The sequence below is a fragment of the Mobula hypostoma genome, chromosome 13 (assembly GCF_963921235.1).
Source record: "Mobula hypostoma chromosome 13, sMobHyp1.1, whole genome shotgun sequence".
NCBI lineage: Eukaryota > Metazoa > Chordata > Chondrichthyes > Myliobatiformes > Myliobatidae > Mobula > Mobula hypostoma.
In genome coordinates this window covers 25,793,885-25,938,063 of record NC_086109.1, presented here as the reverse complement: position 1 = coordinate 25,938,063, position 144,179 = coordinate 25,793,885, and the positions used below count along the sequence as shown (strand labels likewise).

General features: G+C 40.2%; 2 protein-coding genes across 3 annotated transcripts; both read left to right on the top strand.

The window, feature by feature from the left end:
- The first annotated feature begins 35,060 nt into the window (after positions 1-35,060).
- LOC134355922 (colipase-like) lies at positions 35,061-37,552 on the top strand. Its single transcript, XM_063066462.1, has 3 exons — positions 35,061-35,183; positions 35,708-35,830; positions 36,942-37,552. Exons 1-3 carry the CDS (start codon positions 35,103-35,105, stop codon positions 37,068-37,070), a joined length of 333 nt encoding a protein of 110 aa, XP_062922532.1. The 5' UTR covers positions 35,061-35,102; the 3' UTR covers positions 37,071-37,552.
- A 31,555-nt stretch (positions 37,553-69,107) lies between these two features.
- LOC134355503 (striatin-interacting protein 1 homolog) lies at positions 69,108-143,331 on the top strand. Of its 2 annotated transcripts, none has more exons than XM_063065476.1 (23): positions 69,108-69,611; positions 75,942-76,011; positions 79,043-79,117; positions 79,900-80,034; positions 82,330-82,450; positions 88,428-88,496; positions 89,348-89,454; positions 92,550-92,677; positions 93,142-93,324; positions 93,884-94,104; positions 95,919-95,984; positions 98,375-98,438; positions 101,106-101,177; positions 102,214-102,288; positions 103,998-104,095; positions 104,592-104,718; positions 105,323-105,423; positions 106,888-106,954; positions 111,069-111,173; positions 118,006-118,210; positions 131,629-131,872; positions 135,178-135,243; positions 140,653-143,331. In XM_063065476.1, exons 1-22 carry the CDS (start codon positions 69,453-69,455, stop codon positions 135,218-135,220), a joined length of 2,535 nt encoding a protein of 844 aa, XP_062921546.1. In that variant the 5' UTR covers positions 69,108-69,452; the 3' UTR covers positions 135,221-135,243; positions 140,653-143,331. The 2 variants fall into 2 exon arrangements, with proteins under 2 accessions (XP_062921546.1, XP_062921547.1); XM_063065477.1 differs by lacking the exon at positions 140,653-143,331 and adding an exon at positions 137,743-137,819.
- Positions 143,332-144,179: the final 848 nt, after the last annotated feature.

Sequence of the window (144,179 nt, the reverse complement as noted above, 5' to 3'; positions counted from 1 at the left end):
ACTTTGATGTATGTTGCTTGAATTTCCAGCATCTGCAGAATTCCTGTTGTTTACATAATTATAACATATAGTTACAACAGTGCAACAAAACCATAACTTGATGAAGAACAGGCCACGGCACAGTAAAAAAGTTCAAAGTCTCTCGAATGTCCCACATCTCACGCAGACGGGAGAAAGAAGAAAACTCTCCTTGCCATGCCCGACCACAGTCCGACTCTGAGTCGTTCGAAAACTTCTAGCCTCCGATCAGCCCTCCGACACCGAGTACCGAGCACCATCTCTATCTGAATGATTCGACCTCAACCTCGGTTGCCAGCAGCAGGCAAAGCCGGGGATTTTGAGGCCTTCCCTCCAGAAGATTCTCGATCACCCAGTAACAGCGGCAGCGAACCTGCGTTTCAGAAATTTCTCCAGATGTTCCTCTGTGCTTTCACGTCTGTCTCCATCAAATCAGAATTGTCCACGGCCTCTATTTAACAGAGATGATATCACTTCACCGGAGAGCTGCGTGCGCTGCGTCTTATTGTTAAGAATATTGTTCAAACTGCAGAATAATTCTGCAAGTAGAACAAAAGCCTAAATGCATTGCTTCTGATGGGAGCAGTACCCAATCTAGCCCAATCTCATTTGTAGTAATTGCTGAAGAAAGTATTTATTGAGGAGAGCAAGAACAAAAATTCTTCAAGTTAGAAGTTCATCCATTCAGTGACATAACCTTCAGCAATAAAAAAAAGTTGATAATTGCTTAAGTTGGAGGAGAGTAATGCTCAAGTTTCTGAGTGTCTTGAGACACTTTGAGAAATGTGATTCCATTATTGATAAGATTTACAGCTTGTACAGATCCCTTACCCCTCTTCGTAACCTCTTCTCATCAAAGATTATCCATTCAGTCTGTAGCTATACTCCACAATAACTGATAAGGAGTTAATTAGAAACATAGAAACATAGAAACATAGAAAACCTACAGCACAATACAGGCCCTTTGGCCCACAAAGCTGTGCCGAACATGTTCCTATCTTAGAACTAGCTAGTCTTTACCCATAGCCCTCTATTTTTCTAAGCTCTATGCAGCCATCCATTTTTATGCACACATTCTTTCTCTCACTCTCCTTTTTCTCCCTCTGTCCCTCTGAATATACCTCTTGCCTATCCTCTGGGTCCCCCCCCACCCCTTGTCTTTCTTCCCGGACCTCCTGTCCCATGATCCTCTCGTATCCCCTTTTGCCTATCACCTGTCCAGCTCTTGGCTCTATCCCTCCCCTCCTGTCTTCTCCTATCATTTTGGATCTCCCCCTCCCCCTCCAACTTTCAAATCCCTTACTCACTCTTCCTTCAGTTAGTCCTGACGAAGGGTCTCGGCCTGAAACGTCGACTGCACCTCTTCCTAGAGATGCTGCCTGGCCTGCTGCATTCACCAGCAACTTTGATGCGTGTAACATCCTTGTAAATCTCCTCTGCACCCTTTCTATGGTTTCCACGTCCTTCCTGTAGTGAGGCAACCAGAATTGAGCACAGTACTCCAAGTGGGGTCTATACAGCTGCAACATTACCTGTCAGCTCTTAAACTCAATCCCACTATTGATGAAGGTCAGTACACCGTATGCCTTCTTAATCACAGAGTCAACCTGCGTAGTAGCTTTGAGTGTCCTGTGGACTCGCACCCCAAGATCCCTCTGATCCTACACATTGCCAAGAGTCTTTCCACTAATGCTATATTCTGCCATCATATTTGACCTACTAAAATGAACCACTTCACTCTTATCTGGGTTGAACTCCATCTGCCACTTCTCAGACCAGTCTGGCATCCTATCAAAGTCCTGCTGTAACCTCTGACAGCCCTCCACACTATCCACAACATCCCCAACCTCTGTGTCATCAGCAAATTTACTAACCCATCCCTCCACTTCATCATCCAGGTCAGTTATAAAAATCATAAAGAGTAGGGGTCCCAGACAGAGGCCTGAGGCACACAACTGGTCACCAGCCCTATGCAGAACATGACCCGTTTGCAACCACTCTTTGCCTTCTGTGGGCAAGCCAATTCTGGATCTATAAAGCAATGTCCCCTTGGATCCCATGCCTCCTTACTTTCTCAATAAGCCTTGCATGGGGTACCTTATCAAATGCCTTGCTGAAATCCATATGCACTACATCTACGGCTCTACCTTCATAAATGTTTTTAGTCACATCCTCAAAAAATTCAATCAGGCTCGTAAGGCACGACCTGCCTTTGACAAAGCCATGCTGACTATTCCTAATCATATTATGCCTCTCCAAGTGTTCATAAATCCTGCCTCTCAGGACCTTCTCCATCAACTGAAGTAAGACTCACTGGGCCTATAATTTCCTGGGCAATCCCTACTCCCTTTCTTGAATAAGGGAACAACATCTGCAACCCTCCAATCCTCCGGAATTGTGTTATGGTATGTCCCTTTAAGCACTGCGTGAAAGAATTGCGGATGATGTGTTACATGTTGAGAACAGCAAGAACCTGCATAAAGAACACCACACTGAGAATGACATCGTCAGCTTCAGTGTGACTTTACCCGACCACATTTCTACTTGCCCCAGAAATGAAAATTTTGTTCATTGTGGCTTTAAACTTTATGAGAGTGAATCATTATGCTGTTTTAAACCCAAAATAAAAATTGTGAAATAAGTTTCAGACTCTCACTCTAGTTAAACAAATTACCCATTCTTTTCTATCTACTTGTCTGCCACATTGTAAAAGAAACTCCAATTTCAGATTTAGTGGTTTGATTTCTAGTTTGTATATTTTTGAAAAGAATATGATATCAGTTACTTATGGACTTCTTGTTTCGTTGTTCCTCAAGTAGGTATTCAGGTCTTTTAAAGCTATGCTAGTTACAATACTAATCAAGTATATGCAGCCAATGTTACATTCTGATATGAGTTGCCAGTCAATAATGCAGTCACAGCAAGAGGAAATGCTGGAAGCATTCAGCTGGTCAGGTAACAGCAAAGAATCTACATTTCATCTGATGAAGAGTTCATGACCTGAGACATTGATTTACCCCACCCATGGAGACTGTCCTATAGAGAGTTTCCAGTACTTTCTACTTTTGGTTCTGATATCCCACATCTGTAGTTATTGTGTATTAATTTCAAATCAAGGTGAGCCCAAATGATCTATACTACATAGCAAAAGTTACCATTTTCTTATATTATATGATAAGTTAGTTCATCTGAGGAAAGAGAAAATTGATCTAACATTTATACTACTTTTATCATTAAATTGCATGTAATATAATATAATTTATATATTACTTATTCTTAACAAGTAAATTTCAAACATCTCTTCTTTTGCTACAATTAAATAGAGGATTGAAATATATTTTTGATTCTGCTTTCTTTCGAAAGATTTTGTTCATAAAATCTTTTGGAGTTTAATCCAAGCAAGTGTGAGGTGTCGTACTTCAGGAGGTCAAATGGAGTTAATTGCAGGACTCTTAATATCAGTAATGAACAGAGGGATCTTTGGGTTCAAGTCCGTAGCCCCATGAAAGCTGTCATCCTTGTAGATAGAGTGGTAGAGAAGGCATTTGGTATGCTTGCCTTCACTGGTTGGGGCATTAAGGATTAGAGTAGAGAAGTCATGTTGTGGCTGCTTAAAACTTTAGTTTGGCTGCACTTGGAGTGTTGTGTGTAACTCTGGTTGTTCCACCACACGAAGAATGTGCATGTTTAGGAAAGGGTGCAATAGATTCTTACCAGGATACTGCTAGATTAGAGGCAAAAAAAGAAGTTGGGCAAACTTGGGTTGTTTTCTCTGGAGCATCTAAGGCTGAAAGGAGACCTGAAAGAACTTGATAAAAATGTGAACAGCATCCATAGGGACAGACAGATCCATTTCTCAGATCAAGTACAGAAAGAAGACTTTTAGTTTAACTTTGCATTGCGTTTGGCGCAGACATTATGGGCAAGAGGGCCAGGTCCTGTGTTATATTATTCTGTGTTCTAAAATTAGAAAAGTAGAACAGCCTCTTTTATTTAAAGAATTGTAATTCTACAGGTGGTATGTGATACATTTTTTATAGATGTGTGTCATGTAGAGTTTTTGTAACTGCTGTATTCAAGGAGATTCTGTACAAAGCCTACCAATACTTCGTCATCATTCAATCAGTTCTCCACCTTCATCTTTCAAAGTTCTGATGGTTTCTATCCTTTTTTTTTAATTTTTAGAGGATTTGCCACATTGAAGGGTAGAATACTGGAATGCATTTCTATTTCGGTTGATTACAGGTAATGTTATCTTTGTGCATTTTCATGTATAATTAAGAGTGCGTATGCTCAGGGTAGAGCATTTATCTCTTCACTGACACCTTTCAGTATTAACTACCTGTAGATAGAAGCTAGATTACATCTTTATTTTGGTGCACAAAAACCACACAATTTGAAACATTGCTTCAACACCATCAAGGCAACTGGCTCATCTATAGTTGTGTTGAATCACAAATTACGTGGAGACAGACAGAAGTGGTGTCATTGTCCTGCAAATTCTGTCAATTTTCTGAGGAAATCTCAGAAAAGGCTGTCAGCCTTAAAGGCACAATCTCCATGGCAGCCAGATATCAATAGCGTGCAGGCTTCCTGAAGGAAAGGAAGCTATACAGTCTTTGCAGTTGTGCATTTATGAACCACCAGCCTCAGAGATTAATTAACCTTCCAGAGGCATCTGCCTCACTAAACCCCAAGTTCTAATGTCGTATCCTTACTAACATTATTCTGCAATTATTTTCAGACCAGATATGTTACAAGCTGGCATGTACTGTATGCCATATAACATAATTGAAGTACCTGATGCTACAAAACATTGGAGAGAGCAATGTAGATTGTGACAGAAAGTGCTTTGTCTACCTTATACAGGGAATAAATCGCTGGTGTGATTTATTCTGGACCTAATCAACTTATGTTTAGAAGGTGCTGAAGCAAAGTTTATACAATGTAATACAGTTTCTAGCCACAAATATAAAACAGAAATTGACAGCAATATCCAGCGGGTCACACAGCATCTGAGGAAAGGAAAACATTTCAAATCAATTGCGTATTAGATATTTGGTGATGTGAGCAGACTATTACCAAACCACTATTTCTATTTATAGAATACAGATCACAGAGGTAGTTTCTCTCTGCAGTAGCCCCATTCTTGTTCATTTCAAAATCAAGTTTAATTTCCAAAAAAATTGGTAAGAAATAATATCCCTAAAGAAGAGCGTTAGTGTTATGATGATGTCATGTAGTAAGATAACTGCTGAATTCAGACAGGGAGCGTTTCTTCACAAACAAGAGAAAATCTGCAGATGCTAGAAATCCAAGCAACACACACAAAATGCTGGAGAAACTCAGCAGATCAGGCAGCATCTATGGAAAAGAGTAAACAGTCGATGTTTCAGGACTTGAAATGTCGACTGTAATCTTTTCCATAGATGCTGCCTGGCCTGCTAAGTTCCTCCAGCATTTTATGTGTGTTGCAGGCAGTGTTTCTTAAACCACATCATATGCTTCAGGGATACACTGTATGTGTTGGTGTGAATGTTCAATGAATGATGTTAAGATTTATTAATGATCTACCCGGTTGACATAGTAAAATGCCCAGTTAAGGACCTGCTGTTTTCCACCTGCTGTTTAAAAACAAATTCCCACAAAAACATATGGCAGGAATCTCATAGTGAAATTGTAAATGTTTTCAGATCTTATCAAGCACTAATTTGACTTACTTTTGATAATGCAAGCAAGTGAACTTTGGGACCCATGATTAAATTATGAAAAACTTCAGTGTTGGGACTAGTGCCATGTCACTTTTCTAGCCTGATAGATTTGGCAAACTGCCGTTCTGTTTTGTCAGGTGTTCAGCAACTTTTGACACTGAAAGAAGGAAAATGGAGTCATGGAGCACTATAGTACAGAACCAGGCCCTTTGATCCATCTAATCCATGCCAGCCTGGTCGTCTACCTAGTTCCAACAACCACGTCCTGCCTCAGCAAGGACCTGGACCCACTGCAATTTGCCTTTTGCCACAATAGGTCAACAGCAGATGCAATCTCTATGGCTCTCCACATGGCTTTAGACCACCTGGACAATACAAACACCTATGACAGGATGCTAATCATTGACTATAGCTCAGCATTTAATACCATCATTCCCACAGTTCTGTTTGAGAAGTTGCAGAACCTGGGCCTCTGTGCCTCCCTCTGTAATTGGGTCTTCGACTTCCTAACCGGAAGACCACAATCTGTGCAGATTGGTGATAACATATCCTCCTTGTTGATAATCAGCACTGGTGCACCTCAGGGGTGTGTGCTTAGCCCATGATCTACTCTCTATATACACATGACTGTGGGGCTAGGCATAGCTCAAATACCATCTATTAATTTGCTGACAATCCAACCATTGTTGGTAGAATCTCAGGTGGTGACGAGAGGACGTACAGGAGTGAGGTATACCAACTAGTGGAGTGGTGCTGCAGATATAACCTGGCACTCAAAGTCAGTAAGACGAAAAAGCTGATTGTGGACTTCAGGAAGGGTAAGGTGAAGGAATACATACCAATCCTTATAGAGGGATCAGAAGTGAGCAGTTTCAAGTTCCTGGGTGTCAAGAACTCTGAGAATCTAACCTGGTCCCAACATATTGATGCAGTTATAAAGAAGGCAAGACAGTGGCTATCCTTCATTAGGAGTTTGAAGTGATTTGGTATCTCAACCAATACACTCAAAAACTTCTATAGATGTACCGTGGAGAGCATTCTGTCAGGCTGCATCACTGTCTGCTATGGGGGCGGGGGGGGGGGGGTTGGAGGGAGCTACTGCACAGGACTGAAAGAAGCCGTAGAGGGTTGTAAATCTAGACAGCTCTGTCTTGGGTACTAGCCTACAAAGTATCCAGGACATCTTCAGGGAGCGGTGTCTCAGAGAGGCAGCGTCCATTATTAAGAACCTCCAGAACCCAGGGCATGTGTCACTGTTACCATCAGGTAGGAAGTACAGAAGCCTGAAGGCACACACTCGGTGAATCAGGAACAGCTTCTTCCCCTCTGCCATCCGATTCCTAAATGGACATTGAACACTTGGACACTACCTCACTTTTTTTAATATACAGTATTTCTGATTTTTCACTTTTTTAAAATCTATTCAATATATGATATAAATAGCAGAGGACAGGAAATTGGGTCACTGTCAGGTGAGGGAAGAGGAAAGGGCAGGCAGAGCAGGGTTCCCCGTGGCCATTCCCCTCAACAACAAGTATACTGCATTGGATACTGTTGGGGCCGATGACTTACCTGAGACAAGCTGCAGCAGCCAGATCTCTGGCACTGAGATTGGTTCTGCAGTGCAGAAGGGAGGGTGGAAAAAGAGGAGAGCGGTAGTGATAGGGGACTCGATAGTTAGAAGTACAGATAGGAGGTTCTGTGGTCGTGACAGAGAATCCAGGATGGTTTGTTGCCTCACACATCAGAGTTACTGGTGAATGCAGCAGGCCAGGCAGCATCTCTAGGAAGAGGTACAGTCGATGTTTCAGGCCGAGACCCTTCGTCAGGACTAACTGAAGGAAGAATTAGTAAGAGATTTGAAAGTGGGAGGGGGAGGGGAGATCCAAAATGATAGAAGAAGACAGGAGGGGGACTGATGAAGCCAAGAGCTGGACAGGTGATTGGCAAAGGGGATATGAGAGGATCATGGGACAGGAGGTCCGGGGAGAAAGACCGGGGGGGTGGAACCAGAGGATGGGCAAGGGACGGAGGGAGAAAAAGGAGAGTGAGAGAAAGAATGTGTGTATAAAAATAAATAACGGATGGGGTACGAGGCGGAGGTGGGGCATTAGCGGAAGTTTGAGAAGTTAATGTTCATGCCATCAGGTTGGAGGCTACCCAGACGGAATATAAGGTGTTGTTCCTCCAACCTGAGTGTGGCTTCATCTTTACAATAGAGGAGGCCGTGGATAGACATGTCAGAATGGGAATGGGATGTGGAATTAAAATGTGTGGCCACTGGGAGATCCTGCTTTCTCTGGTGGACAGAGCATAGGTGTTCAGCAAAGCGATCTCCCAGTCTGCGTCGGGTCTCGCCAATATATAGAAGGCCACATCGGGAGCACCGGATGTAGTATATCACCCCAGCCGACTCACAGGTGAAGTGATGCCTCACCTGGAAGGACTGTCTGGGGCCCTGAATGGTGGTAAGGGAGGAAGTGTAAGGGCATGTGTAGAACTTGTTCCGCTTACAAGGATAAGTGCCAAGAGGGAGATCAGTGGGGAGGGATGGGGGGGCGGGAAACGAATGGACAAGTGGTTTGTTGCCTCCCGGGTGCCAGAGTCAAGGATGTCTCTGATCGCTTGCATGACATTCTGAAGTGGAAGGGTGATCAGCCAGATGTCATGGTGCACATTGGTACCAATGACATAGCAAGGAGGAGTGAGGAGGTCCTGGAGAGTGACTATAGAGAGCTTGGTAAGAAGTTGAAAAGCAGGACCTCGAGGGTGGTAATCTCAGGATTGCTACCTGTGCTATGTGCCAGTGAGGGTAAGAATAGGATGCTCTGGAGGATGAACAAATGGCTAAGGAACTGGTGTAGGGGGCAGGGTTTCAGATTTCAGGATCATTGGGACCTCTTCTGGGCAGGCGGGACCTGTACAAGAGAGACGGGTTACACTTGAACTACAAGGGGACCAATATCCTTTCAGGGAGGTTTGTTAGTGCTATTGGGGAGGCTTTAAACTAGATTTGCAGGGGGATGGGAACCAGAGTGCCAGAGCTGACAGTGGGGCTGGGGTGAAAATAAATGATGTTAAAAGTTCAAGCAAAGCCGCAAATAGAAAGGCTGTGAGTGGTGGTAAAAATCTTCTGAGGTGTATATATTTCAATGCTCGGAGTATTGTGGGGAAAGCAGACGAGTTGAGGGTGTGGATTGACACGTGGAATTATGATGTTATAGCAATTAGTGAAACTTGGCTACAGGAGGGGCAGGACTGGCAGCTTAATATTCCAGGGTTCCGATGTTTCAGATGTGATAGAGGCAGAGGAATGAAAGGTGGGGAGTAGCATTGCTTGTTAGGGAAAATGTTACAGCAGTGCTCAGACAGGACAGATTAGAGGGCTTGTCTACTGAGTCCTTATGGGTGGAGCTGAGAAACAGGAAAGGTATGGCCACATTAGTGGGGTTGTATTATAGACCACCCAATAGTCAGCGAGAATTGGAGGAGCAAATCTGCAGAGAGGTAGCAGGCAACTGCAGGAAACATAAAGTTGTGGTGGTAGGGATTTTAATTTCCCACATATTGATTGGGACTCCCATACTGTTAGGGGTCTAGGTGGTTTAGAGTTTGTAAAATGTGTTCAGGAAAATTTTCTGAATCAATATATAGAGGTACAACTAGAGGAGATGCAATATTGGATCTCCTATTAGGAAACGAGTTAGGACAAGTGACAGCAGTGTGTGTAGGGGAACACTTTGGTTCCAGTGATCATAACACCATTAGTTTCAACTTAATCATGGACAAGGATAGATCTGGTCCTAGGGTTGAGGTTAGGGTTGAGGTTCTGAACTGGAAGAAGGGCAAATTTGAAGAAATGAGAAAGGATCTAAAAAGCGTGGATTGAGACAGGTTGTTTTCTGGCAAGGATGTGATCGGTAAATTTCAAAGGAGATATTTTGAGAGTGCAGAGCTTGTATGTTCCTGTCAGGATTAAAGGCAAAGTGAACAGGAATAAGGAACCTTGGGTCTCAAGGGATATTGCAACTCTGATAAAGAAGAGGAGAGAGTTATATGACATGTATAGGAAACAGGGAGTAAATAAGGTGCTTGAGGAGTATAAAAAGTGCAAGAAAATACTTAAGAAGGAAGTCAGGAGGGCTAAAAGAAAACATGAGGTTGCCTTGGCAGTCAAAGTGAAGGATAATCCAAAGAGCTTTACAGGTATATTAAGAGCAAAAGAATTGTAAGGGATAAAATTGGTCCTCTTGAAGATCAGAGTGGTCGGCTATGTGCGGAACCAAATGAAATGGGGGAGATCTTAAATGGGTTTTTTGCATCTGTATTTACAAAGGAAACTGGCATGAAGTCTATGGAATTAAGGGAAACAAGTAGTGAGATCATGGAAACTGTACAGATTGAAAAGGAGGAGGTGCTTGCTATCTTGAGGCAAATTAAAGTGGATAAATCCCCAGGACCTGACAAGGTATCCCCTCAGACCTTGAAGGAGACTAGTGTTGAAATTGCAGGGGCCCTGGCAGATATATTTAAAATGTTGGAGTCTACGGGTGAGGTGCCAGAGGATTAGAGGATGGCTCATGTTGTTCCGTTGTTTAAAAAAGGATCGAAAAGTAATCCGGGAAATTATAGGCCAGTAAATTTGACGTCGGTAGTGGGTAAGTTATTGGAGGGAGTACTAAGAGACAGAATCTACAAGCATTTGGATAGACAGGGACTTATTAGGGAGAGTCAACATGGCTTTTTGCGTGGTAGGTCGTGTTTGACCAATCTATTGGAGTTTTTCGAGGAGGTTCCCAGGAAAGTGGATGAAGGGAAGGCAGTGGATGTGGTCTCCATGGACTTCAGTAAGGCCTTTGACAAGGTCCCATATGGGAGGTTAGTTAGGAAAATTCAGTCACTAGGTATACATGGAGAGGTAGTAAATTGGATTAGACGTTGGCTCAATGCAAGAAGCCAAAGAGTGGTAGTAGAGAATTGCTTCTCAGAGTGGAGGCCTGTGACTAGTGATGTGCCACAGGTATCAGTGCTGGGTCCATTGTTATTTGTCATCTATATCAATGATCTGGATGATAATGTGGTAAATTGGATCAGCAAATTTGCTGATGATACAAAGTTTGGAGGTGTAGTGGACAGTGAGGAAGGTTTTCAAAGCTTGCAGAGGGACTTGGACCAGCTGGGAAAATGGGCTGAAAAATGGCAAATGGAGTTTAATACAGACAAGTGTGAGGTATTGCACTTTGGAAGGACAAAGCAAGGTAGAACATACAGGATTAATGGTAAGGCACTGAGGAGTGCAGTAGAACAGAGGGATCTGGGAATACGGATACAAGATTCCCTAAAAGTGGCATCACAGGTAGATAGGGTTGTAAAGAGAGCTTTTGGTATATTGGTGAACGCAGCAGGCCAAGCAGCATCTATAGGAAGAGGTGCAGTCGACGTTTCAGGCCGAGACCCTTCGTCAGGACTAACTGAAGGAAGAGTGAGTAAGGGATTTGAAAGCTGGAGGGGGAGGGGTATCCCCCTCCAGCTTTCAAATCCCTTACTCACTCTTCCTTCAGTTAGTCCTGACGAAGGGTCTCGGCCTGAAACGTCGACTGCACCTCTTCCTATAGATGCTGCTTGGCCTGCTGCGTTCACCAGCAACTTTGATGTATGTTGCTTGAATTTCCAGCATCTGCAGAATTCCTGTTGTTTTGGTATATTGGCCTTTATTAATCAAAGTATTGAGTATAAGAGTTGGAATGTTATGATGAGGTTGTATAAGGCATTGGTGAGACCGAATCTTGAGAATTGCGTTCAGTTTTGGTCACCAAATTACAGGAAGGATATTAATAAGGTTGAAAGAGTGCAGAGAAGGTTTACAAGGATGTTGCCGGGACTTGAGAAACTCAGTTACAGAGAAAGGTTGAATAGGTTAGGACTTTTTTCCCTGGAGCGTGGAAGAATGAGGGGAGATTTGATAGAGGTATATAAAATTATGATGGGTATAGATAGAGTGAATGCAAGCAGGCTTTTTCCACTGAGGCAAGGGGAGAAAAAAACCAGAGGACATGGGTTAAGGGTGAGGGGGGAAAAGTTTAAATGGAACATTGGGGGGGGCACTTCTTCACACAGAGAGTGGTGGGAGTATGGAATGAGCTGCCAGACAAGGTGGTAAATGCGGGTTCTTTTTTAACATTTAAGAATAAATTGGACAGATACATGGATGGGAGGTGTATGGAAGGATATGGTCTGCGTGCAGGTCAGTGGGACTAGGCAGAAAATGGTTCGGCACAGCCAAGAAGGGCCAAAAGGCCTGATTCTGTGCTGTAGGTTTTCTATGGTTTCTGTATGTATACTGTAATTGATTTACTTATTTATTATTATTATTTTTTAAATTTTATTTATTTTTTCTCTTCTATATTATGTACTGTATTGAACTGCTGCTGCTAAATTAACAAATTTCATGTCACATGTTGGTGATAATAAACCTGATTCTGATTCCGATTCTGAACCACAGCCCTCCATATCTCTCTCATTCATGTACCTGTCCGAACTTCCTTAAATGTTACAACTGAACTTGTATCTACCACTCCTGCTGGCAGTTCATTCCACACTCACAAAACCCTCTGAGTGAAGAAGTTTCCTCTCGGGTTGCCCTTAAACATTTCACCTTTCAAGATCAAGCTCGTTTATTTTCATTTAACTATATACAAGAAAACGAAACAACGTTCCCCCAGACCACGGTGCACCCACAAAACACATATCACACACAGCACATGAAACAAAAGGTTACTATAAATAAATTAATAAAATGCGATTCAAAATGCATGTAGTGCGCTGCACAAGTTAACTGTGACCAGTAATCATCTCGCTGTCCTAGTAATGAGATATTGGTATTGATCAGCCTCATGGCCTGAGGGAAGAAGCTGTTACCTAGTCTGGCCGTCCTAGTTCTGATGGTTCTGTTCCTCCTTTCTTATTTTTTGATTGAGATACAGAGTAAAATAGCTGTTCTGGCCCCTCTATCTACATCGCCCAGCAGTCCCAATTTGAACCCTAGCCTAATTACAGGACAATTTACAATGACCAGTTAACCTACGACCTAAGTCTTTGGACTGTGGGGAGGAAACTGGAGCACCTGGAGGACCTATGGGGTCACGGGGAAGAACGTACAAACTCCTTACAGGCAGTGGCAGGAATTGAACATGCGTTGCTGGTACTGTAAAGCGTTATATCAAACACTACGCTACTATGTCACTCCTTCCTGATGGCAGTGTGTCAAAAAGATTGTGGGATGGGTGGAATGGATCCACAACAATACCTTGTGCTCTTCATCTACAACGTTACCAGTAAATGTCTAAACATCACAATTTGCGGGGAAGGAGACCTCAGCAGTCCTCTCAGCTGTTTTTAGTTTCCCTTGCAGCTTCCATGTCACATAATGATGCAGCTAGCAGGTCACTCTTGATGGTGCTCCGGTAGAAAGTTGTTAGAAATGGGTCGGGGAGCCTTTCACGGTTCATTCTCCTCACTCTAAACCTGTGACCTCCAATTCCAGTTTCACCCAACCTCAGGAGAAAATGCCTGCAAACATTCACCACTACAAGATCTTCCTTCCTTCTCCTATACTTCAGGGAAGAAAGTCTTAATCTACCACCACTGAGAACATCTACAATGAATTTTACCACGAGAAGGCAGCATCCATCATTAAGGACCCTTATCATCCTGGCCATGCTCTCTTCTTGCTGCTGCCATTGGGAAGGAAGTATAGGAGACTTAGGTCCCACAGCACCAGGTTCAGAAACACTCATAACCCTTCAAACCATCAGACTCCTGAACCCATGTGGATAACTACACTCACCTCAAATCTGAACTGATTCCACAACCTATGGACTCACTTTCAAGGATTCTACAACTCCTGTTTTCAGTGTTATTTATTTACTTGTTTATTTATTACCTTTTGTCATTTGCATAGATTGTCTTATTTTGCATATTGGTTGTTTATCAGTCTATGTATGTAGTTTTTCATTGATATTATTGTATTTCTTTGTTCTACCATGAATGACTGCAAGAAAATAAATCTCAGGGTGGTATATGGTGACATATATGTATTTTGTTAATAAATCAACTTTAAACTTTGAACTCATTCAACCTTTCCCTATAACTCAGGTCCTGACAACATCCTGTTAAATCTTCTCCACACTCTTTCAAGCTTTTTGATATCTTTTCCGTAGGTAGGTAACTAGAACTGCACACACCACTCCAATTTCAGCCTCAGCAATGTCTTATACAAATTCACATAATATCCCAACTCCTGTACTCGGTGCCCCAACGTACCAAAAACTCTCTTTACAACCTTATCTACCTATGGTGGCACTTTCAAGGAATTACAGGTCTGTATTCCAAGGTCCCCTTTTTCTATCATACTCCTCAGTGCCCTAGCGTTCACTGTGTAAGTCTTACCCTTATTTGTTATCATAAAGTGCAACACCTCATAATTGTCTGCATTAAATAATGCACAACTTCCCTGCGGTTGTTTCTCTGCTTCTAGACTGAAAAAAAATTAGGTGACTAAATGCTTGCTTGAATTTAATTGAAATAATGTATTTGTCATCTGAGTCAGGCATTACAGTTCAAGTGAGAATGGACTTTAACCGCATTAAACCTTATTAAATGCCAGTTGAAATCAGACTGTCACAACCAGGTTTAGCAAATGGATGCTGACTTTTCATATCCAAATGAAAAAAAAAGCTTCTCTCAGAAATAGTGACCTATTTCAAAGTTCAAAGCTCAAAGTAAGTTTTATTATCAAAGTGCAGAAATATCACCATATACAACCCAGAGATTCAATTTCTTGTGGGCATACTTAACAAATTTATAGAATAATAACTATAACAGAATCAATGAAAGACTGCCCAACTAGAGTGTTCAACCGGAGTGCAGAACAGTACAAATGCAAAAGAAGAACAAATAATAATAAATAAATAAACAATAAATTTCATGCAAATGTGAGATGAAACGATTAATTATATTTCACAGAAAACTCAAGGAATGAAAGCCCAAAGGGAAAGTTATTCTTGAAAAATATGTTAATAGGTAGAAGGTGTAGCAAGCAACAATAATTTTTGATTTCTTTTCCTGACATGATTTTCGTTTTCAGACTTAACTTGGGATTAGTATCATGGGTTGCATGAAAATTTAAGGACATATGTGGTCCAAATATCTACAGAGCTGGGTACTTTTCACAGTTTGTGAAGCAGTATGAATATATTGTGCGATGTGTTCTCATTTCACACTGAAATTAGTGTAGAAGCACCTTTGCCGTGGATCTGTGGAAATATTTTGTGCATCCAACTACCACCACACATTATCAAACCTTATGTTGTAACGTCCCAGAAATCTGTGCCGCTACAATAGTACAGAAAAAAAAACTGATAATTTACTAGTCAATTGTTCTGAGATCCCAATCTAGTTTGACATGTACTGAATCCTGTGCTCCTTTTAATGCAATGGGGCCCCATCTTCCATATTCCCTTTAAATTTACTGTGGTCTTGTTTCCAGACACCTGTGAAACTTCCCTCATTTCATTCTTTATGTTCCCTTGAAGTTTAGCTGGGCCTGTTTCCCACATTCCTTTAAATTTGGCAGTCTCACTGGGATTTTTTTTTGATGCTAACACCTAATAATCCAGAAAATCTGGCAGTCCAGCATGAAAATCTGGGATTAAGAGAATTACTGTAGTCTGTCTCAGAAATTCATTCCAATGACTTCCAGCCATGTTGACATTCTCCGAATGAATACATTTTTAAAAAAGTAACACCAATCTTAACTTAACTTACATAATTAGAGTTGAATAATTGTTCATGCAGGTGAGATCAGTGAAATGCATCATTTGCGTCAAATCAAATCAGTGCTGCCAAACTTCCAGCACCATTTTAGCATGGCCGCTAATCACTAATCCTAACCGTATATCTCTAGAAAGTGGGAGGAGGCCCACACAGTCATGGGGAGGGCATACAAGCTCCTTACAGGCAGCTGCGGGAACTGAACCCTATATCCTATAGCTAGTGAGTGCTGTGCTAACCACTATGCTACCGTGTTGCCCTCACTTGCAATCTTTCTCTATTCAGATCATCTGCTTTTTGATTTACCAAACAATACGACTTCACACTTAGTCACATTAATCCGCATTGTCCAATCTTTTGCTCAACCAATCTTTCTATATCCTATTACAGAATACCAATAATCTTATTGCCACAGGTCTTTCCATCTGTTTTCCAACTGTCCCCTGACAATTCCTGCCATCTGTACACACAGTCTCACTGGTGAATCATTATGATATGAATGATTTTCATATCATTTGCAAGTTTGGAAACCTTGTATATAATACTTTCCTCCAGGTCATTGATATAATCACTGAACAATTGCGGGCCAAGAATTGATCCCTGCCATATTGCACTAGTTACCTCCCTCCACTCTGACAAGAATCCATTTATTCCAACTCTGATTTCTATGAGATGGCTAGCTTTTAATCCATTCTGACACACACTTCATCCAGTGCCATAGGCTTTGTGGCACTCTTTCAAATACCTTTTGGAAATCTAAATACACTTTATCTAAATGTTCCCAAATGTCAACTCTCCCTGTTATATTTACAAAGAATTATAATAAATTTGTCTACTATGATTTGCCTTATATAAAACCATATTGAAGAAGTTTAATTATATTGCTCTTTTCTGAATTATTACCTATTGCTTCTTTGCCAATAATAGTTGTAAAACTATGTATATCGCTCTGCCTTCTGGTATTCTCTTATTTTTGAACAAGAAGTAAATTTATTGTTTTCCAAACTTCTAGTACCCTTCATTAATTTAGCAAGTTATGAACACTTTAAGCACAATCTCTGCAGCTATTTCCTTTAAAACCCTAATGAGTAGTCAATCAGGCCCTGATGACTTGTCTGTCTTTAATCATAACCTTCCCCCCAACCCCTCAAAATTTCTCCAATACTTTATTTCTTGTAATTAGGATTCTTGTAAGCTGTACCTTCTATTTAAAATTAACCCACCTGATATCTTAGGGCTATTAGCAATATATTTCATGATGAAGGCTGTTCCAAAAAAATTATTCAACATACACCCAGTGGCTACTTTATTAGGTACAACTGTACACCTGCTCGTTAATGCAAATATCTAATCAGCCAATCATGTAGTAGTAACTCAATGTACAAAAGCATGTAGACATGGTCAAGAGGTTCAATTGTTGCTCAAACCAAACATCAGAATGGGGGAAGAAATAGGATCTAAGCAACCTTGACTGTAGACGGGCTGGTTTTAGTATCTCAGAAATTGCTGAATTCCTGGGATTTTCATGCACAACAGTCTCTAGAGTTTACAGAGAATTGTGTGAAAAACAAAAAAAAATCCAGTGAGCAGCAGTCCTGTGGGTGAAAATGCCATGTTAGTGAGAGAGGTCAGAGTGGTTTGGAAGGCAACAGTAACTCAAATAACCATGCATCACAACATTAGTGTGCAAAAGAGTGTCACGTACCCTGTGATGGGAATAAAGAACCAGCAGAGATGGAAAACACTTTGGAGTCCAGTATTGCTATTAACTAATAATATGCATTAGTAACTACGCAATACAGTAATATAAATGTAAATAAATCAAACAGGTTAGCAATGATTATATATAAAAGTAAGTGTGGAATATAGACGTATGAAAAATCCAAGCTTCTTTAAATCTAGGGGTAAAAAGATATAGTCTTACGATGTTGAGTAAAGTTCAGTTCAGTTCAGTTCGTGGTATTGAGTTGAGTAGTGATGGAGAGAGAGAGAGAGAGAGAGAGAGAGAGAGAGAGAGAGAGAGAGAGAGAGAGAGAGAGAGAGAGAGAGAGAGAGAGAGAGAGAGAGAGAGAGAGAGAGAGAGAGAGAGAGAGAGAGAGAGAGAGAGAGAGAGTGAGAGAGAGAGAGAGAGAGAGAGAGAGAGAGAGTGAGACGAGTCTTCAGGTGAGCTGATGCCGTCGATCTTCTCGTCGTCCTCTGAAATCCTTTACAAGTCACCGACTGTGACTTTAACCAGGGGGATCGGACTTCTGTGGTGGAACTATCACCCAGGCGAGGGTGGACACATAGACAACTCCCCACCAGTCAACCCCTTCCTCACCGATGGAATAGCAATTTGGAATCGATCCGCCTGATCGATCCTCCAAAACCCACTTTCTCTGCGGGCACAACAATGCTCATTCAGTGTCCGGATCATGTGTCCTGAGGTCTGTATCATCTGACCTCCTATTTATTTCACCAGGCTGAGCATTACCTGTCACTCAAAGATTCCCTCCCTCCTTTGTCTGTAAAGGAGTGCACAAGCAGGCAACAAGTCCTCGAAGAAATATCAACATTCTGCCTTTGGTCACCATAGCAACTTTCGAGCTGCTCGGTGTTGTCTCCAACTCCAAACTCAGTAAAAATCCAAAGTAACTTCCAATGCATTAAAGTGACAGTCCAACCGTTGATCTTCGTCGCTCTCCCTCTCTTTTCAAAAGCAACATATCGGTGGTAAATAACTCTGTCTCTCTCTCCTTTCCAAACAAACCATCAATGATGAATGTCTCTCTCTGTCTCTCTTCAATCAGTTAATAGCGGTACTCCTGGATCCCCTCACAAGAGAATCTCCGAATGTACAGCACATTGAAACTTGAAGTGGATGGGCTGCAAAGGCAAAAGGCAATGGATATGCACTCAGTGGCCACTTTATTGAGTACGAAGGTACCTAATGAGGTGGCGACTGAGTGTGTCTGCCACTGCTTTGTGGCTGTTATTAATTTACCAGCCTCAGTCTCTACAGGCCCTACATTTAAATTGGCTGTCCTCTTCCATTTTCTTTATCCATAAAAACCTTAGCTTCTTTACAGTAAGATATAGGAGGCAATATGAAAGTCCTTTAGAATTCTTGCATGCGTTCAGTCTTGGAGGACTAGATCCAAGTCATTATTGACTTGTTTATTAAGACATATGAGAAAATACTGCGCTGTGCAAATGCCTTAGGCACATATATATAGCTAGGGTGTCTAAGACTTTTGTACATTACTATAGTAATTTTATGTATTGCATTATACTGCTGCTACTGCAAAAAAAAGCAAATTTCATAACAAATGTGAGTGATGATAAACCTGATTCTGATATGGGTCCCTACTGAGGTCTGAGTGTGGGAAGGGGATAGGGAGAGAGGAATCATGCTAGGGAAAAGGGGGAGAAGAGAGGAGGAAATGGGAAATACTAGAGAGACACTCTGTAAATCAATAAACCAATTGGTTGGAGTCGAATCACTTAGCATGGTGTCTCAGGGCTGGGTGTGTCTGCATCCGCGCCACTCCCACCCTTTGCGCTCCCTCTCTGCCACCCATCCCACACCCCTCCATGGTGCTCCACCCTTGCTGTTCCCAACATCCTTTGCTTCTGTCAGATTTACAAACTCACTCTTCACACCACATGACAATTATAATCATAGTCATAGTCATACTTTATTGATCCCAGAGGAAACTGGTTTTTGTTACCGTTGCACCATAAATAATGAATAGTAGTAACACTATAAATAGTTAAATAGTAATATGTAAATTATGCCAGGAAATAAGTCCAGGACCAGCCCATTGGCTCAGGGTGTCTGACCCTCCAAGGGAGGAGTTGTAAAGTTTGATGGCCACAGGCAGGAATGACTTCCTATGACGCTCTGTGTTGCATCTCGGTGGAATGAGTCTCTGGCTGAATGTATTCCTGTGCCCAACCAGTACATTATGTAGTGGATGGGAGACATTGTCCAAGATGGCATGCAACTTGGACAGCATCCTCTTTTCAGACACCACCGTCAGAGAGTCCAGTTCCATCCCCACAACATCACTGGCCTTACGAATGAGTTTGTTGATTCTGCTGGTGTCTGCTACCCTCAGCCTGCTGCCCCAGCACACAACAGCAAACATGATAGCACTGGCCACCACAGACTTGTAGAACATCCTCAGCATCGTCAGGCAGATGTTAAAGGACCTCAGTCTCCTCAGGAAATAGAGACGGCTCTAACTCTTCTTGTAGACAGCCTCAGTGTTCTTTGACCAGTCCAGTTTATTGTCAATTCGTATCCCCAGGTATTTGTAATCCTCCACCATGTCCACCCTGACCCCCTGGATGGAAACAGGGGTCACCGGTACCTTAGCCCTCCTCAGGTCTACCACCAGCTCCTTAGTCTTTTTCACATTAAGCCGCAGATAATTCTGCTCACACCATGTGACAAAGTTTCCTACCGTAGCCCTGTACTCAGCCTCATCTCCCTTGCTGATGCATTCAACTATGGCAGAGTCATCAGAAAATTTCTGAAGATGACAAGACTCTGTGTAGTAGTTAAAGTTCGAGGTGTAAATGGTGAAGAGAAAGGGAGACAAGACAATCCACTGTGAAGCCCCAGTGCTGCTGATCACTCTGTCGGACACACAGTGTTGCAAGCACACGTACTGTGGTCTGCCAGTCAGGTAATCAAGAATCCATGACACCAGGGAAGCATCCACCTGCATCGCTGTCAGCTTCTCCCCCAGCAGAGCAGGGCAGATGGTGTTGAACGCACTGGAGAAGTCAAAAAACATGACCCTCACAGTGCTCGCTGGCTTGTCCAGGTGGGTGTAGACATCCTCAACTCCTAGTCGGGGCTGGTAGGCAAACTGGAGGGGATCTAAGTGTGGCCTGACAATAGTAAAGTGCAAAAGTCCTAAAAAGTCCTATGCACTCTCTCTCTTTGTGTGTGTATATATATATATATAGACACACATTCATACACGCACATATACATACATATATACGTGTGTGTATATATATGAGAGTAAGATTGAGAGTGAGAGAGAGACGAAGACTTTTGCACAGTACTGTAGGTTTTAATATAAATATCTATGAGGCTATTCTTCTCTTCCAACCTGTCCAGTTGCACAATATTGCCTCTTGACAACCATGAGGAGCATCTTGCACATAGATCGCTTCATACAGTTTGGAAGCCATTTCTCAGGGAAGGCAGACATTGATAATGAGATTCACTAAAACTTGTAGGGCAGCACGGTAGCATAGCGGTTAGGACAATATTTTACAGTAAAGATGACCTGAGTTCAATTCCCGCCACTGGCTGAAAGGAGTTTGTCTGTTCTCTCCATGACTGTGTAGGTTTCCTCTGGATGCTCTGGTTTCCTCCCACAGTCCAAAAGATGTACCGGTTGGTAGGTTCAATTGGTCTTTGTACATTGGCCCGTGATTAAGCTAGGATTAAATGGGGGAATTGTTGGACAGCGTGGATCAGCTTGAAGAGCCAAAAAGGCCTATTCTGCACTGTATCTCAATACAATAAATAAAAGAAATAAAAAGTGTGCAGCACAGCCATTACAGATCTGATATAAAGAATGTTTGAAAGCCCTGATTCTTTCTGAATACCAAGAACAACTGTAATCCCCATCTTTCCAAATAATTCAGAGATATGCATCACCTCCAGTAGGTACTCATGACAGAAGAAATACTACCAATGCTCTTTCTACCAAATCCTCCAAATCCATTGCTCAGGCAAATGAACCAAGTATCCTCACCCAGGCCAACATTCCCAACTTAAGGCTTTTATGACAATCAAACAGCTCTAATGGGTGCTCACCTCACTTGTACATCTGGCATCCTACTCCTGAAATGGAGAAATGGATGCTCTGAGCTCCGTTGTAGTGAGAGGTTTCCAGGGGGGCCAAGAAAACAGTTCTCAAAGCTCCTTGAAAAAAAGTAGCATCTTCATTAACTGATGGGAATTCTTGACATCTGGCATACCAAGTTAGGAAAAAGTTTGTGTGAAAAGCTACTAAGTACTTCAAGTCTCTTGAAAAGAACATACAGAACCTTTTAAATAACCCACATACTCATCATAGCAAGCTTTTTCTATCTGTGGCATACTGATAGAATACAGTGCTCTGCCGGAACCCGTGGAACCAAAGTGAAAGCAAATAATTCTCAACCTCAAGGGCTGCCTGAGACAAAAGTTACAATTGCTAGTCAACAAACTTTCTTTATCTGGAGAATAGAACTGTTTTATGGTTGTGTAATAAATTACAACATCACTTCCAGGGATTAAGTACAGAAGTTTTGCCATGGTGTGACAACATGGCTCTATTTAACTGACAATATTATGAAAAGTCACTTCAAACATGTTATTTCTCCAGAAAACAAACACTAAAATTCATAATTGTATTCTATGGAGGGAGTACATTCTCACGACACACTACACCCACTGAGAAAATTACTCACCAGCAATGTAAGAGGTGAGACAAATTGGAAAACGTTCAAGAAGGGAGAATTAAGTGAGCAATTATTTTTCGGAAGAAGTGGCTCTGTCATGAGACTGGAAAAGAAATGAAGTATTCGACACTCAGTAATCTAAAATTCTGTAGAATTACTTCATCTTCATGCTCTTTCTAGAGCTAAACTATGCATGAATAAAATCAGGAAACACTTTATTCACATGAAGTGTAGTGGAATGTGGAAACTTTTCTCTTTTTTCCCCTCAAGGCTGTGAATGGCAAAATAAATCTGTAACAGTGAGTTTCTATTATAAAAGAATAAGAAGATGTAATATATAAGGGTAAGAGTAGGAAGATGTGTGGTAAATAAGTTTAAGGTAATGATGGGTCGTAGTGTAAATGAACAGCAGAACAATTTAAAGGGTCTGAAGACGAGATAATCTGCAGATGCTGGAAATCCAAGAAACACGCACAAAATGCATCAGTAAGGGTCCTGATGGAGGGTCTTGGCCCAGAAAGTCGATTGTTGATTCTTTTCCATTGATGCTGCCTGGCCTGCTGCGTTCGTCCTGCATTATGTGTGTGTTAAAGGGTCTAATGATTGGAATGGGGAAACAATCTCGGGAAAAACTCCCTTGTTGAAAGCAAAAACTTCCCTGAATTTCATATATATAGGCATCCGTTAGTCTCGTGAGCCTGTGGATTTGCCCTTGGAAGGTTTCCAGGGCGTAGGCCTGGGCAAGATTGTATGGAAGACCAGCAGTTGCCCATACTGCAAGTCTCCCCTCTCCACGCTACCGATGTTGTCCAAGGGAAGGGCATTAAGGCCAATACACCGGTGTCGTCGCTAAGCAATGTGTGGATAAGTGCCTTGCTCAAGGACACAACACACTGCCTCAGCTGAGGCTCGAACTAGTGACCTTCAGATCACTGGACTGATGCCTTAACCACTTGGCCATGTGCCAACAGATGAATTTCATAACCATCAAGAAACCTCTCGGTTTAACTCAATTGGATTGCAATTTATGTACACCAAAGCCGTGGGAAGTAATTGATGTGGTCAGTCAGTGCTGCATTTCTTTGGCATTATTGTTTTGTCATGTACATACCATTTATTTTCAAGATTCATACAAAAAGTGTGGAAATTTTATTGGGACCACAATTAGAACACAGTTACTAAATGTTCATTCCAGGAATAGAGTAACACAAGCAGATATGCTGACTGAATTTACAAAGTCATTGTATTCAAAGTTTGTTACTTGTATTAACAGTTGCTACATAGTGAATGTTGGGGGATAGTTTGCAGCTTTGAGGAAACATAGAATAGTGATGATGTACTGTTAGGTATTTGGCCAACCTTCTTTTTCGCTTTTCTTCTCTCCAGAAGCCAGTTAGTGGTGTATCATGCCACCTCTCAAAAGCTTCAGATCAGTATTGCCAGTCCTTACTAAACTTTGTGCCGCCCTCCCCTTTTCTGAAAGACTTTAAGCTACTAAAAATGTAAAGCAGAGTCTTTCCAAAGGGACAGTTTCAGTTGGATGCACTCTTGTAAGTCAACACAGATATCATTACCCTTTGCGCCATAAACAGTGAATTAGTAGGATTCACAGCTGATGGTTAACCAAGTATATGAGCAACAAAAATACCAATTTAATAGTGGTTCTGCAATGCCTGTTGTGGAGGGAAGGGCCCAAAGTAGTTTTTAGTACTAATTCTACATATTAAACAAAATATCTGAAAGAAAAGGGTGAATGATTCTACTATCAATTTAATGTTCTAATAAGGTATTAATAAGGGCAAAACTATCACCGTACTTCTGATATATGTAAATATGCAATCAATCACAAAAAAACTCGGAATGTAGAAAACAGGTTGTTTTGGAAATTCATGTAATTTTGAAAAGAAATTTATCTCCTATAAATTCAATTATTCAAGAATTATTCTCACAGTAGAAATCCCTGATATTGTTGTTTATTAAGTATGTGATGAAAGACTAGTGACTGATTAATAAGTTCTTAAAACCCAATGTATGTATAAGTACAGGTTATTCTTCCCTCAAATAATTATTTTAGAACTTTATACTTTATAATTGTACTTTTATAGCTGATGTACCTTCCTATCTTTATTCACAATCTATAAAATAATTAAATCATTTGCTAAAACAATGTGCTTATTACTCCTGGTTTGCTGCTTGGGAGAATTATTCAATGTGATTGATGGCTCTGGGCCTGTACTTATTGGAATTCAGAAGGATGAGGGGGAATGTCAATGAAACCAATCAAATGGTGAAAGGCCTCAACGGAGTGGATGTGCAGAGGATGTTTCCTATGGTGGGGGAGTCTAAGGCCCCAGAATACAGGGGCATCTACTTAGAATGGAGATGAGGAATTTCTTTAGACAGGGAGAGGAATTATGGAATTGATTGCTACAGAAGGCTGTGGTTGCCAGCTCAGTGGGTATATTTAAGGCAGAGGTTGATAGATTCTTGATTAATCAGGGCATGAAAGGATATAGGGAGAAGGCAGGAGATTGGGACTGAGTGGGAAAATGGATCAGCCTTGATAAAATGGCAGAGCAGACTCGATGGGCCATATGGCCTAAATCTGCTCCTTTGTCTTACAGTCTTATGTCTTAAATCCCTTGATTACCTCACAGAGGATGGATATTAGAGATGGCTTCACGATGATGCCTTACAGAAACCGTGTAAAGCAAAATGCAGTCCTGGCCACAGCTTTCTTTAGGGACAGAAGTGAATGCTGTCACATCATAGCCAACTGAAAAATCATGTGCATTATCATTGTCTTATATAATGTGAAACTTGTTCCAAGCCATACAACCATCCTTAGAGACAGATACGACATATTCATTCCAGTTGATAGTAGGTGTGCCTTCTATCCAGTTGTTATAAGACTACGGAATGATCACCTTAGATTCCTAACCTCACAATCTACCTTGTTATGCCTTTATACCTTATTGTCTGACTGCACTGCACTTTCTCCGTAACTGTAACACTTTATTCTACAGGTTTTTTATTGATTTCCCCTGTAATACCTCAATACACTGGTTGTAATGGAATGATCTGTAAGAATGGCATCCTATATAAAGTTTTCCACTGTGCCTCAGTACGGGACAATAATAAACCAATTTACTAATTAAGTTTTACTACTTTACTTTAGTTAAAGTTTTATTACATTATCATTTCCTTATGTACAGACACTCCTGTGCCTAATGATATGCAATCTATGTAGTAATATAAACTATAAACTAAATCAATATAAACTATCTTATCACAGTGTACGCTGACAGACAACTGAACCCAGGTGAGGAGGAATGCAGACTCCCATGTAGAGGCAGAAATAAGAGTTTACCCATAGGAATTCGAACAGAACATCAGTGGCTCAACCAAGCGACACAGTGAGATGAATCATTCTTGAAACACGCGAACCCTGTGATATGTGGTAACTGGAGTCCCACATATTCACTGTATGAAGAAAACCTGTGCCAGTCAAAATAAACCTGACAATATTAAACAACAAACACTAGGGCTTAACAGCTCTAGATAAGACAACAATTAACAAATACAGCTGCAAGGCGCGCAAGGAATTGCTTTTTTATTATTGTGTTCTTTATTTTATTGTGCTTTTTTGTGCTGATTTGGATCCAAGGTAGCAATTATTTCATTCTCCTTTATACTTGTGTACTGGAAATGTCATCAAGCAATCTTGAATCTTCAATCTTTCACCTTGAAAAAAAATTAAAGGGTAGTAAGATGGGATTTTAAAAATTGCTGGAAAAGCTCGTTAGTATCAGGTGACCAAATAATAGAATTGACATTTTAATTAATACTGATTTCATGCACGTGCATTTAGTGAAAGATAAATAGGTTTTGACATGATGGGTCAGAGAACAGCAGTTTTTCATCTGTTTCTGATGTCACCTCTTAAGAAAGGCTTTTTACTCCTGGCTTTATAGAAGCTGAAGACCCAAGAGACTGCGGATGCTGGAATCTGGAGCAAAAAAAAACAAACTGAGGGACTCAGCAGTTGAGCTGCGTTCCCGTACTTCCCCTTCAAATTACCAGCAGTATTTCATGTTTTGTTTGATCATATGACAAGTGATACCTCAATTGTCACTCGTGAAATCTTTGGAAATCCATATCAAAGTGGGTGAACAGGCTTTGATAGATTAGTATTGTTTCACCTACAATTTTTAATTTCACCCCTGTTCTACTTTTGGCTATAAAAAGAATGGTATGATGTAATTTTCCACTTTGTTTCCAAGTAGTCCTGCACTATTCGACATTACAGTAAACAGGTGTCTTGTTTTCCACGACAACACAAAGGCTTTCCATCTTGACAGCCACTGCAGAGATGATTGAGCGATTCACCAATCAAACAAGAATCTGTCCACACTGTTGCAAGTAATTGAGATGATGTTATATGTATTATAGTCATTTATAAAACTTGGAAACTTAAGCAATTGGAAATAGCTTGAAGCCGTTATCTTTTAATCAATCACTCATTTGCAAAATCCATCAACCCTTTTCACACGTACTTGCTTTTAGTTTAGTTCTCAATCAAACTGATCCATGGAATGTTTACAATAAAACAGTTAGCAGTTAACTCATTGCAGTGTCTTATTTTGTGTCCATTTCCATTCATATCAATCTCCCTGTGCTTATTTATTTGTCTTCATACTTTTCTGACTTCTTACAATTTAATCTTCTGAGCAAAAACTGTAGCGAGTGTGCATTATTATAGTGGGCATTCCAAGTTATATTGCCATTGAGGGAGAGTGGGTTGATTAAATAAAAAGCACAATATTAATTTGCTTTAGGCAATATTGTCATAGTTTTCCATTTAATAGTCTACCACAGGAGGACATTCTCATCATTGGTTGCAAGGAGCAAGTTATCTTAATGTGTTGTAATAAGCCTTCGTATCATATGCAAATAAAGCATTATAAAGTGCATGTCAAATATCTGAGGAGACATAGAGCTTTAAATTAAACAACAAAATGTGCTCAATTCCCAGCATTCTCTCTCCTTACAAAACTGGTTTACACATGCAATAAAAGACATAGAGTCATTGTGAAACAGGTCATTTGGCGCATCTAGTCCATGTCAAAACCATTTAAACTGCCTACTCCCATCAACCTACGCTGAGACCATTGTCCTCCATACCCCTACTAACCATGTACCTATCCATACTTTTCTTAAGCGTTGAAATGGAGCTTGCATACTAATTTGCACTGGCAGCTCGTTCCACACTCTCACTACCCTCTGAGGGAAGAAGTTTCCCCTCATGCTCCCCTTAAACTTCTCACCTTTCACCCTTAATCCATGATTATTAAACATGATTGCTACATGTGATAGGAGCAACTGGGTGTATCTAAATTGTATGAAGATTTATTTTATAGTCATATTTATATTTTAACTAATGCAGCTAAATTTTCATAATAATGTGGTCAAGTGTTAGCACAACATTAAAATATTTCTACTAGGTTAAACAATTCATGGATTTTATACAAAATGCTGGAGGAAGTCAGCAGGTCAGGCAGCAAATAGTCAACGTTTTGAGCTGAGACCCTTCTTCAGGACCTGAAGGTCTCAGCCAGAAATGCTGAATGATTATTCATTTCCATAGATGCTGCCTGGCCTGTTGAGTTCCTCCAGCATTTTGTGTGTGTTGCTCTGGATTTCCAGTATCTGCAGAATTTCTTGTGTTATATGGCATTTTAATGTAAGATTTTACCAGTATTAAGTATAAAGATTATTAGCCAACAAAATTATTTTTAAAACTGTCAATATCCAGATCAACACTAAACTAAAATGCACAATAAGCAATCCTTTGTAAGCTGTAGGTATAATTAATTATGTAGCATTATGATGTGGCAATAGCAGAGACTTGGCTGTAAAAGGCATAAAAGTGGTTTCAAATCTTCCTGGTTAGAAGATATTCAAGAATACTGGTAAAGGAGGAATGGAGAATATTGCAGTATAGAAGAAAGAGAATGTATTGGAATGATCAAAGACAGGATCTATATGCTAATAATCAAGGAATAATAAGAAGCAACTATTGGATATTGAGAAACAAATTTGCTGGTAAAATTACAGAAATGTACAGAAGTAATAGAGTAGGCATTTATAAATGTCCTAAAAGTGGTACTTTCGACAGGTACATAAAAAGGATGAAGGTAGCTAAAGTGAACTTTGGACCCTTAGCAAATGAGACTGTATACTTATCTATGGGAAAGGACAAATAGCAGAAATTTTAAAAAGTTATTTTTTATCAGCCTTCATAGTACAAGATAGTAAAACATTCTATTACTTACAGATAAAGAAGATAAGTTGAAAGGAATATAAATTATCTCTGTCATTGGGGATAAGAAGTGTAGGGCAAATTAATGGGGCTAAAGACTGATAAATCATATTGACATGATGATTTGCTTCCTAGAGTTTTCCCTTAAAGAAATAGTGAATCTATCAAAATCCTTGGTGTTGTGTCTGTGCAATTAAATAAACCACGTACATGGGAGATGGCATTAAATGATGTATTCACATTGCGGTGAGAGAGAGAGAGAAAACAATTTGCATGTAGGGACAACAGTGCATGTGCAGACAGCAGATCAATACGTAGTGCTAAGGGGGGGTGGTCATTGCTCTAAAAGAAATATATCCATACATTACACTTTCACCCCCTTTAGATTAATGGTGTATATCAGGGGTCCCCAAACTTTTTTGCACTGCGGGCCGGTTTAATATTGACAATATTCTTGTGGACCGGCCAACCCGGTGGGGGGGGGGTAGGGTTGCCAACGAACAAGAGTAGCAGTCAAATACGTTGTGCTTACCCCGAGAAAGACTACAATGACCATGAAGCCTTGTGCGGGCACCAGTACACATGCGCGTACGTGCTGATTTTTTCCCCTCCACAAATCGTTTTTGGCGATTCTGTTCGTGCGGCGGGGGTGGGGTGTTAATCACGACTGGAATATAGGTGATAAGTGGCTAATACACTCAATTTCGTTTCTAAAAGGGTTTATCTAACGAATTTAATATTAAACACGCAGCGCATATTTTCCTCGCATGAATATAGTGATAAGTCAATTATCGGGGAGGACAGGGGAGCTTAAAGTAAGTGTTGAACGAACTTCCAGTAGAAGTGGTTGAGGCAGGTTCAGTGTTATCATTTAAATAAAAATTGGATCGGTATATGGACAGGAAAGGAATGGAGGGTTATGGGCTGAGTGCAGGTCGGTGGGACTAGGTGAGAGTAGCTTCCGGCACGGACTAGAAGGGCAGAAATTGCCTGTTTCCGTGCTGTAATTGTTATATAAGTCACTTGTAAGTCAATAGCATCATAACATTAAGTAAAGTTTGGATATTAAACACAGAGCACATATTTTCCCCGTATGAACATATAAAATCATTGCCACACACCAATATCACTGAATCAATGGGAGCCCCGGCCTTGTTTCCCTGCAACAAGCTGGTCCTATCGAGGGGTGATGGGAGGCAGAGATACTCGAAGGGGGTTCCTTATGTCCAGTCTATTCCGCAAATTAGTTTTCATTGCATTCATTGCAGAGACATGTTGGAAATGGAAGCAACGTTTTCAGCACTTTCGTGGCTATCTCAGGATATTTAGCCTTTGATCCGGAATGCCGGCAGAGATGTTATGTCAAACATACTTTTCAGCCCGCCGTCATTTGCAAGCTCGAGGAGTTGATCTTCCCGCGCTGACATGGATGACACGTGTGTAATGACCTCGCATGCGTTCAAGCTCAACAGTGCACGTGACATGGAATGAGGAAAGGCTTCCTCGTGGCCCGGTAGCACATGCTTTGCGGCCCGGTACTGGTCCGTGGCCCAGTGGTTGGGGACCACTGCTGTATATGTATAAAACATTCAATTACCCTTTCACAAGCCATATTCAAATGAACATGCTTTCACAATAACAGTCCATAACTAACTTCACAGTTCTAAAGGTTCAGTCCTTTGTGTGCTGTTCTGTTTCTTTCAGGATAGCGCCTCTGGACCTGTGAAATGGCATCAGGTTGGGTAGGCATCTTGTCTAAGACAACTTTCTCGGTTTCAGGTGTCATGTTGCTGTCAGTGACATCATCACTGAGAGGTAAGTCCGGTGATTGTAATGTGTCCGCCTTGTTGGATGCAGTCGACTCAGATGTGTTCTTCAGTTGAGCATCCGGTATTTGGTCCACATGACTTCTCCGTTTCAGATCTCCAATGTCCACTGTGTACATCAGTGGTCCAGTTTTTGTACCTGTCCAACCGGGTGTCCACTTGTCTCCTCAGTAATCATGTACTAGGTCTTCCAAACCAATCTCGAAGCTCCTTGCTGCTTCACTGGGCAACTGGCTGAACTGTTTGTTCTGCAATTCCCTTCATAGATCTAGTTTCAGGAGGTCTATGTGAGATCTCAGTTTCCTGCTCATGAACAGCACTGCAGGTGTTTGATTTGTCATCGCACCAACAGAGTTCCGACACACAAAAGGAAGTTGCCCGCTTTATGCTTGCCCAACTCTTTAATGGACTTCTTGAATGTTTGGAAAAAACCTTTCAGCTAACCCATTCATTGCTGACTTGAAATGCCTGATGCAATTTTTCTTTATGAATAGTCGGAAATCTTCTGATGTGTACTGTGGTCCGTTGTCACTCACAGTTTGTTCTGGTAACCCATTTCTGGTGAAGATAGTCCTCAGAGCAGAGACAGTCTTTGCTGATAAGGTTGACTTCATCAGAATAACCTCCGGCCACTTTGAATGAGCATCCACAGCAATTTGAAGCATGGAGTTCATGAATAGCCCAGCAAAGTCAATTTGTACTCTTTGCCATAGTGAAGACGGCCACTCCAATGGGTACAACAGTCCCTGTGGGGGTGCATTTTGAAATTATTGGCATCCCAAACAGTTTTTGGCCAAGTCCTTGATCTGTTTCTCTATTCCCTTCACAAACACCTTCTCATTAGCATTAAACAGCTATGCCAGTCTCTGGCTAGTGCTACCATTTCAGCTGTAGTTGCCTGTTGATGTCACACTGAGAGCCTTGACTGAATGCCAGTCCAGTTGGATTTTTCTCAACCGTTCATGTCCGAAAAGTGCGGCCCCTCCACTTTTCAATATATAAAGCTCTAACTGTTGTGTTTGGCCCCCATACATCACATTTACTTTGGGAGACTCTTTTTCACCTGTGTAGGTCTTTAGCATCACTGAGGTCTTCTCTAATGGTCTCTTAGAAAACAGTCTGTTGTAGTCAGCCTCTGGAATTATAGACAAAGCTGACACTGTATCCAGCTCCGTTTTCAGTTTTACGCCGGACATTTCTATTGTGATCTGAATGATTTTCTGCTGTGCCTCAGTTATACTATGCAGTTCTCGGCAGGACAGTTCACCTTTGTCAGTCTCTATTGTCTAATTCTGTATTATATTTGGTAACTTTATGAATTTGTTAAGTTTTGTGTTTGAGACTCTTCACTTGGTTATGCTTTTTGTCTGCCTTGCTCACTCTCTCTATGTGACCTTGTCTGTGACACTTTTTGCAGACTTTTTCCTTGAACCAATAGTCATTTGCATCATGGGAGGATTTGCCACTTTGATAACATCTTTGGCTTTTTGCACCATTCAGGGACATTTAGTGCATTTCACATTCTAAACTCCTTTTCTGTAGTTCTGCTGTATCCTTTGCTGCAGTCTCTAATGATATTGCAATGGTCAATGCCAGACATAAGGTTAAGTCTCTATCGGGCAGTAGCCTATTTTGAGTGCTTTGACTATGCATGCTACATACAAGCCTTTCTTTTAATGCATCAGAAAGTCCATTTCTAAAGTCACAGTACTGGGAAAGTTCTGCAATGTATTTAGAAAGGCTTTCACCTTTTGACTGGTTCCTTTTGTAAAATCTAAGTCTCTCAGCTATTCCCAGCGGTTTAGGGATTTTGTAAAATTGGAACAATTTTGTCGAACATCTTGCTTGCTGGCTTTTCAAGGGTTACTAGGTTGCATAAGAGACTGTATGTTCTTGGGCCCATTAAGCTAAGAAGTTTAGGGACTTTCTTTTGCTCCTCAATGTTGTTCAAGTTACAATATACCCTCTCAATCTATGACTCCCAGCCTTCGTTAGCGCTGTCAAATTCACAATCTTTCCTGACTGGAGCCATTGCCATGTTATTTTCACTTTAAATTCAGTTTGTCTTTCAGTTACTATGTACTGTACTCACATGCTTGTTAGCATCTGTGATGGCCTTCTCTGTACTGGTTAACTCTTGCTGTCTCATTCTGTAATCATGCCATAACTGTTGGTGCAGTTCATATTATTTTCTGACATTCAGGTTTGTACTTGTCGCCAATTTTCACAGACTGGTATCAATTAACTAAAAGCACACACACACGGGATGGCTTTACCTGGTATTTACACTGCAATGAGAGAGAGAAAGAGAAAACAACGTACATGCACAGACAACGTAATGCTGGGGGGTGTGGTGGGGAGTCATTGCCCCAAAAGAAATAGATCCATACATTACACTTAGATTCTGGGAGGTTGCAGAGGAATGGGATACCACACTTGTACCAATATTCAAAAAAGAAGGGAAGCAGGAAACTCAATAATGTTGGTTAGCCTAATAAGGTTGCCCTCCAAATATCCGGACCTGCCTCTCGGTTTTTCTTGCACTATCTTACTTTCCATTTTTCTATTTTTTATTTATGATTTATAATTTAAATTTTTAGTATTTACTATCGATCTGTAATCCAGGGAGCGGGAAGCGCAGAATCAAATATCGCTGTGATGATTGTATGTTCTAGTATCAATTGTTTGGCAACAATAAAGTATAAAGTAATATGCCATTGAGAAAATGACGCAATACATTATTAGGGACGAATAGCGAGAGGACAAGAAATTGGTAAATGGAGTATAATGTATAAAAATATTGCAATAAAGTTGCGAGAAAGAATGGAAGAACAGAGCAAAGGGATGCAGTGAGACTGTGAGGAAGGACAGGTAGATGATAGGGCAAAATTGCAGTTAGTGGGATGAGTTGAAGTGTAATGTATGGGGCAAAATCAAAAAGGGTGATAAATACAGGACTGAAGTTGTTATATTTGAATGCACACAGTATACGGAGTAAAGCAGATGATCTTGTAGCGCAGTTAGAGATTGGCAGGTATGATGAAGTGGCCATTACAGAGTTGTAGCTGAATAAGGATCGTAGCTTAATATCTAGGGATACATATTGTATCAAAAAGACAAGCAGGTAGGTAGAGTGAGTGGGATGGCTCTGTTGATAAAAAGTGAAATCAAATCCCGTGAAAGAGGTGACATAGGATCAAAAGATGTACAATTCTTGCAGTTAGAGTTAAGAAACTGCAAGGTAAAGAGACCTCAGTGGGAATTATATTTAAGCGCATGAATAGTAGCCAGGATTTTGGATATAAATTTTAACAGGAAATAGAAAAGGCATGTAATAAGGCAATGTTATGATAGTCGTGGGGGATTTCAATATGCAGGTAGATTGGGAAATATAGGTTGGTGCTGGATCCCAAGAGAAAGAATTTGTAGAATGCCTGTGAGTTCTTGTGCAGGATTCCTTAAAGGTTAACTGACAAGTTGAGTCAGTGGTAAAGAAGACAAATGCAATGTTAGCCTTCACTTTGAGGACTAGAAGATAAGAGCAAGGAAGTGACGCTGAGGCTTTATAATTCTTTAAACTCACTGGAGTTTAGAATGATTATATGAGGATAGATCTCGTGAAAACCAATCAAATATTGAAAGGCCTACATAGAGTGGATGTGGAGAGGATGATTTCTATAGTGTGGGAATCTAGGACCAGAGGGCACAGCCTCAGTATATGGATGCCCATTTAGAACAGAGATAAGAAGGAATTTCTTTAGCCAAAGGGTGGTGAATCTGAGGAATTTGTTGCCACAGACAGCTGTGGAGGTCAAATCATTGAGTCCACTTAAACTGGGGCTTGTTAGGTTCTTGGTTAGTCAGAAGATCAAAGGTTACAGGGAGAACACAAGAGAATGGGATTGAGAGTGATAATAAATCAGCCATGTTGGAATGGTGGAGCAGATTCTATGGGCCCAGTGGCCTAAATCTGCTCCTATTGTATGCCCTATGATTTTAAGAGATAGGTGGGTGGCGGTGGTCATTGATTACTCAACACACAATGATATCTGGCAGGTAAAGCTAGTAATCAGGATTACTGGCCTTTGGTGTAGTAGGTATGCAACATAACTTTAGAGAAGGTTTAAGGCAACCGTACATGGCACAGATGATTCTGCACCTGCAGTACTAGGTATAGTTTTGTTCTCCATGTTTCAGGAAGGATATGCTTGCAATAGAGGCAGTGCAGAGAAGATTCACTGAAATTCATTCTGTCAGGGAAAGTGAGCAAACGTCTTTATCAGCCAGCTATTTGAAAATTCATCTTCTGGATACCTATCTGATTGGATTTGTTTCGCTTTTGTGGCCAAACATGCTGAAGTGAATTATAGTCACATCGGACTGGAGGTACAAAAATAAAAGCATTGAATGTGGCCAATTGCACCATCAGTCATATGGCTATTTCATTCATACCGTTCTGATGTTCATTATCCTCCGCTCCCTATAACTTGCTGAGCCATGACATGAGCTAACTTTCTGTATGTAATGCAGAGGCAGATTTTCTTTTTTTCTGTTTTTAATGTAAGTAATTTATAAAATACTTTCAGTAGGTAGATTGATTTGTGTGTAATAGTGTGTTAGGATTGAAAATAAGTATGATCTGATTCAGTGCTTTGAAATACCAACAAATAAACTGAAGAGAGCAATGGATATCAGTATGTAAGCAGTGAAGAAGAATTAGCTACACAGAGTAATGGCATATATATATATATATATATGTATATGCATATCACATCTGCAAAAGTCTCAGGCTAGTGATAAGAATGTATCTTATTTGCAATGATTGCAAAGTGATTAAAGTGGTTAAGTTCAATCATTAACTTGAATGTAAGAACTGAGGTACTATAAAAGGAAGAAATGAAAATACTTTGGTGAGTTTGCAGTTGCCCAGCACTGTGCAAAATGAAGTTAATGTTGCTTTACCTAGCATGCTGCATTGCAGTGGGAACATCAGCTCGCGAGAGAGGCTTGTTTCTGAACTTGGTAAGATCTGTGGAGACTTCAAAGAGAACTATTTATATTAGGCAATCCAATGTATATTAAAAATAAAAGAGATTCCCAATGTAACAAGTTTTTGCAGTGAATTTTCCTCTGATTTTCTGTGTTTTTCCTTCATAAATTTAATGTCAACTTTCTCAGTGGTTCCTCTATCTATAGAATTTAAGATAAATGATTTAGAAGTGTTTTTCCTCATATGACTGTCCTTTTTATTTAATAAATGCACTAGCGTGATCAAAATGAATTTGCTATGTGGATTTGGTTTTAAAAAATTGATTGAAATCTCATTCAGTAAAAGATCTCAAACAAATCTGGATGATTGCAAGCACACATATTAAAGATACAATTGTTATAAAGGGCACTTAATTTGCATTTTTCCTATATGATCCAGTAGCTAATTAGATTCAAAATTAATTTCAAAATACAAAGGAAGTTACCTGCTGAATTTTATTTTTAGAAATTACATTTCATAACTTGTGACACACAAAATGTATCTTGTTTTTATTAAGAAAAATGGAGAGCTTTGCGTTGGAAGCTTTCAGTGTAAGAGTAACTGCTGTCAACGAGACACTGCATTGAGTCTTGCAAGGTGTGCCAGTCGAGGTGCTGAAGGACACGCATGCTCAAATCATGTAGGTGCTCAATATTATTTCCACTAAAAAATAATTGCAAATAAATATCCAACAATGTTCAAAGGTAAATAAGCACAAATGGTAAGGGAAGAACTATTTTTTTTCTCATTGCTAGTTGATTATTGAAACCTGTAGATCTTTGTTATGCCCTGCAAATTAAAATATGCTTGGATTGTAAGAAGTATTTCAATAATTTAATGGGTTTTAGAAAATAAAAGATATTCATATTTGTTATAGTAACTTTCCTACATCAATTTTTGCTAACTTTAACAAAAAGGAAAAAAAATGCATTAATTTTATGTTAGTGAAATGTCTGAAAGTGCTTCACACACATTAAACTGTTCTTGAAGTGCTATGATGTTGGCAATAACGATTTGCACGAAACAAGGTTACACACACGACAATGTGATAATGACCAAATAATCTGTTTTTGCTTGCGATTATAAATGTCACCCAAAGACTTGTAAGAGCTCCCTTGCCTTTTACCAAATAGTGCTGCACACTTTTCATGTTCAGGGTCTTAGTTTAACAACTTACCTGTAAAACATGAGCTCCAACAGTATACCAGTTTTTTCATGCTGCATTGGAATATTAGCATTAATTTTAAAACAGAACATAAACCCAGATATTACTGACAAGCAAAACTTTGTGCCTGCACTTTAGCTGACATTCCAGAGATATCCTATATTATGTTGTCCCAAATTGTGATGGAAATCAGCAACTTATGTATATTACCCATTATTGTTCAATATTATGGCATTTATTCTGTACCGTACTGGCAGGAAGTCCAGATATATTGTAGCAAATACATGTCTGTTATTAAGAATAATATTACTCTATAATTTGGCAATTTGGATAGAAGGTGGGGGGAGGTGGATAGGATTAAGTTGGTGGTTAATTTACTACAAATATATAATGCCTCATTTAAATAAAAGTATGTTTTACTTTTGTAATACATTCGCTGTTACCATAAATAGAATTTGGTCACAGCTAATCCATTTTGACATGCAGTCATCTCTGCTTGAATGAATTAAAATAATTGGCTGCTGTCTAAAGGATATTGATGAACTATGAAATTGAGGTAATATTGAAACTGTGTCTGTCTTTTCAGCTCCTGTATAACGTTTATTACAAATGTCCCTGTGAAAATGGTCTGAAATGTGACGGTGATAAATCCATCATTGGTTCGATAACAAACACTAACTTTGGTGCTTGCAAGGACCCAAACAGCATTGCTTAAGATTCACAAGCCAAACAAAATGCACCGAAGTTGATCTTTGCTCCATGAACAAACTTTTGTTGACTAAAGTAAACTTGCAAAGTCTGTATTTGAATATTGCAGATATGGTTACAATTGAAACATTAATTCGAAGGTAATAGGATTGCAACTATATAGGCTAACAATCATATTTTAGCTAATAACCAGTCATAATTTTACTGATTAAGTTCAGGAAGGATGCTGCTTCTAATAAAATTCTATTGCAGCTTGCCTCAAAAATCTCGTATCTTTTACATGGCTATATACTCCCTAATAAGTTGAATATTTACATATGAAATGTAGCACTCTATAGTACAAGACAAAATGAGATAAAAAGTAGAAATGTGCACCTTTATTCTGTACTCTTTACTTATATTGAAATGATGATATTGTTAAAGAAAATCATGTTTAATTTGTTATGATAAAGTTTACATTTTGAAAATTATAATAAAGATTTATCTAATTATGGTGATATTTAAACTTATGGTTACAACTTAGAAATGTTTTTTTGCTTTCCTAATAGCTGTTCTAAAACTAGACAGTGTTATCTTGAACAAACACTCAGTGACCACTTGTTAGGTACACCTATACACCTCCTCGTTAATGCAAGTACCTAATCAGCCAATCATGTGGCAGCAACTCAATGCATAAAAGCATGCAGACATGGTCAAGAGGTTTAGTTTTATTCAGACCAAACATCAGAGTGGAGGGAAGAAATGTGGTCTAAGTGACTTGGACCTGTGGAATGATTATTGGTGCCAGATGGGGTGGTTTGAGTATCTTAAAAACTGCAGATCTCCTGGGGTTTTCATGGACAACAGTTTCTAAAGTTTACAGAGAATGGTGCAAAAAATAAAAAAATATTCAATGAGTGGCTGTTCTGTGGATGAAAATGCCTTATAAATGAGAAACCTAAGAGGAGAATAATCGGATGGGTTCAAGCTGACAGAAGGTGACAGTATCTCAAATAACCAAAGTGTTACAATAGTAGAAGAGCACCTCTAAATGCACAACACGTAAAACCTTAAAATGGATTGTCCACAGCAGCAGAAGACCGCATCGGATTCTTAAAGTGGCCACTGAGTATAATTCACATCAAATACAAACAAATTCAATTTAGTGAAGAACTGTTTCCTGGTTGTAAGCTAGTAATGCTTAACGTAATTGTAGAGCTCAATGGACAACCAGAAATTTGGTTTACATTAGTAAACTGTGTGCAGATAAATACAAATGACTTGTGTGTTAAGATCCTTTTTGACCCATCATTCTACTGCTGGCTGTTTGAAAGCAACCCCAAATCCAATAACTTCTATCAGCTCTTTGACAAACTGACCATTTTTGCCAGTTTCCTGACATCCTTACATATCAAAACTCCTCTTGTAATTTGCATGTATGATTGGTTATTTATTCATTATTATTTTATTGTTTAAAATATAATTACTTATATTTAAATATCTCATTTGGATTGGATTGGATTTAGCCCCAACACCCCTACTGGGGCATAGGCCGCTGAAAACAACTCCCAGAGTCCTCTGTTCTGCACTAGTCTTTGAAGTTGTCTCCAGGAGTAGCCCACGTTTGAATATTCTTCTTCTTCCAAGAGTGAGGTCTTTGGAACTTCTGTTTGCATTTCTGTAGCTCTGGATTTTACAGGGTGGGGTTCCTAGCTCCATGCCCAACTCATCTCCTTTCACAACTGGGCTTGGGACCATCTGTGGTAGAGTTAAAATATCTCATTTGCCATGATATATTCAAGCATATTTCTCTAGATCAATGGTTCAGACTTTTGGCAAGCAGTCCATTTACTTGACCTGTAAACTACACATGTTTAAATAATTATGAATATAATAATTAATCAACATTAAATATATTTGTTGTTATAAAAAGAAGAGACAAATTTATAAATAAAATCATATGCAGCCTTCACGCATATAAACTGGCAATTAGCTGTTAGGAGCAGCAGTTAGCCACTTAGCCCCACAAGATTGTTCTGCTCTTTAAAAAGATCATGACTAATCTAATTGTAACATCAAATCCATGATCCCTGATATCCATAGTAGCCTTTCACCTCCTCAATTATCAAGCATGTTTCCATGTACCTCTGCCTTAAAAGATATTCAATGATTTCATTTTGACTGTCCTTTGTGGAAGAGAATGTCAATGCTCCAGAATCTTCAAACAGAATAATATTCTCTGTCTTAGATAAGTGACACTTTATTTTTAAAGAGTAGAAAATAAAACTGATTAGCTTTATTTGTCACGCGTACATCAAAACATACAGTGAAATGTGCCATTTGCATCAAATCCGATCAGAGAGGATTGTGCTGGGAGCATCCCACAAGATTTGCCATGCTTCCAGTGCCAACATAGCATGCCCACAACTTGCTAACCCTAACCTAATCAACACCTTTGGAATGTGGGAAGAAACCGGATCACCTGGAGGAAACGGACAGGTTTATGGGGAGAACACACAAACTCATCACAGACAGCAGTGGGAATCAAAACCCGATCGGTAATCACTGGCGCTACAAAGCAATTGCGCTAACTGCAATGCTACTGTGCTACCCACAGTGATTCCTGGTTCTAGGATCCCACTAAGCAACATCCTTTTCACAGCCACCTTGTCGGGTCCAACAGGATCTTCCCACTCATAAACTCCAGCAGATAAAAAACCAACCTGTACAATCTTCCTCTGTAAGTCAACCCACATATCCCAGGTTTCAATGTACTAAACCATCTGAACCATTTACATTCTTTCTTAGATAAGGTGACCAATACTGCACACTGTAGAAACATAGAAAACCTACAGCACTATACAGACCCTTCAGCCCACAAAGCTGTGCCCAACATGTTCTTACCTAGGGTTACCCATAGCCCTCTATTTTCCTAAGCTCCATGTACCTATCCAGGAGTCTCTTAGAAGACCCTATCATATCTGCCTCCACCACCATCACCGGCAGCCCATTCCACGCACTCACCAGTCTCTGCGTAAAAAACTTACCCTTGACAGCTCCTCTGTACCTGCTTCCAAGCTTCTTAAAACTGTGCCCTCTTGTGCTAGCCATTCCAACCCTGGGAAAAAGCCTCTGATTATCCACACGATCAATGCCTCTCATCATCTTCTACACCTCTATCAGGTTAATTCTCATTCTCCGTCGCACCAAGCGAAAAAGGCCAAGTTCACTTGACCTATTCTCATAAGGCATGCTCCCTAATCCAGGCAACATCCCTGTAAATCTTCTCTGCACCCTTTCTATGGTTTCCACATCCTTCCTGTAGTGAGGTGACCAGAACTGAGCACAGTACTCCAAGTGGGGTCATACCAGGGTCCTATATAGCTGCAACATTACCTCTTGGCTCTTAAACTCAATCCCATGATTGATGAACGCCTATACACCGTATGCGTTCTTAACCACAAAGTCAACCTGCGCAGCAGCTTTGAGTGTCCTATGGACTCGGACCCCAAGATCCCTCTGATCCTCAACATTGCCAAGAATCTTACCATTAATACTATATTCTGCCATTACATTTGACCTACCAAAATGAACCACCTCACACTTATCTGGGTTGAACTCCATCTGTAATTTCTCAGCCCAGTTTTGCATCCTATCGATGTCCTGCTGTAACCTCTGACAGCCCTCCACACTATCCACAACATCCCCAACCTTTGTGTCATCAGCAAATTTACTAACCTATCCCTCCACTTCCTCATCCAGGTAATTTATAAAAATCACAAAGAGTAGGGGTCCCAGAACAGATCCCTGAAGCACTCCACTGGTCACCGACCTCCATGCAGAATATGACCCGTCTACAACCACTCTTTGCCTTCTGTGGGCAAGCCAGTTCTGGATACACAAAGCAATGTCCCCTTGGATCCCATGCTTCCTTACTTTCTCAATAAGCCTTGCATGGGGTACCTTATCAAATGCCTTGCTGAAATCCATATGCACTACATCTACAGCTCTACCTTCATCAATATGTTTAGTCACATCCTCAAAAAATTCATTCAGGCTCGTAAAGCACGACCTGCCCTTGACAAAGCCATGCTGACTATTCCTAATCATATTATGCCTCTCCAAGTGTTCATAAATCCTGCCTCTCAGGATCTTCTCCATCAACTTACTAACCACTGAAGTAAGACTCACTCGCCTATAATTTCCTGGGCTATCCCTACTCCCTTTCTTGAATAAGGGAACAACATCCGCAACCCTCCAATCCTATGGAACCTCTCCCATCCCCATTGATGATGCAAAGATCATCAGCAGAGGCTCAGCAATCTCCTCCCTTGCCTCCCACAGTAGCCTCGGGTATATCTCATCCGGTCCCTGTGACCTATCCAACTTGATGCTTTTCAAAAGCTCCAGCACATCCCCTTTCTTAATACTGTATCTACATGCTCAAGCTTTTCAGTCCGCTGTAAGTCATTCCTACAATTGCCAAGATCCTTTTCTGTCATGAATACTGAAGCAAAATACTCATTAAGTACCTCTGCTATCTCCTCCAATTCCATACACACTTTTCCACTGTCAGACTTGATTGGTCCTATTCTCTCACGTCTTATCCTCTTGCTCTTCATATACTTGTAGAATACCTTGGGGTTTTCCTTAATCCTGTCCACCAAGGCCTTCTCATGGCCCCTCCTGGACCTACTAATTTCTTTTTCAAGCTCCTTCCTGCTAGCCTTATAATTTTCTAGATCTATATCGTTACCTACTTTTTTGAACCTTTCATAAGCTCTTCTGTTCTTCTTGACTAGAGTTACAAAACAGCCTTTGTTCACCACGGTTCCTGTACCCGACCATCCTTTCCCTGTCTCATGGGAACGTACCTATGCAGAACTCCATGCAAATATCCTCTGAACATTTGCCGTATTTCCTCTGTACATTTCTCTGAGAACGTCTGTTCCCAATTTATGCTTCCAAGTTCCTGCCTGATAGCCTCATATTTCCCCTTACTCCAATTAAACACTTTCCCAACTTGTCTGTTCCTATCCCTCTCCAGTGCTGTGGTAAAAGAGATAGCATTGTGATCACTATCTCTAAAATGCTCTCCCACTGAGAGATCTGACATCTGACCAGGTTCATTTCCCAATACCAGATCAAGTACAGCATCTCCTCTTGCAGGTTCGTCTACATAGTGTGTCAAGAAACCTTCAGATGTGATCTCATCAACGCACCACAACTGAATATCCTCTCAGGTTTCCAAATTATTTGTAGTGCTTGCAAATAATCTCTTACAAGTCCTGAACTAGGACACTCAGTTCATACTACATTTCAAAGCTTTACAATTTCTTTTATTATGCTTTTTCTTTATTATTTACATGTTACTTCATTCTGGTCAAAATAGAAAGTTTCATATATTTCCACCATGTGCTCCACAAGCTATTTAGTTAACCTATCCATGCCCTTTGTACCCTATGTATGTATCCTGTTTACATTCATATCATAACTTATTTTCCCACACATCTTTGCATTGTCAGTGAATTTAGCAACTTTACCTCAGTGTATTCATCCAAATCATTCATTTAAATTGTAAAGAAGCAAGGCCCAGCACCATTTCCTGTGCCTATCTTATACTGTGCTCTTTGGTTGTTATGGTGGACTTAATGTTCTTCCAACCTAATGTTTGGAGAAGAGATATTGAGGTTGGGTAAAAATAACAATACCAAAATTCAAAGTTCTGAGTACATTTATTTGAAAGTGTGTACACGCTGTATAATCTTGAGGTTCGTCTCCTCACGGGCAACAATGAAGCAAAGAAACCCAAAAGAACCCATAAGACAAAGAAGACCGTCAAACACCCAATGTACAGAGAGTAAAAAACACAAATTATGCAAACGATAACTGCAAGCAATTAGCATTCTGAACTGAAGTCCACAAAGAGAGTCCGAGACCCATAGTTCAGCGTAGAGCTGAATAAACGTCGTGGAGCAGCGAGATGATTCGGCTCTTCCCACACCTCGGCCCTGAAACCCTGATCTTTTCAATCTGGTCCAGCACCTAAATTGACATCCAAATGCCAGGTTCAGTCACCTCAATATGCTCTTGGGCTGGTCCCTACCACCTTGATTCGGCCTGTACCTGACCTTTCCGATTCAGCCCAGCACTTAAAGCTTAATTCAAACATTGGGATCAGTCACCTTGATACGCCCTGAAGCCTGGACTTCACCGCTTCAATTCATCATGTACCCGACCTTTTCAATACAGCACAGAGCTTAAATTGATTCAACCTCTGGTCTCTCTCACTTTCGTTGACAGGCCCACCATCTTGCCTCACTTCGATTCCTTCACATCGAGTTGCCTTCAATTCCAATGTTGCATGAATTAATTTTAAAAATATTTACAGTCAGCCATGTTTCTAAAGCAGTCACATCCACAATGCTTCAGCACTCACTACTCTGCATAGAGTTCTTTCTCTATACATGACACTAACAACTCATCTGGAGATCTGCTCCATGGTGTGGATCAGTTTCATAAACCATAAATTATTTACTTGGAAATGATCTCAGTATAATGAGGATAATTTTACCTGCAGTGGCCTGGAGATCAGCTCAAATTTGTTGGTGCTGTCATAATCTACAAGAGGCCAGGAAACATACAAAGGGTTACTAGCTACCCTATTCCCATATGTCAGCCTCCAGACCAATGGCCCTCTTCCTGCTCTCCAAAGCTGGTACATTTTCTTTTATAGCTAAGATGATTGGTGGGCTAGGTTGGATTACAACTAGTGGAAGCCTCCTATCTGAAGATATGCACAACTTCTTCCTGCAAGAAAGAATACTGTGCCTTATAATATGTTCAGAGAGTGAGTGATTGCTTCAAAAGTAATCGGGATGTGAATCTAAAACATAGAAGGTGAGGCAGAAAAATGCAACAGAACAAAACGAAGTATCACTGTATTGCAAGGTGTAGGGTTAGTGTTGGGATGTTAGAGTTAATGAGTAAATTCCTGCTCTGTAATATCTAGGAAAGTCATTCAACATTTAATCTGTTGAATTAATTGCCACAGAAAACTGTGGAGGACAATTCATTTGATATATTTAAAGTGGACGTTGAAAGATTAGTAAGGGTGTCAAAGGTTACGGGGAGAAGGCTGGAGAATGGGGTTGAGAGGGATGATAAATGGTTCAGAGGTTCATATATTATCAAAGCATACACCTCTGAAATTTTTATTCTCCAGATAGCCATGAAACCAAGAAAGAAAAGAAAGGCAGCGTGATCATCAACCTCCAAATCACTCCACCCTGCACAACAAAATGGACAAAAATGCAACAGGCTCATCAACTCCCAAATCCCCTTCCCCTTCACACATAAAAACAAGAAATATTGGGTGAAAAACACAGAAGACAAAAGAACCATGAAGTTGAAAGAAGACCCACAGTCCAAGTCCATATCCAAAATGCAGAAAACCTGGGCAACATTCTCCCTCTTTGTATTAGACCACTCTCACCATAAGACATGATGGAATGGCAGGGCAGACTCAATGGGCCAAATGACCTAATTCTGATCTTATGTCTTATGGTCCAACAATCAAGCCACCTTGATGCAGAGTTTCAAGCCAAAATATCAACAGCTCCTTTCATCCTACAGATGCCGCTCAACCCACTGAGCTCCTCTAGTGCATTGTTTCTCAATCCAAATTCCAGCATCTACCGTGTCTTGTTTCTCCTTAAACATGAGCTCCTTGGTGAGTCCTTCCCGTTGGTTATAAAGGTTTTGCCTTTTGGATTTTCCATCGATTGGTATCACTCTATCTGTTCTTAAGCCAGGCCTTCCAACATGGCACTAGAAAGCTTGAATATATTTGGATTTCTTCTACCTGTCCTCTAAACACAGAAAAGTTTCTCTCTTGTCATGTGCCAGGGTACACCAACCTTTTTATAGATACTTCTGCCTTTAAATGACATCCAGGTTATTGTACCCAAAAAGGTTTGAATCTCCTGCCACAATTATGGCAATAAATTTCTCTCAAAAATATTTCTTCAGAAAATAATTTTCCAGAAGTACATTTTTAATAGACAATTTCTTACTAATCAGATCTGTCTGCCTTTATTTGATGGTTTGATCGTTCGACATGCAGCAATCTCCAAGATCTGACGTCTCATTAAACCCCAGGACAGGAAAATGTTGGTTATAATGTGTTGGAACAATGCCATATCATCTGGAAATTGGACTGGAATGTAGCCAGGTAAATGAAGGATAAATTTCTTATTTCTGATGTTATTAAGGATTCTAATTGAAATTAATTCTAAATTTACTTTGCATTCAACACAGAGTCCACAGCACTTATCTAAAACATACTTTGGAAAGATAGATTGCATGGAACAGAACATTTCATTTGATGAGCAGTGTATATCTTTGAATAGATAAATGAATGCTGTTCCACAATACCACTACTGAGGCAATGAAGATTGATTATTGATTGGAAAACTGTGCTGAATGTATTGGAAATACATTTAATATTGCTGTTGTACAAATCAATATAAAATGTACTGCATCAGTCACCATATGCAACACGAGGAAGAAATAGATGTCCATTTTTGAAACATTTTTCATGATCTCAGATTAATGAAAAAAATATCCTTCAAATTTTCCTGAAACTAAGGTTTAGCAAAAAAAATGAGCTGGCGACTATATAGAATGAGATTTCCCAAGCAATGAAACTATAATTGGCACAAGAGTATAAACAAGAAATAGGAGCAGGAGGAGGCCATACAGAGATTCAAGCTCATCTCATTACACAAGATCATAGCTGACCTTCTAGCTAACTCCTCATTGCCCCACACTCTCCATTTTGCTCTGGATTAAGAAAAAGCTATTCCTCTATTTCTCAAATACCATATATATATTTTTCTATTTTTCACTGTTAGGAAGTACATAATTCAATAACATGCTTCCCAGTTACAACAGACACTAAGTACCAATAGTGCTGCTCTAAAGAAAAGATAAGTTATAGATCAAAGTTGCTACAAAAAATCCTTTAATATTGTTGAATGTCAGATAAAAGAAACATTGGTTAAAAAAAAAGTAATCCCAGAAGAAATAATAGACGTCATACATCACACTGAAAAATCATTTGACCTTTCAAGCATATCAATAATGAACATTAGACATTGAATTAATTTGTTTTGTATATCTTTGAAGGACTGGTTAAACCAACTACACTTACTTCAAAGACTGCAACTTCAAAAGATTCTTGAACTTATTAGAAAGGATACCATTTGAAAATCCCAAAATAGCTGGGAGATTTTGGCAGAGGTTCTTCACAGCAGACAACATTTTCAGCTGGGGAATGCATAGGAATTATATATCAGAACTCCATGCCTTTTTCAGGTACTAAGTGATCTACTAAGTTCCCAATATGTCAGGCACAGTGTGCCAGTCTCCATACTGATATCCAAGACTGTGCTACAGGACAAAATACACGTTTCATGTCTTCATTCTGAGCATTATTGATAAGTTTGGACCTTACACTGACATTTTGAAAAAATAACAACATTCTCAATCGTCTATATCGACACTGTTAATTGTTTGTCCTTCTTTCCTGTTATTTTTCATTTGTTTCACTAAGTTACCACTGACCTTCCTCAGTTTAGAAGATAGCTTTTAAGAGTCTAGCTCTTGAGCTTATTATAACCATATAACCATACAACAATTACAGCACGGAAACAGGCCATCTCGGCCCTTCTAGTCCGTGCCGAACTCTTACTCTCACCTAGTCCCATCGACCTGCACTCAGCCTATAACCCTCCATTCCTTTCCTGTCCATATAGCCATCCAATTTAACTTTAAAGGACAACATCGAACCTGCCTTAACCACTTCTGCTGGAAGCTCGTTCCACACAGCTACCACTCTCTGAGTAAAGAAGTTTCCCCTCATGTTACTCCTAAACTTTTGCCCTTTAACTCTCAACTCGTGTCCTCTTGTTTGAATCTCCCCCACTCTCAATGGAAAAAGCCTATCCACATCAACTCTATCTATCCCCCTCATAATTTTAAATACCTCTATCAAGTCCCCCCTCAACCTTCTACGTTCCAAAGAATAAAGATCCAATTTGTTCAACCTTTCTCTGTAACTTTGATGATGAAACCCAGGTAACACTCTAGTAAATCTTCTCTGTACGCTCTCTATTTTGTTGACACCTTTCCTATAATTTGGTGACCAAAACTGTACACAATACTCCAAATCTGGCCTCACCAATGCCTTGTACAATTTCAACATTACATCCCAACTCCTTTACTCAATGCTCTGACTTATAAAGGCCAGCATACCAAAAGCTTTCTTCACCACCCTATCCACATGAGATTCCACCTTCAGGGAACTATGCACCATTATTCCTAAGTCCCTCTGTTCTACTGCATTCTTCAATGCCCTACCATTTACCATGTATGTCCTATTTTGATTAGTCTTACCAAAATGAAGCACCTCATATTTATCAGCCTTAAACTCCATCTGCCATCTTTCAGTCCACTCTTCTAATTGGCCTAAATCTCTCTGTAAGTTTTGAAAACCTGCTTCATTATCCACAACTCCACCTATCTTAGTATCATCTGCATACTTACTAATCCAATTCACCATCCCATCATCCAGATCATTAATGTATATGACAAACAACATTGGACCCAGTACAGATCCCTGAGGCACACCACTAGTCACCAGCCTCCAATCTGACAAACAGTTATCCACCACTACTCTCTGACGTCTCCCATTCAGCCACTGCTGAATCCATTTTACTATTTCAATATTAATACCTAATGATTGAACCTTCCTAACTAACCTTCCGTGTGGAACCTTGTCAAGGGCCTTACTGAAGTCCATATAGACAACATCCACCGCTTTACCCTTGTCAACTTTCCTAGTAACTTTTTCAAAAAATTCAATAAGATTTGTCAAACATGACCTTGCACACACAAATCCATGTTGACTGTTCCTAATCAGACCCTGTCTATCCAGATAACTATATATACCATCTCTAAGAATACTTTCCATCAATTTACCCACCACTGATGTCAAACTCACAGGCCGATAATTGCTAAGTTTACTCTTAGAACCCTTTTTAAACAATGGAACAACAAGAGCAATATGCAAATCCTCCGGCACCATCCCCGTTTCTAATGACATTTGAAATATTTCTGTCAGAGCCCTTGCTATTTCCACACTAACTTCCCTCAAGGTCCTAGGGAATATCCTGTCAGGACCTGGAGAATTATTCACTTTTATATTCCTTAAAAGTGCCAGTACTTTCTCTTCTTTAATCATCATAGTTTCCATAACTTCCCTACCTGTTTCCCTTACCTTACACAATTCAGTATCTTTCTCCTTAGTGAACATCGAAGAAAAGAAATTGTTCAGAATCTCCCCCATCTCTTTTGGCTCCACACATAGCTGTCCACTCTGATTCTCTAAGGGACCAATTTTATCCCTCACTATCCTTTTGCTATTAATATAACTGTAGAAAACCTTTGAATTTATTTTCACCTTACTTGCCAAAGCAACCTCATATCTTCTTTTAGCTTTTCTAATTTCTTTCTTAAGATTATTTTTACATTCTTTATATTCCTTGAGCACCTCATCTACTCCATGCTGCCTATATTTATTGTAGATATCTCTCTTTTTCCGAACCAAGTTTCCAATATCCCTTGAAAACCATGGCTTTCTCAAACTTTTAACCTTTCCTTTCAACCTAACAGGAACATAAAGATTCTGTACCCTCAAAATTTCACCTTTAAATTACTTCCATTTCTCTATTACATCCTTCCCATAAAACAAATTGTCCCAATCCACTCCTTCTAAATCCTTTCGCATCCCCTTAAAGTTAGCCCTTCTCCAATCAAAAATCTCAACCCTCAGTCCAGACCTATCCTTCTCCATAATTATATTGAAACTAATGGCATTGTGATCACTGGACCCGAAGTGCTCCCCACACAAACCTCTGTCACCTGACCTATCTCATTCCCTAACAGGAGATCCAACACTGACCCTTCTCTAGTTGGTACCTCTATGTACTGTTGGAAAAAACTACCCTGCACACATTTTAGAAACTCCAAACCATCCAGCCCTTTTACAGTATGGGCTTCCCAGTCTATGTGTGGAAAATTAAAATCTCCCACAAGCACAACCTTGTGCTTACTACAAATATCTGCTATCTCCTTACAAATTTGCTCCTCCAATTCTCGCTCCCCATTTGGTGGTCTATAATACACCCCTATAAGTGCTACTACACCTTTCCCATTCCTCAATTCCACCCAAATAGCCTCCCTAGACGAGCCCTCTAATCTATCCTGCTAGAGCACTGCTGTAATATTTTCTCTGACATGCAATGCAACACCTCCTCATCTTGTCCCTCCGATTCTATCACACCTGAAGCAATGAAATCCAGGAATATTTAGTTGCCAATCACACCCTTCCTGTAACCATGTTTCACTAATAGCTACCACATCATACTTCCAGGTATCAATCCATGCTTTAAGCTCTTCCACCTTTCTTATAATGCTCCTAGCATTAAAATAAATGCATTTACGAAATTTTCCACCTCCTACTCTCTGTTTATTAGTAACGGTGCAAACAACTTTACTATTTTCTTTTTCTTCCTTCTCCCCTACATCTGTTCCTACTCTCTGTTTCCCCTCCACCCCCCCCCCGTATCTAGTTTAAATCCACCGGAGCCTCTCTAGTAAACCTACCAGCAAGACTATTTGTCCCCCTCCAGTTCAGATGTAAACCGTTCCACCGGAACAGGTCCCACCTTCCCTGGAATACTGCCCAATTATCGATAAATCTGAAGCCCTTCCTCCTGCACCATGAAGAAATTGCATGAGAGTGCTGAAATCCTGATTCTTAAGAGCACAAACAAGGATACAAAAAAATCACAAATAAGGATTCAGAGGCAAATTAGAGATCCAAAAGGTATAGGAACAGAGAAAGGTCAATCGCCCGATCGAGCATGAGCTTCCATTCCAACCTCTCACAGTAATTCCAGTAAATTGTAAAAGGGCATCATACAAAATATGCTCACCCACATCATCCCAAGGGATCACTCATACTAATGCAGAAATTCCTTTTAGATGCTTTCCTGATAGAGTGTGAGAATAAATTCAGAACTGAAGTCCCGCAACTATTAAAGTGTTTTCAGTTATCACAGAACTTGGAACAGTATAGCACAGGAATGGGCCTTTCAGCCTATGATGTCTGTACCAGACATGATACCAAATTAAACTAAATATTTTTAGCCTGCACATCACACCTATCCTTCCATTTCCTGCGTATTCAGGTGTTTATCTAAAAGCCTCTTAAATGCCACAATCATATCTGCTTCCACCACTTATACCCAGCAGCCCATCCCAGGCACCCATCAATATAAAAATATGCCCTGTGTAAAAAAAAAAAAATCCCTCTCACCTTAAATGCATGTCCTCTAGTATCTGACATGGGCATTGCTCTGAAAACAAAAAGATTCTGAACCTCTACCCTGTCCATGCTTCTCATAATTTTATAACATCATTTGGTCTCCCTTCAGCATCCAATACTCCAGAGAAAACAAAAGATGCTTATCCAACATCTAGCTCATACCCTCAAATCCAGCGAGAATCCTGGTAAACCAACTCTGTACATTTTCCACATCCATCCTACAATAGGTCAATCGGAATTACTCACAGTACTCCACATATGACCAAACCAAAGTTTTATATGTCTACCACATAACTGAGTGTCAGAACTGGGGAAGAGAAAAAAAAAACATAATGTTTCTGATAGAGTGAGAACAAGTGATTTAATATGGAAATTATGTGTTGCTAATAGCAAGGTTCTGGGCTGTGTCCAGCAGGCCATTTCATAGTACCAGAAAGAGAAACGTCAAGTCAAAATGATGACAGACAAACATGACCACTTCCGATTAGGACAAATGAAAAGAGTGAGTTAAGTCATGTGGCCTTTATTGGCCTGCCTAATGGTGTATCCCTGTATCATCAGAATCTGAATCGGGTTTATATGAAAAGTAGTGCAAAAAGAGAGCAAAAGTACTGAGATAGCATTTGTGGGTTCATTGTCCAATCAGGAATCTGAAGGTGCTGAGGAAGTGGGGGGGGGGGGGGAAGGTAGGTTGAGGGAACATGAGAAAGGGCTCAATGTTGCCTAAGTCAGAGTGCTAGTTTTGATTTGTCACATTTTTACCAATCTCGGGAATTTTCAGACATGCATGTTAACTTACTACTATTTCATTGTTCTAACCCAGTAGATATGAACCTAAAATGTTCAGGTGAGCTTAATACTAAAGTCCTATTATAACTTAATCAGATATTCCACATGGAGTAAAATGCACCCGTTCAATAGACGCATTCATTTTAACAGATTAAGCTAGCAATTTGATGTTGGATGAAAAATTATTTTAAAAGGTGTCTACTACTTGGTGATACACTTTCCACTCAAATAAAGAAAATTACTTCTTTATTTCCCCAGTGTTGGTGTAAATGTACTTAACTAAATTCATCTGCAGATTTCATTGCAGCTTAGTCCTTCAGGCTTTTGTTTGCTGAAATAAAAAACTTACAAACAGAAGCTAGAACACAAATGAAAATTGCTGAAAGGACAACATGATGCCAGAAAGAATGATAGTATCCCTACTGAATACATAAAGGAAATAAAAGATTTCAAAAACAAGTTGAATCAATGTTAAAAGCTAATTTTAGAAGTCTAGTCAAATGTAGATATTAAAAAGTTTTATGTCATAACTTTCAAAATCAATTTTGCTATAGCATAATATTGGACAGATCTTTATTACAGTTTATCCGTGAAGCTAAGAGTTATGTGCATTTTTAGAGATTGCGACCTTGCATTTTAAGGAAAAGCAGCTGGAGAGGGAGAGCTGATCACAGACAGAGGAAGTGCAACCTCAGACTGCAGCTCATTTCAGAACCACCTTTTTCATGATAGAGAAGAATGAGTGGGAATGTTCCTCTGGAAGTGCAGCCAGAGCCAAAATCAACAGGTGGCCCAGGTACACAAGAGTGAAGGAATAAAAGTCTAAAGGCAACGCTGATTAGGAATCTTCATCATGAGGTGAATAGATAAGTGTTTCTGAGGCTGAAGATGTGAATGTAGGATGGTGTGTTGCCTTCCTGGTGCTAAAATCCATTCGGTCACAATATGTTGCAGGCCATCCTAAAGAGAGAATGTAAAAAGTTAGAGGCTATGACTTACGTTGGCACTAATGACATAGTAAAGTTCTGCCACAGGGTTATTGGGAACTAGGTGGCAGATTAAAAAGAAGGATCCTTGTGACTATAATCTCGGTGCTGAATGCTGTCATGTATAGGAAACAGAAAATAAATTAGATGGCCCAGGATATCATCAAGGGAGCAAAGTCATCTGCTGCCCCAGGACCAAGTGGTATACCCCACAATGTATATAAGAAATGTCCAAAACTCCTCTGGAGGTTGTGGAAGTTAATGAGGAAGATTTGGATCAAGCTGGAAAATAGCTGAAGGATGCTTTGTTTCCAAGGAACAAGATTCCTCCACAATAAAACAGATTAGGACAACCTCCTTCCTTAACATGGAGTTCAAGATATTCTTCTCGGTGCTTGCGAGAAGCTGACCTCTTACTGGAGAATCACTATATCAACACACCACTCTGAAAGGTGCCTTGAGCGTTTTCTGGGTGCCCTGAGCACACCTCAATAATCAGCCAATTGATCTACAAGGCAAGGCAGAAAAAAAGTGACCTAACAGTCATCTAGTTAGATCCTCATCCAGGTAGGCCTGTTCCACTACCATATCCCGCCAGTAATGCGAGACATGATCATAGCTAGCTGGGAGGATTCGAGCTATGCTTCACTTCAGCCCACTTTAGAACCAGTGGCAAGACCTCCAAAAAAGGATTCCAACCAGCTGTACCACCTCCCCCATCTTGTTAATCATGGGAAAGAAACTCCTCATATCAGCAGCAGTAGATGTATCCCGAAGCCCAGTGTTGGAGCCTGGGATTCAACAACCTAAAATACTGGGGTTCATGAATAACCACTATAATCCTTGTCCATGCAAGGTAGGTATTGGTAACCCTGGACAACGTAGCTACCTGGGCTAGGATGACCTTCAAGGCCAGGAAATCTAGATGCACCGTGATCAAAAAGGGCAGGATTATTAGCAAGTTCAGTCTTCAAGTACAGGGAGAAGTCATTCCATCCATAGAGGACAACCCAGTAAAGTGTCTTGGAAAGAGGTTTAATGCAGCAATGACGGACAGTGCCAACAGCACTGTCACTGTAAAGCAGACCGAAGAGCAGCTGAAGAAGATCGACAAAACCGGACTCCCTGGTAAGCTTTAGACATGGTTGTACCAACATGGTCTTCTACCAAGGCGGCTCTGGCTTTTCACGATTTATGGGTTCCTCATGACCACTGTAGAAGGCATCGAGAGGAAAGTCAACAAGCACCCATGGTGGTGGTTGGGGATTCCCCCCCCCCACCCCAAGTTTTTCTTCAGTGGGGTTCTACATAAGGTCAGCCCAACTACAGCTCCTGTTGTCATCAGTAGTGGAGGAGTTCAAGGTGGCAAAGTGTAGAGTTGTGTTAACACTGAGGGGCTCCGTGACAAGTTAATAAATCAAGCAGGAGTCACAACAAAAGCAGGCCGAAAGTGGGCCACCAGCTTGCCTATAGAGCAGGTAGTGAGCTCCCTGCAATTGAGAGACATCATCGGCAACCCATGCCTGGGATGGCAAGGCCTCGGCTCTGCACACTTCCAGTGATGGGGGAGCGCAAGTGCAAGGGATAGGTGTGACGTGGTCCAGCCAGAGGTACGGAACCGCGAGGATGAAAAGCGGTTATCAAAGGCAGTAGAGTTGGGGTCATAGGGCGCCTGGACAAAATGGAATCTGCCCAAGTGCAAGATCACTTGGGCAGATCTTTGGCGACTGGAGCCCTTCTGCACTTCTTTTCTTCTGTGGTCCATGTGTGACTCTCTCCCTTCACCATCATAGCTGCATACGTGGGGGCTGAGAGAGGACCCTAAATGCAAGCTTTGTGGTCAGCAGGATGCTCTGGCACACATACTATCAGGCTGCAAAACAGCTTTAACACAAGAATGGTATAGGTGGTGCCATGACAAGGTCCTGCTGTCCCTGGCTGACAAACTGGAGCAGGAGAGGTGTAAAAAGGACCAGCTGGCAGAGAGGCAAACAGGGCAGTCATTTTCATCAAGGAGAAGGCCACGCCAGTCATACCAAAGAGGCCTAAATCTAATCTGCTGCAAACTGCCAGATCATGGGAGATGAGGGTCGATGTGGGGAGGAAGGTGCTGTTCTGGTCAAAGTGTGGTGCAAACACACTTTGACCAGACATGGTACTGTGGCCCACCGAAGATAAGAAAATCATCCCGGTGCAGCTCACAGTACCGTGGGAGGAAGGATGTGAGCAGGTTCACAAGAGGAAGGTCCTGAAGCACCAATCCTTAATTCAGGAGTACAGGGATAAGGGATGGCAGATGTGGCTATTCCCCCTTGGAGATCGGCTGCAGCAGGATCCCGGCGAGGTCGGCATGGAGGTTGCTGTCTTTGCTGGGCCTTGATGAAAAGAGCGAAAACCAAGCAGCTGGCAGGATGGTGGAGGAAGCAGAAAGAGCCTCTTGCTGGATATGGAGCAGGTGAGAGGAGTTGAACTGGAAGTCAGGAGCAGATGGGCAGTGACTTGGCCACCTCTGCTGACCCGCCAACAGTGGTCAGTAGTGGTTAGGGTCGAAAGACTCTATGAAGGTTGGGCACCATCTGACAACATCTGCTCCTGGTCAAAGGCTACAGTTACCTCATCAGGTAACTGAAGAGAGCACCCCAGTACATGATGCAAGTAAGTTCAGCATTTGTTCAACATTTTCAATTAAATATTTCTTTATTTGATTTTTTTTTTCTTTTTTTGATAAAAAATAAGATTTTAGATCATTTAAGTCTGTATCTACTGATCTCAAAACCATGGCAAGTTTTTAACACCATAGAAATCAAACTTCAAGTCAAAGTCTGATAGGGCAGAATATTTAGAGATCAATCCAAATTGCAGTATTGTATCTTTGACCAGATTCTCCTGGGACTGTACTAAGAAATCAAAAGGTTAATAAGAATAGGCTAACTGCTGAAGCATTCTCTCTTGCTTTTGACCCCACAAAGCTAAGTTCTTTCTCTCAGTACATTAGTTATCCATTAATCTGTTCAGGTAAGGTTTCTTCTTTAATAAATTTTTCCCTTCAAGGTATCAAGTATTAAATTTTGAAAGTGCAACAATTGTGCAGGTAAGCTTCCAGTCCTATTCTCTCCGTCCCTTAAGGAATTGCTGTTATCTTAATGTTTCACTTCTCTGTTCTCTTGAACTTCCTTTCTTCCTGACATTTTTTTTTCACTCCCTGCAGCCAGTACTAAAAGTTATATTCTCCACAGGTGATATGACTTTTCCTTTCCAAATCTTTAAATATCTGTCTTGAAATTAGATTTGAAACATTCATCAATGAGTTTTTTTTGTTGGACTTTTACTCCTTTGAGAGATTGAAGCAAAATCCAATTGCCGGGCACTTTCAAAACCTATACCTCGGTATTGTTGTAAATGTTATCTATTTTTAGGTGTTTTGCTGTGTGCTGACTGGCATACAAAGGACTGCTCAGAGCACTTGTCTGGTATTCATTGTGGAGAGTATTCAGCCTCTGCCATCAAAAGTCTCACAAAATAACTAGCTCCCAGCTGGGGATAAAGGTCTGGTGAATTAAAAGTAACTGAAAAAGTGTTCAGATAATAAGAGGTCAAAGGAGGTTGGCTATGAAAAAGATCCCAGTATCCCATCAGATTTTGACGATACAGAGAGCTGATCTTTCTTTTGGGGAGTTTTGTTTATGCAACAAATTTTACGTGGATCCCAAATCTTTAACTGTATTTTCAATTTAGTTAAATGTGAATTATCTCATGAACTAAATACTTTGTACTAGTTTGCATGGATTTTGTTTTTAATTGTTAGCACTTCCAAACCATCTCCACCATTCTTTAACACGAGGAATTCTGCAGATGCTGGAAATTCAAGCAACACACATCAAAGTTGCTGGTGAACACAGCAGACCAGGCAGCATCTCTAGGAAGAGGTACAGTCGACGTTTCAGGCCCAGACCCTTCGTCAGGGCTTTTTGGATCTCCCCCTCCCCCTCCCACTTTCAAATCTCTTACTAGCTCTTCCTTCAGTTAGTCCTGACGAAGGGTCTCGGCCCGAAACGTCGACTGTACCTCTTCCTAGAGAAGCTGCCTGGCCGGCTGCGTTCACCAGCAACTTTGATCCACCATTCTTTAAGTTCCTTAGTCATCTCTCTACTGTCATTTCCCCAGATGCATTCTTGCCTGCTGAGTATTTCCAGCATTTTTGTTTTCATTCCCGTTTTATGTCATTCTACACCATCACTGCAATTGATAAAACAGAGAGAAAAATTAAATAGGATGCCCAACAATGTACTGCTTTTTCTGAGCCCTGCAAAATACTTATCATATACATCAGTTGTTGTTTCTTTCCATGCCTTGTGGCGCATCGGGCAGCATTCCTTGACATTTCTTTAGCATTTTTGTCTGTTTTTACAAGGCCACATTGCTAGCTCAATGCTCAACCGAGCATGGACGGAAAGCGTGCAAGGAGCCAGCCAGATTCAAACCTGGGACTACTCGCCTTGAAGTCCTGTGTGGATGCCTCTATATATGTAATAAACCAACATTTTCTTCAACATGAAAAATTTGCTAGCATTTTCTTACAAATCTAATTCACGCTTGCATGGATATTATTGACAAAGTAATTATTTCAACGTTCAAAGTAAATTTATTATTGAAATACGTATATGTCACTATATACGACCTTCAATTCATCTTCTTGCAGACGTTCACAGTAGAACAAAGAATAAATGAAAAAATAAATGAAGACTGAGGTAAAAAACAATGTGCAAAACAAATTATAATAATAATAAATATATTATGACTGATCTGTTATTACAGATAGGACAACCCATAATAACTGTCTGGATATACAGGATAAACAAGCAAGAACAACTTATTAAATAGTTATAGCCATTCCATACACACATAACTTACAGAAATCAGTAAGTGAAAAACACCAGAAATACGCTGAATTAAATGAGGAAATTGAAAGACTTTGGAAGATGAACTGGGTATACATTGTCCTGATAGTAATATCTACAACAGGTATCATCCCGAAGGCACTATGTAATAGCATTAAACAACTTGGGCTACACAGCAATATCTATGTAAATCTTCAGAAAACCACAATACTAAGCACTACTAAAATAGTCCGAAAGTTCCTAGCAATTGAGAAATGAGCGTCTTTGGTTATGCCCGTACCTCAGGTTTTACCAGTTTGAGCTGAGAAAAAATGTTTTTGAAATATAATAATAATAAACCCTAATCAAAATAACCATGGCATTTTGCACTGCAACTCTCCAAACCCACTATGGTTTCACCTAGCTTTAAATCCACTCTCTTAATTTACTGAATCAGATGAAAATCAGGTATCAAATCAGACAACCAAACAAAATATACCTTGACACACCTTCTATACATGAACAATTTGAAATGATGTGCTCCTTCATCAGTAAAGCTAAGGTAATTAGTTTAAATAGTAAAACAATTTTTTTGTGAGATATAAACATGAACTTTGTACTGGATAAGTGCAGAACATTAAACATAAAGAAAGGTGCAATAGGGCTAGTAAATTATAAAATGGAGCAGAATCAGAATCAGGTTCATTATCACCAGCATGTGTCGTGAAATTTGTTAACTTAGCAGCAGCAGTTCAGTGCAATATATTATGTAGAAGAAAAAAAGTAAAAATAAATAACTAAATAAATCAATCAATCACAGTATATATGTATTGAATAGATTAAAAATCCTGCAAAAATAGAAATAATATATATCAAAAAAGTGAAGTAGTGTTCATGGGTTCAATGTCCATTTAGGAATTGGATGACAGAGGGGAAGAGGCTGTTCCAGAATCGATGACTGTGTGCCTTCAGGCTTATGTACCTCCTACCTGATGGTAACAGTGAGAAAAGGGCATGCCCTGAGTGCTTGGGGGTCCTTAATAATGGATGCTGCCTTTCTAAGGCATTGCTCCTTGAAGATGTCCTGGGTACTTTGAAGGCTAGTACCCAAGATGGAGCCAACTAAATCTATGACCCTCTGCAGCTTCTTTCGGTCCTGTGCAGTAGCCTCCCATACCAGACAGTGATGTAGCTTGTCAGAATGCTCTCCATGGTACATCTATAGAAGTTTTTGAGTGTTTTTGTTGAGATACCAAATCTCTTCAAACTCCTAATGAAGTATAGTCGCTGTCTTGCCTTCTTTATAGCTACATTGATATGTTGGGACCAGGTAAGTTTCTCAGAGATCTTGACAGCCAGGAACTTGAAACTGCTCCCTCTCTCCACTTCTGATCCCTCTATGAGGATTGGTATGTGCTCCTTCGTTTTACCTTCCCTGAAGTCCACAATCAGCTGTTTTGTCTTACTGATGTTGAGTGCCAGGTTGTTGCTGCGACACCACTCCACTAGTTGGCATATCTCACTCCTGTACGCCCTCACATCTCCATCTGAGATTCTACCAACAATGGTTCTATCATCAGCAAATTTATAAATGGTATTTGAGCTATGCCTAGCCACACAGTCATGTGTATATAGAGAGTAGAGCAGTGGGCTAAGCACACACCCCTGAGGTGCGCTAGTGTTGATTGTCAGCGAGGAGGAGAAATTATGACCAATCCGCTCAGACTGTGGTCTTCTGGTTAGGAAGTCGAGGATCCAATTGTAGAGGGAAGTACAGAAGCCCAGGTTCTGTAACTTCTGAATCAGGATTGTGGGAATGATGGTGTTAAATGCTGAGCTATAGTCAATGAACAGCATCCTGACATAAGTGATGGTATTGTCCGGGTGGTCTAAGGCTGTGTGATGAAACATTGAGATTGCATCTGCCATTGACCTATTGTGGTGATAGGCAAATTGCAGTGGGTCTTGGTCCTTGCTGAGGCAGGAGTTCAGTCTAGTCATGACCAACCTCTCAAAGCATTTCATCGCTGTAGATGTGAATGCTACCGGGCGATAGTCATTAAGGCAGCTCACATTATTCTTCTTAGGCACTGGTATAGTTGTTGCCTTTTTGAAGCCAAGTGGGAATTTCCGCCTGTAGCAGTCAGAGGTTGAAAATGCCCTTGAATTCTCCCACCAGTTGGTTGGTACAAGTTTTAAGAGCCTTACCAGGTACTCTGTTTGGACCTTTCACCTTGCAAGGGTTCACCCTCTTTCAAGACAACCTAACGTCGGCCTCTGAGACAGAGATCACAAGATCATCAGGTGCAGCAGGGATTTTCGCAGCTGTAGCTGTATTCTCCCTTTCAAAGTGGGCATAGAAGGTGTTGAGTTCATCTGGTAGTGAAGCATTGCTGCCATTCATGCTATTGGGTTTCGTTTTGTGGAAGTAATGTCTTGCAAATGCTGCCAGAGTTGCTGTACATCCAATATCACCTCTGACCTTGTTCGAAATTGTCTCTTTGCCCTTGAAATAGTCCTCCGCAACACATACCTGGTATTCTGGTACAGACCTGGGTCACCGGCCTTGAATGCCACAGATCTAATCTTCAGCAGACGACGTACCTCCTGGTTCACTACGGCTTTTGGTTTGGGAATGTACCACAAGCCTTTGTAGGCACACACTCATCCACACAGATTTTAATGGAGTAGGTAACAACTGCAGCATACCCATCCAGATTCAAAGATGAATCCCTGAATACGGTCCAGACCATTGATTCAAAGCAGTCCTGTAAGCACTCCTGTGCTTCCTTTGTGCACTCCTTCTTGGTCCTCACTACTGATGCTGCAGTCTTCAGTCTCTGCTTATACTCAGGGAGTAGAAGTACAGACAGGTGATCAGACTTCCCGAAGAGAGGGCGTGGAATTGCACGGTAGGCATTCTTGATGGTGGTGTATCAATGATCCAGTGTGTTGTTTCCTCTGGCATTGCAAGTGATCTGTTGACAGTGATTGCTTAGTAATTTTTTCAGACTGGCCCGGTAAAAATCCCCCAATGGTGAAGGTGTTAGGGTGCGTTGTTTCGTGCATGCAGGGTACAATATTACAGATTGATGAATATGAAACATATAACTATCTGGGATGTCAACCAGCAAAGAAGCTTTGAAGAAGGTGCTGAAGAGTTTACCAGAATGCTACTTGGTCTGGAGGGCATGGCGAGAAGTTGGACAAGCTGGGTGTGTTTTCTCTGGACTAGCAAAGGCTGAGGAGAGATTTGATGGAGGTTTATAAATTATCTAAGGCATAAATAAACAGCCAGTATCTCTTATCCAGGATTGAAATGTCCACAAGTAGACAGCATGTGCTTAATTTGAGGGGGAAATTACAAAGGACATGTGCGAAGCAAGTTGTTTATTCTTACACAGAGAGTGGAGGGGGCCTGGAATGCTCTGCCAGGGGTGGCGGTGGAGATACAGTAGGTAGCAAAGGAGCATTATGGAAACTCTTAGTGTACTGAGGCACATAAAAATGCAGAGAAGGGAGGGATATAATCAATGCGTGGAGAAATGGGATTATACTAATTAGGAGACACTGGTTTGATTATTTCAGCACAACATTGTGGGGAATGGGGAAGAGCCTCTGCAGTACTATCCTATATTCTGTTTTCTATTCATGAAGTCGCATTAAGACAGACACATGAACAGGAAGGCAACAGAAGGACATGGACCATGTGTAGGCAGATAGGATTAGTTAGATTGGCGATATGGCCAATCCAGACTTGGTGGTCTGCAAGGCCTATTATTGTACTGATAAACGAGAGAAACTCTGCAGGTGCTGGAGGTCAAAGTAATACACATAAAATCCTGGAGGAACTGAACAGGCCAAGCAGCATCAGTAGAAAAGAGTAAACAGTCAGCGTTTTAGGCCAAGACCCTTCATCAGGACTGGAAAAAGAGATGATAAGTCAGAGTAAGAAGGTGGGGGGAGGTGAGAAAGAAGTACATGGTAGTAGGTGATAGGCGAAACTAGGTGAGGGGGTTGGGGTGAAGTCAATAGCTGGGAAGTTGATTGGTGAAGGAGACAAAGGGCTGAAGAAGGAGGAATCTGATAGGAGAGGCCAAAAGGATATGGAAGAAGGGGAAGGGAGAGGGGCACCAGTGGGAGGTAAGGAGATAAGGTGAGAGAAGGAAATGGGAATGGGGAATGCTGAAGGGGGGGGTTGCAATTACCGTAAGTTCGAGAAATAGCTGTTCATACCATCAGGTTGGAGGCTACCCAGGGAGAATACAAGGTGCTATTCCTCCAGCCTGAGTGTGGCCTCATCGCAGCGGTAGGGGAGGCAATGGACTGACATGTCAGAATGAGAATGGGAAGTAGAATTGAAATGGATGGCCTCCGGGGAGATCCCAATTTTTCTGGTGGACGGAATGTAGATGCTCAGTGAAGCAGTCTCCCAATTTGTTTCGACTCTCACCAATATACAGGAGGCCACACTGGGTGTACTGGATGTAGTAGATGACCCCCAACAGACTTACAGGTGAAGTGTCACCTCACCTGGAAGGACTGTTTGTGGCCCTGAATGATAGTGAGGGAAGAGGTGTAGGGGCAGGCGTGGCACTTGCTCTGCTTGCAAGGATAAGTACCAGATGGTGGAGATGGAGGAACTGAGGGAAAGATATGACATATTTACAAGTGACAGGATGGGAAGAGGTATAGCCCAGGTAGCTGTGAGAATCAGGGGGTTTATCGTACTGCACTATTTTACGTACTGTTTGAATCATCTGCCCAAATAAATATCTACATACGAGGGGTGATTGATAAGTTCGTGGCCTAAGGTAGAAGGAGTCAATTTTAGAAAACTAGCACACTTACTTTTCAACATAGTCCCCTCCTACATTTACCCACTTAGTCCAGCGGTCGTGGAGCATATGGATCTTGGACCTCCAGAAAGTGTCCACAGCAGGGGTGATTGATAAGTTTGTGGCCTAAGGTAGAAGGAGGTGAGTTATTAACTTCAAACTTTCTGCATAATCACTCAAAGAGTTGAACTGCATGTACATGTAATGAGAACTGTATAACTCATCTCCTTCTACCTCAGGCCACAAACTTATCAATCACCCCTGCTGCTGACACTTTCTGGAGGTCCAAGATCTGTATGCTCCATGACCACTGGACTAAGTGTGTAAATGTAGGAGGGGATTATGTTGAAAAGTAAATGTGCTAGGTTTTCTAAAATTGACTTCTTCTACCTTAGATCATGAACTTATCAATCACCCCTCGTAGTTCAGTGATTAGTTTTGCTTAATAGCACAATAAATTTATCAAAGAAAGGAAATGGTATTTTGTACATTGTATGAGGCAAATCATAATAATTTATTTTAAACCAGTAGAATAAGTGTGCTGCATTCATCCAGGACTGATATATAAAAAAATCGAAGTGCTTATTGGTCTAACTTCTACTCAATACTTTGTACAGAATTCACAAAGACATTATTTCTGCAATTTTTAAAGGTGGTTTAGAGAAATGCAGTAATTTGAGATGTTTTATATGGTTAATAACCACTTTCAGATCTTAATTAAGTAATTTTTTGCTGTATCCATTTGTGGTGGTTAACATGGATTGGTAAAGATCACCCCCTGCTGAAATTATATTATCACAACAACTGTGCACTTGCTCAGAGCTCAATTCCAAGTAATTCAATTGCATATGTTTATTTCTGGGATGTTTTGCATCACTTGTAATATTCAGTCAAGTGCTTACTGTCTTGGTATACCCTTACAATTCAGATGCACTTTTAAGGGACGCGCAGCTGAGAGCATTTCTTTTACAATCTTCTTTTTGGAGTAGTCAGGTTAATTACCATCCAATCAGACTAACATCAACCATCAGCAAACTGAATGCAGAAAGTACAATGGTTGGGTGTCTGTACCCAATTCAGTTTTGATGATTTTCAGACTTCTTTAGGACCACTTGACTCTAGGTCTCATTTCTAACTTAGTCCAAACATAGATTGGAGTTTAATTGTAAAGGTAAAAGAGGAATAGATTACCCACTGTATGGGGCAATATCTAACTGAATGTCATATCAAGGAGGCCCAGTGAAATTGAACAATGGCAATTCTTCACTTTTCTGAAGTTAGATATCACACAATGAAAGATCATGAAAGTTGTGGGAGGCCAATCGTTCTGAATGGCCCCACAAAAGTAAATCCATACTTGAAGTTTCTGAGTGAATTTTGGTCATGTTCAATCATCAGTGCACATGGTCTCCCACAATGTCCATGTGAGTTATGATTAACTGATAGATTGGAAAATTACCTGATTAGATCTAATCTGCTTGTCCAGGCAAAGTGATAGGTAGGCCATTTTAGACATTGGGAGATACATGTATTGGTAAAAGTAACATAAATTTCCTCCCAGCAGGATCATGTGAAGCATCTTAATACCATTCCTATTTTGGAAGTTTCTTGATATGTTTCTGTATTATCCCTCCATGCCACTGTATTATTGAATCCGTACAAGTGATATGCCAGGGATTTAGATAGATAGATAGATAGATATACTTTATTAATCCCGAGGGAAATTTGGTTTCGTTACTTTAAGTCATACAAAGTTATTACTTTCGGCAGGCTGTGTGCTATGTATGGAAGCCATAAACCATCAATTTCCAATTTCTTTGTTACTGTTACGTGAACAGGCTGTCAATAACGTCATTACTTGCATGAAATACAATGACAAAAATGGGTAATATGCCATTGGTATTCCATTCCTTTAAGAAACAACTTTTGCTAAATTCTTTGTGTTAAAATTATTTTGGGACTTCTTTTAATCTACCAACTAGAGATTTTTGAAAATGCATTGGTTAAAGTATTAATTCAGCTGACAATCCAGAGAAAAGTGTGATGCATTGCATCTTTGCAAATTAATCAGATTGTTACGGTGGCCTTGTAGTTATGTCACCAGACTTGCAATGCAGAAGCCTTATTTAATATTCTTGCTAGGAACTGTTGAAGTTTTGGAATTTTAATTCAGTAATCTGAAATTGAAAAGTTCTTTTCGGCGAAAGGAGCCATTTACATTGGATCACAAGTGCCCTTCAGAGAAGGAACCCTTTGTCCTTCCAAAGAAAGAAGGAACAGATGAGAATTAGCCAGCGCCTTGAGCATGTACTTCTTTTTGATTATATGATGACTGATTAGTATGCCAAATCCATTTCCCTGTCTTAACTTCATTTTCCTTAATTTCCCCCCAAAAGATCAACTGCTTTCAAATTTACAGTTATTAGTCTTAACTCTACTGATTTTCTTTTTTGTAACTCCCACATTTCCAACATCTTTCCTCACAAGAACCACTTTCTATCGCCTAGAAAACATACTGGTTCTGATTATGTTCCCTTGGCCTACATTCTGATGAAGTCATGCAGCACAGAAACAGCCCCTTTGGCTCAGCACATCTATGCCAACCTTTCCACATCTCTATCAATTCTATTAGCCTACATTACCTTTCAATAATTTGCCTGTTGAAATGTTTGTCCAAATGCCTCTTAAATATAGTCATAGTATGGGATTTCACCACCTCCTCTGGCAGTGTATTCCAGCTATCAACCACTGCTGTTTAAAGACTTACACCCATTAATAAGGCTTCTTCTTACTTTGAAACTTAATTTGAAATTCCTTCATTGACTTGCTGAATCCTTTCAAATTCTATAAACAACATGCAAATCACTCCTTACTCATTACCCCACTCTTTACTTTGAGAATGGAATCAGATTAGATTTGTGAACTCAGCCATGTATTGTTTATTAATTAACCCAGGAAAGGCTAACAATCTGTAGCAGTGACTCAGTGGGTCAAGCTGCATCAGTGTCATTTGTTCACATTTCAGATCAAAGCCCTCAAAAAGACCAATGTGAGCTTGAAACATAAGTGAAACTTAAATTGCAGTAGATCTATCATGTTATTCTCCTGGTGCTGTGTGCTCATCAATATGGCATTGGACAACATTTATCAGAAGAACTGGAGATCTGATAAAATATCATCAGCCTAGGCATAGCTCAAACGCCTTCTATAAACTTGCTGATGATACAACCACTGTTGGCAGAATCTCAGATGCTGATGAGAGGGCATACAGGAGCAAGATATACCAGCTAGTTGAATGGTGTCGCAGTAACAACCTTGCACTCAACATCAGTAAGACCAAAGAGCTGAATGTGGACTTGAAGAAAGGCTAAGATGAGGGAACAGAAAAATAATCATAAGTGGAAAGAGTTAGCAATTTCAAGTTCCCGGGTGTCAAGATCTCTGAGGATGTAGCCTGTTCCCAACATATCGCTGCAGCTACAAAGAAGGCAAGACTGCAGCTATAGTTCATCATGAGTTTGAGGGTATTTGGTTTGTCACACAAAAGAGTCAAAAATTTCTATATGTACCATGGAGAGCATTCTGACTGGTTGCATCACCGGCTGGTATGGGGGCCGGGGGCTATTGCACAGGATCGAAGTAAGCTGCAGAGATTTATAGAATTAGTCAGCTCCATCGTGGGAACTAGCCACCGTAGTATACAAGACATCTTCAAGAAGCAGTGCCTCAGAAAATCGGCTTCCATCATCAAGGACCCCCACTACCTCAGGTGGATGAAGAAGTTTGGCACGAGTCCCCAAATCCTCAGAACTTTCTTGAGGCACAACTGAGAGCATCCTGACTGGCTGCATCACTGCCCGGTGTGGGAACTGTACCTCTCTAAATCGCAGGGCTCTGCAGAGAGTGGTGCGGACAGCCCAGCACATCCGTAGATGTGAACTTTCCACGATTTAGGACATTTACAGCGACAGGTGCGTAAAGAGGCCCCGGAGGATCATTGACGACCCGAGTCACCCCACCCACAAACTGTTGCAGCTGCTACCATTGGGGGAACGGTTCCACAGCATTAAAGCCAGGACCATCAGGTTCTGGGTCTGCTTCTTGCACCAGGCCATTAGACTGAATAATTCATGCTTACACAATTGTACTTCTAAACTATATTAACTGTTCTGCTGTATATCTTACTGTACATGCTACTTATTACAAATTACTATAATTTGCACATTGCACATTCAGACGGAGATGTAACGTAAAGATTTTTTACTCCTCACGTATATGAAGGATGTAAGAAATAAAGCCGATTCAACCCTCTTCTCACTGTTACCATCAGGAAGAAGATACAAAAGCCTGAAGGCACCCACACACAACGATAGAGGAACCCTCTGCCATCTGATTTCTAAAGGTACATTAAACACTATCTCATTATTTTTTTAATTTATGTTTTTGCACTACTTACAGTGGTGCTAGAAAGTTAGAAAACCCTGTAGAATTTTCTCTATTTCTTGCATAAATATGAGCTAAAATATGATCAGATATTCACACAAGTCCTAAAACTAAAGAGACCTAATTAAATAAATAACACAAAAACATTATACTTGTTCATTTATTTGTTGAGAAAAAGTATTCAATATTACATTTATTTGTCAGAAAAAGTATGTGAACCTTTACTTTCAGTACCTGGTTTGAATCCCTTGTACAGCATTAACTTCAACCAAACATTTCTGGTAACTGTGATCAGTCCTGCACATCGGCTTGGAGGAAGTTTACGCCATTCCTCCTTACAAAATTGCTTCAACTCCAGGATGTTGATGGTCTTCCTTGCATGAACTGCTTGCTTTAGGTCCTTCCACATTTCAATAGGATTAAAGTTAGGACCTTATTGTTCATTGTTCCCTCAACAATTGCAAGCTGTCCACGGTCCTTGGGCAGCAAAGCAGCCCAAACCATGATGCTCCTTCCACCATGCTTCACAGTGAGATGAGGTTTTAGTGTTGATGTGCAGTGCCCGTTTCCTTCCAAACATAGCAATGCGCATTTCAGACAAAAAGTTCAACTTTTGTCCCAGAGGCGTTGTAGAACATCCAGGTGGTCTTTTGCAAATGAGATGTGCAGCAATGTTTTTTTTTGGAGAGCAGTGGTTTCCTCTGTGGTGTCCTTCCATGAACACCATTCTTGTTCAGTGTTTTTCTTATAGTGGACGCATGAACAGAAACTTTAGCAAGTTCTGGAGATTTCTGCACATGTGGAAGAAAAATACTAAAGACCTTGTGACAGACATTAAGGGGTTAATGATTTTTTTTAAAAAAGTGTGAATTCAAAAACTATAACCATTTATCTGTGACTAATGAACATTGTGTGACTGAAATGTGAGTTGTAGCCAGGATGTAGAAATAACTATATCTGTGCTTCTTTGTTCTTTGTTCTGAGAATTATAACATGTCTGTGGTTGAGCAAGTCTGATATAGCTTTCTGGGAACCAACACTTAAGTAAAATGTATAACCATTCAAGGACATATCATGCTACTTCGCTGTTCTGTAGAATTGCAGTCTAAATTCCTCCTTGCAGCTTTAAGTGCTTCTTGTCACATATGCTTGGGGTATAAATAAGAGTGCACTCTATTGTTAAGCAGAGTTCCAAGACCCCGCTTTTAGGAGCTTGGACTCTCCATGATATCATGCATCAATAAAGATTTTCTGAAGTAACTTCCCTCCGGGTCCGAGTACTCCTTTCCGTGACAGCAGGTCTTTTGCTGTTACCCTTGGGTTGTTTTTCACCTCCTTCAGTATTGCACGTTGTGTTCTTGCTGTGATCTTTGCAGGATACCCACTCCTAGAGAGAGTAGCAACAGTACCAAGTTTCCTCCATTTGTAGACAATTTCTCTTACTGTGGACTGATAAACACTTAAGTCATTAGAAATGCTTTTGTAGCCTTTTCCAGCTTCATGCATCTTTAAGATCCTCTGAAAGTTGTTTTCAGAGGCATGGTGCACAAAAACAGATCTTTCTTGAAAAGAGCAGGCTCTGCCAATAACCTGCATTTGCTTTTTTTTAATATATAGGGCAGGGGCAGCTCCACAACCCACACCATTTAATCTCATTGATTGGAACACCTGACTCCAAATAGCTTTTGTAGAAGACATTACACCAGAGGTTCACATATTTTTCCCCAACAAATATATGTAATATTGGACAATTTTTCTCAATAAATAAATAAACAAGTATAATGTTTTAGTGTTACTTGTTTATTTAATTGGGTTCTCTTTATCTAGTTTTAGTACCTTCATGAAGATCTAATCACATTTTAGGTCATATTTATGCAGAAATAGAGAAAATTCTACAGGGTTCACAAACTTTTAGCACCACGGTAACTTAGATTTAACTCTAGCTGGCAACTTATTTTTCCCATCAAACGTAGTCAATACCAATAAGCTATCTGTTCTTACTCCACCAAAAAGTCCTTTTAAACGTTTAGCGTCCACGACTTTTCCCCCGACTAAATTATTTTTAACTTAGTCCATGGATACATCTAGAGGCACTCCAGTGATTACTTCCCAAAGCCACTGTCATTCAATTTAATTCCTTAGTGTTACTTTCCTTCCTCCCATATTTTAACCCCCAAACTTTCTCATATCACTTACTATCTTTACACAATACAGTACCTCCTAATTTTTTAATCCTTAGTCTAATTAGATTGACATAAGAAACAGGTCCACCTTCAATACTCAACAAAACCTTAAACTCTTTATTTTTTAAAAATTTAGACCTTGTCTACTGCCTTCATTACTGGACCATAAGCCACTATGTGCAATTCTCAGTCGGCCTTTAGTTTTTTCCTTTTCCCAGAGACCCGCCATTCGTCGTCCTCCATACAGCTCCGATCACTCAATACCACCTCCCATTCAACACACATCAAAGTTGCTGGTGAACGCAGCAGGCCAGGCAGCATCTCTAGGAAGAGGTGCAGTCGACGTTTCAGGCCGAGACCCTTCGTCAGGACTAACTGAAGGAAGAGTGAGTAAGGGATTTGAAAGTTGGAGGGGGAGGGGGAGATCCAAAATGTTAGGAGAAGACAGTCTTTCTAGTGATGCTGCCTGGCCTGCTGCGTTCACCAGCAACTTTGATGTGTGTTGCTTGAATTTCCAGCATCTGCAGAATTCCTGTTGTTTACCACCTCCCGTTCGCTGTCTTCTCCGTCAGACCCTGCCATCTCACCACCCCCACTTTCTGCTCGAGAGCAACTCCCAACTGCAGGTTCAATCCTTTGCTCCAAACCGAAACATTCAACCAAGAGCTCCAAAGCTACTTTGCTTGGTGCCGAAGGTATAATTTCCGGCCGTCCATATTGAGAAGGTAACGCTGGCGTTTGGGATGGCCATGTCGTTAAGGGAAATTACCCCATTGTTTTGATGATGTCACATTGACGTCAGTATGTTTTTACGGATCTCGCGAGAAGAGGGTAGCCGGCGATGGAGACGGGCGGCGGGCCGCTGCCTGTCGGGCCCGGACCTGGGTTAGGTACCACAGCCGTGACTGCGACCACACCCCCTGCTAACAACAGCTTTGGCAAACCCAGGGCCTTGCCTAAAGGTCGCGAGTTTTTCAGGAACCAGAGGAAAGATTCGGAGGTGAGAAGTGTCAGCAGGCAATGGGCCCGGGGCAGAGTTATAGAGGGAGGGGAGGTGGTGAGCAGATCAGGAGCGGGGGTGGTGGGGGATAGAGGAAGTGTTGATGATGGGGAGGAGAGATCGGAGATCGGAGGTGGGAGGCGGGAGGTGGGTTGATGTGGGCTCAACATCAGCCTGCCTGCTACAGCTGCCCCGGTTAGTGGTTTCCTCGGTGTCTTGCTGTTCCAGGTATTTGTTAGCAATGTTTGATATTTCATACTTCCATGCTATTCTGTCTCACCACCACATTCTTGTACCCCCTTACCTCTCCTCTCCCCGGTCACTCAGCGTTCAGCCCCCTAACTTTTTTATTTGGCTTTCTATAGCTATAGTTTGTTCGTGGCTCGTATTTTTCTACAAATATTAGGCTATTGTCTAAATGAGACCAACTTCAGCAACACTCAACAATAATAATTCTACATTATGTCTACTATAATGTACAGCATACAGTAAGTGAGTGTACCATTCATAAGTGGAGGTGCAGGAAGTTTTGAAGAGACAGAGAGTCAACAGAAGGATTTAGCCAGATTAGGAGAATAAGCAGATGAGTGACAGATGGAATATAGTGTTGGGAAGCGTATGGTCATGCACTTTGGTAGAAGAAATGAAAGTGTCGACTGTTTTCTAAGTGGAGAGGAAATACAAAAGCTGGTGCAAAGGGACTTGGGAGTCTTTCTGCAGGATTCCTTAAAGGCTAATTTGCAAGTTGAGTCTGTGGTGAGAAAGCCAAATGCGGTGTTAGCCTTCATTTCAAGAGGACTAGAATGTAAAAGCAAGGGTGTAATGCTGAGACTTTATAAAGCACTGTTGCCTCACTTGAAATATTGTGAGCAGTTTTGAGCCCCTTATCTTAGGATGCGCTGAAACTGGAGAGGGTTCGAAGGGGTTCACCAAATTGATTCCAGGATTGAATGTGAAGAGTGTTTGATGGCTTTGGCCCTATATTCACTTGAAGTCAGAAAAATGAGGAGTGACCTAATTGAAACTTGTTGAATGGTTAAAGGCCTTGATACAGTGGATGTGAAGATGATGTTTCCGATGTTGGAAACATCGATCTAAGACCAGAGGTCACAGCCTCAGAATAGAGAGGTGTCCTTTTAGAATGGAGATGAGGAGGAATTTCTTTAGCCAGAATGGTGAATCTGTGGAATTCGTTGCCGCAGGCAGCTGTGGAAGCCAAGTCTTTGTGAGTTTAAAGCAGAGATTGGTAGGTTCTGTGGACGCAGTCCAGAGACCCGGATGGTAGTTTGCCTCCCTGGTGCCAGGGTCTGGGATATTTCTGATCGCGTCCAAGATATCCTGAAGTGGGAGGGTGAGGAGCCAGAGGTTGTGGTACATATAGGTACCAATGACATAGGTAGGAAAAGGGAAGAGGTCCTGAAAGGAGAATATAGGGAGTTGAGAAAAAGGCCCGCAAAGGTAGTAATCTCGGGATTACTGCCTGTGCGACGCGACAGTGAGAGAGGGAATGCAATGAGGTGGCGGATAAATGTGTGGCTCAGGGATTGGAGCGGGGGCAGGGATTCAAGTTTTTGGATCATTGGGACCTCTTTTGGCGCAGGTGTGACCTGTACAAAAAGGACGGGTTACACTTGAATCCTAGGGGGACCAATATCCTGGCGGGGAGATTTGCGAGGGCTACTGAGGTGACTTTAAACTAGAATGGTTGGGGGGGGGTGGGAATCAAATTAAAGAGACTAGGAGAGAGGAGGTTAGTTCACAACAGGGGGATGGAAACAAGTGCAGAGAGACAGAGGGGTGTAAAATGAGGGTAGAAGCAAAAAGTAGTAAGGTGAAAAGTAAAAGTGGCAGGCCGGCAAATCCAGGGCAAAAATCAAAAAGGGCCACTTTTCAACATATTTGTATAAGGGCTAGGAGTGTTGTAAAAGCAAGCCTGAAGGCTTTGTGTGTCAATGCATGGAGCATTCGTAACAAGGTGGATGAATTAAAAGTGCAGATTGTTATTAATGAATATGATATAGTTGGGATCACAAAGACATGGCTCCAGGGTGACCAAGGATGGGAGCTCAACATTCAGGGATATTCAATATTCAGGAGGGATAGACATGAAAGAAAAGGAGGTGGGGTAGTATTGCTGGTTAGAAAGGAGATTAACGCAATAGAAAGGAAGGACATTAGCCGGGAGGATGTGGGATCGAAATGGGTAGAGCTGCATAACACTAAGGGGCAGAAAATGCTGGTGGGAGTTGTGTGCAGGCCACTTAACAGTAGTAGTGAGGTTGGGGGTGGTATTAAACAGGAAATTAGAAATGTGTGCAATAAAGGAACAGCAGTTATAATGGGTGACTTCAATCTACGTATAGATTGGGTGAACCAAATTGGTAAGGGTGCTGAGGAAGAGGATTTCTTGGAATGTATGCGGTATGGTTTTTTGAACCAACATGTCGAGGAACCAACTAGAGAGCAGGCTATTCTAGACTGGGTATTGAGCAATGAGGAAGGGTTAATTAGCAATCTTGTCGTGAGAGGCCCCTTGGGTAAGAGTGACCATAATATGGTGGAATTCTTCATTAAGATGGAGAGTGACATTGTTAATTCAGAAACCAAGGTTCTGAACTTAAAGAAGGGTAACTTTGAAGGTATGAGACGTGAATTAGCTAAGATAGACTGGCAAATGACACTTAAAGGGTTGACGGTGGATATGCAGTGGCAAGCATTTAAAGATCGCATGGATGAACTACAACAATTGTTCATCCCAGTTTGGCAAAAGAATAAATCAGGGAAGGTAGTGCACCTGTGGCTGACAAGGGAAATTAGGGATAGTATCAATTCCAAAGAAGAAGCATACAAATTAGCCAGAAAAAGTGGCTCACCTGAGGATTGGGAGAAATTCAGAGTCCAGCAGAGGAGGACAAAGGGCTTAATTAGGAGAGGGAAAAGAGATTATGAGAGAAAACTGGCAGGGAACATAAAAACTGACTGTAAAAGCTTTTATAGATTTGTGAAAAGAAAAAGATTGGGTAAGACAAATGTAGGTCCCTTACAGACAGAAACAGGTGAATTGATATGGGGAGCAAGGACATGGCAGACCAACTGAATAACTACTTTGGTTCTATCTTCACTAAGGAGGACATAAATAAGCTTCCGGAAATAGTAGGGGACAGAGGGTCCAGTGAGATGGAGGAACTGAGGGAAATACATGTTAGTCGGGAAGTGGTGTTAGGTAAATTGAAGGGATTAAAGGCAGATAAATCCCCAGGGCCAAATGGTCTGCATCCCAGAGTGCCTAAGGAAGTAGCCCAAGAAATAGTGGATGCATTAGTGATAATTTTTCAAAACTCTTTAGATTCTGGACTAGTTCCTGAGGATTGGAGGGTGGCTAATGTAACCCCACTTTTTAAAAAAGGAGGGAGAGAGAAACCAGGGAATTATAGACCGGTTAGCCTAACATCGGTGGTGGGGAAACTGCAAGAGTCAGTTATCAAAGATGTGATAACAGCACATTTGGAAAGCGGTGAAATCATCGGACAAAGTCAGCATGGATTTGTGAAAGGAAAATCATGTCTGACTAATCTCATAGAATTTTTTGAGGATGTAACTAGTAGAGTGGATAGGGGAGAACCAGTGGATATGCTATATTTGGATTTTCAAAAGGCTCAGGAGATTAGTGTGCAAACTTAACGCACACGGTATTGGGGGTAAGGTATTGATGTGGATAGAGAATTGGTTGGCTGACAGGAAGCAAAGAGTGGGAATAAACAGGACCTTTTCAGAATGGCAGGCAGTGACTAGTGGGGTACCACAAGGCTCAGTGCTGGGACCCCAGTTGTTTACAATATATATTAATGACTTAGATGAGGGAATTAAATGCAGCATCTCTAAGTTAGCGGATGACACGAAGCTGGGCGGCAGTGTTAGCTGTGAGGAGGATGCTAAGAGGATGCAGGGTGATTTGGATAGGTTAGGTGAGTGGGCAAATTCATGGCAGATGCAATTTAATGTGGATAAATGTGAGGTTATCCACCTTGGTGGCAAAAACAGGAAAACATTATTATTTGAATGGTGGCCGATTAGGAAAAGGGGAGGTGCAACAAGACCTGGGTGTCATTATACACCAGTCATTGAAAGTGGGCATGCAGGTACAGCAGGCGGTGAAAAAGGCGAATGGTATGCTGGCATGCATAGCAAGAGGATTCGAGTACAGGAGCAGGGAGGTACTACTGCAGTTGTACAAGGCCTTGGTGAGACCACACCTGGAGTATTGTGTGCAGTTTTGGTCCCCTAATCTGAGGAAAGACATCCTTGCCATAGAGGGAGTGCAAAGAAGGTTCACCAGATTGATTCCTGGAATGGCAGGACTTTCATATGATGAAAGACTGGATCGACTAGGCTTATACTCGTTGGAATTTAGAAGATTGAGGGGGGATCTTATTGAAACGTATACAATCCTAAAGAGATTGGACAGGCTAGATGCAGGAAGATTGTTCCCGATGTTGGGGAAGTCCAGAACGAGGAGTTGCAGTTTGTGGATAAAGGGGAAGCCTTTTAGGACCGAGATTAGGGAAAACTTCTTCACACAGAGAGTGGTGAATCTGTGGAATTCTCTGCCACAGGAAACAGTTGAGGCCAGTTCATTGGCTGTATTTAAGAGGGAGTTAGATATGGCCCTTGTGGCTAAAGGAATCATTGAGTATGGAGGGAAGGCTGGTACAGGGTTCTGAGTTGGATGATCAGCCATGATCATACTGAATGGCGGCGCAGGCTCGAAGGGCCAAATGGCCTACTCCTGCACCTATTTTCTATGTTTCTATGTTCTTGATTGGTCAGGGCATGAAGGGATTCAGTGGGGTGGGGGAGGCAGATGGTTGGGGCTGAGAGGAAAAATGGATCAGCTGAGCTGAAGTAGTGGAGCAGATTCGATGAGTCACATAACCTAATCCTGTTTGTATGTCTTATGGTCTATAATAACCAGTACATTGGTTATGCACTTCTGACAATTGAGGACCCACTGTGTTTTTGTGGTTTCTGAGGTGATCAATGAGATCAGCAGGAGTTGTTTGTTTAATCCTGTGCTGCTTCTGTCACTTATGTGGGATCTCTGTTTTCCCATCTATGGACTCTAGCTTCTCAAAATTAAAAGAAGTGTGGATGTTGCAAACATGGGGGGGGGGGGTGCGAAGAGGTAGAAAATGCTGGAAATTGGTAAAGTGGTATCAAAGTAAGAAAAACGGTTCCAGGTCGGACTGCCAGTCAGAAATCTTTTCCTTGGCATGAGGTGAAAACACTGATCTGTTTCATAGATAGTTACAGTTACTGGGGTGGAGTGGGGATCAATCTTTCCAGTCCCAGAGCTCTGCTGCAGGAGTTCTTCAAGCTTGTGTTCTTGTCCCAAGTCCTTTGAGCTGTTTATCATCTTAATCTGTAGGAAGGACGATGTACACTGATGTGTACAATTCCACTTTGAAGTCATCAGGAAATGAAAAATGTCCATGACTGGATACAACTAAATAGGATATCAATCAGGCATGGCTTGATAGTGGTATATCTACAACTGCAAGGGAATAAATATTTCCAATATGTAGGTCCACACACGTACACTTGGTGTTCAGTTATATCCAATTACTTCTCTGCCATTAAGATCTTGGGTACTGCAGTCAATCAGAAGCTGAACCTGATCAGCCACATAAATACTGTGACCAGAAGATCAGGGTATCCAGCAGCACATGACTGACTTTCTGACGCCACAAGATACTTTCACTATAGACAAGGCACAAGATAGACTATTGCCTAGATGAGACCAACTTCAGCAACTCTCAACAATATCCAGAACAAAGTATCCTGCTTAATTGGCATTTGATTTCAATGTTCACAGTAAATTTATTATTGAAGTAAGTATATGTTTCATATTCTACCCTGAGATTCATTTTCTTGCCGCATTTGCAGGGAAAACAATAAATACTATAGAATTAATGAAAAGCTGCACATAAACTGACTGAGACTAACACCAGTGTAAAAAAAAACAAGGCAAACCGTTTAAGAAGCGGTGGTTACCTCTAACTTCTCAAGGGTGTCCAGAGATAGGTTTAAACATTGGTTATGCAGATATGTGTGCATCATGAAAAATTAGTTTTTAAAAAAAGTGTCCTTTGTGTTGGCTAGGTAATTGACATCATATGCAAATTTGGAAGTCTTGAAGCATTTATATAAATTATGGACAATTGTTTCAATAGTTTCAATTCTGATACTATATTTGTATTGTAGAATTTTCCTGTGTAGACTGTCTGTTTTGATAGTTAATTGGATCGTTGATTTCTTTCTTTCAAATCCTAGGGTTTTTCTGAGTCACCAGACCTTGAGTTTGAATATTCTGACAGTGACAAATGGACAGCTGAGCTTTCAGGTAAAAAGTGAAAATTTTGAAAAATCTACAAAATAATTTTTTTTCAGATGAAATGTAATAAAGTGAGGTATTGGTAGATGTGAAACCTGATGGATAAATAAATGCAGCAATGAGTGAGACATCTGCTCTGAGCTTCGTGGACTCTTTCAAGCTTTACATCTCAGAATTGGGAGAATCATTTCTATCATTTTGTAGCAGTAGTGGTTTGGCATTCGAAAGTTACAAATTTACAGACTCATCATCATTGCAGCTGGACATGGTGACATACAGTGGAGTGACAGGAAGTGTAGTTTTAAAAAATATATATTTTATTAGTCAGTCTAGCTTAAGGGCTTCATGAGAGGAAACTTCTTCACTCAGAGAGTAATGAGGGTGTGGAAGGAGCTGCCAGTGCAAGTGGTGCATGCAAGCTCAATTTCATCATTTAGGAGAAGTTAGGTAGGGATATGGAGGACTATGGTCCCAGTGCAGGTCAGTGGAAGTAGGCAGTTTAAATAGGTCAGTAAAGACCGGATGGGCCAAAGGACCTGTTTCTGTGGTGTTCTTTTCTATGACTAATCTCGTGAACAGAGAATAGAACAGTATACAAGTGCTACACATGCCCTTACACTTCCTCCCTTACCACCATTCAGGGCCCCAAACAGTCCTTCCAGGTGAGGCAACACTTCACCTGTGAGTCGACTGGGGTGATATACTGCGTCCGGTACTCCCGATGTGGCCTTTTATATATTGGCGAGACCCGACGCAGACTGGGAGACCGCTTTGCTGAACATCTACGCTCTGTCCGCCAGAGAAAGCAGGATCTCCCAGTGGCCACACATTTTAATTCCACATCCCATTCCCATTCTGACATGTCTATCCACAGCCTCCTCTACTGTAAAGATGAAGCCACACTCAGGTTGGAGGAACAACACCTTATATTTCGTCTGGGTAGCCTCCAACCTGATGGCATGAACATTGACTTCTCAAACTTCCGCTAATGCCCCACCTCCCCCTCGTACCCCATCTGTTACTTATCTTTATGCACATATTCTTTCTCTCACTCTGCTTTTTCTCCTTCTGTCCCTCTATATATCTCTTGCCCATCCGCTGGGTCCCCCCCCAACTTGTCCTCCCGGACCTCCTGTCCCATGATCCTCTCATATCCCCTTTTGCCTATCACCTGTCCAGCTCTTGGCTCTATCCCTCCCCCTCCTGTCTTCTCCTATCATTTTGGATCTCCCCCTCCCCCTCCAACTTTCAAATCCCTTACTCACTCTTCCTTCAGTTAGTCCTGACGAAGGATCTCGGCCTGAAACATCGACTGCGCCTCTTCCTACAGATGCTGCCTGGCCTGCTGCGTTCACCAGCAACTTTGATGTGTGTTGCTTGAATTTCCAGCATCTGCAGAATTCCTGTTGTTAGAGAATAGATTCTGCTTGCATTGTTTATTTCTTTATCTTGGCTAGAGATGGTGTGAAGTGAAAGGAGTTGCACACAAGCAGATTCCATTGGGTTGCGGGAGTTAGAGAACATGATCCTCAAACTTCCTTTCGGCTCCTTGTCATGTGCACTTCATCCATCTCCCTTCCCTGAGCAGGGATGGGTCCTTTGGCCCAACTGTTCTGTCCTCACCATATTATCCTCCCTGCTAGTGTCGCCTCTATGTACCTATCAAAATGTCTTTTAAATGTTGCAACTGTACTCACCTTGACCACTTCCTGTAGTAGCTCATTCCACGTGTTCACTACCCCCTGTAAAGAAGTTACCTCTTGGGTCTCTTTTAAATTTCTCTTTTTATCTAATATCTGTGCTCTCTAGTTTTGGACTACCCATCCCTGGGGGTTAAAAAAAATTATGACCGTCCACTTTATCCATAACCCTCATGATCTCATTAACTTAAATGAGGTCACCCCTCGTTCTGCTACGCTCCAGGGAATAAAGATCCAGGTGGTTAATCTCTCCCTTTAATTCAGGCCCTCTAGTCCATGCAACTTCCTTGTAGATCTCTTCTGCCCCTGTCGAGCTTGACATTGTCTTTCTATAGCAGGGTGACCAAAACAATATCCAAATGTAACTTCACCAATGATGTATAACTGCAACTTAATAACCCTACTTTTAAGCTTTACTCCCTGACTAATGAAGACCAGCAGGCCTTACACCACCACCTCCATCCTGTGTATTTGCACTGCTGTTTTCAGTGAACTGTGCACCTGCACTCCTAGGATCCTGTGTTCCCCAATACTCATCACTGACTTGCTAATCACCATATAAGACCTATACTGATATGACTTGCACTTATCCAAGTTGAAATCCATTTGCCATTTCTCATCCATTTCCCACACTGATCAAGATCTCTTTGTAATTCATTGTAACCTGCTTCACTAGTCACGATATTTCAGTATCCTCAGCAGACTTGCTAATTTTTCCATGTGCATTCATTTCCAAATCATTTACATAACTGTGAATAACTAACGTCTTAACACAGAGCCCTGGAGCTCCCCAGTAGTCACAGGCCTCTAGTCGGAGAATCGGTCTTTACCGTCATCCTCTGCTTCCCATTTCTGAATTCACTTTGCTAGCTCTCCCTGAATCTCAATTGTGCTAACCTTCCAGATCAGCTTCATGTGTATCTTGTCGAAGGCCTTACTAAAGTCCGTATTGACAACATCTACTGGCTTACCTTCATCTAACCTCTTAGTTACCTCTTCAAAACAATTCCCACCAGATTTGTCAGCCATGACCTCTCATGCACAAAGCCGTGCTGACTATTCCTGATTAGACCTTGACTAACCAACAGATGGTAGATTTCCTCCAGTTCCCTACAACAGAAGTCAAGATCTCTTAGAAGGTCCTTTCTATCCTTAAACAATTAAACGTCAACCACCTTCCAGTCTTGTAGAACCACACTAGTGACTTATGATGAACTAAATATCTCCACAAGGGTCTCCATGATTTCAAAGTACAACTTAATTCTTAGTTAACAAGGTGTAGAGATACAAAGTCTATTCTTAGTTAACACTCCAAAATATTTCTAATATTATTTTATTAGAATTGTACAGCTATACAGAGGGTCCTGAGCTTCAACTGAATAGAAAATGCTTTGAGGATGAATTCAAGACTCATGGTAATGACAAACTTTTTGCTCATATATAATTCTTTTTCTCTCTCTGTTTATGTTGTCAAAATTGTTGTTAAATTACTCAAAGACTTGATACATTGGTATTATGTTGTAGCAATCTTTTACTCAAATAGTGACATTATTTCCGAACTACCATTCAGCAATTTATTTGGTTTATATTCCATTTCACATTTAAAGTTTCCTGTTGAGGATTTGCTACCTTTTTTTATCTTGAGTTAAAATCTTCCCTAATACCAGTCCTTTTTCCAGTCCATGATCCTTTTCACTGATACTTTAGTTTACTTTTATCTCATCTCTGGACTCCACTGTCTAACTATTCCCAAATTCTTGCTCTGGATATTTACTGTTCTTAGAGCAAAATCAGATAACTTTATTTCTTTCCTGTAAATATATTCTAAAATGCATTCTTATAATGCCAAAGTTGAAGTTGGGAAAAACAATCTCTTCACTTTTACTCAATTAAAGAGTTAAAGTTTGTCTCTCTGGTGCTATTTCAGATTCATTTTCTGAAATTGTGCAATTCATTATGATATTTTGTCAGCAGCGTGAACTGTTTCTACTTTTGGCACGAACGTACAAAATACCAGGTTTTAAGTGATAGTAACTTACTTACATCATGTGCCTGCTGCAGTTGTGAATATATAAATACAGTTGTAAATAGGGCTTAATTTTTTTAAGAGATCGTATGATATACTACTCCGACAGACTTGCTTATTGTCATTGCTGATGATGAATAACAAATGCACTGTTAATGATTTGCTGTGCAGTGAAAGATAAGAAATGGACAGAAGTGGATTTCTCAGAGCATCAGGCTCATGCTATGCGATTACTGGATGGCTTGGAGGTAACTGCCAGAGAGAAGAGACTGAAAGTGGCTCGTGCCATTCTGTATATGGCACAAGGTAACATCTTCCAGTGATCTGACTTTGTTAAAGCTATTTTTGTTTGTGGGTTTTGAGTGAAAATTGGAACTCCAGGCCAGAGCAACTTTTTACTCCTCAAAGGCCTAGCTTTAATTTTCATACATACTCTCTCCTTGCTCCATCTGCTTCTCTTAATGCTTTGAAATGTTTGAAATTGTCCTTCAACCTTCAATTAAATTTTTCTGTAATTGGCAAATTTATAACAGTTCTTTTGGTTATATAGTTAACAGGGTGGATAAAGGAGAACCAGTAGTTTTATTGTATTTCTAAAAGGCAGTTGATAAGTGCCACTTAAAAGATTACTGTGCAAAATAAAGGTTCATGGTGTTGGAATATAATGGATAGGGGATTGGTCGGCAGACTGGAGAATTAGGGAAAATGGATAACATTTGGGTTGATAAGAGAATGTGGGGTGGATAAAATTGATTAGAGTAGGACTGGTGTATACACCCTATCCGAGTTATATGCGGGGGGTACGTTCCTCGAAGTCGACGCATAATGTGAAATCACATAATGTGAATAATTATTTAAATGGAGAAAATAGGGATGCGTTCCAGAGGGCTTCCTAAATATGTTTTATCTGTAATTTATTCACATTTTCATATCAATATGACACAAAAGCAGTACCACAAGACAACATTTGTATTATATTTCATCAACTTAAGTTGATACTCATTGTAATAAATCATAGAAAGTTAACATCCTAGGGTGTACAGTACTCACCAACAGTGGCAGATGAGTTCGCTCTGGGAGATGAGTGGTTGTTGTGGTGTCGGGCAGCTTTACATGGATAAGGTGGATGGTTGTGGTCGTCAGGATCATATCAAGCACAGCAAGGGGTGAAGGAAGACTCACAGAATTCTTAAAACTGCCGGCAGCAGAAGATGACACCGATTTGAAGAAAGTGGTGAGGGTTGTTTGCTTGGCAGCATTTTGTTTTTCAGCATAAATTTGCTTGTAGGGAAGAAGGGTTGACGGCAGGGAACGACTGAAATGCTGACTCTGTTCTAAAATTAAGTCCATGTCCATCGCCATTTGTGCCAAGTGTTCCGACTTCCACCATTCCCTCACCATTGGTAAACTCCAGGGATTTTCAAAATGGTCTGTTGCTTACAGCATCTGAAAAATAGTTCGCCGTAAAAAAAAATACATACGCCTTGAATGTGGATTACACCTTCGTTGAGTGGTTGAATCAGCAATGTTGTGTTAGGCGGCAGGAAATGCACTGTTATGTTAGGATGAATGCTGTCTAAATGTTTAGGATGGGCTGGCGCATTGTCCAGCAACAAAAGAACTTTAAAGGCAAGATTCTGTTCCCGGCAGTAGTGTCCCAGAGCTGTGTTACCTTCAGCTGATGCTGCGCTGTTTATAATTTCCAACTTTTTTTCAAGTGTTAAAGCGGTTCTCTGCCGCTCGGCTGACGGCCCAGGACATGACATTGGACGCTTAGGAGCCATAGTTAACTATTTCAAGCATAAAATCACTGCACCGTAGGTAAAACTAACAAAAGTTTTAAGAGTGCAAGATTGCGCATCCAAACCTTGCCAAAACCAATGCGAAACTGGCGGGAGTGAGATTGTGAGGCACTTGCACCTGACTTGTATTGGTGGGAGAGCGGTGCTTCTGATCCCAACAGTAAGACTGTGAGGCGTGCGCATGTGACTTATATTGGCGGGAAAGCAGTGCTCCTCACATAACTGTGAGTTATAAGGAGACGTTGGTAGAAATAGGTTCCTCGCATAACTGAATCCGTATTGTCTGAAGACGTTTATAACGAGGATAGGGTGTAAATGGGTGCTTGACAAGTTAGCAAAGGGCCTTATTACCTGCTGTATTTCTGTGATCCATTTGTGTGTCTGCAACGTCGATAACAGACCTCAACTATGCAATAATTATTCTAGCGATTTAGATGAATGAAATAAATGTATTGCAGCTGAGTTTGTTGATGATATAAAGACATTGGAAAGTAAATTGTGAAAGGGATGTAGAATCTGCAAAGGAATATGTTGGGTTAGCTGGGTGACAAAATGTGGTAAATGGTGCATAAATTGGGGAAATATGAGGCCACCCACTTTGATTGGATAATAGTAATTGTTTAAATGGAGAAAGAGGGCAGAATCCTACCTCTCCTCACCTTGTCCTTGCCCTCCAAGATACTGCTATCTGAGGTGCTTGGAACATCATCAATGTTAAAATTCTTACATAAATTTGATTTTTACTTTAGATGAACAAAATGAATGCAGTCATGTTGTCATCCTTTATGTTGGCTTGCAGGTACCTTTGGTGAATGTAACTCTGAGGGAGAAGTCCAGCAGTGGATGAGATATAATGTATTTCTGTTGCTCGAAGTTGGCACCTTTACTGCATTGGTGGAGCTTCTCAGTATGGAGATTGAGTAAGTGCCAAAAATACTTATGTACACATGGGGTCTGGTGGTGTTATACCAACCATTTATGACACAGTGAAATAATTGGCTATTTGCTTTCTAAATCATTGCTTGAATTTTAAGCAGCTTTTTGGTTGGTTATTAATGAGCTATGAGAGGGGAAAAGTGGGTAATTAGTTAATTGTTTAGTTCTTTTTAGTTACCAACATAGATCAGTTCAGTAAAACTGAATGGGGAATGTGTGCTTCCATAGTGTCATTGTCAGAATGAAAGTAAAGCTTCAATTAAATCAAATAAAATGTAATTATTATTCAACCACACATGTATACAGACGAATGAAACAGCATTCCTCTAGGGCCAAGGTCCAAACACAGCTCATTCAAATTAGCAAGTAAAAAAACAGTCATGCAAAAAAATGTATGTAGTCCAAGACTGAGCGACGTGTCCCATAAATTGAAGGTACATCTCCCAGCAATCCAGCCCGTCATTCCACTGATTGAACACGAGAGGGCAGTACCAATAGGAGAGGCCAGCCCCCAGCTGAGCACGAATGCCATGCTACACAAAGTAAGTTCTTTCAGCATAGAAAGTTTGGAAAAAAATTGACCTGCATACAGTTAGTGACACATGAGACTACAGATGCTGGAATCTGGAACAGCACAGAAGGCGATGGATGAACTCAGCAAATCAGGCAGCATTTATGGAAAGAAATGGACAGTCAACCTTTAGGGTCAAGATTTTTCATTGGGTCTACCAGAACATTAACTGGCCTGCTTGGCCTCTGAGTTCATCCATCGCCTTTTACATTGTTCACAATAAGTATAAAATTGACAGCATGATGTCACTATACTCAAAGCATGCACTGGAAAAGAGAACTGTGTTTTGACTTTAAATGCCATTGAAGTGAATATGCCGTTCTTTCTAATACTCTAGGGGTAGAAGATCAGCTAGTTCCCATGCTGAGACAATCATGGGAAATGGTGCCTAAGAAGGGATACCCTGTTTCTCAAGGCCTTATCAGATCAAAAATTTTCTGAAAAGTGTTATGATTGGTCTTCATTGTGTCTGTTGTAAGATCTATGTGCTAGTGTGTTCACTATGTGAGACAATGTTCACACAGCACAGGCAGAAAGGACAGTGCCTCCTAAAAACAGAGTAGGTCCCAGTTTTAAGCATTTGCACATTTCAGATGAAAGGGTTGCTATCTATATGCAGAACTGAATGGAAGTTGCAATAGACAAGGCATAAAGCTTCTCTCCCCTTTTTTTAGCAGCCATCCATCTGTTTTTGAGATCTTAAAAATGCGTAGTATTTGCAAATACTTTCTATAAATTTTTTTAAATTTCCACTGGTTCGTACTGAAGCTGATATTGTTCATTACCCTCCGGTGCTATTACATCACTTCCTTTCTGAGCATCCAGTAATTCATCTTGTCTAGCATTCTGCTTGGAATAAATGGTTTCTTCTACTGATATACTGTCACAATGTTCCCACCCATTAAAGTCACCATTGTCTAAAAGCTCATCCTGCAATCTATCCTCGGAAATAACAGTCGTATCTCTGCCAGCTTTTTTCAAAACCTTAAATATATCACTGTAAATCACTGGTCATAATTCATTTGCTCCAGTCAGATTTTTTCCTGCCATAGCAAGGAAATACTCATAATATATCATGTTGCGTTCCTTGTTACTGTGGCAGTGATGCACTGTGCTGTCAGTCTTCCAGATGGTCACTTATGCCCAGTGCAGATGGACCCACGCTTGCGTTACAGCACTCTTGATTACTCACCCTGATGGCAGTTATATACAGGCCCTCAAACAGTAACCAGGATGTGGGATATAGGTTTCAAAGGGAAATAGAAAAGTAATGTAATAAGGGCAATGTTACAATAGTAATGGGAGGTCAATATGCAAGTAGATGGAAAAATCAGGTTGGTGCTGGATCCCGAGACAGGGAATTTGTAGAATGCCTACAAGATGTCTTTTTATAGCAGCTTGTAGTTGAGTGCACCAGGGGAAAAGGCAATTCTGGATTGGGTGTTGTGTGATGAACCAGATTTGATCAGGGAGCTTAAGGTAAAGGAATCCTTAGGAGGCAGTGATCATAATGTGATAGAATTCACCTGCAGTTTGGGAGGGAGGGGATAAAGTCAGATGTATCAGTATTACAGTGGAGTGAAGGGAATTACAGAGACATGAGTGAGGAACTAGCCAAAGTTGATTGGAAGGGGACAGCAGCAGGGATGATGATAGAATAGGAATGGCTGATGTTTTTAGGCGCAGTTCAGAAGGTGCAGGACAGGTACATCCCAAAGATGAAGTACCCTAAAGAGAGGATGAGAAAACTATTTGGTGACAATGGAAGTCAAAGACAGCATTAAAGCAAAAGTTAGAGGATGGGAAGCTTTTTAAAAGCTTACAGAAAATGTAAGGGGAGAGAGAAGGTGAAATATGAAGGTAAGCTAGCCAAAAATATCAAAGAAGCAGCCAGAAGTTTTTTCAGATATATAAAGAGTAAAAGAAGCAGGAGTGGAGATTGGACTGCTGGAAAATGACACTGGAGAGGTAATAATGCAGGGACAATAAAATGGCAGGTAAACTTAATAAATATTTTGCCTTGCTCTTCTCTTTGGGAGAGATTAGCAGGTTTCCAGAAATTCAAGAGTGCCAGGGGGCAGAAGTGAGTGTAGTTGCTATTACTAAGCAAAATGTGCTTGGGGAGCTGAGAGGTCTGAAGGTAGATAAGTTACCTGGATCAGATGGACTACACCCCAGGGTTTTGGAAGAGGTAGCATTGAAGGTATTGTGTAGGCATAAGTAATGATCTTTGAAGAATCACTAGGTTCTGGAGGACTGGAAATTTGCAAATGTCACTCCACTCTTCAAAAAGTGGGTGAGGCAGAAGAAAAGAAATTACAGGCCATTTAACCTGACTTAAGTGGTTGGGAAGATGTTGGAATCCATTATTAAAGATGAGGTTTTGGCTACTTGAAGGTGCATGATAAAGTATTTCTTCAGCATGGTTTCTTTAAGGGGAAATCTTGCCAGACAAATCTGTTGGAATTCTGTTGAAAATAACAGGCAAGATCGGCAAGGGGGAGTCAGAAGGTCCTTGACAAGATGCCAATCATGAAGCTGTAAAACAAGATAAGAGCCCATAATATTACAGGAAAGATACGAGCACAGATAGAAGATTGGCTCATTGGCAGGAGGCAAAGAATGGGAATAAAGCGGTGGGGGCGGGGGGGGTGTCTATACTGCTTGACTGCTGGTAATAAGTGGTGTTAGCCAGGGATGGAATCAGGACTGCTTCTTTTCACATTACGTGTCTACAGTTTGGTTGTCGGAATTTATGGCTTTGTGGCCATTTGCAGATGATATAAAGATAGGTGGAGGGGCAGGTAGAGTTGAGGAAGCAGCGAGTCTGCAGGACTTGAACAGATTGGGAGAACGGGCAAAGAAGTGGCACTGCTATAGCTTAGAGCATCAGAGTTTGAAGTTCAATTCCGACGACGTCTCTAAGGGGTCTGCACATCCCCCCCTGCGAACTCAAGGGTTTTTGCTGGGCGCTCTGGTTTCCGCCCACATTCCAAGGACGTACCAGTTAGTAGGTGATTGTAAATTGTCCTGTGATTAGGCTGTTAAATTGGTGCATTGTTGGGTTGTGTGGCTCGTTGGGGCGGAAGGGGCTATTTCATGCTGTATCTCTACAAAACTAAATAAATAAAAATAATAAATAATGGGGAAATAGTTGCAATCAAAATCTGGATATTGATACTATTGTAATGATGTTAGATTGTCATAGTCAGAGAAAAGTACAGCATAGAAACAGGCCCTTTAGCCCATCTAGTCCATGATGCGCCATTTAACCTGCCTACTCCCATCGACCTGCACTGGAACCATAGCCCTCCATATCCTTACCATCCATGTACCTATCCAAACTTCTCTTAAACGGTGAAGTGGAGCTTGCATGCACCACTTGCTTCTTCTACTCGACTTTTGTTAAACTTTTCACCTTTCACCTTAACCTATGACATCTTTAGCCTGTGGAAAAAGGCTGCTTACATATACCCTATCTAAGCCCCTCATAATTTTATATACCTATATGAAATCTCCCTGCAGTCTTCTACGTTTCAAGTTCTAAACTGTTCAATCTTTCCATATATCTCGTCCTCCAGACCCAGCAATATCCTTATAAATCTTTCAACCTTATTTACATCTTTCTTGTAGGTAAGTGGCCAAAACTGCTCACAATACTCCAAATTAGGCCTCACCAATGTCTTCTGCAGCTTCAACATAATATCCCATCTCCTGTACTCAATTCTTTGATTTATGGAGGCCAATGTGCCAGAAGCTTTCTTTATGACCCTATCTATCTGTGACGCCACTTTCAAGGAATTATGGACCTGTGTTCCCTGATCCCTTTGTTCTGCCACATTCCTCAGTGCCCTGCCATTCACTGGGTCAAACCTACCCAGGCTGGTCCTACTGAAGTGCAGCACCTCGTACTTATCTGCATTAAATTTCATCAGCCATTTTTCAGCCCATTTCTGGAGCTGGTTAAGATCCCGCTTCAAGCCATGATAGTCTGCCTCGCTGTCCACTACATCACCAATCTTGGTGTCATCCACAAGCTTGCTGGTCCAGTTAACCACATTATCATTCAGATTGTGATATAGATGACCAACAGCAGTGGGCCGAGCACTGATCCCTACGGCAATCCACTTATCACAGGCCTCCAGTCAGAGAAGCAGTCATCTACTACCACTCTTTGTCTTCTCCCACAAAGCCAAAGTCTAATTCAATTTACGACCTCATCTTGAATACTGAACGACAGCTTTCTCAACCAACCTCCCATGTGGCACCTTGTCAAATTCCTTGTTAAAATCCATGTAGACAAGTTGCCTTCATCAACTCTCCTGGTAATTTTCTTGGAAAACTGTCAGATTGGTTACACATGACCTACCACACACAAAACCATGCTGACTTTCCTTGATCAATTCATATCCTAGAATACCTTCCAATAACTTTCCCGCTAATGTCAGCCTCACCGGCCTATAATTTCCTGGTTTATTTTTAGAACCTTTCTTGCACAGTGGAACAAAACTGGCTATCCTCCAATCCTCTGGCACCTCACCTGTTGCTATTGGTGATTTAAATATCTCTGCTAGGGCCCCAGTAACTAATGCCCTTGCCTCCCACGGGGTTTGAGTGAACACCTCGTCAGGCCCTGGGGATTTATCCACCCTAATTTTCCTCAAGACGACAAATACCACTTCCACCGTAATCTGTATTGAGTTCATAAAGTTGATGCAGTTTTGCCTTACTACTATAGACTCTGTGTCCATCTCCTGAGTAAATACAGACACAAAAAATGCATTTAAGATCACCCCTATTGCTTTTGGCTCCACACCTGGATTACCATTCTGATCTTCCAGAGGACTAATTTTGTCCCTTGCAATCCTTTTGTCTTAACATATTTGTAGAATCCCATAGGGTTCTCTATCATCTTGTCAGCTAAGGTAACCTCATGCCTTCTTTTGGCCCTCCTCATTTCTTTCTTAAGTGTTCTCTTGGATTTTTTATATTCCATAAGCACCTTCATTGTTCCTACCTGCCTATATGTGCAATTCACCTCCTTTATTTTTCTTAACCGGGGCCTCAATATCTCTTGAAAACTGAGGTTCCCTATACCTGTTACGGTTACCTTTTATTCTGACAAGCTTTGTACTTTCAATATTTCAATTTTGATGGCCTCCCACTTACCAAGTACACCTTTGCCAGTAAACCTGTTTTTTGTTTTTGTTTATGCCTATGCCTCTGGACAGTGACTCTTTGGTAGTGCTTTATGGTTTTTACCCTGTTGTCCTTCCTCACCACCCCACCCCAAATGCTGTTAACAGGTTTTGAATTCTGTATAATTAATAAAAATATTTGTATGCATTTGACTGTGTTCACATTATTAACCTCATGGTTTTATCTTCCAGCAACAGTGCTGCATGTAGTAATGCAGTGAGGAAGCCAGCAATCTCTCTGGCTGACAGTACAGATCTCAGGTAGGACAGAATGAAATAGATACAGATAATATTTCTTGTATTTCATTCATTAGGCAAAGACTTAGTTCATTGTACCATGTATTTGGGTTTTGCCTCCTTATCCTAGTTATCCTAAGTCTACTTTTGTGCAGAATTTCTTGGCATTAGTTCAAAATTTTAACTTTATGATTCTGTCTCGTACATCTGTTGCCATGAATTAGTTTGAATAAATATTCTGAATTTTACCTTTCTTTCATTCATCATATTTTACCCTTGTGGGAAATATTCTCTTTGATCTTTTTGTTTGACAAAAAGACTTGAACTTTTTTAGTATTCCATCTTGTTCCTTTCTTTAATACCAGGAAGCAAATTGGTGATTATTTTATACTGTCTCCATGGCACTGTCTTCCTTATTTCTTGATGACCTGAACTAATGCCTGGCCAGGATGTGGCCTGAGTTGAGTACATACAAATATTTGCTTCACATCTAATACTTGTGATGACATTTAACTGGAATTTTCAAATCCTCCTGACTGATAGCCGGCTTTGTATCCATGTACTTGGTGGTCGAGTTACTTATGCGTATATCTGCAATTAGGTCGAGCTTGTGTTGTTGTCAAGGCCATAATGCAAAGCCATTATTAAAACCTGCTGATAAGGGATTATTATAATGCCATCATCAAAAGGTGTAGGGTCAAAGACTATACTGCAGAGCTTTGTTGAGTCTGTGAAGAACAGTCAAAAAAGACATTAATTGGTGTGCTCCTGCTTATGGTCAACTACTGTGTTTATGTGTTTTTCTTAATTAAGTAAATGTTAAACAATCTATATTTTGATTGTTTCCTAAGTTGCTCCGTACTTATATTTTCCAGAGTGCTGCTGAACATTATGTATCTGATGGTGGAAACAATCCGTCAGGAAGTGGATGAGGATAGTCCAGAATGGAGGGCAATGAGGGAGACCTTCAGAACAGACCTAGGTTTGGAAGTATATTCTGTCTAATTAATGGAAAATTATTAGTGAAAAGAAATGCATATTTAAAAAATCCTGTTGCATCATATTTCCTAGCGGATTGCTTCCATGTGTTTCTCAATTCTATCTTAATCATAGAGAGGAATAGCAGGGTGCCCCTCCTGTTAATTGTTCTTTTTCACTCACTTCTTCCTGCTGGAGCTTAGTTTATAGTGTGTTATTTATAGCAGCTCTCAATATCACATCTTTACATCAAAGAAACAAAGCCTAGCTGGTCAATATTTGTACTTCTGTTTCATATTTCATATCTTATTCCTTTCTCCCTCATATTTTATCCAGTTCCCCTAAATGCATGTATGTTTATTTGTTTTGCAACTACTCTGCATTAGAAAGCTTTCTACTGTATTCTACTCACCCTGTGAGTTAAATAAAGTGTATTTCCTGAATTCCTATTGTAGGTATTAGTGCCTGTCTTGTATGCAAACCCAAGTCCTTTTAGCATTTCAGATATTTTAATTGGATCGTTCTTTATACCTAACCTCAAGGTTATACAGGTTAAGTTTATTCAACCTTTCTTTGTAAATTAATTTAAAGAAAATTCTTTACTTTGATGTAAACATCAGCTTGTCCTTGCATAGCCAGCATGTTTTACTTATTGTATAAATTTTGTCATCTGAAGCTTAACTTCCATCCTTTGGAGCAAATGGTCAATACTTTTCAACTCTCTATGCTTCATTCACTCTTAAATTTCTGTTTTTAAGATGACTTGATCCCACTGTTCCTCTACAGATGTAGAAATGGCAGAAGAGAACCTTCTGGACATACTGAATCGTATACATGCATATTTGAATTTGATATCCAGCCTGCAATAGGGTTTTAGTTTTGCCTTGAGTGGGAGAAAATTGATAAAAGTAGTTGAACATTTGAGGTTGTGACTCTATAGTTTAGCTGGAGAAAATTGCAGCTCCTGTAGAAATGTACTTCCAGCAAGATAGCAGATGGCAGGTATGGAACATTCAATATGAAAGCTGATTCAAGGTTCTATTTTCCTTATCATTTTCTATGTTTAATATCACAAACCATTTATTACCCTCTTTTTAATTTAACTTGTGCAAACCCATGGACTATTTTTCATATTAAAGTTTGGTGGAATCACTAGTTAACCAAGCTCTTTGCTTTGCTAAGGGAGAAACGCTGGCTAGGATGGCAACAAAAGTCCTTGCAGTTAATGGATCAAGTAATTAATGTCCATTTGAGCATGCTGAATTTTGGGCCTGACACAGCACTCAGCTTCCTGATTATTCCCATCCCAAGGAATTTTAACAGGCAATAAGTTTGGTCACATACCTGTTACAGTCACTTGATAGTTTAATTCCACACCATGACTCCTGCTATCTGAAGTCTTCATCTGTAGTTTTATTATTCTGCTCTTGGGTATTGTAGTACCTTCCTCATTGCCCTTAAATCCTATGACCATTATAAATGTATGCTCATCTAAACTTTTCCTGCCCATACATTAAATTGCTCCAAACTTGTTTTATCCATGCTGGCTTTCAGTGACTTCAGATTTAGCAATTCATTCTTGTTTTCAGCGTTGCACAATACTGTGGCAAGTTCCCTTTCCTCCCAAGCACTGAAATCCAACATTTAAATTTACACGCTTCTTCAATTCTGACTCTTTAGTGGATCCCTACTTTTATTTTTTCCACCTTTTTTGGAGATCTGGAATTCCATATATTTGCTTCTTATATTTTACGAACCCCCTCCTACCTTCTTTCTAAGACCTTGCCTCTTTCACTGTACTTTTCGTTATATTCACTGGTATCTGTTGTTCTAGTAGTATGAAGTTATCATTTGAAACATAGAACACCTACAGCATAATACAGGCCCTTCAGCCCACAAAGCTGTGCCAACTATGTCCTTACCTCAGAAATTACCTAGGGTTACCCATAGCCCACTATTTTTCTAAGCTCCATGTACCTATCCAGGAGTCTCTTAAAAGACCCTATCATATCTGCCTCCACTACCATTGCCAGCAGCCCATTCCATGCACTCACCACTCTCTGTGTTTTAAAAAAAACTTGCCCCTGACATCTCCTTAGTACCTACTTCTAAGCACCTTAAAACTGTGCTCTCTCATGCTAGCCCCACACGATCAGTGCCTCTCATCATCTTGTACGCCTCTAACAGGTCATCTCTGATCCTCTGTCACTTCAAGGAGAAAAGGCTGAGTTCACTGAACATGTTCTCATACGGCAGGCTCCCCAATCCAGGCAACATCCTTATAAATCTCCTCTGCACTCTTTCTATGGTTTCCACATCCTTCCTGTAGTGAGGCGACCAAAACTGAGCACAGTACTCCAAGTGGGGTCTGACCAGAGTCCTATAGAGCTGCAACATTACCTCTCGGCTCTTAAAGTCAGTCCCACAATTAATGAAGACCAGTGCACCATATACCTTTTTAACCACAGTGTCAACCTGTGCAGCAGCTTTGAGTGTCCTATGGACTCCGACCCCAAGATCCCTCTGATCCTCCACACTGCCCCAAGAGTCTTACCATTAATACTATATTCTACCATTATATCTGACCTACCTAAATGAACCACCTCACACTTATTGCATCTGCCACTTCTCAGCCCATTTTTACATCCTATCGTTGTCCTACTGTAACCTCTGACAGCCCTCCACACTATCCACAACACCCCCAACCTTTGTATCATCAGCAAATTACTAACCCATCCCTCCACTTCCTCATCCAGGTCATTTATAAAAATCACGAAGAGTAGGGGTCCCAGAACAGATCCCTGAGGCACACCACTGGTCACCCACCTCCATGCAGAATATGATCCGTCCACAATTACTCTTTGCCTTCTGCGGGCAAACTAATTCTGGATCCACAAAGCAATGTCTCCTTGGATCCCAAGCCTCCTTCCTTTCTCAATAAGCCTTGCATTGGGTACCTTATCAAACCCATGGTTTCAGTGAGATACTTCCTGGTATTAAAAGTGCTAATATTTTGTGTTCATGTGCCGCTCAGCAGAGATAAAAATGTGAAATTCTTGTTATTTTTGACAATTCTAACCCAAAATATTTCCTTTATAGGTGTATCCTTGTATAACAACGAGCCGTTTTCAGTTATGTTGTTTGGAATGGTAACCAAGTTCTGCAGTGGCCATGCTCCCCACTTCCCTATGAAGAAGGTTCTGTTGCTGCTTTGGAAAACCGTATTGGTAAGTTTAACAGGCACTCTATAATATGGAAGAAACAATTTTGAAGCATACGTTATTGATCTTCCACTTTTATTCAGTCTCAGTGGTTTAGAGACAAAGACTGTTTTGTAAAATCAGGGTAACATACTGATATTTTGCTTGGTTTGTGTTGAGTTAGCTTTATGAACTGTCAAGATTTAATATAGATGGGCTAAATATATATGCATTAGTAATTAATTGCTCTGTATTGGAAAATACCTGACAAGTGGATTTAGAGCCAGGATCAGCTATGGTTCATTCTAAAGCTGAATATCATTCGAATGCCGTTTGAGAACATCCATTGAATTTGATTAAGACTTATAGATTATTCAAATGCTCCAAGAATTACATTTTTTCAGCTGACTTTGACAGCTGGGTAATTAGTTGGATTTGTGACAAGTTAGGCAAACATCTTTTGAACTCTTTTTATTTTACTTTTGGAACAGTTGTCTTTGGGAGGCTTTGAAGACTTGCAGGTTCTTAAAGTGAAGAAACGTGAAACACTTGGTCTCCCACCACTTCCTGAAGACAGCATCAAAGTTATCCGTAATATGAGAGCTGCCTCACCACCAGCATCTGCCTCAGACCTAATAGAACAGCAGCAGAAACGAGCCCGTAGAGAGCACAAGGTCAGGTGGATGTATTTTCACCAATATACATCAAACGGTGAATGTAACACTAAATTCGCATAGCTTCAATTTAACTCTTAGGTTCACAGGCTAATTGCATCTGGTTTACTTTAATTAAAGCATGTGGATAATCAAAATTATTTGCTATTATATGTTTTCAAATTTGATTATCAGAAGTATCTTTATGTTGGGTTGTTTTGGCCATTCACGTTTTCTAACTACTTATTTAAAACCAAAACAATTTTCTGCGATTTTTCCCTTCAGTAGAACTTAATTTGTCAGAGCGTTGCTATGGAATTGTAGTGTCCCATTGGTTTTTAATAGATTTAGAAGATTTTTTGTTTGAAGGACTGGAGATAAAAGGGGGAGGGATATATGTCATATGGAAAGTAATCAGACTTCTGCAAATCTGATATGATGGCATTTAGAGGGACAAAGAGTCATTGTAAAGAGGATCATTCAAAAGTGCACTGAAAAATGTGGACAGAAGAAATTGATTTTTGTCTTGATGAAAATGAATTTATTTCTGAAAGTTCATTTAGTATACTTCCAAATTCAGGCACTTATGAAGCAAGATAATTTGGATGCTTATAATGAGAAGGACCCATACAAAACTGAAGACCCCCGTGAGGATGATGATGAGAATGACGATAATGATAACTCACTTGAAACAGAAACATTTCCTTTGGAAAGGGAAGAGGTTCTACCACCACCAATTCCTCACCCAACCTGTGAGCGTTTATCACTTCCCAAGGGATTGCCTTGGGCACCTAAAGTGAGGTAAGGAGCATATCGTAGACATTTGCTAAATGGTTCTGCCTATTTGATTTTTTTGGGCTGTATCAGTAGCTTCCCATGCAAAGGTCGATATATTTGTTTAACAAAAACTTGTTCCCATTTGCTGATATTGATTACAGTAGGTTCTTTCTTCAGCCCTTTGCTCTCCTACCTATCAGCTACCAGATCCTCACATTATTCCTTTCAACCCTGTCCCCACACTCCTGCCTCTCCCCCTCACCTGTCAGCTTGTGCTCTTCTCCCTCCCCCCCACCCTCTTATTCTGGTTTTTCCCCGATGAAGAATCTTGATCCGAAACGTCGATAGATGTTTATATGATAGATGTCAATAGAAACCTCCATAAATGCTGACTGACCTGCTGAGTTCCTCCAATGTTTCACTGTGTTGGTTACAACAGTTCTTCCTCGATCTGATGTGGAAGTTAAAGGCAGAAGTCTCACTTGGCTAGGCTGTCACTTCACTGTCATTAATATCCCTCCATTAAAGTGAATACAGTGACGAATGTTAAAATTTTAGGCTGATAATTAACAGGTTATCCACCTGTAAAAAGAATACTCTTTGACATTTACACCGCTGTGTTGAGAATTCAAGGCCATCTTTCTGATCCATGGAGAAGCTAATTAATAGTTGACTTTTACATTGGGATTTGGAGATGAAAATTTCAGATGGTAAAATTTTGAATACATACCAAACAAAAGAATTCCACCCATTTTAATTTTTAATAACTAAATGCTAGAATTACTCAGCAAAGTCAGAAAGCAACTGAAGAATGGAAAACAAAAGCTAACATTACAACTGCAGGAGGCCACAGACTGAAGGCAGAGTAGGTTGGAGAGCTGAAGTTGGAGACTGTCGTGTTGCACCAGACAGTCAGCCATTCTTGTCTGGCACGTGGTGTCAGGATTGGTCTCCTTTCGGATTAACGGGCTCACGATATGAACATTCCTGACATGACCCTTTTTTTTTAAACGAGACAGAGTGGCTAGCTCGACGCTCAACCCGGCACAGATGGAAAGCATGCTCAGGGGGTGGCCAGACTTTGATTCGAACTCGGGAGCCTTCGCTCCGGAGCCCGGCGCTGATGCCTTGAGCCACCAGTCGACCAAGCTGAAGTGACAGGCTCAGGTGTGTCACTTTGAAGTGAGCACAGTTACTTCACAAAGCAGTCACCTTGGCTTTTCCAATCGAGAGGAAATGTAGCATTTACCATGTTACCAGGTTGAGCTAGTTTCTCTAGATAGACAATCGTTAACAAGGGGACATAGTTCTGAATTTAGGTGCTGGTCATGTAAAAATGAAACCTCTGCTCTCTGAGGTAGTGAATCTTTGGAATTCTCTGCTCTCAGTTGGTGGACACATATCATTAGATATATTTAAAGTGGAGATGGATAAACCTCAATTTCCCCAATTTTTATAATTATTGGGAGCTGGCTCAGGAGTTGAGGACATATTGGTGTGGCAGGGCAGGCTTGAGAGTCTTGGTGGCCTACTATTTTTTTTTTGTGTTCCATTACTTAGTGACACAAACAGTACTTCCAGGTAAAGCAACAATTTGCTTGCATTTCTTTTAATCCAGTGTACTGCAGTAGGTGTTCACAATTTGGGCTCCTCAACCAGATGGGTTCATCATAGCTTACATCTTAACTCACCTGCTGAGTATTTTCAACATTTTCCGTTTTGTTTTAGATTTCCGGTATTGTACTGTGACCTTTAGTGGAATTCTGAATTTCCAACTTTTCAGCAGACTTTGTTAGATCTTTCCCATGATGATAAGCAATTTTTGTTTGCTCTCACAGAGAAAAAGACATTGAAACTTTTCTAGAATCCAGCAGAAGTAAATTCATCGGTTATACATTAGGAAGGTGCGTATCCTTTTCTGATTTTTTTTTCGTGCTAATGGCTATAATTTTCAAGTTTATTAAGTGTTGTTAAAATTTATAAATTTGTGAGTTACTGTTGCTACTGTTGTTACTGTGCTTAGGACTTGGGTCACTTCTTACTGTTATTTCTGACACTGTTTCTGGAAATTGTCTCTGGTCAATTAGCAAGCAACTCTAAACCTCATGTCCGTGTCTGCAGTTGAAAAGTATTCATTTATTTCATCTTCAGAATTTTACCATTTAAAATGAACTTTTTTCCCAATAAGGTTTTTTGGAATAGGGGACTTTGTGTCAGTTATATAATAAACGTGAGATTTAAGTACTTCAGAAATATGTTAACCTTCACCCCAGTCAAAATTCTTTATTGACCTAATGTACTTCATTTATAGTTCTTGAGTTTTGTAGGTAAACTGACTTTTAATATTTTAGCAAATATATGCTAAGGAACTAAAATATATCCTTAATACCCTCTGTTACGTACCCCATAACTGGGTTGCCAAACCAGCAGAAATGGAATGCTCGTTGGAGTCTGTGATTACTAGGAACTAATAAAGTTTTATTAAAGAAATAAGTAATACAGTACACTAATCGCAAGGATATAAATGTAACAGGTTAGCAATGATAATACACACATAGACACAGAAATAGGGGAATAGGAATCAACCAAGCCCTATTGCAGTCTAGGGGTAAAATGATCAGCCTTAATTGAAGCAGAGTTCAGTTCAGTTTAGTGCAGTTCAAAGTAATCGCTGTTGTACCGTTGGGGAGAGAGAGAGAGAGAGTGAGAGATGCAGTTGGTTTCGGACAGACCTTTTGATGTCTTCTGATCCCGCTGTGGACACCGACTGTGACCCCTCCGTTCCAGATATGATCGTTCTTCCGCGGTGAACCCGGCACCCAGGCAAGGGCGGACACACACCCCAGGTTCGCACTGATCGTACCTTTACACCCTGTGAGCCTCTGATCCATTCCTGTGAACTGGTCCTCCAAACTCCCACCAACTTGTGGGGACACACTGCTCTTTCCAGGGTCTCGTGGTGTGTCGTGCCTTAGCAAACCTGCTTTTTTTTATCCCCCTGCTGGGGTATCACCTGTCCATCAAACTTCAAACAGTTCAGGTTCAAAGCAAACAATCTGTCAATATCTGAATTGTGTTTCTTTCTCGTTAATCTCTCTCTTCTCTCTTATTAGCATTTTGAATGTTTCTCCATTGTCTTCCGTTATCTCTCTCATTAGCATCATTCGTCCGGTAGCTCTGCTTGGCGTCACACATGACACCTCTAACTCCTCACGTCATTGAGGGGCTCAGGATTATTATGTCTCATTTGGCTCCTTAATCTGATATAGGCGTAATTTAACCTTTGATTAAGTTACTGTCAAGCTGTTAAACAAATGAATTAATTTTCTTCCAAATCATTAAGAAGTCAAATGAATTGCTGTCTAATGGTTACCAGTAACAATTTCAAATTCATTGCTGATGAAGGGTTAATAAAATATTATATTTACAGTTTTATGTAACACGAAGTAGGCAGTAGTTAATAGAAAAGCAACCAGAGTTCAAGTTAATAGTGAGATTAGAGTATTCCATTAGATATCTGAGTCATTAACAGATTTGTTAAGTGAGTATGGTAAATTGTATTCAGTTATTACATGGCTTCATCACAAGGATGAATGTGGCTATTTTCATTATTCTTCCCTCCAAACCATGCAGGGTATAGCTTCTGAAATTTTGAATCATTTAACTCCCCCCTGAGCTTGATTGTAATTTTTATTTGAATACCTGATTCCAAACAAATGTGTCTTGCTCATAAATGGTAATATCTGAGTTAACATCCTTTCCATCTTCCTTGATCCCAGATTGCACTTAATTAACTAACGTTCTTGGTTCTAACATAACTAACATTCTTAGTTGCCAAAGCAACTATTCAAATTTCCATCCTTGGATAATCAGATCCTAATGTGACTTGCAGTACAATGGTATGGTTGCTTCTTACAGCTAGTAGTCAGATATCTTGGAATAGATCTGCAGTGCAATTCCAGAATGCCAAAGATGGCTCTAGGTCATGTCAGGAACATTTGAAAGTTAGATCAGGAAACTCTCACCAACATAGAATTTTAACTTCGGATAGTTGAGTAGCTATCACTGTATAAGAATGGCCAACCTAAATGTATCTTAAAATTGCCACATTTCAGTGTCAACTAAATATTAAGAATAGAAATAGTAGAAATGGTCCATTAGCATCTCAGAGTTGTGTATTTCATCAGAAATTAATCTGTGAATGGGAACAATATCTATGTAGACCCAAAAGAATTGCAAGATAATAGCATTGAGAGATGAACCTGAAAAAATTTTTCCATAATTTCCTTTGCAGTGATACTGATACTGTGGTTGGATTACCACGACCCATCCATGAAAGTATCAAAACCCTTAAACAGGTAGGTGAAGAAGATACAGCTTTAGCCTATATGGTGAGGGTCATATCATCTACACTATGCAATCTTAGGTCTTTGTAGAACTCGTTTGCCTTTTTGATATTTAAAATAAATCTACAGAAGAAGCTATATCCAGGTATTTTGGTATTTTTCTTTTTTCCCTTTAAGGATTCATCACAAAGGATAGCAGTTGCTTTTCTGATTTTTTTTTTGCTAAACTCATTCAGTAAAGATAAATGCCTTCCTTTGTCGGGCTTAAGATGTGATTGCCATAACCGACCAAAATGTGACTGTAACAGATGTGACCTAAACCAGAGCAGTCACTTTGACAGGCTTCTGTTGGGATGTGAATGAGCAAATGTGACAGTTGACTGCCATAAATAGCATGGATTCGGGTAGAAAAGGCACAAAAATACTTTGACTGCTGGAGCAGGTCCTGTCCTATGGTATACGTGGTAGGTTAAGAATAGCTAGTGCAGAGGGTACCATAACCTCCACATACTGCATATACTGTATATTAGGTATGTATCAGTGGCTTCTTTATTGTCCTTCTATGCCTTGCCTTTTGGAGGTGGTGGGGGGGAGGTGGTGTGATACGGTAGCATAGTGGTTAGCACAGTGCTTTACAGTACAGGTGACCCGGGTTCAATTCCCACCGCTGCCTGTAAGGAATTTGTACGTTCTCCCCTTGACCCTGTGAGTTTTCTCCGGGTGCTCTTTTTCCCTCCCATGGTTCAAAGATGTACTAGTTGGTAGGTTAGATGGTCATAATAAATTGTCCTGTGATTAGGCTAGGATTGCTGGGTGGCAAGGCTTGGAGGGCTGAAAGGGCCTATTCTGTACTGTATCTCAATAAGTAAATAAAAAGTAATCAGTAAATTTCCTGGCATCCTGTGTAGTCACTACCTCAAGTTCAAAATCAGATGGTTTTTAATTCGGTCCAGTAGGGTAATATTTCTTAAGTCAAAATTAAATATCAAAAATCACTGCCTTGGCCCAAATGGATAATATAATACTAGCACACACAACTGAACACTATGCAAAAACTTTGCTCTAAGCATGCTGTAGTGTCTTAACTGCTGCACAAGTTCACGCAACTGACACTGGTTAGAAACTGTTCAGCAACTGTCTCCTGTCCCAGCTAAGTGGCATAATGTCCCAAATATACAAAAGGAAACGTGGCTCTTTTCTCGATTAGTTTTCATTTTTTAGGAGCTGTTCCAAATAAGCAGCTACCCCGATTAACTGATGGCCCAGTTAACTGGAATCTACTCTAGTACTTCAAAAGCACAGTATTCTCACTGAATGTTTCACATGGAAAGTGCTTCTTTGTCTTCTTTGTCAAAGACTGTAGCCTTTGATATTAATAAGAAAAAAAATCAGTGGTTAAGTATTGGTGAACGCAACAGGCCAGGCAGCATCTCGAGGAAGAGGTGCAGTCGACGTTTCAGGCCGAGACCCTTCGTCAGGACTAACTGAAGGAAGAGTGAGTAAGGGATTTGAAAGTTGGAGGGGGAGATCCAAAATGATAGAAGACAGGAGGGGGAGGGATGGAGCCAAGAGCTGGACAGGTGATAGGCAAAAGGGATACGAGAGGATCATGGGACAGGAGGTCCGGGAAGAAAGACAATTGGGGGGGGACCCAAAGGATGGGCAAGGGGTATATTCAGAGGGACAGAGGGAGAAAAAGGAGAGTGAGAGAAAGAATGTGTGTATAAAAATAAGTAACAGATGGGGTACGAGGGGGAAGTGGGGCATTAGCAGAAGTTAGAGAAGTCGATGTTCATGCCATCAGGTTGGAGGCTACCCAGACGGAATATAAAGTGTTGTTCCTCCAACCTGAGTGTGGCTTCATCTTTACAGTAGAGGAGGCCGTGGACAGACATGTCAGAATGGGAATGGGATGTGGAATTAAAATGTGTGGCCACTAGGAGATCCTGCTTTCTCTGGCGGACAGAGCATAGGTGTTCAGCAAAGCGGTTTCCCAGTCTGCGTCGGGTCTCGCCAATATATAAAAGACCACATCGGGAGCACCGGACGCAGTATATCACCCCACCCGACTCACAGGTGAAGTGTTGCCTCACCTGGAAGGACTGCGGAACAAGCGCTACACATGCCCTTACACTTCCTCCCTTACCACCATTCAGTGCCCCAAACAGTCCTTCCAGTACCCCATCTATTACTTATTTTTATACACACATTCTTTCTCTCACTCTCCTTTTTCTCCCTCTGTCCCTCTGAATATACCCCTTGCCCATCCTCTGGGTCCCACCCCCGCCCCTCCTTGTCTTTCTTCCCGGACCTCCTGTCCCATGATCCTCTCGTATCCCTTTTGCCTATCACCTGTCCAGCTCTTGGCTCCATCCCTCCCCCTCCTGTCTTCTCCTATCATTTTGGATCTGCCCCTCCCCCTCCAACTTTCAAATCTCTTACTCACTGTTCCTTCAGTTAGTCCTGACGAAGGGTCTCGGCCTGAAACGTCGACTGCACCTCTTCCTAGAGATGCTGCCTGGCCTGCTGCGTTCACCAGCAACTTTTATGTGTGTTGCTTGAATTTCCAGCATCTGCAGAATTCCTGTTGTTGGTGGTTAAGTATTTATTGCATGTATTTTTTAAACAAATGTGCAGATTTTCTCTAACAATATATACACTCATTTATTTACTCTACAGCATAAGTACATTGCAATTGCTGAAGTCCAGATCAAGAAAGAAGAGGAATATCTGAAAAAGCCACTTTCTGCGGTATGGGTGGTATTTTTAAAGTCTGGTCATGTACAAGTAGATCTGCATAAGCTGCACTTGGTGGAAGTCTGAAAGAAAATCTAAAAATGCTGGAAATCAGGTTACCTGCTGAGTATTTCAAGCATTTTCTGTTTTTACCTGTCTCCATCTTAGAAAAATTGTGCTTGCATCCTTTCATGAGCAGGAGATATTCTTTGAGGGAATGGTATAATTATTCACCTGTAAGTGATGGTTTATTAGCAAAATAATCATGAAACACCTGGGGGGAGGAAATAAATACATCCTCCCCTGTTCGCTAAATCAGATTATTGCATCTAGTTTTGAACACACTTTCTGTCTTGGATTGAGAAATGAGAGATATTTTTTTCAACAAGGACCATTAAAACTTACAAAACAATAATTGTTTGATAGGGAAAATAGTACCTGTCTGTGAACCTGGAATGAAAGGGGATAATCTTAAAATCTGGAGTAATTTTTTGCTATAGTGGAAACCTAAGCTTTTCTTCAGAAGATTTGAGATGACCCATGGATAACTGATAGCTTTGAGCGTGAAATGTAAATGTATTAGTCAAGTAGAGTGCCAAGGGCTATGGAATAAAAGTGAATGAATGAATCGAGTCTGGTTCAATGGTTTTGTTTATATATTCAACAGTAAAGTAACTCACTGTAAAGCATGATCCCTAATTAAAGCAATAGATTATGCTCTGTAATTTACCATTAAGCTTCTGAATTTTTAACAAAGTAATATTTGCTCAGTTCATTATCCTTCACAGTATAAAATTATTTTGCACTTTTACAAAACCTGGTGGGTTATATTACTGTTCAGTCTATTAAGTGAATCTTTATAACCTAAAGTATGTCAGCACTTGTGTAAAATGTTTTGATTCTTTACTACTGTGGTTAGTCCACAAAGCTTCCCTGTAATAAACTTGGCATCCATAATCATAATGGTATGCCTCCTCCAGCATTTTCCAGGCAGTGCTCAATTTCAGGAATAATTAGAATGAATTATAAGATCATATTTATTTATTTTTAGGGAGATGAGGAATTTGACCTGACACCAGCTGAAGTTCTTTATCAGGGTATATTGCCCAGTTTGCCTCAATACATGGTTAGTATGAATTTGTATATTTTTTGGCTTAGGATTGTACAGATACTTGACACAGAAGTGAGCCAGCTAGTCTTTGCTGTGTTCATACAATACTCACATCCCTTTTTTTTCCTTCACTGTGTTTTTCACTGTAAAGCTCTATTTCATTCAAACTTGAATGCTAACCTTGCTTCTCTTTAACTGCTTCAATAAAATTTGAAGTAACTACTCCACGATTACGTTTTCTGCTCTCTAGATATTTTTGTATTCTCCCCTTTCATGTAAGATCATAGAATTTACATCATACAGATGCTCAGCTGTATTTTGTATAGTTCCATTTGGCATGTTGTAGGTCGTTTCATAATAGCTATACAGATAGATACATGCTAATTATCTGGCATTATAGTTTTATGATTATGTTTTAATGGCTTTGAAGGTATCTGTTCCTTGGGTTATTTAAAAATTTATAAATGTAATCTGCCTATAATTAATCAACAATAATAAACAATAACACTAGCTTTTGTCATGTTTAGTTTTGAACAAATTATATCATAATTAAGGATATGTAGTTGAACTCACTTTACTTGCTGCACTGTCTAAAATTATACATTTTTCTACTACTATCATTATCTATAGTAAGTATAGTCATCCCATCTCTCCCTTTCCTCTTCTAGAGTGGTACTACCCTGGAATAATTCCTGGTTTTTCTGTGCCCATATTACCGTTACTTTTCTCTATCAATGGTGCTTTAGAAATATCAGTTACGTGCTTTAGGTTGGAAACTAACTTGATTGAAACACAGATATTTTCTGGGTCAGTTTTTGTGCTTTTATTCCGAAACTCAATTTATTAATTATTTATGTTCCCATTTGTTCCTGATGTTTTCAATGCCTTTTTACTTCCATTTGGTTGCTGTGTACCATTTCCTCGCTGAGAGGAAATGTATAACGCAAGATTTAGTCCCAATTATTGTTCATCATTACAGATGTAGAAATGAAGCGTCATGCTCAGATGAAACACTAAAAGATAGGAGCTTAAAAAAAGTCTTAACTGTGGAAGCTACTTCGATTTAAAAAAAAATCTTATTATTTATCTATTTAACTATTCTATCTTTGAATATTTTGTACTATTTCTTTCTAATAGAATTTGGAAACATTTAGGGAAAGTTGCACCAGGTTTAACTGAAGACTAATTAAATGTTAGAAATAAGACAAAAATGTTAATGTTTGTCACTATTTGAAGTTAATAAGCAATTGCATGCAATCGTTCATCAGGATTGAACAGTCGCACTGCTCAGTTTTAGCTATTGCTTTACCCATATTGCACCATCACCACATCTAGTTCATGAAACAAAATTTGACAGGCTCTGATGCTAGCTACTCAGATGTGTAAACACAGGGAAAACATTTAAGAATAATTTCTTTAAATTTCTGATCTCGCAAAGGAGTGAAATGAAACCTCCAGGATGTGGGTTCTGTACCCTCTTTTCAGTCCTGACTATTTGCTCTCAAGGGATGTTATTCTCTATTTTCACATGCCAGTTGATCTGTAGTATTGTTCACAAGATTCAGTCATTATTGTCTGCACTGTTGGAAGGCTGTCATGCTGTTTCTTTTTTAAATCCTTTTATTTGCAAGGATAACCTTTATAAAGTTTATCAGTAGAGTTTTGATGCAAATCTTATTAGAAAAATAATCTCCCTCAACTTCTGTCTTCAACTATTCTTATAGATTGCCTTACTGAAGATTCTTTTGGCTGCAGCTCCAACCTCAAAAGCCAAGACTGACTCAATCAACATTCTTGCTGATGTCCTACCAGAAGAAATGCCGTATGTATCTTCCTCCTTTTAGGAATAGGAGTGTTGATTTCCCATATTATTTCATTCAAAGATAACATAAATTCCCCATAAAAATTCTAGCACCCGCTGAAAATAATTTTAAGATTGTATTCACTTAATATTTTGCAACTTTTTAAAGTTATTTTGGTAAGTTGCTGTTGGTCTCAGAAGCAATGAGATCTTTTTTTCTGTAATCAGCTACATTTAGTGAAATCCTATTTTCCATCAGGTAGGCCTTCTTTCTCACCATTAGTTCTCTAAAAAGTCAGTACTTTCTTGCCATTTATAAGGTTTAAACTCTTCATCCACATTGGCTTTCTTTAAGGCCTGCGCTTTCTCCCTTTAACTCTTAAAGGCCAATAACTATTTCTCATCCCCACTCCTCTTATCCCAGCAGCTTTATTTCTGCCTCTTCATCTTCTGTTGCCTCAGTGACTGTGTCACCCCATCGTACAGTAATGCAGTGATGCGCACTTTATCCTAACAGTACCACAGTGCTACAGAGTATGAAGCTGGGAGTAGATGTCAACAGACACAAAGAGATCATTGTGAAAGCAATTTCTGCTGTCCTATTACTTCTGCTTAAGCACTTCAAACTCAACCACATCTATCAGGTAAGTAATGCTAATGAAGCAGTTAACCCATCAATATTTAGTTTGGCAAACAGGGTTTTCTTTCTTTTTAAATCTTTTTATTAATTATTATTATGTAAAGTTCACTAAGAAGCTATTCATTCGAAGCAGCCCATACAAGTGATCTGTTTCCTCACTTCCCACTTTAAGTGCACAAGGCTGATTACACTCTAGGTAGTTTTTGATCTTGATAAAACTAACTATGGTTGACAAAGCCTTTGGTAAATTGCTGACGAGAGATTTTTAGCTAGTTTCTCTGAGAGGCTACCTATTAGACATAAATTTGGCATTGATGTTGAGTATCAACATAACGGGATCTACAACCATAATTGTCCTCCTAAACATTGCCACTGCTGAGGTCAGCAGTTTCAGTAACCATTCTCATTTATAAAACACCTTTGATGCTGAAAATTCTCCTAATGGGCTGATCAGGTATTGGCTTAGTCTGTAGAATTTATTACAAAGTAAGATGGTGGACTTGCCAAATAAATAAACAAGGAGCTATTAGAATGAATATAACACATTTTTTCTTTGCCTGTATTGAGACAATGTTGATAAACCTAAATTTAATGTTGTATTATGGCAGTTTGAGTACATGGCACAGCATCTGGTTTTTGCGAACTGCATCCCGCTTATTTTGAAGTTCTTCAATCAGAATATTATGTCCTACATTACAGCGAAGAACAGGTAAGGTCTCTGAACACCCTTGTGATATTTATATCATGGATTATAATATAATCATTCTAAAACTTGTATCATTATCCAACAAATTGCATAGTGAGTTGTCTATTCTCATCAGCAATTGAGTTATTTGTGCTCATCTAAAATGTTGTTGGCTTCTTCAGTTTTTTAAGCAGATCCTCCTGTAATCTTGGTCAAAATAGGTAACTGATCTGGAGATGAATGTGGCAGACTGGTATTCTAAGATTAAATGGCACTCTGGATTAATATACCAACTAAATATGTCTCATAAAAAATTTCCTTTGTAAATCTGTTTTTATGCACAACAATAACTTGTAGATTATCCTAGTTCAGTATTTTGAGCAGCATAATAGAATAAAAGGGGATAAAATTTTTGCAATTTAATTGCTGGCTTATGCAGATAAAGCTAGTTGTGCCAAGGTGGTATTTAGGGAACTCTTTAATCATTGAAGAGTGTTGCAGACTTAGGACCAAGTTGCAGTTCATCAGTCCTGCTGAAAATATGCATTGACTATGGCACGATGCACCTTGTGGGGGAATAATCCTTTCTGATTGTTGCCATGAAATTGAACAGTGGTTATTGGAATGTTAGCACGATTGGATCAGACCTCAGGATAAAAACTGCTTTCAGATATTTACCCCTCCTTCTCCAGACTGGAAGTTCAGACGTGTTCCTAATCGTTTTACCTCATTTTAAGTAGCACTGTTCTAAAGAAAAATAAATACCACATTATTGTTCAATTATTTGGTATTCCTAACAACTTTTGCAGCATGGATCTTAACAAAAAGGTATAACTGTTACTGGTACAGGGGTGCGTGACAGAGATGTATTTCTGATTGGATGGCTTAGCATAAATGGCTGTTAGCATCTATATATTTTTGTGGTTGAATAAGATTGAAAATGCTTAAACATTGTAGTTGATTTATGGCCTATTATGCCTGGTAATCATGAAAAAAAAAATTCTGTAGCCTTTTTATGACATTTTAATGTCCATAAGTGCTTCAAGAGCAATGAAGTGTCTTTGGTATAAGACTCTATTATAATATAGGTAGCATTCATCCAAAAGATTCCACAAAGGAATGAAAGAAACTTAAGAAAATTTACTTGGTTGATAGATACTTAGTGGATTAAGTACTTGTGGAACCTCTTACTCTTTTCAGACCATTTAAGGTGGTAAGTGTTTATGGTTTAAAGTTACCCAAAGAAAACATCCCTGCCATTTCTGTGTTCTCTTGGATTTCATTGAAATGTTGAGAATATCTCCTCAAGTCTATGGAGTGGAACTTGAATCCACATTGACTTGCATGAGCAAGAGCTTTAAAAGGATTCTGAAACATGGCAAACAGTGCATATGCATCATATAGTCATCAGTACAAGGATGTTTATTGATATTTGATTTTAAACTTGTTTATTATTAATTTTCTGCATTTATACCCACACTTTTGTAGTATTTCTGTGTTGGATTTTCCCTACTGTGTTGTACATGAACTACCTGAACTGACTGCAGAGAGCTTGGTAAGTAATTAGAATCAGTGTAAGATTTATTATTACTGCCTTACATGGTGTGAAATTTGCTTTATAGCAGCAGTACAAGTAAAAGACAGCAAATTGTGATAAGTTACAACGTAAATAACTCGTGCACAAGAAGGAATACTGAGGTTGTGTCCGTGGGTTCATGGACCGTTTAGAAATCTGATGACTGGGAGGAGGAAGCTATTCCTAGGTAGTTGCGTGTAAGTCTTGAGACCCCTGTAAATCTTCCCCAATGACAGTGATGAGAAGAAGGCAGGTTCCAGATGATGAAGGTCCTTAATGATGGATAATGCCTTCTTGAGGCACTGCTTCTTGAAGATCTCCTTTGAAGGGCTGTGTTGTGCCTGTGATGGAGCTGGATGAGTGTACTTGTGATCCTGTGCATTGGGGTATCCATACATGTCTGATTCAGCCAGTCAGAATGGTCTCCACTGTGTATCTTATGAAATTTGCTGGAGTCTTTGGTAACATCTTTTGACGATGTAACTAGTACAGTGGATAGGGGAGAACCAGTGGATGTGGTATATTTGGATTTTCAAAAGGCTTTTGACAAGGACCCACACAGGAGATTAGTGTGCAAACTTAATGCACACGGTATTGGGGGTAAGGTATTGATGTGGGTAGAGAATTGGTTGGCAGACAGGAAGCAAAGAGTGGGAATAAACAGGACCTTTTCAGAATGGCAGGCGGTGACTAGTGGGGTACTGCAAGGCTCAGTGCTGGGACCCCAGTTGTTTACAATATATATTAATGACTTAGATGAAGGAATTGAATGCAGCATCTCCAAGTTTGCGGATGACACGAAGCTGGGCGGCAGTGTTAGCTGTGAGGAGGATGCTAAGAGGATGCAGGGTGACTTGGATAGGTTAGGTGAGTGGGCAAATTCATGGCAGATGCAATTTAATGTGGATAAATGTGAGATTATCCACTTTGGTGACAAAAACAGATTATTATCTGAATGGTGGCCGATTAGGAAAAGGGGAGGTGCAACGAGACCTGGGTGTCATTATACACCAGTCATTGACAGTGGGCATGCGGGTACAGCAGGTGGTGAAAAAGTTGAATGGTATGCTGGCATTCATAGCAAGAGGATTCAAGTACAGGAGCAGGGAGGTACTACTGCAGTTGTACAAGGCCTTGGTGAGACCACACCTGGAGTATTGTGTGCAGTTTTTGGTCCCCTAATCTGAGGAAAGACATCCTTGCCATAGAGGGAGTACAAAGAAGGTTAACCAGATTGATTCCTGGGACAGCAGGACTTTCATATGATGAAAGACTGGATCGACTAGGCTTATACTCATTGGAATTTAGAAGATTGAGGGGGGATCTTATTGAAACATATAAAATCCTAAAGGGATTGGACAGGCTAGATGCAGGAAGATTGTTCCCGATGTTGGGGAAGTCCAGAACGAGGAGTCGCAGTTTGAGGATAAAGGGGAAGCCTTTTAGGACCGAGATTAGGAAAAACTTCTCCACACAGAGAGTGGTGAATCTGTGGAATTCTCTGCCACAGGAAACAGTTGAGGCCAGTTCATTGGCTATATTTAAGAGGGAGTTAGATATGGCCCTTGTGGCTAAAGGGATCAGGGGGTATGGGGGGATGGCTGGTACATGGTTCTGAGTTGGTTGATCAGCCATGATCATACTGAATGGCGGTGCAGGCTCGAAGGGCCGAATGGCTTACTCCTGCACCTATTTTCTGTGTTTCTAAATAATACGATCTGTTGTTGTTTATCATGATCTTCAAAGTGTGATTGCAATGATTAGGATGTTTACAGATAAAGCAAGCTTCCAGGAGAAGCAAATGCAATTCTAATTGAGAACATTCATTCAGATTGTTTCTCCATTGAAGTGTCATGACCTGCTGAGTAAATGGAGGTTTTTGTTTTGATTTCGTATTTTCAGCATCCGCATTTCTTTGCTTTTCAAGGTCATTAGTGCAGAATCGGTTAAAACCAACTGCCTCCTATGAACGAGGAGACACAGGATGAATAGAAGGAATATAATACTGGGATATTTTTAAGGACACCTGTCACTTTTTAAGACAGTGATAAATGCTGGCAGTATGTACTTTATTGGATTTTATTCATTCAAACATGGGATATAAAGCAAGTTTACTGTGCTGTCTCCTGGGAAATAAATTTCTGATCAAATGTGAATCTGTTAGTCAGAATGTGTCATTTTTATTTTATTCAGCCAATAGCTGCAGGACAGTATTAACAAAATTTATTTTGAGCCAAATGGCTTCTAGAGTGAAGTCCCAAAAATCCTCTTTTTTTTTAACTACAGTTGCATGTAGCTTTTATTTGTCACCCATTTCTGTCCCCGTTTTACTTCATTTTTAAAACTATTTTCATGACACTGGCCAGTGCATCCTACAGGCAAGTGAGTTGATAGTACAGCTGAATCCGTCTATAGAGAAACTTCACAAATTCTTCATAATCCATTAAAATTATTGACTTAAATATTGGGAATTAATATATTCTATATTACATGTTTGGTTAATTTTTTTGTAAAATTTATGCATCTAGTAAATGGTATATTATTGGAACAGGTTAATAGCTGGGGAAACTTGTGGAAAAAGCTACTTAAAATAGCTGATGTTTCAAACAATTTTGGGAAATCTTATGAATAGTTGAGTAGTAAATTAGAGATCTATGACGATGCTCACTAGCTTTGTTGGCACTCAAATCACTTTGACTATGTGACAATACCTTTAAGTGTAAGTCTAAAATTATTCCTATCATTGACAAACGTGCAGTCATCAGCTTTTTGCTCAGTTTTGCACAAACTGTAATTTTTAATTAACATACAAACTTCAGAAGCGGCAGTAGTCCATATAGTTTTTTGAGCCTGTTTCACTTTTCACGATCACAGCTGATCTGCTCCAAATGTAGTCGGTGAGTTCGCACTTGGAGTGTTGTGTATAATTAAGCTGTAAAGAGTGCTTAAGATTTACGAGAATTTTACCAGGACTTGAGTGCTTGAGTTATAGAGAGAGACTGGGCAAGTTAGAACTTTATTCCATAAAACTTGGGCAGACTGAGGGGCCCCTTGGAGCAGTGTATAAAATCATAAAGGGTATAGATTGAATGTATGCAGTTATCTTCCGAGGGAAATCGAGTTAAATATTAGGAGGCGTAGATTTAATGTGAGAGGGGAACAATTTAAAAGGGACTAGAGGGACACTCTCATGCAGTGGGTGTTTTGTATATGGAACAAGCTGTCGGGGAGTGGTTGAGGCAGCAACATTGAATTTAAAGGACCTTTGGACGAATAGTGGATAGGAAAGGTTTAGAGCAATATGAGCCAAACTCTGGCAAATGGGACTAGATTATATTGGTATCCCAGTCACCATGGATGGGCATTCTTTGTGTTCTACTCTATTACCCTCTGACTTCATGGTTCAGCTCCACGTTTTTGTGATATTCCCACATTTGTTGATTCCTTTAGTGTACAGAAGTGTACCAATCACTGCTTTGAATACATTCAATGGTGGAGCTTTGTAGACTCGAAAGCAGAGAGTTCCAGAGTTGCCGCCCTCTGAATGAACAAATTTCATTCTCGTCATGTTTAAATTGTCCTACCCCTTATTCTGAAATGTTGACCTCTAATTCCATATTCCTTGGCCAGGGCTACATCTGCTCCCACCACCCAGCCTTTGGAGTCTGCTACAATTTTAGAGTGTCCATAAGATTACTATTGTGTTTTTCCAGACTAAGTAGATACTGCAGCAATATTTCAGAATAGCACAAGATCAGGCCCTGAGATCTGTGGTAACTGATGCCAGTTTGAACTAATCCCATCTGTCTGAGCATATCTACATTACTGCATTCCTTGCCTATTCATGTATCTGTCCACATACTGCTTAAAAAAGTAGCTCCTGACTGCTCTGCCAGAGAAATGTTATAATCAAGGAAATGGTGTTTTTTTATTATTATATATAGTTACAATGCCTGTGTGTAATAATATATTTTACAGAACTACCACAACTTTAAAAAAAAAACAACAGATTACTATTCTCTGCTGGTTAATGTAACATTATTTCTTTAATGGCAGAAGATCCTTAAAATTCATATCTTTTTGTACCACTTAGGAAGCAGGTGATAACAACCAGTTCTGCTGGCGGAACCTCTTTTCTTGTATTAACCTTCTTCGAATTCTCAATAAGTTGACCAAATGGAAACATTCCAGGACCATGGTAGGTATTGTGGAAGTCAATTGTATAATTAGAAGTAATTTATAGTTCTCTCATCATAAAAGCAGTGATTTAATAGTTCCATGGCTGTTTTGTACTCCATTGAAATTTCACCTCAGACAATAAGTTTACAGTCTTTTGTAATTTTTGCTTCTGTTGTTTCTCAACCAGTTTTACCTATTGGAGGCTCTGCATTGGTCAAATTTACAGTCCCAGTGGCAGCTCTGCCCTGTCATAAGTGTTGAAGCAGTGCTTGACGGTGCATGGCCAGGGCAATTATCCAAAAGTAGGTTAATAAGGAAAGCTTTTCCCATTACACCAGAAGTATAATAAAAATTCCTTGGCTATTGAAAACATCCTTCAGAATGGTATCTCAAACATTTCTTTGGCATCTCACTGAACAGTTCCTTCTCTCACCTGTACAGTGGCTTCCGGTTAATTGGGGCACATCAGGACCAGTATATTTTGGCCCAATTAAGCAGCTGCCCAGTTAGCCAAAGTTTCACGGAAGTAATTAAAAAGGTATAAAAGACAAATTACCATTTACTGTAACTAACAAATTGTGTCCTTAAATGAAATACAGAACAAATTAGAACACTATTAATACTACTACTGTACTATAAAACTGTATTAGTTCATAATTATTGACAGATGAGTTCATTCAATGTACACTGCCACATTCTTTTGATTGACTGTAAGTAAACAAAATCAGCGTAAACATGTAGATAATGGACTTCCTTTACATAATGCTATTGATGATTAATTCCACCAAATGTTCATTTTTCATTGTAACATTCAAGATGAATATCGATAACCTTCAATAAGTTAGAAACTATGAAGAATTTGAAGGGGTGAATTTTCACTGCTGGCCATTTCTGGCATTTCAAATGGTTCTGTTTATTATCAGATAATGTATACAGTATACAACCTGAGATACTTGTCTTCACAGACATCCATGAAAAACTGAAGAACCCCAAAGTAACGACAGAAAAATGTTAGAATCCCAAAGCCCCCTCCCCGCTTCCCCCGCACAAGCAGCAGCAAGCATCAACACATCAACCTCTCCCTCCTCCCCTCCAGTTTCAGCAAAAAGCTTCGGCACTCACCACCCAACAAGCAATAGCAAAGCACTCAAAGAGAGACCATGATCTGCAGTCAGCAAGCACTACTGCTTACCTGACAGTTTGACATGCCACGGGCTCTCTCTTTCACTGACAAGAGACAGAGAGATATCACTCATTTCACAGTAAGAGGGGAGACTGATAGTCACTGTTACGATATTACATTCTGCCGCATCGATTTTTATTCCAAAATTTCCGACTCGAGAATCGGCAGCAAACTCTCCCCACCATCAAGAGAGAGAAACTGATCACTTGACTGCAGAGACCTCCATGCATACATCAGCCACAGCAAAATCCTGCTGCTCATTCTCCAGCGACACCTCAGTCAGCACCACCGCCCTGGAATCGGTTGTCCACAGAGCTGTATCCCGGAGGCGATGCAATTGAGGGGGTGGTGTCATTACCACACCACTAGGTGATGATCATCCCAACAGCGGAGCAGGCGGAAGAGCAGACATCTCCCAACGGCTGCAAAGGCGGATGAGGATGTCCAACAATGGGTAGGGAGGCTTGCGAGCACGCCACAAGAACTGCTGTAGACCCACAACACTCAGGGCTTGTTTACATAGCGTGTGAAGCCTGGATTTGGCGGACTGCGCGGAAGAAACCATCACTGGTTCAACGGGCAGAAAGGCGATTCTCAGCAATGTGTCGTGGAGCGCTAAGAGGGCACAGTGAGACACACAGAACACTGCTGGCCATCCACTGCATCCTGACCTATCTCCAGCCGTCTCGACTATGTCTTGCCACTGGGTCCAGATAGGCCGGGACGAGAGAGTGAGGCTGACGACCTGCGCAACTCTCCCTCACTTTAATCCAAGTCAAGCGCAAGTCATGACTTCAAACCCAACGCGGAAGAAAGTGATGGTGCTCAACCTTGGCACATGGAACGTGAGAACTCTGCGAGATAACATCAAGGCAGACAGACCAGAGAGAAGAACTGCACTGGTTGCAAAAGAGCTAGCTGTCAGCGAAACTCGCCTAGCAGACAAGGGCCAGCTGACAGAACGTAGTGGTGGATACACGTTCTTCTGGAGCGGTTGCAGCAGCGCTGAACGACAAGAAGCAGGCGTGGGATTTGCCATCAATTCTAACCTCGCCCGTAAACTCACCAAGCACCCAGAGAGCATCAACGACTGCCTGATGACACTTCAGCTCCCGCTTGCAAACAAGAAGAATGAATGCTATGCTGATTAGTGCCTACGCTCCCACCATGACCAACCTAGATGACATTAAAGACAAGTTCTATGAAGAACTCGACGCCCTCATCTCAGTAATCCCACAGTCAGAGAAGCTCATCGTTCTCGGGGGCTTCAATGCCAGAGTAGGGACAGACTACCAAACCTGGGAAGGGATCATTGGAAGACACAGCACTGGCAAGTGTAACAGCAACAGCCTTCTGCTCCTCAAGACATGTGCCACACACGACCTTGTCATCACCAACACCCTGTTCCGCTTACCCACCCGTAAGAAGACGTCATGGATGCACCCACGCTCGAAGCACTGGCGTCTGATTGACTACATCATCACCAGGAAGAGGGACAGGATGGATGTCAGAGTGACGAGAGCCATGTGTGGTGCCGACTGCTGGACTGACCACCGCCTCATTGTGTCCAAGTTCAGGCTTCGCATTCTGCCCATGAGAAGACCCCAAGGGCAGAAGACTGCAAAGAGGTTGAATGTCTCCAAGCTGAAAAGCAGCAGGGTTGCAGAAGAATTCGTCGATGACCTTGAAGGCAGACTGCCAGACACACCACAGGAAGACGGGACCAGCATTGAGGAACAGTGGACAGCCTTCAGAGACGCTGTCTACACTACCGCCCTCGAACATCTCGGACCAGCAACCCGAAGAAACCAAGACTGTTTCGATGAGAATGATGAAGAAATACAGGCACTACTAACGGAGAAACATCAACATTACAGAGTGCATCAGAACGACCCCACGTCGCTAGCCAAGAAAGATGCCTTTACCAATGCAAGAAGAAAGGTGCAGAAAAAGCTTCGAGATGCAGGATAGCTGGTTCAGCAGGAAGGCTGATGAAATCCAGGGCTATGCAGACAGCCACGACATAAAGAGCTTCTACGATGCGCTTAAGGCTGTATACGGACCCCAGTCCTCCGGCTCCTCACCCCTCCTCAACGCAGATGAGACGCAGCTGCTGACAGAGAAGAAGCAGATTCTGGATCGGTGGGCTGAGCACTTTAACAACGTCCTTAACCGCCCTGCCGACATCAACGACGAAGCCATTGCCCGCCTGCCCCAGGTAGAGATCAACAAGAACCTCGACACCCTCCCCACAGTAGATGAAGTGAGGAAGGCAGTGAAGCAACTCTCCTGTGGCAAAGCGCCAGGACCCGATGCAATCCCTGCTGAGGTATACAAAGCAGGAGGCCCTGTCATGATGCAAAAGCTGACTGTACTCTTCCAGTCCATGTGGAAAAAGGGACAGGTCCCGCAACAGCTGAAAGATGCCAGCATAGTCCACATCTACAAGAGGAAAGGCAACCGCCAGTCTTGCGACAACCACCGAGGCATCTCCCTCTTGTCCATTGCGGGGAAGATTCTGGCCCGCGTCCTGCTCAACCGCCTTCTCCAACATCTTGAGCAAGGTCTGCTCCCAGAAAGCCAGTGCAGCTTCCGTGCTGAACGTGGGACCGCGGACATGATTTTTGCTGCGCGCCAACTCCAGGAAAAATGCCAGGAGCAACACAGCAACCTCTTCGTGACCTTTGTTGATCTAACCAAGGCTTTCGATACGGTCAGCAGAGAAGGCTTGTGGAAGATCATGGAGAAGTTTGGCTGCCCCAGCAAGTTCATCACAATCGTCCGGCAGCTCCACGACGGTATGATGGTGAAAGTTCTGGATGACGGCGACGAGTCGGAGGCCTTCCCAGTGACAAATGGTGTCAAACAAGGCTGTGTTCTTACCCCGACTCTGTTCAGTATGGTATTCTCTGCCATGCTGACAGATGCCTTCCATAACTACGAAGAAGGAATCCACGTCAGATACAGGACTGACGGCAGGTTGTTCAACCTTAGGCGCCTGCAGGCAGTTACAAAGGTGCGAGAGACTGTCATCAGAAACTTGTTTGCTGATGACTGCGCACTCAACGCCAGCACAGAGCAGGAGATGCAGCGTGAAATGGACTGCTTCTCACAAGCCTGCGACAACTTCGGTCTCACTATCAGCACCAAAAAGACCGAAGTTATGTACCAGCCTGCCCCAGGAAAGCCATACCAGGAGCCTTCACATCAAGGTGAAGGGCCAGAACCTCCAGGCAGCCGACAGCTTCACCTACCTGGGCAGCATACTCTCTCGCGCAGTGAACATAGACGCTGAGGTCAACAACAGGATTGCCAAAGCCAGGTCCTTACCACCCTCCTTTACGCCAGTGAGACCTGGACTGTCTACAGCAGACACGCCAAACAGCTCAACCATTTTCACCTGAGCTGTCTCCGCAGACTCCTCCACATCAGGTGGCAGGACAAAGTCCCGGACACGGAAATCCTGGAACGAGCTGGGCTCTGCAGCGTCTACACCCTCCTACTGAAAGCCCAAGCCAGGTGGGCTGGACATGTGGTCAGAATGCCAGACAGCCGATTGCCTAAGCAGCTGCTGTACGGAGAACTGTGTCAGGTCAAGCGCTCAGTCAGGGGGCAGAAGAAACGTTACAAAAACTGCCTGAAAGCGTCCCTCAAAGGCCTGGGTGTCGACATCAACATGTGGGAGACACTTGCCCTCAACCGTCCAGCTTGGCGCAGCAAGATCACCACAGGAGCCCGTGCAGCTGAAGTCAGGCGCATCATCGAGGCGCAACGAAAGCATGTTGTGTGCTAGGCCCGAGCGGCATCCACTGCCACGACAGCACCCACCCACTTGTGTCCCACATGTGGGCGAGCCTTCAGGGCCCGGATTGGCCTCATCAGTCACCTCCGGACCCACAGCCACCAATCTCCCATTTGACTTTGAAGCCATGGTCATCTTCGACTACGAAGGACGAACAACAACAACATCCCGGAGGTGGCATCTTCCAAGCTGTGCCTGGAAAATGGTTGACTGGTGAGCTCCAGGAATGCAAGTTAATCTGCTGTTTTAATAAAAACGCAGTTTGAGTGCCATTGCAGGTTAGGACCTCCATAGAACTCCAAACACCTTGAAAAGCGAAAAAAGAGACATTGAAGAAAGGAATTTAAGCTGTTTCTGCAGATGAGCTTAAAGAGGCAAACACTTGGCGCCATCTTAACCCCACCATCTAACTCACTGCTTTCAAGCCTATGAGCAAAACGGTTCTGAATTGTCTTACAGCTTGTATCTCACCAACTATCAGTGACAAAAGTCACTACTTTTTAAACACAAGCACAACTAACTGACGCTATATAAAAACAATTCACTCTAAGCATGGTGTAGTGTGTAACGGCCACTCAGGAGCATACATCTGATGCTAGTTAGACACACTTCGGCAACAGTCTTCTGCCCCAATTAGGAAACATAGTGTCCTAATTAAACGAAGGGAATCCCAGCTATTTTCTCAATTCATTTTTGCTCTTAAGAGTTGTCCCAAATAAGCTGCCCTGATTAACTGATGGCCAAATTAGCCAGAATCCACTGTATTCGTCTGACTGGTTTTAAGTTGTATCTCGTCTCCCTCAGAAAGCCATTGCACAAATTTTCAGTCTCTCTTTGTGGTTCAGGCAGACCAAAAGTACGTGAATCTGGTCAAAGTACAGATTTGTAGTATCTCAAAAGTGTCTTTAAAAAAAAAACATTAATTTTCAATAAGGAAAGCTAACATTAGTTTGACATTGGAGGGCCTCCCGAAGGGGTTTTAGAAAAACTGAAGACACTTTTTTAAAAAAAAAACTGAAGGCACAGTGTACACATCCTTATGCAGAATTCAACTTGGGGGCGTACAATATGTCAGGCTTCTAGGTTGCTTCATTGCTGAGCTATACACAAGATACACACTTAGTTCTTGATTTGCTTTGCAATCCCCCATCCCTTTTCAGCATGACGATAGTATAATTTTGAATTGAGGCAGCAAACCTGATTTTAGATCTACCAATTTAGGAGAATAGCTGTGCATTGTACCTTTATAAAACTATATGCAAAACAATGTTATCCATTTGCAGTGGGGAAAATTAAAATTAGACTCCCTTAGGCTATAGAGGGCTTCCTGCGGAGGATTTAGAAAAAGAATGACAGAATATACTACATATCCTTATGGTAATTTTAACTTGCATGCAAAATGTTTAAGCCATTTCATTACTGAACTGCAGGACATGTGGACATTCTATTTTATTACATACGAACCAAATCAAGGCAGCAGGTCCCAGGCCTGAGAACGTATTGAAGAGGCAGGGCAATGAGCCACCTGCTGTTTGGCCTGTTTAACCTCCAGGCATGATTGAAAAGGTCAGGCTGTCGGGCGGAGGAGTGGGACGGGCTGGTACTCAGCTTGATGTTCCATTGGGTTTCTTTACCTATGAATCTCAGGGTTGTATATAGTATAAATACTTTGATAATAAATGTACTTTGCACTTAATACTTAAGGTAATATTGCTGCTGGCCTCCAAAAACCTGTTAGAAATTCATCGCCTTACCAATTGTGGTTGACGTAATTACTAAAGCTTTTTATTTCTAAAATATCAGTTATCTGAAGAGGACTATTTTGGGAGCTTTTGTCTTCAATAAAGATTATTGTTTTTTTTTTAGATGCTTGTCGTTTTTAAGTCAGCCCCAATACTGAAACGAGCACTCAAGGTCAAACAAGCCATGATGCAGTTGTATGTCCTGAAGCTACTGAAAGTGCAAACCAAATACCTGGGGCGCCAGTGGCGGAAGAGCAACATGAAGACGATGTCTGCAATTTATCAAAAGGTGCGCCACCGACTGAATGATGACTGGGCTTATGGAAATGGTATGTGTCCATTTAAATATTTCTCTGTCACATAAGATTAGAAATATAAATCTTAACACTTTTAGTGTTTTCTCTACAGTGATCAAATGTGTGCTTATAACTTTTGTTTCATCTGATCAAATGTAAAATCAACTTGTTATAAGTGTTAATTATTTTAAACAAATTAGCTAAAAAGGGACATCTGATTCCTCAGGATGCGTTGTTATATCACAATATGTTGGTGCTTCACGTGAAGTTAATTTGTTTTAAGTGCAGTCATTAATGTTATAAGTAAATATATTGGTCTATCTTAATATCACAAGATATCTCAAATAACACTTAGTTTTTTAAATTAATTTTTTATTGCAACACCAACAAATTACATTTAATACAACCAATTGCCAATTACATTTTGACTGTTTAACCCAACCACCCCATAAGCTTCATCACCATCCCCCCTCCACCCCTCTCTCCCCCCATCCCTCTCCCCTCCACCAACCAACTGAATAGCGGTACATACACAGACAAAGCATTCCTATTTTAACAAAAGATCTTTTTAAGTTAGATATCAAATTTGTCCACATTAAGATTGTGTTTGGTCGTGCATCATTTACTGTTGCTGATGAAAGTTCCAGGTAAGAAATGTCCAAAAAGCTCTGAAGCCAGTGAGTATTTGAAATATCATGGGGAGGTTTCCAATGCTTGGCTACAATCTTCTTAACTGCAGTCAGGCCTGCCAGCCAGATTTTGTGTGTTTTTTCCGTAAAGGAAAGGTGGGAGTCATCATTTAGAAGATGTACAGATGTACAGCGGGGTCCATTGGTAATTGTACCCCTGTTAGTTCTGTAGTTCTGATGACCTTCCCCCACAAACCAAAAACCCCTGGACATCCCCATACAACATGTATAAAAGAGCCAATGGTTCCGTAGGGGCAAAATGAGCAATATGGGCCAGGAACCAGTCCCATTTGATGTCTAATTCTCGGTGTTAAATATGCTCTATGACAAAATTTCAAGTGTATATACTGATGATTTGGGTTTTTTTGAAGCACCGGCAGCATTATCCCAAATCGCATCCCTGGCTAAGTCTTGTCCCAATTCAGATATGTCCCTATCCCAGGCTTTCATTCCCGATGTGGGCATATATTTCTGGGAGTTTAATTTATCATAGATATATGACAGTATCTGTCCTGGAGCACTCTGTATCCAACTTAAAATGGGATGATCCTTTAAATCTGACCCCCAGGGAATGCCGTAGGCTTTACAAGCTGATCTTACTCGAAAGTAGAAGAAAAGAGGGTGATTATCAATATTATATCGAGATATCAGTTCTTGAAAGCTCAGGATAGTACTTGCCCCATTAATATCTTGAAGAGTAGTAATACCTTTATCCTCCCAAGTTCTGTTAGTGAATGGTCCCCCCCCGACTGAAAACGATTATTGTTCCATAATGGAGACGATTTGCACCATAGCGCTTTTAAATTTTAGGAATTTTTCTGCTGCTCTAAACACTTGTAGTATATGGGTTAAAATTGGACCGTAATACAAATCAGATTTTTTTGGTAGACATACCTATAAGGAGAAAGTCCTTCAACCTTATTGGTGCTATTAGCTCCTGTTCGCTAATGCGGCACCTCCCCCTCATACCCCATCTGTTATTTATTTATGTACACACATTCTTTCTCTCTCTCTCTCTCCTTTTTCTCCCTCTGTCCCTCTGACTATTTTACCCCCTGCCCATCCTCTGGGTTTTTCCCCCCTCCCCCTTTTCCTTCTTCCTGGGCCTCCTGTCCCATGCTCCTCTCATATCCCTTTTGCCAATCACCTGTCCAGCTCTTGGCTCCATCCCTCCCCCTCATGTCTTCTCCTATCATTTTGGATCTCCCCCTCCCCCTCCCACTTCCAAATCTCTTACTAGCTCTTCCCTCAGTTAGCCCTGACGAAGGGTCTTGGCCCGAAACGTCGACTGTACCTCTTCCTAGAGATGCTGCCTGGCCTGCTGCATTCACCAACAACTTTGATGTGTGTAGCTTTTGTTCTATATTCTTCCATGATGAAACTTTATCCTCCTCTATCCAATAGCTAAGCATTTTTAATACAAATGCCCAGTGATACACTTTAAAATTTGGACATGTCAATCCCCCATCCGACTTTTTGAATTGTAGAGCTGACCATTTTATATTGGGTCGTTTACCATTCCAAACATAACATTGTAGTAAGGAGTCCAGTTTTTGCCAATGTCCTGCTGGAGGTGCAAGTGGGATCATTGAGTTGATAAAATTAATGCGGGGTAAGATGTTCATTTTACGGGCTGGAACTGATGCTGACAGGTGTCTCCGTCTATTAATATCTTCTATTTTTTTCAAAATTAAAGAGTAATTTGTTTTAGCCACAGATTGGATGGTAATTGGCACACTCCAAGGGGTCCTTACCGGGCTTGGGTATAACTGTGATCCGGGCTGTGTTTAGATCTCTATGGAAAGCACCATTTCCAAAAGCATAATTTAATGTTTCTAACCATACTGGTCCAAGAATATCCCAAAGTGCTAGGTAAAGTTCCACAGGTATGCCACCTATACCTGGTGTACAGCCCTTATTTGTATTTTTGACTGCTTTAAGTAGCTCATCCAGTGTAATAGGAGAGACTAGAGTTTTGGTGTCCTCTAATGACAACGTAGGGAGGTCTAGTCCACTAAAAAAATCTGTGAAGTCATTCTCAGAAGGAACTGAACCACTTGTATACAGCTCTTTAAAGTAATTCTTGAATGTCTCGTTTATTTTCTCTGTTGAAGATACTACTCCACGTTTAGCACATCTAATCGCGGGTATAGATCTTTTATCTTCCGGTTGTTTGAGCGTTAGAGCTAAAAGATGGCTCGGTCTGCTGCCTTCTGCGTAATACTTATGTTTGGTTATATGGATCATATATTCTGCCCTGCTTCTTGATAAATCATTTTATTCTGCTTGTTTTGTTTTGAGCTTGTTTTCTTTTGTTATGGTGTATCTCCTTTTGAGATCTTTCTCCAAAACCTTACATTCTTCTTCTAGGGTGGAAGTCTTTTGATGCCGGCTTTTATGTAGGTGAGAACTGAACCATATGGCGTTATTTCATAAGAAACCCTTGATGGAGGCCCAAATCACTGTCACATCTGAGACACTATTTTTATTTAAATTTATAAATTCTGTCAGTTTTGTTCTCAGTTGTGATAGAAATTTGTCGTTTTTTAGAAGGGTGGAGTTAAACCTCCAGCTAGTAGCCTTATTTTTAATTTTGCCATAATTAAAAGTAGATATGACTGGGTTGTGATCAGATAGATGTCTGGACAAAATTTCTGTTGAGTGTACTAATGGCAGCAGACCGGAGGATATAAGAATGTAATCTATCCAAGAGAAAGTTTTATGTCTTGTGGAGGAGAAAGTATAGTCTTTAGCAGGTGGATTATGCACCCTCCACACATCAGTTAAATTTAAATCCATTAGAAAAAGGTTAAGTGCTTTGGAAGCAGATTCTTGAGAGCTTGATATAGTTCAGGAAGATTTATCAAGGGTAATGTTTACCAAAGCATTCATGTCTGAACCAACATATAATTGGTAGTCACTTAACTTCAGTAATTATGAGGCAATTGACGGAAAAAATTTAACCTCAAATATAGTTGGGGCATATAGGCTAATGAATGCAACTTTTTTTACCCTGAATAGATGTGCAGCGAAAAGCTAGACGTCCTTTATTGTCGGCGCCAGTCCTTTCAATTGATACATTAATATTACGTCTCATTAATATCATAACTCCTTTCGTACAAATACCATCAGCTGATGCCACAACGGGTTTATAAAAGTGGTTTTGAACCCTGGGAATGTCATTAGGTTTAACATGTGTTTCCTGTAACAGCGTGACATCTATTTTCTTTCTGCGTAAGAAATCTAAAACCTTTGAACGCTTGTAGGGAGAGTTTAATCCTCTGACATTAAATGATACAATAGTAAGATTTTCTAATTTATCTGTGTTGCTCATCTTCCCCTGGATCTGTTGTTGTAAGTTGGTGGTGGAGCCCTTAGTTACCCCCTTCCCACCCCGCCTCCCAGCACCTCTCGCATTTAACCCTTTACTTTGTAACATCTGTGAGTGTCACTTAACAATGTCAGACACTGAACACTGACATTAACCGCCCCCCTCTAGCACCAACAAGTTAGAAAGGCAAACAGTTCTCTTAGACAATCAGATCAAAGAGAAAACAAAAAAGAAACCTGGATAAACCCGTTAACCTATATAATTAAAACCATTTCTGTCTCAGACATAATAAAACACACAATCAAGACCCCAACAGCTATCTTAGCGATGGTGCCAGTGACGTCTTATCTGGTGCCCAGGAACGTAAACAAGTCTACTGGAGACGTAACGTTCTAAAGTTATTCAGAACAAACTGCTGTTTTTCAGCTTCATTCTTGATGAAGTATTACATTTGGGTATATTGAATATCACCTTTTTTTTTAATATAATTTTTATTGAATTTTCAAAAAGAATACATGAAAAGATAAAATCTACCCACCCCCCCTCCCCTTAACCCTCCCCCCCCATATATGTAGTCTACCTAAAAGAAAGAAAGAGAAAAAAAAAGAAGAGCCGCCTGGGTATTGGAAGGTTTCCACATGCTCCATGGGATTCAAAATAAATTTGGTATAATTATTCGTTATTTTCCCCAAGTAACCAAATTCTTTGTCGGAGCACTTAAATATGACATCCTATCTTTTGTAAATAAGGGCGCCAAATATTCAAGAATGTTAGATAATTATCTCTTAAATTATAAGTAATTTTTTCAAGTGGAATAGAACTAGCCATTTCATTATTCCAACAATCCATACTTAAATACGAATCAGATTTCCAAGTAACTGCTATAGTCTTCTTAGCTACTGCCAATGCAATTTTTATAAATTCTTTCTGATATTTATTCAATTTAAGTTTCGGTTTTATCCCTTCAATATCACCTAATAGAAATAATACAGGGTTATGTGGAAGTTGAATTCCAGTAATTTGTTCCAATAAGACTCTTAAATTTATCCAAAAGGGTTGAATTTTAAAACAAGACCAAGTAGAATGTAAAAAAGTACCAATTTCTTGATTACACCGAAAACATTTATCAGATAGATTTGAATTTAATCTATTTATTTTTTGTGGTGTAATATATAATTGGTGTAAAAAATTATATTGTACTAATCTAAGTCGAACATTTATTGTATTTGTCATACTGTCCAGACAAAGTCTTGACCAATTTATTTCATCAATATTAATATTCAGATCTGTTTCCCATTTTTGCTTTGACTTATGGGTTCCTTGTTTAATTGTCTGTTCTTGAATCAAATTATACATACAAGAAATAAATTTTTTAATTTTCCCTTTTTGAATTAAAATTTCAATTTCATTAGCTTTTGGCAAAAACATTGTTTGACCCAGCTTACCTATTAAGTAAGCCCTTAACTGAAAGTAGCAAAAGAAAGTATTATTAGATATTTTATATTTATCCTTTAATTGTTCAAATGACATCAATATACCTCGCTCAAAACAATCTCCTATAAATTTAATCCCTTTTTGGTACCAATTATATAAAAGTTGATTGTCCATTGTAAAAGGAATAAGTCTGTTTTGAAACAAAGGTCTCCTTGCTAATAGAGATTTCTGTGTTTCCTTATCAACATTTATTCCATAGATCAATCAAGTGTGTTAATATAGGAGATTCTTTCTTTTCCCGTATCCATTTAGATTCCCATTTATATATAAAATCTTCAGGTTTATTTTCTCCTATCTTGTCTAGTTCTATTTTAATCCATGCTGGTTTTTGATCATCGAAAAAAAATGCAATAAATCTAAGTTGATTTGCTTTATAGTAATTTTTAAAGTTTGGAAGTTGTAACCCTCCTAACCTAAATTTACATGTCAGTTTTTCCAATGATATTCTTGACATTTTACCTTTCCAAAGAAATTTTCTCACAGATTTATTTAACTCTTGAAAAAATTTCTGCGGCAATTGTATTGGTAATGTTTGAAACAAATACTGTAATTCGGAAATATATTCATTTTTACAACATTGACTCTACCTACTAATGTTATTGGTAGTATCATCCATTTGTCAAGATCTTCTTGAATTTTTTTCAATAGTGGTAAATAATTAAATTTATATAAATTCTTTACATCACTATCAAGTCTTATACCTAAATACTTTATACCATTTACCGGCCATCTAAATTGGGTTACTAATCGACATTGACTATAGTCTCCTTTAGTAAGAGACAAAATTTCACTTTTATCCCAGTTTATTTTGTAACCTGATACCTTCCCGTATTCATCCAATCTAGAAGATAATTTATGTAACGAATGCTGTGGGTTTGTTAAATAGATCAAAACATCATCGGCAAAAAGATTAATTTTATATTCCTCTTGGTTAACTCTAAAACCCATAATATCTGGATCCAATCTAATTAGTTCTGCTAATGGCTCTATCGCCAATACAAATAGAGCAGGTGATAGTGGACAACCTTGTCTAGTTGACCTTTTTAGCTGAAATGGTGTTGAAATTTGAGAGTTTGTCACTACTTTAGCTTTAGGGTTAGAATTTAAAGTTTTAATCCAATTTATAAAAGATGTTCCTAACCCATATTTTTCTAATACTTTAAATAAAAAATCCCATTCTAATCTATCAAATGCTTTTTCTGCATCCAAAGCTACTACTATACTCTTCTCATCCCTTTTTTGTGCCAAATGAATTATACTGAGTAGCCGAGTTACATTATCTGCCAGTTGTCTATTTTTAATAAATCCTGTTTGATCCATATGTATTAATTTTGGTAAATATTTAGATAGTCTATTCGATAAAATTTTTGCTATTATTTTATAATCCGTATTCAATAAAGAAATAGGCCTGTATGATGTTGGTTTCATAGGATCTCTCTCCTTTTGTGGCAATACTATTACAATCGCTGTTGAAAAAGAATCTGGAAGTTTATGTATTTTTTCTGCTTGACGTATTAATTCCATAAAAAGAGGAAATAATAAATTTTAAATTTTTTATAAAATTCGGGTGGAAAACCATCTTCTCCTGGAGATTTATTACTTTGAAGTGATCCTAAAGCTTCTTCAACTTCTTTTAATGTAAAAGGCATATCTAATCCCCTCTGTTCTTCCAAATTCAATTTTGGAAGAGAAACTTGTGATAAAAACCTTTCTATCTCATTAACATCGTTTTGGGATTCTGATTGATATAATTCAGAATAAAAATTTTTAAAGGTTTCATTTATTTCAAGAGGTTTATAAGATATTTTATCTGCCCTTGTTCTAATTGCATTTATTGTTTTGGAAGCTTGTTCTGTTTTCAACTGCCAGGCAAGAATTTTATGTGCTCTCTCACCTAACTCATAATACCTTTGTTTAGATCTTATAACTGCTTTTTCCGTTCTATATGTCTGAAGTGTATTATATTGTAACTTCTTATTGACAAGTTGTCTTCGTTTTTCTTCTGACATATATCTTTGTGATTCTTTTTCTATTCTTGTAATCTCTTTTTCCAATAGATCTAGTTCTGCCATATATTCTTTCTTAATTTTAGACGTATAACTTATTATCTGTCCCCTAAGATATGCTTTCATCGCATCCCATAATATAAATTTATCCTCCACTGAATGAAAATTTGTATCCAAAAAAAATTGAATCTGCTTTTTCATAAAATCACAAAAATCTTGACGTTTTAATAATATTGAATTAAATCTCCATCTGTAAGCCACTTCTTCCTTATCCGCCATTATTATTGTCATTAATAAAGGAGAATGATCTGATAATATTCTTGCTTTATATTCCATATTTTTCACTCTGTGTTGAATATGCATTGACAATAGAAAAAAATCTATCCTTGAATAAGTTTTATGTCTGTGGGAATAGAACGAATAGTCTCTTTCTTTAGGATTGATTCTTCTCCATATATCAATCAAATTTAAATCTTTCATCAATGATAAAGTTAGATTTACTACCTTTGATTTTACAACAGCCTTGGTTGATCTATCTAAGACTGGGTCTAAGCAAAAATTGAAGTCACCTCCAATTAATATTTTTTCATGTGCATCCGCCAAATTCAAAAAAGTTTCTTGTATGAATTTTGCATCATTTTCATTTGGTGCATAAATATTCATAAAAGTCCATAGTTCGGAAAAAAGTTGACAATGTATAATCACATATCTCCCCGCAGAATCAGTTATTACATTTTGTATCCTAATTGGTAACGTTTTATTGATCAAAATTGCTACTCCCCTCGCTTTTGAATTAAATGAGGCCGCAACAACATTACCCACCCAATCACTCTTTAGTTTCTGATGTTCTGTTTCTGTTAGGTGCGTTTCCTGTAAAAAAGCTAAATCTATCTTCATTTTTTTAATATATGTTAAGATTCTTTTTCTTTTCACTGGTCCATTAAGCCCATTAACATTAAAACTCAAAAAATTCAATAAATTAGTCATTATTCTTAACAAAGTTATTCCAATCTAAAACATTACTTATCTTCTCAACTCTCATAGTTCCTTGGGGAATCACTTTAAACTTCACCATGATGCTATGTGTTCCCCCCCCAACCTTCCAGGCAAAAAGAGAAAAAAAAATAGAAAAAAAAAGAAAAAACAAAATACCCCCCCACTAATGTTGTGAATGAAAAGATACACAACACTACCCCCCTCCATTTTACGGGTCGCGGCAAAAGCCACGCTTGCACGCATGATTAACGTAGCAATCGATCAGTGCTTCTTCCAGCTCCCCCGCAACAAAAAAAAAGTTATATATATATATATAAACACAAAATTAGTATTATTATTCCCAGCTAATTTCCTCCAGTATTAACCTTTCTTACCCCCCTCATATAATTAATACTATATTTATACATTCATCCAGCTTCAAAAATCCAACAAATCCATTCTTAGACCCAATCTTCATCTTCAATCTATCTCCCTCTCCTGAGTTTGTTCTTGTATCTGGTGAATATTCAGAGAATCTTGCACAAACTGCTCTGCTTTCTGGTAGTCATCAAAAAATCTTTTTTCTCCACCAGACAAAAAAATCTTCAAAGTTGCAGGATAACGCAGTATAAATTGATAACCATGCTCCCATAGGGTTTTTTTCACTGGATTAAACTTCTTCCTTTTCTTCAAAAGTTCGTAACTTATATCAGGGTAGAAAAAAACTCTTTTCCCTTTAATTATCAATGGCCCTTTTCTATCTTTGGCAGCTCGAACAGCCACCTGTAGAATCCTTTCCTTGTCTTGAAATTTTAAGAATTTTATTAAAATCGATCGTGGATATTGGTCATCTTTTGGTTTTGGTCTTAAAGCTCTATGTGCCCGCTCAATTTCAATTGATCGAGCCTCCTCTCCCATTTGCAAAACCTCCGGGATCCATCTTTGAAAAAATTCTATTGGCTTATCTCCTTCCATACCTTCTGCAAAACCAACAATTTTTATATTATTACATCTACTGAAATTTTCCAACATGTCCACTTTCTCCAAGAGTCGGTTTCTTTCCGAGTTCCAGACAAGCAAATCATTTTCTGTTTTTTCCACTCTATCATTCATAAGCCCCATTTCTCTTTCCATCTTCTGAAGCTTCTTTTCCATTTTGTCCTGTCTTTCCATAACTTTATTATAGCATCTCTTCGTATCTCTAAGCTCTTCTCTTACTTTCCTTAATTCAGCCGTTGATCGCAATACAGCCTCTCTTATGTCTCTATCATCTCCTTTACTTCCACTCGCTTCCAATTCTTCCTCCTCTTCTTCATCTGTGTTCTCTGCAGAATCCAGTTCTGACTCTGAGTCATTTTCAATTGCAGTGGGTGTCGGTTCTTGTAGTTTGCGTTGTGTCGATTTGCGCATGCGCTCTTCTTTGTGCATGCGCAATTCCGTTGTCTTCTTCGGAACAACCTTTGCCACCGCCATTGCTCCCTGTTCTACCGAAGGAGATCCAACCTGAGTCCGAGGCTCCATCGTTGTAGTAGGCCCTTTTTTCTTCCCGTCTCGCGGCTGCTTCGCAACAGCAGACTTCTTTTGTTGCGGTTTAGGAGGCATATCGTAAAGTAGTCTTACAAAGTTTATAAATAGTTTTCAAAAAATATTTACCAACTTTGTTTTATTTAAACGGTACTTTACTGATTTGTTGCGGAAGAGCTGAATTTACACGTCTCAATCCCACGTCATCACATGACGCCCCCCGAATATCACCTTAAAACTCTGACCTGCAATAGTCAGCAACAAATTGGCCCCTTAATTAACTAAATATGAAAGTGCAACAAATGACTTTCCAATAAAAGAATAAACAGAAAACTTCACACCTAGGATGCTAACTTGCCTGTGCCTGTTAGATTGTGCATACAGGCTGGTCCGAGCTCTTAATGCAGTTCCATCTTGAGGGGCATGTGGACTTTGCCCACGGTCTTCTTCCATATCTCCCAGCACCGATGATTTCAGAGCTTCTTTCGCTTCCTCTGCTGAGTTAAATGACATCTTCATGCCCTTGATAGTCACTCTCAAAATCGCTGGGTATATGAGGAACGAGTCGATCCCCTTCTGTTGAAGCTTAGTGCGGATCTCCTTGTATCTCTGCCGTTCCTGCATCGTGCCGGGGCTGTAGTCGGCGAAGAACTGCAGTTGGGTCCCATTAGGGAGCGTAGGTTTGACTTTCCTCGCGCCCTCCAGGATAGCCTGCCGGTTGGTGTACCGTAGAAGCCTAAAAATCATGGTCCGCGGTCTTGAGGTGTTGTTGGAAAAGATCCCATGTGCTCTATCGATCTCCAGTGGGGTGCTGTGAGAATTCTTGAGCGCTGGAATCCAATTAAGCAGCATCTTCTGGAGGTAACCTCTTGGATTGTCGCTCTCAACTCCTGTTGGTAAGTTGACCAGCCGCACATTGTTTCTCCTGGATCTGTCCTCCAAGTCCTTTAACTTCTTCCATATCTTAGACACCTCCACGAGACAGGAGTTAGTAACTTTCTCACTCTTGCATAAGCAAACCTGAATGTTGTCTATTTTATTGAAGACCATGCTAAATTTTTTAGCATGGATGTCCGCTTGCTTCTTTTACAACCGGTGAATGTTGTCATTCTCTGCCATATGCTTCTGTATGGGATCAACAGCCTTTTCCAGCAACTCCTTTAGCATGTGGGCTACCGTTTCTTGCAGCGATTCCATCTCTGTTGCCATTGTTTGTTTAATTAGCTTAGCTATTTCCTCAGATGAATCGCTAGCTTGGTGTCATCTGCTGGTATCTTGTTTCCTGGTTGAATTCGGATCTTTTTTTGAAGTCATGTCTTTAGTTGGATCTTTCTCCAACTCAACCTTGTATTAAGACTGTCTATGAGCCCTAAAGAACTTGAAAAAGGAGGGTTATATGTCAGTGCTCAGTGCTGTGCTGCCATCTTGCCTCACCGGAAGTCCCTTCTGTTTTTATGGTTGTGGGTAGATGATGAATAATGGCTGGAATACTGGGAGACTACTTGTCTTTTTGTAGATTTACAAGAAAGTCATCCAAACATAGCTTGGTTCTGTTCAGCATTACACCTGCAAGAAATACACCAATTCTGCCCACCTCAGAATAACTAAGTGGTGCCTTTATTTTAACATATTAGATGTAGGTAAACCTGTATCTTTGGAACTTTCTGATGAGAAGCCATTGGAGTGTCGTTACCTTGATCTGCTGAGAGTATTCCTTGCATCTGGCTGTCAGACCAGGACTCTGGGATTTTGGCCCAGCTACAAACAAAGAATGTTGTGTGTATGTGTATGTCTTGAGGGAAAAATAGGAAGTGATGTATTACCATTCTTTTGTGCCTAATTCAGCGTTGGAATGGAAGTCATACACTATAGCCAAGATGTACAAATGATGGAGAAAATGGCAGTCTGAGTCAGACTGGTGAATATTGTATGGTGTAAGCTTTCAGAATATTGTCATAGAAACAGACCTTTTGTCTATGCAACTATCAAGCATCCATTTACATTCGCCCTATTTAGTATATTAATTTTTCTTTATTTTACTGTAGTTTCAACTGCAGTCCTTGTGGCAAATTGAGAATATTCCATCATAGATTAGTGTCTGCTTAATAGGTGATCCATATACCATGTATACCTCCATCCAATGCTAATGGGCTGTGATTGTTGTGTGTGCAATCCTTCAGTGGCACTACAATAATTAATCACTAACTTTTTTGCTTCTAACTCGCTGGCTTTCAACTTCACTCATCTGGAAGGATGAATGTATCTGGTATTGGGGGATACTTCCATATTTTCTTTGGTGGCCCTAATCTGGTATTGTAAATATTAATGTAGAATACGAGTTCAAATTCTTAGGGTGGAGCTTGAACCAATGTTCTTTTGATTTGCAAACGTGTTAACCACTGAGCCAAATCTGACTCGAGCTAGATTAAAGCAAGATCTTTACTCTGACAGATAGTTTTGATTTGAAAGGGATCAATTGAATAGTGAAACTGGCTGGCTAAAGACCATACAATGGTTCAAAATTAGGGTTTATTGGGTTTCCAGCCTAATATGACTGAAATGCAGAATCTGGGCTTAATTTTCATTGGTGTTTTCAGATGTGATGCATTATTTGGGTGAAATATTAAAGATTGCATTTAGGTATACAGTGCCTTGAAAAGGTATTCAACCCCCAAACCTTTGTTCACATAAATGAGTATTGCAACCATGGAGTTGATCAATTTAAGAGAATTTTTATTTGTGAATCACATGCTTTTTTTTCATAGTAGAGGCCAAAAAACAGGGATATTTGTTGTCCGTGAGTGTTAGAGTCCTGATCTTAACCCGACCAAACATCCCTGGCAAGTCCTCAAGATTACTTTACACTTCTGCTCTCTAACTAAGCTGGCACAGTTTGAGCAATTTTGCATGGAGGAACTGGCAAATTTTGCTCTATCACTTTGTGCAAAGCTAATAGAGACGTATCAAAAAAGATTATGGCTGTAATAGCTGTGAGAGCTAGTTCAACTAAGTACTGAACAAAGGGGATGAATACTTTGAACAGCTGACTTCTTAGTTTTTGGGTTTTTAGTTTTTCGTGCTTTATAATTTTTCCTGTTTTTCAGGCTGTACTGTGTGGGGGGGAAAGGGAGCATGTGATTCACAAATAAAAATTCTCAGTTAAATTGATCAGATCCCTAGTTGTAATAGTCATTTATGTGAGCAAAAGGCAGGGGGCTGAATACTTTATCAAGGTACTGTATATTCAAGTAAAAATGTAAATCTTTGAGAAGAGATCTGAGAACCCTTTAAGGCACGTGATGGTATTAGTGTTCTGGAATAGATTTTTCATGACCACAAGCTAAATCTGTGACACACCAGAAAACCTGGTGGAAATGCATTTAAATTATGTTTTAAGTACAGTTTTCTGATGTTTACAATTATTATTTTTAGATCTTGATGCCCGTCCGTGGGATTTTCAAGCAGAGGAATGTGCATTGAGAGCCAACATCGAACGGTTTAACAGTCGCAGATATGACAAAAACCCAAGCAACCCTGATTTTGCCCCAGTGGATAACTGTTTACAGAGCGTCCTGGGGCAACAGCTCGTATTACCAGAAGAATTCCAAATGAACTATGATCTTTGGCTTGAAAGAGAAGTTTTCTCAAAGCCAATCAGCTGGGAAGAGCTTTTGCAGTAATTTCCAGTTCTATTTTGTACATTAGTCTATTGTTTGTAACAGTGTATAAATACAGTAAGTTGCTAGGTTTTGCAGGCTGTGAGAGATCATAGTGTTTAATTTATGACAAGAATTCTAGCAAAGTTACTTTCTATCTATTAATTTATGGTTTGAGGCTAAATGCCATACAATGAGGACCTGCTGGAAAATGCTTTTGTAGATATTGGGTGAGGCATCCTTTAGCTTGAGGTGAGGCAGATGATTGAGCACCTTAATTGCTTCTCACATTATATAGTTAAGGTTCCGGAAGACAATCATGCCCACTAATTCTGATGAGAAAGTAGAATGAGTGAAAAAACAATAAGAAACAGTTTTGTACTTTGATTGCTAAAATTAAGCAAGAATATCACCCTAAAGGTTGCCAGCAAAAGGGCAACCAATTATTATCCACCACTACTATGGCAAATTGAGTCAAGTGACTAGACTAGTTCTCAATTGGATATTTACTGTTAATTGATTATTTTTTACTTCTGAATGGACCAAATATACTTTTTGGTGACAAAGAATGCAAATACAATGCTTTTTGATGTAACTGTCCTTGATTTATTTTTAATTTTGTCTCCTCGCAATTCCCAGTTTAGATAATCATCACAAACCTTACTTTCTCCCAGGACCTTAAAACTGTGGAATTCTTCATTTGTTCAAGATATCAACTTGATTAATTTTATCTTTTTTAACCTGTTTTAGTTTCATAAGTATTATGGGCTTACCGTATTTCTTAGTAAACATGAAGAGCTGCTTCATGCGATGTGGTCAACTGAGGGATTAGTAGCATTGTGATCTGGTGTATTTTTTGAATTGTTCCTATTTAATCATTATGTAATGGCAGATTTTCTAACCCTCGTACAAATCTCAGTCATTGTGAATTGAAGTTTAGTTGTGTAATTTAATGTATTTTTGCTCTTCTCACCTGGTCATGACCAAAATTATGATTGTCCATTCAAAAAGTACAAGTCCAGGAATCCCACAGTATTGAATTCCATTGTACCAGAGCTTATGGAATTCCGGTGAACTAAAATAGTTTTGGAGAACTGCAGTGAGTTTAGCCCATCTTTTTCATTCCCATGTGTAGGATTTTGGTGGTGTGAATTATTTGCCATTAACTTCCATTTTATGAAATTTCAACAGATCAAAACTCCCCCAATTCACTTTCATTGTTGAGGATTCTGGTAAACTAAATTCAACTGATTATGCAACTTTAAATCCAAATGCAAAGAATCCATGCGAATTTAGAATACGTAATAATTCCTAATGGCCTTTTGCCAATGTTAAGCACACTGAGAATTGTTATCTACGATGATGTGACAAAACATTACTGTTTTATATACCTTAGTTTGAATGTTAGCCTTGTCAGTTTGCTGAATACATTATTTAATGCATGATGCAAAGTTTCACTTGTTTTTACCATGAAGCTAGTTTTGGAGATCGAGACTCAAGTTCATTCTTGTACACTAGGAATGTGTGATACAGTAACTTATTACAATAATATTGAAAAATCATTGAAAACTGTGACGTGTATTTTGAATGTGTAAACATTCCTCAACCATTAGGTTAAAACATTTCAGACTATGAGTAGTGTTTACAGGGTAAAAAAGGAAATTGTTTTTTTCCCATATTGGAGAATGTGCCCTCAAGCAACCATATGTTTAGTGAAATGGATGAGGAATTATTGAAATTTTATTGATATCAAGCTATCTGCTCTTTCGTGACTTGAGCATTGTGGATGATACACTAAGCTGTGAAAATGGTTTATCAACATTACTGCACTGATGCACTCTATGCCTCTTATTAGCTCTCAAATAATAAGGATATTTTAATTTTGCAATATAAAATGTTCTTAACATCTGGTTATTTATCAGAAGAGCCAAAACTAAGAGTGCAAATGCTAGAAATCAGCAGCACATCAGTTATCAATTGAAATATTCATGTTACTGTTTTCACATTTTCTATATTTCCAGCATTCGATAAGGACCTGATCAATCTTTGCACATTCCCACCTCTAGCTTTGGTGGTTGAATACCTACATATGTAAATTTTAACTAAAAATGCTTCTTCACCTAGTTACTTGCACCAATCCCTCAATACTTCTGTCTGCTATTCTATAAATTGGGATAACTGTAGTACATCTGTTTTATTTTCCTTCCTTCAAAATGCTGAATAAGGTCTGCTGGACCATGGAGTTTCTGTTAATTTAGACCTGCAAGGCATATTAATCTGAGTAACTAAAGGTTCCTTGAAATTTAGGACATTTCTGTCAAAGCATTGCTACAAAATGCAATCACACTGTATCCCTTGTTATGGTGCTGTATTAATATAGATGTGGATATTTAACACAAGGTTTTATGTATGTCAGTAAAGTAGGTAATTTCTGTAAAATTTGTTTTTGAATTCTTTTTTAATGGAGTTGTATCTTTTTATGTTTACTTTGTCTTTTCTAATAGGCTGTTGATGTTTTGAAAAATATGGTCTTTGTGAGGTATATGGGAATAAAATGGACATCAACCCAAAGGAAATGTTGTGACATAAAGATGGGTTTTGGAGAAACATTCAAAGGAATGAGATGCGGAGATGCTTAGTCAGAAAGGGAATGATTGAGCTTAAGGTTGCACCGGGGATCATTGTGGTAAAAGAAGCTTATAATGCTGGAGAATTGCAGATATCCAGTATTGTGATAGTTAGAGCTGAATATAACAATGGTATGAGTGCTTTTAGTGGTAGGTAATAAAAATAGCAACAGTTTCAGCCAATCCAGCCCACCTACCCAGATTATTTCCTTTGCCACATTTAATGCATCTGTCAGTCCTGTACTAAAATATTGCCTTACATCTCTAATAACTCCAGTACTGTTGATTATCTTAAAGTTCATTATTCAGATGAGGGAATTATTTGTAAGACCATCAATTTATGGCCCAACCCTAATGATGCTTAAGAAGGTGGTGGTTATCCACATGTTGATCCGCTGAAGTCATTCTGATGAAGGTACTCTCACAATGAAGTTTCAGAATTTAAACTCAGCAACAATAAAGAACCAGCAATAAATTTCCAAGTCAGGGTGGTGTGTGGCTTGGAACATTGATCCATCAAGGTCCAGCTCTTGAAAGTGATAAGTTTACTTGTTCATATTAGAAATGTCAAAAAGTTCAAATTGCTTTTTCTTTTCATTGCCTTATGACCATTTGTGTTTAAATTCTACACGTGGTGGAAAGTGCAGTGTTTCTCAATATCCTGCCAATAAGTGAAAAACCTTTCTTTGCCCCTTCAGTAAAAGAACATACAAAAACTCCTCACCAAGAACAAAGTTTTAAGAAAACCTCCTTTGGAAATGCAGGTAATAGATCTGCTCACATTTCATATACTTACTGAAACTTTGGGATATTTCTCCTACTCTGATTCTTCAAGTGTATTTCCATTTAGGCATAATATGCACTAAGCTGTCCACTACTGAATCTCACAAGCTTGTATTCCCTATTTATGAAATTTGTTCTGATATGAAGATGGGTTTGCTTTACTGTTGTTAAATAAACCAATGTGGTGTTCTTGTCCAGTGACAGGATTTAAAGTTCTAAATGCAGATTCCTGCTTTTGTAGAGTTTTTTTAAGAGAGAACTGTTCATGAAATATGCATGATGAAAGGCAGGTCAATTAGATTCTAAGTGTTTGCTAATCCCTTCACAGCCGGAATTACCAACCTGGTGTCTGCAGACCCCTTGCTTAATGGTATTGGTCCATAAAAAAAGGTTGGGAACCCCTGCTTGGAACCTCTGGTTTTAACTTTAGCTAAGATTCAGCTTAGTAAACACTGGTTTAGCTTCATTAGCTCTATTTTTCTGGGCACAACACTGAAGAATTTAGAGAATGTACAAGAAAAGGCATGCTAATGGTCACAGGGAAGCAGTTGATTAGTTAGAGAAGCTTCCCTGTAGGTCAGAGAAAACAAAAGGTTTGACAAGAAATTTAAAATAGTTTGGCATAAATCAGGGAATACTTAGCTCAGTTTATCTGTTTCAGAAACTCTGTAGTTTTATCATATCCAGACATTTAGGGCTGCAAACCATTGAAGTCAGGATACCTGCAGACTCAGCTTCAGTGATCAGGTTCAATCCAAACCAAGGGTGCTGTTTGTATTGTTTGAATTTCTCCCTGTGCCAAATGGGCTTCATCTGTGTGTTCCTAGTTCCTTCCACACCTCAAAGTTGCACTGGTTAGTTAGTTCAAAACACCTGCAAGTTGTCCCAATGTGTAAATTAGTGCTAGACTCAAAGCGGAGTTAATGGGAATGTGGGTACAATAAGTATGATTTGTGCATGATTAGTGTAGTTTTCTATTTATATATAAAATATATAAATAAAACAATGATTATAGAAATAAAATCTAAATATATTTTATTCACTGTAATTTAAAAATTAGGATGTTTGATGACTTGATGGGCTGATGGGGCTGTTTCTTTTCTGTGGCTCTTCCTCTTTTGAACCAGGTGCTGCTCTTTTCTTTTCCACCCTCCTACAACATTAACATCTAAAATGGATTGTCCACATCCATGCTTGCACATAGCTGTTTCCCCCATCATCTGTTTAGCGGTGACTTTGCTCAGTGATATTTTTACATTATTGTATTCTCATATTTCCAATGTTGACACAAGTGCTCCATGGCTTATTTGGCAGAATCTGTACATACATTCAAGTGTGTGGGAGGCTGGCAGGATGGATTTGTCAGCTGCTGCAGGGCTGCGGGCATCTTCTGCTGTGTGGATGCTCAGTTCACAGCGGCATTTTCAATTTCCAAACTGAGTTACTAACAGTATGCAGAAGCAGAAACAGAGCCCAGTGAAGAACTATCAATTTCCAGTCCATACAACACAGCTGGAGTATTGTATTTAACTCTGGGCGTCACTCAATAGGAAATATATCATTTGCTTGGAGAGGGTACAGAAGAGTGGTACTAGGATAAAATATATGAATGAATTGGGGTGGTAGTCCTTACAAAAGGGATTAAACTGAGACTTGGTAGAAGTGTTTGATGTTTTGATGAATTTTGTTAAGAGTAAGTAGAAAGAAAATATAGTGAAATGAAATACATATACCATGTCTGCAATGGTTCTAACATGGAAACTCAAAGGTTTTGATACAGAAATCATTGCTGACACTTGCAATTTTCTTTTATAAAGAACAGTGCAAGAGGAAAAGAAAATGATGAATTACAGCAATTGAAAGAAGGGATAGTAGTGTCAAAAAACATTAGTGATTTAACTGCAGCCAAACATCTTTAAAATAGTAACTGAAACATGGGATTTGAGGGGAAATGTGTTGAGGATAAGCAGTGTTTATGGAGAAAAGAAGTACTGGATGACAGCTAGAGGTGTGCCGTTCTACCTCAATATGCATCAACACATAAAGAAAGATAAAATGACATTAGAAACTAAAATCACTAAATCCAAAAAGAACATCCTTGAAAGTTATCGCAGGTTTTGAGGTGTTCTTGTATTAGAGACTGGGTGGACGTTTAAAGCAATATGCAAATACACCTGCCACATGTAACAATGCCCCTTTAGTTCAGTTCATCAAGGTTGATACTTGCCAGTATTGTAAAAATTGTTTTTAGCTTCAGTGAAAATCCTTAATAGCAGTCTTAACCCTTCTAAAGCCTCTTCATTTAAAGTACACAAAAACTTTAATGATAAGCATTTACAGTATATGCAGTTGGTTCAAATCATTGTTGGAAGATGTGTGATTATTTGTAAAAGATGGAGTGCATATATAATAAAATGTATATAATTATATTTCACTCAAAGTGGGCTTTTATTGGTACTGTGCATAATTTTGTCCACTAGGTGATGCAATTGTAGAAGGGGAGAAGAATGTTTAACTTGCAATTTGAAGCAGAAGCCTCTTGCAAAAATGACACAGTACCAAATGAATGAACAAATTGCATTCCTCTCTGGCTGTCATCTGTATGACAAACAAAGGTTCTGAACTTAAAGAGGGGTAACTTTGAAGGTATGAGATGTGAATTAGCTAAGATAGACTGGCAAATGACACTTAAAGGATTGACGGTGGATGTGCAATGGCAAGCATTTAAAGGTTGCATGGATGAACTACAATTGTTCATCCCAGTTTGGCAAAAGAATAAATCAAGGAAGGTAGTGCACCCGTGGCTGACAAGAGAAATTAGGGATAGTATCAATTCCAAAGAAGAAGCATACAAATTAGCCAGAGAAAGTGGCTCACCTGAGGACTGGGAGAAATTCAGAGTTCAGCAGAGGAGGACAAAGGGCTTAATTAGGAAGGGGAAAAAAGATTATGAGAGAAAACTGGCAGGGAACATAAAAACTGACTGTAAAAGCTTTTATAGATATGTAAAAAGGAAAAGACTGGTAAAGACAAATGTAGGTCCCCTACAGACAGAAACAGGTGAATTGATATGGGGAGAAAGGACATGGCAGACCAATTGAATAATTACTTTGGTTCTGCCTTCACTAAGGAGGACATAAATAATCTTCCAGAAATAGTAGGGGACAGAGGGTCCAGTGAGATGGAGGAACTGAGCGAAATACTTGTTAGTAGGGAAGTGGTGTTAGGTAAATTGAAGGGATTGAAGGCAGATAAATCCCCAGGGCCAGATGGTCTGCATCCTAGAGTGCTTAAGGAAGTAGCCCAAGAAATAGTGGATGCATTAGTGATAATTTTTCAAAACTCATTAGATTCTGGACTAGTTCCTGAGGATTGGAGGGTGGCTAATGTAACCCCACTTTTTAAAAAAGGAGGGAGAGAGAAACCGGGGAATTATAGACCAGTTAGCCTAACGTCGGTGGTGGGGAAACTGCTGGAGTCAGTTATCAAAGATGTGATAACAGCACATTTGGAAAGCGGTGAAATCATCAGGCAAAGTCAGCATGGATTTGTGAAAAGAAAATCATGTCTGATGAATCTCATAGAATTTTTTGAGGATGTAACCAGTAGAGTGGATAGGGGAGAACCAGTGGATGTGGTATATTTGGATTTTCAAAAGGCTTTTGACAAGGTTCCACACAGGAGATTAGTGTGCAAACTTAAAGCACACGGTATTGGGGGTAAGGTATTGATGTGGATGGAGAATTGATTAGCAGACAGGAAGCAAAGAGTGGGAATAAACGGGACCTTTTCAGAATGGCAGGCGGTGACTAGTGGGGTACCGCAAGACTCAGTGCTGGGACCCCAGTTGTTTACAATATAAATGACTTGGATGAGGGAATTAAATGCAGCATCTCCAAGTTTGCGGATGACACGAAGCTGGGTGGCAGTATTAGCTGTGAGGAGGATGCTAAGAGGATGCAGGGTGACTTGGATAGGTTGGGTGAGTGGGCAAATTCATGGCAGATGCAATTTAATGTGAATAAATGTGAAGGTATCCACTTTGGTGGCAAAAATAGGAAAACAGATTATTATCTGAATGGTGGCCGATTAGGAAAAGGGGAGGTGCAACGGGACCTGGGTGTCATTATACACCAGTCATTGAAAGTGGGCATGCAGGTACAGCAGGCGGTGAAAAAGGCGAATGGTATGCTGGCATTTATAGTGAGAGGATTCGAGTACAGGAGCAGGGAGGTACTACTGCAGTTGTACAAGGCTTTGGTGAGACCACACCTGGAGTGTTGTGTGCAGTTTTGGTCCCCTAATCTGAGGAAAGACATCCTTGCCATAGAGGGAGTACAAAGAAGGTTCACCAGATTGATTCCTGGGATGGCAGGACTTTCATATGAAGAAAGACTGAATGAACTGGGCTTGTACTCGTTGGAATTTAGAAGATTGAGGGGGAATCTGATTGAAATGCATAAAATTCTAAAGGGATTGGACAGGCTAGATGCAGGAAGATTGTTCCCGATGTTGGGGAAGTCCAGAACAAGGGGTTACAGTTTGAGGATAAAGGGGAAGCCTTTTAGGACCGAGATTAGGAAAAACTTCTTCACACAGTGGTGAATCTGTGGAATTCTCTGCCACAGGAAACAGTTGAGGCCAGTTCATTGGCTATATTTAAGAGGGAGTTAGATATGGCCCTTGTGGCTACGGGGATCAGGGGGTATGGAGGGAAGGCTGGGGTGGGGTTCTGAGTTGGATGATCAGCCATGATCATAATAAATGGAGGTGCAGACTCGAAGGGCCGAATGGCCTACTCCTGCACCTATTTTCTATGTTTCTATGTATATTATATGATGCATAGTAGCTAGCACATTAAAATCTCCATCACTGGTGCATTCCCAATTTTCATTGTTTCACCACTAGTACCATTGACTTCGATTACCTATGCATATAATCTCTGCTTGCTTCTCCCTTTGTGACGTATGCCTCTTCTTTCTTTGCAGTTGTTAATTAAAAACCATCTTAGGCCTTTAAAATATAGAGGAAAGCCCTCTATGATCTCTTTATCTTCTCCATTGCAAACACCAAGGCTAAGTATACTTTATGGTACCTTTCCTACCTCCTGTGATATAAGTACCCTTTTTGGATGGTCTTACACTCTCTCTAGTTACCCTCTAAGTCTTAATATATGTATAAAATGGTTGGGACCTTCCTTAGTTCTACTTGCCAAGGATATTTAACGGCCCCTTTTATTGCACCTGATTCCTTGTCCGTTTTTTTATTCCTTTATATTCTCAAGGTTGCTTCCTAAACTTCACAATTGCTTTTATTTTGACTATAATTTGTAACATTTTCGTAATCCAACATTCCCAAACCTTAATATCCTTGTCTTTCTTCCTCAACAGAAGGTATTGGACTACAGATGAAGGGTATCAGCTGGAAGCATCCACTGTGTTTCCCTCCATAGATGCTGCCTGACCTGCAAAGTTCCAGCAGCATTTTGTGTGTTGCCTCTGCGTAATAATGTTATAATTGGCCTTTATCCAGTTTAACAATTTCCTCTGATATCAAATCATATCCACATGAAGGATAGATCGTTTAAACGTGGAAGTTTAACTTCCGTAGATTGGAATAAATGGACTGAAAAGCAGTGAATTTCTGGAATATCTGTGTAATTTTCTGTAACAATAAATCCTTGGACCACAAGAGGGCAGACCATAATTTGTAATGGATAATTGACCAGATTTATTCTAAAGACATAGGAACATTTAGCTAATACTAGTCACGATGTAGTTGAGTTCACTGAGCTGTTTGGAAGGAAGAAACAACAAAATTTCATTCAAGTATTTTCTGTGCTATGGGATGTTGGCCCATACTAAACCAGACAAATCTGACAGTAATGTGAAATTAAGTCAGTTGAAGGTGTTCATAATATCATTTAATGTGATGTGAAACTGCTGCCTCCAAGGGGTTAGAGCATTAAGGAATACATAAAATTAAAGAAATGTGTACTGTATTTAAATTCCAGCAAGCATTTGAGAAGATGCCTATATAAAGGGTTATTCTGGGGGAAAAAAAATTAACTCATGCTGGAAGTTGTGTAGTGGCAGGGTAAAGAGGATTGGCTGTCTAACTGGGAAACAAAATCAGGCATAAATGGATTTTTTTTCTGGTTGTCAGGTTTTGCAGGGATCAATACTGGGATCTCGATTTTTTTTTTCCCCCTCAAATGATATGACTGATTTTGATGAAGACATCAAAGATGTGAAAGGATCTTGGCAATTGTAGGGGTGACCTACAGCAGACTGAAAAGCTTGAGCATATAGATACTAAGAAAGAGGATGTGCTGGAGCTTTTGGAAAGCATCAAGTTGGATAAGTCACCGGGACCGGACGAGATGAACCGAATGCTATTGTGGGAGGTGAGAGAGGAAATTGCTGTGCCTCTGGTGATGATCTTTGCATCATCAATGGGGACGGGAGAGGTCCCGGAGGATTGGAGGGTTGTGGATGTTGCTCCCTTATTCAAGAAAGGGAGTAGAGATAGCCCAGGAAATTATAGACCAGTGAATCTTACTTCAGTGGTTGGTAAGTTGATGGTAAAGATCCTGAGAGGCAGGATTTATGAACATTTGGAGTGGCATAATATGATTAGGAATAGTCAGCATAGCTTTGTCAAACGCAGGTTGTGCCTTACGAGCCTGATTGAATTTTTTGAGGATGTGACTAAACACATTGATGGAGGTAGTGCTATAGATGTAGTGGATATGGATTTCAGCAAGGCATTTGATAAGGTACCCATGCTAGGCTTATTGAGAAAATAAGGAGGCATGGGATGCAAGGGGACTTTGCTTTGTGGATCCAGAACTGGCTTGCCCACAGAAGGCAAAGAGTGGTTGTAGATGGGTCATATTCTGCATGGAAGTCAGTGACCACTGGTGTACCTCAGGGATCTGTTCTGGGACCCCTACTCTTGGTGAATTTTATAAATGACCTGGATGAGGAAAAGGAGGGATGGGTTAGTAAATTTGCTGATGACACAAAGGTTGGGGGTGTTGTGGATAGTGTGGAGGGCTGTCAGATGTTACATTGATAGGATGAAAAACTGGGCTGAGAAGTGGCAGATGGACCTGATAGAGGTGTATAAGATGAGAGGCATTGACCGTGTGGATAGTCAAAGGCTTTTTCCCAGGGCTGAAATGGCTAGCATGAGAGGGCACAGTTTTAAGGTTCTTGGAAGCAGGTACAGAGGAGATGTCAGAGTTGCGTTTTTTTACGCAGAGAGTGGTGAGTGCGTGGGATGGGCTGCCAGCGACAGTGGTGGAGGCGGATATGATAGGGTCTTTTAAGAGACTCCTGGATAGGTACATGGAGCTTAGAAAAACAGAGTGCTATGGGTAACCCTAGGTAATTTCTAAGGTAAGGACATGTTCAGCACAGCTTTGTGGACCAAAGGGCCTGTATTGTTTTCTATGTTTCTATATAGTTGCTAAATTTAGAATCATATTAGTGTACAGTACAGAAATTGGTCCTTTTGGCCCACCTTATCCATGCCAATTATAAAGCCTATTTCCTCTAATCTCAATTGCCTCATGAGGACTGTATCCCTTTATGCCTTTCCTGTCCAAATGCCTTTGAAATGTTATAATTGTATCTGCCCGTACCATGTCCTCTGACAGTTTGTTTCAGACCTTTTGTGTGAAAAACCTACTACTCTAAGGCTACGTCCTCACTACGCCAGATAATCTTGAAAACGCTGGTTTCGAGTAAAAATTAGGCGTACACACTAAGCGTTTTTCAAAATATCTCTGTCCACACTAACACGGATATTTGGGCAAATCTCCTCTACTGGGCACACGCAGGACACACAGAAAACAAGCGAAGAGGAAACGGTATACTTAGTGCGTGTTTGTCCAGTTACGGAGTAGAAAAACTTAAAAGGAATTGCTCTTGGCTCTCGCGCATGACTTAAAACAAAAAAAAAACAAATACTGGAGCATATGGAGGCAACCGACAGCGAGTTCACGGACAGTATGACCTGGCTGACGAGGAACATTGTAAAACTGCCTAACTCTGTTGCATTAATAAAGCACCTTGTTAAATGTATAAAACATGTCTGCATCAGTGTTATCTTGTATTTTCATACACATTTCAACCATCTTGCCTGAAGCCTGTGCCTTCTAGTTCTAGAATCCTTGCCTTGAGAAAAAGGCTCTGACTATATATTTTCTGATGATATAAATATAGGAAGGAAAGTAAATTGTGGAGGATGCAAAACGAATCAAAGGATATGGATGTTAAGCAAGTCAGTTAAGTTCCCTTTGACTGACAGAGCATGGAGGCAACTTCATGAATCCCAATAGCCCTTAATGGCTCTGTAATCTTAGACTCAGTCTCTAAGAATATCCTTCAGGAGGATAAGTCCACAGAAAGCATCTGGCCCAGATGGTGCACCTGGCCAAGTAATAAATACTTGCACTAATCAACAGACTGGAGTATTTACAGACGTCATCCTCTCACTTTGGCGGTCTGAGGTACCCATCTGCTTCAAGTAGGCTTCAATCATACCAGTGCTCAGGAAGGGACGTGGTTACTTCCACAATGTCTATCATCCAGTAGCACTTAGTTCTACTGTGATGAAGTGTTTTGAGAGGATGGTCTTGAAGCATGTGAATTCCTGCCTGAAGAGTGGCCTGGATTTTCTCCAATTTGCCTACCATCACAACAGATTAATAGCAGACAATATTTAATTGGCTCTTCATTCAGCTCTGGAACATCTGGACATTAAAGATACATACGTCAGGATGCCATTAATTGATTACAATCTAGAATTCAGTGCTATCATCATCATGGTGCTCATTACTAAGCTCCAAGACCTGGCCTCTGTCTCTCCCTGTGCAACTGGATCCTTCTTGATTTCCTCGCAGACAACC

Coding starts and splice junctions, on each gene's coding strand:
- LOC134355922 (XM_063066462.1), top strand. CDS start 35,103: ATGAAGTTAATGTTGCTTTACCTAGCATGCTGCATTGCAGTGGGAACA. Junction 35,184..35,707: donor GAGGCTTGTTTCTGAACTTG/GTAAGATCTGTG, acceptor GTTTTTATTAAG/AAAAATGGAGAGCTTTGCGT. Junction 35,831..36,941: donor GACACGCATGCTCAAATCAT/GTAGGTGCTCAA, acceptor CTGTCTTTTCAG/CTCCTGTATAACGTTTATTA.
- LOC134355503 (XM_063065476.1), top strand. CDS start 69,453: ATGGAGACGGGCGGCGGGCCGCTGCCTGTCGGGCCCGGACCTGGGTTA. Junction 69,612..75,941: donor ACCAGAGGAAAGATTCGGAG/GTGAGAAGTGTC, acceptor TTCAAATCCTAG/GGTTTTTCTGAGTCACCAGA. Junction 102,289..103,997: donor CCAGTTTGCCTCAATACATG/GTTAGTATGAAT, acceptor CTATTCTTATAG/ATTGCCTTACTGAAGATTCT.